At 36.3% G+C, this 144,179-nt stretch overlaps 2 protein-coding genes and 1 long non-coding RNA gene across 3 annotated transcripts; all 3 read left to right on the top strand.

Annotated features, from left to right (window-relative positions):
* The first annotated feature begins 4,063 nt into the window (after window positions 1–4,063).
* Window positions 4,064–6,740, top strand: LOC132178946 (uncharacterized). The gene is made up of 3 exons (XR_015912888.1): window positions 4,064–4,300; window positions 6,210–6,328; window positions 6,413–6,740. It is a non-coding gene; the product is annotated as an uncharacterized LOC132178946 (long non-coding RNA).
* A 24,668-nt stretch (window positions 6,741–31,408) lies between these two features.
* Window positions 31,409–77,900, top strand: SCD1 (stomatal cytokinesis defective / SCD1 protein (SCD1)). The gene is made up of 32 exons (XM_088518078.1): window positions 31,409–31,861; window positions 32,800–33,091; window positions 33,302–33,395; window positions 36,014–36,215; window positions 36,392–36,533; window positions 36,660–36,760; window positions 42,349–42,412; window positions 42,647–42,760; window positions 44,138–44,358; window positions 45,872–45,926; window positions 46,024–46,107; window positions 46,379–46,574; window positions 46,706–46,835; window positions 46,930–46,993; window positions 47,094–47,138; window positions 55,746–55,821; window positions 55,962–56,035; window positions 56,154–56,204; window positions 57,858–58,015; window positions 65,624–65,671; window positions 66,133–66,190; window positions 66,299–66,382; window positions 67,754–68,015; window positions 68,103–68,302; window positions 68,393–68,457; window positions 68,578–68,701; window positions 74,600–74,781; window positions 74,884–74,955; window positions 75,058–75,218; window positions 75,364–75,405; window positions 76,763–76,971; window positions 77,515–77,900. The coding sequence occupies exons 2-32, from the start codon at window positions 32,918–32,920 to the stop codon at window positions 77,608–77,610; spliced, it is 3,648 nt and encodes a 1,215-aa protein (XP_088374204.1). The 5' UTR covers window positions 31,409–31,861; window positions 32,800–32,917; the 3' UTR covers window positions 77,611–77,900.
* An 8,403-nt stretch (window positions 77,901–86,303) lies between these two features.
* LOC132185279 (cell number regulator 2-like) lies at window positions 86,304–87,156 on the top strand. Its single transcript, XM_059599071.2, has 4 exons — window positions 86,304–86,385; window positions 86,539–86,610; window positions 86,703–86,912; window positions 87,080–87,156. The coding sequence occupies exons 1-4, from the start codon at window positions 86,304–86,306 to the stop codon at window positions 87,154–87,156; spliced, it is 441 nt and encodes a 146-aa protein (XP_059455054.2).
* Window positions 87,157–144,179: the final 57,023 nt, after the last annotated feature.

The raw sequence follows: 144,179 nt of genomic DNA on the forward strand, positions 1-144,179 counted from the left end.
AATTTTACAAGGGTCACGTGTTGGAAGGCATAGAACCAAATGTTCAACAGTATCTAGGTGGGCTCCATTGCGGTTGCCAAACACCACCCTAATGACGTCCATCTATAGTAACCACTATACAAACATGGTGCACCGGTCACAAAAAATTATTGGATCTAAGGCCAACATAAACAATAAATATATATTAACCATAGGAGTACCCTTATAATTTTAACAAGCCAATGGCCGTTATCTCGTATGTACCGGTATACCATATCATATAATGCAATTTAATTCTTTCTGTCATTTACATGCATTTTATTTCAAATTTCATCCTTTTTATTATCTTATTTAATCAACATACATTTCACTAGTAAAGTTCACAATAGTCCAAAATGTATTTCGTGAGAGTTTTAAACATGTACGTTTGATGTATAAAGTATGGAAAAATACACTTTACCCTCCAAGTTTCAACTGATTTGCAATTTGGCCTCTAATGTTTAAAAAATGACAATATACCTTAACAAAGTATCAAAAATTCGTAATGTGACTCATATGTTAATAATTTTCGTTTTCTCTTACATAAATTATGAAAAATACCTAATTGACCCTACATTAAAAAATAAAAAATAAAAATTTGGGGGGTTGGTTGTAGCCACCCCTATGGCCATGTCACTTGGCGGGGGTGGTTGAAACCACCCCCATTTTTTTTTTTTTTTTTTTTATTGAATTGGAGGCATTTTTAGAATTCCAAAATTTTAGACCAAAAAATGTACGTGCATCACATGTGAGCAATTTTCCGTTAAATTGGACAGAAATAGTTAACGAAGTGGCTATATTGTAAGCTTTTAATACTTTGTTGGGGTACATTGCAAATTTTTAAACATTAGAAGTCAAATTACAAATCGAGTAAAACTTTTGGGTGTAAAGTGTATTTATCCTATACAATATTTATGCTATGTGGAAAGTAAGTAACAACAAGTATTCATGTGAGTTTTTTACTCACTTGGGTCGTATGGTACTTCCTCAAAATTCTCTTGAGGCTACACAAATTCGGAATCTAAGAAAATATGTGTCATCAATCCTAATCCCGAGCTAAAATAAGCCCTACGTCAATACCTAACCATCAAGCATCAGGATTAGGATTGACTATAGGTATTTTTTGCCTAACCATTGAACGTTCAGACAGGAGGGTCAAACGTTCGACCACAACATCGAACATTCGGACAGGAAAGGTCGAATGTTCGAACTAGGAAGGTTGAATGTTTGGTGCTAGGCAGAAAACTCAATTCGAATAAAAAAACAACCAAACTACTCCTAAGCAAATCCTAAGGTATTAACTTGATCCCTAATAGAGTCCAAAACTATAATAACACATCAATGCAGAAGTGACCGCGCCCAACATCATTAAAACATTAAATTATCGTTAAACTAGGATTAAGGCTAACAACTCTATTTAAGGACTAAAACTCACAAGTTGAGCTATGAACTTGACAACTTAACAACAATATAAGGACCAAGTTAAACTAAGAAAATTACCTTACTCCTCCACCAAAACACCCTCATACACTCACTCAATGGCAACAATGAGCCAAAAGGGCCGAAATGAATTGAGGGACAAAGGGGGTGGGGTATGTATAAGGGACAAAAGCGTTGAAGGTAAGAATCAACTGCTTTTACAGGCACGTGTACAGTCGAATGTTTGGTGTACTATGCCGGAAAATTTGATCTACTATTATTCAACGGTCAGTGACGAAGGAGAAGGGGCTGGTATAGGCCACACCCGCCCCCTCAAATAATTAGGAAATTTTTTTTTATATATATATATAAGGTAAAATTTTATTTTTAGTCAATTGGCCCCTTCCAAAAAAGTTTTTTGGCCCTACCCATTAAATTTTTTTTGGCTCTTACCCATTCAAAGCCCTTTGCCCCAGCTACCATAATCCGCTATCACAAGTCCACAACACTAGTAAAAACATAAACAAGCGAGCCGAATAGAAAAAAAAAAAAATTATAAAAACTAATTTGAAAACTAACCTAACCTTCAGATGATTCCCAATTTCCCACCATCAGAATTAATTTCTAGCAGCCTCCCTCAGAGAAGTTTGTTTTATCTCAAGCAGAAGTAGTAGATTGGATTGGACAAACCCTAACTTCAATTACGCTTCAATTTTTTTTTTTTTTTTTGGTCGTTTGGCTGCTTAACTTGCTTTGCTTTGCCGAATAATCATACCTCTTCAAGTAGATTTGTTTGGAACTAGAAATATGCTCTATGGCTGCCACTGGGCTGCATCTTGCATAACCATTAACCTGCATTTCAAACTTTCTAGAATGCGAGAAAAGCGACTCTATTCACTGGTTTTGTCTTGAAAGGTTTGGGAAATTGCCCAAATGGGAACAAATGGGCACACACACTGCATGGCAAAAGACAAGAGTGGCAGATTGCGGTGACTTTTCATTGTTTTTATTTTTCAAGTTTCAATTTTTTGTCTCTTGCCGTGGCCCGTGCAGTCACTGCAGTGGGTGCCCATTCCCAAACCTTTCAAGTTTCAAGACAAAACACGTGAAAGGTTTGGGAATTTAGGTTTGAGAATGGGCACACCAAGTGTAGACCATGGGTGGGTATTGATAATATATATTTTTTTTTTTCAAATCAATGTGGGAGAGCGGGAAAGGGTAAGTGGGGTATTGATAATTGATGTTGCCTTTTGAGATTTGGTTAGGAATTTAGGATAAGTCGTTGGAAACTTCAAACTTTGGGTATAATTATGGTTTACCAATTAATTAATTATTGTTAATTCTAAGATTCGGGTAGTTTGATTAATGACTATAATTCCACCATAGGATCACACATCACTTATCAACACATCACATGTGCCACCAAATCGTTTAGCAATATTTATTCATCAATTGGTTTAGCAATCTCAATGGCCAATATCAATTGGTTGCCTACTTGCCCATATTTATTTATCAATTGGTTTAACAATCTCTATTGCCTTATACTTATTGAAATTTGTGACATTGATTAAAGTCCCGACTGAGATATGCTTTGCTTTTACAAGTACTTTATATTCTCAAATTTCTCTTTCATTTTCCATGTACTAGATCTCGAAATCTTTTTTAAAAACAAATCAAAATATTGAGAGAGTTGTTAATTTGTTTTTATATTTATTGACACATTACACGACAGAACCACTTAGATTACCTATCATGCAACGCAATTTGCAACACATAAGAGGTGCAAAACCACACAACGTAGGTTGCACTATTTGAGGTTAGTTTTCTATGCTCAATTCCTAATTAAAGTTGTATTGTAATTTGGATATTATGGTTATTAAGTATTGAGGATATTGTTTATTAGAAGTCTAAACAATTAATTGGATAATCTAACACATGAAAGCTATTATATTCTAGGGGAAACTCCATTTACCCCCACAAACTTTTGTGTTTTTTGCAGACACCTCTCAATTGTTTAAAATCTGTTACTTTGGTATATTCAATTTTTATTTCCTTTCACTTTCACCCTTCCGTTAGGATTTTTTGTGAAATCCTAACGGAGCCCTTCGCACGTGGGAAAATTTTAATGAAATGCCTGTTTTACCCCTGAACCCATTTGGACAGGCCACGTGTCTTTCTTCTTTGCTTCTTCGTTTAGTTTTCTACCACCATTTCCCTCCTCTGCCTCAACTATAACTTGCTCTTCCTGTTTTGCCGGTGAGTCTTTGTGGGCTTTCCCCTATGGCATTGATTTGTTTGTTTAAGCAGAAAAGTTCATTTGCTTTTCTTATTAATTTTCCTTCCTGAGATTCTCTTTTTTCTTCTGGGTTTATTTTGGAATTTGATTTTCTGGGAGTTCGTGTGCTGATCCTTTCGCGTATTTGTTGATCATATCTTGTGGCTTGAATAGAAAATTCTCTTCCGGTTTTTGGAGCTTCGAATTCCTCAATCTGGTTTCATTCCAGAGCCCAAAAAAGGAAAATGTTAAAGGCACAACATAAACCCAACTTAAAACCAACTTCTCTCCTACATGGCATTTATTTATTTTTTTATTATATTTTTTTTAAAACCAAAGTAAAGGCACGTAAAAATCAAATTTCAGAAATCCTAAAATTCCTCTCTCAGTCCCTTGCTCTCCCTCCCGCGCTCACCCTCTCTCCTCCGGCGAGTTCATCGGCCACCGGAAATCCTCTCTCACTCCAGCACTCTCCCTACCGCGCTCACCCTCTCTCTCCTTCGGCAAGTTCTTCGGCACTGGCGAAACTGTCCGTCCACTGTCTCTCTCACTCCGGCGAAGCCGAAGGCTCTCTCTCCTCCACCGGTGGTAAGCAATCCCTCTCTCTCATCCACATTCAAAATCTAGGGCTTTTTGATTTATGTGTAGTGGGTGCTAGAATAGTGTATTAGATTTATGTGTATTTAGGGTTTAGATTTCTGTTTTTTGAATATTATTGGGTATGGATTTGTTTAGGGTTTAGGTAGGTATATATCCACCTTGATATATCAAAAAGATCAGTAATTTCTGACTGGTCGGAAAATGAATCCCGTTGGTTTGCTTGAATCGGATCCATTGCTGCTGCTCTGGATTTGGCCTGAGAAGAAAATTGTTAACAAAAAAAAAAAAAAAGCTCTGTGAGATGAATAAAATAAAATACTATACTAGATTACAAGGGATTGTACTGGAGATGGGGTGTGAAGCAAACTGCCAAACTGGGAAAGAATTTGTACGTACAGAGAGCTAGAAAGAAGTTGAAAAACTTTTTCTGAGAAATTTGGATTTGCAAAAGGGTTGAGGCTTACCCGTGATCAATGTCTGGAAGTATATGATTCTTTGGTAAGAAAGAAAGATTGAGAAAGCAGAGTGAAAAACAGAGGAGAATGTGATTCTGGTAAAGTATTTTAGGTTTTTTTGGGTTTTTTTTTTTAAAAAAAATCTAATCTATGGTATTTTCGTCATTTTGGATCACAATGTCCCCGTTTTGTGACCCCAATGATAGAACAGTAAGGTACATTAACTAAATTGAAAGATTGGAGATTGACATTGCAAGTTGTGTAGTAGATTGAGGGGATAAGTGTAGTTCCCCTATGGATAAGTAAAGAGCAATTTTGTGGGAATGATTAATAATAATTTTTGTCATCACATGAAATATGATTCTGGTAAAGTCTCAACCTCTGTACATTGGAACCTTTTGTTTAGATCTACTTGGATTTGCTTAATGTTCTCACTTTCAAAATGTGAACACCAACCACTGACTACTTTTATGCTATTCCATGAATCCTTGGACATTGTTCCCTTGCTACTGATATATGCAATTCATGCTAGATTTTATACCTTGTTTGTCTTCAAAAGTCTATATCATGACTACCATGAAATTTAGGCTCATTGTAACCCCCATCAAATCCTATGATGCTGGAGTGATATGCATTGGATTTTTAGCTTATTGTTCATGTCCAAGCTTTATCCATGTTAACAAGCACATTTGCTGAGAATAGATCAGTATCATATCCAAGCTTTATCAAATACCCATGAATTTTCCTTCCTTGACCACTATCCCCCAAACTCGAGCAAGCTTTCAGAATACTAGACAAACTAAACTCATTGGGTCTTATTCCATTCAAAACCATTTCCTGAAACAAACCCAGGGCTTCTCCACTGAAATCACTCTGAACATAACAAGAAAACAACAATACTTTGAATTATATATATATAGAATTTCATTTATTCCCCTCGTTGACAATTTGGTATAACAAATAGGTGGCAGGTGCATGTGCATTAGTTGTCTGATTAAAACTTTAAAGGAGGACCTTAATTATCAAATTAATTACAATAATTAATTAAATCTTTTATAAAAACAAAAAAAAGGTTTTATATATGTACTGTAGAAAGAGAATGGTGATTTGGAAGGTTAATTAATTTGTTGTATAAGTAATGATTTTAAATCTTTATAAATGAAAATTGGAAGCAAATTAGGGTACCTCATCTGCTGCAGGCTTTTCTTGGTTGGAATATTTTGGTCATTTTCGAAAACTCAACAACCTTATTTAATAAGTGATTGCATATTCTAGTTTGTCTTTTTGCATGTGTTTTGTGATTTTACAGAGAAAAGTAGTGTTTGTATGTCTTTTTGCATGTGTTTTGTGTTTTTCTTTTCAAGCCTATTTAAGTTCTTACTATTTGTATGATTTTTATAGTTCACACTGCTTATACAATAATATTTTAAATTATACATTAGGTAAGTGAAAAAGTTACTCATTATAGCTGCCTAAATGGACAAGGATGGTGAAGTTGAATCTTTGTATACACGTATTTCAAATGATGAAGATTTTTTGGAGCAAGATTGCCCTCAAATAGGTTTGACTTTTCATCTTTTGTTTGGGTTATAATTTTACTTTGACACATCAAGATGGCTTTTAACTTTGTATCCCTTTTTGATAGATGTGGATGAAGAAGTTGAAGAACCAAATGTCTTAAGGATCACTTGTTCGGATGAAGAGTTGGATGGGGATGAAAGTTCGAATGAAGAGTTGGATGGAGATGAAAAATTTGAAGAAACAAAGATGATCGGTGGGAATGATGTTGGCATATAAAATTTAATATAGTTTATGCCTTTGATGTTGGCATTTTTTTTAGGGAATTTGCATGTAACTGTTTTTTTGGAAAGTTGCCATGTGACTTTGTCTTTTTGAGAAATTGTCATGTAACTCTTTAAAAGGATTGTGTTGGGAGCAACGTGGAAGAGCTTTGTCATTTATGTTTCTGCATATTTCTTATTGTTTATGAAAGTTTTTTATAGGGAATGTAATGCCTTAAAGAAGACTGATAAATTCTAGTGTCCTATTTACCCATTTTCATGCTTAAAACACCGAAACAGGACCCAAAAGGAATATTTGCTTTATGCATAGCAGAGTAAGAATTTGTAGATCACTGGTGCACAACAGACCAATTTGGGATCTTTTTTTTTTTATTCGATTTTCTTTTGAATTTGGATTGTCAAGGATTATTCATGATCACTATTCCAAGCTAGAGTCTGTAAGAAATGCTCCATTCTGAAGCTTTGTCGTCTCCAAGGAAGAAAAGAGATAATTTTTTTTGAGGGAGTGCGCTTGGTTTTGGGTGAAAAGGAAACCTGCTTTACACACATGATCACTTTTGCTGGGACACTCAGCTGGTGTTTTCATAATGTTTCTAGATACCCATCTTAGAGGAGTCCACATTGTAAAACCATCATGGATCTCAAGCATTTTTGTAAATCACATTCTTTTCTTGATGGGTAATGGTTGTCTTAGTTCAATTTGCAAATGACCATTTAAGACAATGTATATTTTTGAATCGTATGTTACCACATTCTTGTAGAACTGTTAAGTGTACATATTCGATTCTTGAAATGCATATAGCCATATACTCCATATTAAAGAACTTAGTGGTAAGGAATTTATGCGTGGATAACATCAAGACTAGAAACTAGGTCCTAAAATACAAGTTCTAGTATGGTAGCCATTTGGGAACATTTGATTCTTACATATATTTTTATATATATTCTATTAAAAACACATGTGAAAATCACATATCCTAAGGACAAAATGTTAGTTTAAAGATTAAGTTGGAGGAATTTTCTCAAATTCAATTTGGAGAAAAACTTGGGGATGACAACAGGACATTCACGGGGAGCTCATTCGATGATGCACCATTTGCTTCTTTCTTCAGCTCTACGAGAATTTGGTGGGCTTCTCGAAGTTCATCTCCTACACTTGAGCCATGGCTTTCCCAAGCATCAATCACTCGCAGCTGGAATTCAATTGCTAGAGCATAGCTGCAGAAACCAAGAGATAAATTTAAATGAACACTGATATCACCCATAATAGCTAAAGATAACAGAAGTCAAATTTAACAATTTGATTTGTCACTTAATTGCTGCCATGAAAAAAAAATGCAGATCTAACATGTTTCCTTCACATGTGTGTATCTTTACAAGAGGTGCTTGATAAGAAAACCATTGGAATAATTCAAGATAGGGTGTCACAATAAAGTACTTTAATTATTGAATAAAAGCATTGTGTATCAGTAGGTATAGAATTAAGTCATGAAAGAAGCCAAAGAAAGCAAACAGTCAAATCAAGAGCTCTTGACAAAATCTGTCCCTTGAATCAGAGACACAGAAATACATTTCAAAATAGTTTTAGATCTAAAATCCACTAACACCATTAGTCATAGAGGGCAGTTTACATTTTCTCAGGAGGACATGAACAATAAGCTAAAAATCCAATGCATATCACTCCAGCATCATAGGATTTGATGGGGGTTACAATGAGCCTAAATTTCATGGTAGTCATGATATAGACTTTTGAAGACAAACAAGGTATAAAATCTAGCATGAATTGCATATATCAGTAGCAAGGGAACAATGTCCAAGGATTCATGGAATAGCATAAAAGTAGTCAGTGGTTGGTGTTCACATTTTGAAAGTGAGAACATTAAGCAAATCCAAGTAGATCTAAACAAAAGGTTCCAATGTACAGAGGTTGAGACTTTACCAGAATCATATTTCATGTGATGACAAAAATTATTATTAATCATTCCCACAAAATTGCTCATTACTTATCCATAGGGGAACTACACTTATCCCCTCAATCTACTACACAACTTGCAATGTCAATCTCCAATCTTTCAATTTAGTTAATGTACCTTACTGTTCTATCATTGGGGTCACAAAACGGGGACATTGTGATCCAAAATGACGAAAATACCATGGATTAGATTTTTTTTTTAAAAAAAAACCCAAAAAAACCTAAAATACTTTACCAGAATCACATTCTCCTCTGTTTTTCACTCTGCTTTCTCAATCTTTCTTTCTTACCAAAGAATCATATACTTCCAGACATTGATCACGGGTAAACCTCAACCCTTTTGCAAATCCAAATTTCTCGGAAAAAGTTTTTCAACTTCTTTCTAGCTCTCTGTACGTACAAATTCTTTCCCAGTTTGGCAGTTTGCTTCACACCCCATCTCCAGTACAATCCCTTGTAATCTAGTATAGTATTTTATTTTATTCATCTCATAGAGCTTTTTTTTTTTTTTTGTTAACAATTTTCTTCTCAGGCCAAATCCAGAGCAGCAGCAATGGATCCGATTCAAGCAAACCAACGGGATTCATTTTCCGACCAGTCAGAAATTACTGAGCTTTTTGATATATCAAGGTGGATATATACCTCCCTAAACCCTAAACAAATCCATACCCAATAATATTCAAAAAACAGAAATCTAAACCCTAAATACACATAAATCTAATACACTATTCTAGCACCCACTACACATAAATCAAAAAGCCCTAGATTTTGAATGTGGATGAGAGAGAGGGATTGCTTACCACCGGTGGAGGAGAGAGAGAGCCTTCGGCTTCGCCGGAGTGAGAGAGACAGTGGACGGACAGTTTCGCCAGTGCCGAAGAACTCGCCGAAGGAGAGAGAGGGTGAGCGCGGGAGGGAGAGTGCTGGAGTGAGAGAGGATTTCCGGTGGCCGAAGAACTCGCCGGAGGAGAGAGAGGGTGAGCACGGGAGGGAGAGCGAGAGACTGAGAGGGGATTTCCGGTGGCCGATGAACTCGCCGGAGGAGAGAGGGTGAGCGCGGGAGGGAGAGCAAGGGACTGAGAGAGGAATTTTAGGATTTCTGAAATTTGATTTTTACGTGCCTTTACTTTGGTTTTAAAAAAAATATAATAAAAAAATAAATAAACGCCATGTAGGAGAGAAGTTGGTTTTAAGTTGAGTTTGTGTTGTGTCTTTATCAAACCTCCCCAAAAAAACACTAGTCTTTTTGGGCTCTGAAAAAAATAAAAATAAAAAACACACCAGCAATTATGCAGAAACAGGGAAATAGAAACATGGAAAAGAGGAAGATGAAAAGGATGTCCCTATCTAATCCATTTCGTTTGTCTTTTTAATCTCTTCCATGCCCAGCAACCCCTGTCTTGTCCCCAAAGATAGAGAAACAAACAAAGTGTTATCATCAGAGAAGCATTGCGAGAATAGTAGCGCCGTTCAGAGCCCAAAAATCAGCTCCAAGTTTGGGTTTTTCTCCAACCTATCTACGCCTCGCTTTCAGTCTCAGCCGGTCTCTAGCCCCAGCCTCCAGTGCCAGACCTCTGCCACCACCGCCTCACCCACTTCTTTGTTGCCGAACAGCCCAAAACTCCAATGCAAAACATCAACCACCCCAAAGAAAAACAGCAGCCCTAGATTGTTCCGGCAAGACCTCAAACTTTCCCTTCTACAGCCCAAGTCCCCTCCCAGTCTTTCCAAGAACTCTCCCGCCAACTCGAGCATGAGTTCGACTCGAGCGTGAACCCAAGTGCCAAAATCGAAGGCCTATTTTTTTGTGACTTTCCTCTTCTTTCAGAGGATGAAATGGTGAAGAAGAGGGTTTTAATTGAAGAAGCAAAGAAGAAAGACACGTGGTATGGGTTCAGGGGTAAAATGGGCATTTCGTTAAAATTTTCCCACATGCGCGGCACATGCGAATGGCTCCGTTAGGATGTTTTGTAAAATCCTAATGAAAGGGGGGTAAGTGGAAGGAAATTCAAGTTGAATACACCAAAGTGAGAGATTTTGAACAATTGAGGGGTGTCTGCAAAAGGCGCGTAAATTCATGGGGGTAAGTGAAGTTTCCCCTATATTCTATTCTTCTTCATGTGAGTTTGTTCGTTGCTAACATGTGCATATTTTTTATTTCTTTACTAGATACTTCAATGTGACAGAGTAAATTTATTTGTAGACGATGGGAAAGCCAAACACAACACTTGACTTTTTCAAAAGAAAAAATGCACAAAGTTCATATGTTAATGTTAGTGATGCATCATCGCCAACTTCTGATATCCCAATTTCTGAAAATTCTCCTAACAAATCTCGAAGAGTTGACATCAAAGAATTTGATATTAGTTCAATGGAATTTAATCCTAGATTACATCGTCAGATATGAGATTATGATGTGAATCAACGGGATGAAATTCGACGAGCTTACATTAAAGTTGGTCCATACTGACATAATATCTCGAAGTACCCAAAATCTGGACAAGAAATTCACCTTCATAGCTTTCAACCTTCGTGGTTCCAGCTATTTTCTATATGGCTTGAATATTCACCTGATAAAGATGCAGTGTTTTGTTTGCCGTGCTTTCACTTTAGTAAGCCATCTAGGCATCCTATGCAACGTGTATTCACTATAGATAGATTTAAGAATAGGAAGAAAGTTAAAAATGGAAAATATTGTGTTTTTTTCAATTATATAAGGAAAGATCCTAATTCATTTTACAGAATTGTTGAGAGGTCATATGAAGACTTGATGAACCAATCTCAACACATACAAAATGTATTTGAAAATTTCACTTCCAACATTTAACTTTTGGGCTTTTCCACATTTCACCACCATCTCCTTCTGTTAGAGAATATGTGGGCTTGTCCCATATTGCTAATGTATAAGATTCTCTCCAGGGCACAAGAAGCAGACTGGCGAGCTTTGTCAAATATTTCTTTAGCTGCACACATCGGCGTGTCACCATGTCTCCTCTCATTTCCCAAAGCTGATGTGGCATAATCATTTCAACCAAAAAATCAGTCACCATGCATCAAATGCTATATATGGAAGACCACGCCATATCAACTTTAAGAAAATGAGAGAGGAATAATAGCCCATATATCACATTCATACACACATTTGACCATAGAATTAATATGTATAGTAAGCCTATGGCTGTTATTTCGCATGTACCAGTGTACCATGTCATACGATGTAACTATTCTTATCTGTCTTTTACATGCATGCTCTTACAATCTCATTGTTTTCATTATCTTGTTTAAGTAACACATTTTCATAAAATGTAGACACCAAATATAATTGTTTCTTATTTATTCTATTTGCAAGCAATACGAAAGTGACAAAACCTACTAAATAAAGATAGATTTGATATGGCGGTAGTTTCAAATGATAGATCTGACACAGATAAGGCATGGTCAAATCTAGTTTAAAGCAAAAGTGGCGCATGGTGAACAAATTGCAAACAATTGACTATAGTTGAAAGTCTCAATTGATGTTGTTCGAGTGCTTGCATTTCAAGGTGTTGCTTTTACAGGTCAGGATGAAAGTGTGGGTTCAAAAAATCATGGTCATTTCCTTAAAATATTGGATTTGACGGTTTCATATAATGACATATTGCTGAAGTGATAGCCAAAACTTAAAAAAAAAAAAAAAAAAAAAAAAAAATGCCTCTTACACATCACCAATGATACTGATAAGTGCCAAATATTCCATATTTGGACCAATTTATTTACATTAGTTAATCCCTTAACTGTTGTCGTTATTTAATGTTTTGTGTTAATTTTGTGTTTTTAATATTTTATAGGTTGTTGTTAAAGAGAAACTGCATATTTAAAGGGAAAAATACAAAGTTTAGAAGAAAGCACACTTTGAGAAGATCTAGATGATGTGGTTAAGTTTAACCCAATCAAGGAAAAAATTAAATCGAAATTTCTCTAATCGGAGTCAAAATCGGATTGGATTCAAAATTAGATTCTATACATGTCTCAGTATTTTGACCATAACTTTCCACTCAAATATTGGATTGAGGAGATTCAAGTGGCATTGGAAAGCTAACTCAAAATACTACAATTAGTTATGAAATATGATTTTTCTAATTCGGATGGTTACTATGCTAAAATTACCTCGCAATAAATGAACACAAATCTGGACAAATCCTATTCCGAAATTTAGGGGTGGCAAAACAGGCACCTAACACGACCCGATTACGACCCACGGATACCCATTACACGATTAGCCTATACACACGACCCATTTAGCTAAACGGGTAATCGGGTCTGACACGATTATGACACAAAAATAGCCGGGTAACCCAACACGACCTGTTTTACCCGTTTAAAATAACCGGGTCTAATCGGGTAGACACGACCCGACACAACCCGTTAACCCTAAACTCTATAAAAAATAAAAAAAATTAAAAAAAAAATTGTAATAATAATACATCAATACAGTCAATGCAAAAAATTGAGTTCCAAGATTTTAAAGGCTTTAATAAAGGCTAAGAAACAAAAAAAAATGGAAAGTGACCGTAATTGTACTCCAAAAGAAATTACTAAACTCATGATTTCACCTAAACTTAAAACAAGCAAGCATATTGATTAAGTTCATTTATTAAAATAATTTTTAGATAAAGAAATTTAATTTTGCTCAAATTACATTGCACTAAAAAAGAATTATGTATATTTCAACAAAAATATGACATCTGTAATCTATTGAAATTAAATGTCTCATAACAGAGACGAATTTTGCAAATCATTTGAATAAAAAAAGTAAGGGCAAAAAGCAAGAAGAATGTTTTTAAATTAAAATCATTTAATTAAATATTTAAAAATAAAAAAAAAAGGCCCTACCTAAATTTGTTGTCTTAGGCCTCAAAATCTATTAAGTCGGACCTACTCGAGGGGTTGACTTGGTTACTAGTAAGCCACTTGGCTCTCATCGATACCTCATAAAGCATAAAGTCTAAGTATGGACAAAACTAAAATTTTTATTTCAAAATGATCAAAATATGAATGAGGGGTAAAATGTGTCAACATTTCCATCATAGCAATAAAGAAAAAGTTAATAAAAAAAAGCTAACAAAAACAAAATAATAAAGAAAAAAAAAAAAAAAAAAAAACTCAAAACTACATCATCATTAGATTCATAATTCATTACAAAATACAAATTAGGTTCCCATGGGCCAATGTCTATTATGCCACTTCACTTGAAGTCTTGAAGGATCCATGAAGGCATCCATGATCCACCCATGTAATCAAAGTCCAAACATATGAATTATGAAACACTACAAATATGATCATTTTAAGAAATATTAATAGATTGTGTTCCTGATGAATTTGAAATGTCACAGGAAATTGAATTAACATCAGTTGTCAAAACCTCATCTTCTTTGCCATCCAAGTCCAACTTCATTTGTGTGAGTTCTATATCAAAAAAATAAGAAGAATTCGTGTTATTTTATTATAGTGTAGTAAAAAAAGAATACAAGTAAACGAAGAAATTAAATATGCAAATAATTAATATTACCTTCATCTCCATATAACCAATCTCTAGTGCAAACTAATGCCTCAACAATATCGGGCTTGAGTGAGCTCCTATATTGATCAAGCACACGTCCACCAGTGCTAAAAGTGGATTCCGAAGCAACAGTAGAAATAGGAATAGTCAAAGCATCACGAGCCATAGCCACTACTTTAGGATAGCGAAATTGATTTCTTTTTCAAAATGAAAGGATGTCAAATGTATCATCCAAATCCACAAACCTAGGTTCCTCCAAATAAATGTCCAATTGAATCTTTTGGAAATTAATATCATCTCCAGCAAATGCTAAATAGTCCTACATGAAACATATAGAATATAAACATAAATAATTAAGAGTATATATATATATATATACACTAAGTTACTAACAAGATAAGAAATTAATGATATTACTCACCTTTTGCCAAGATAGTTTTGCTCTAGGTACTTGGGACCGCCGAACAGTTATAGAGCTTGAACTTGAAGTATTAGAAGAAGCATTATACTCCATAAAAAGGTTCTTTATTTTCTCACGAACATTCTCGAACTGTATAGAATCCATAACTCCATAGATTTTCGTATAGTAATAATTTACAAGGTGAAGCTTGTAATGAGGATCTAAGATAACTGCTATGGCCAACACTTTACTGAATTCTAACCAATATTTCTCAAATTTAGAGATCATTTGAGTTGCCATTAATCTCTTATGCTCATCTGCACTCACAAGGTCTTCCTTCAAGGATATTCTCATAAATCATGGCAACTACAGGAAAGTATAAGTTGGCAGTGAGATAGTTAGTACCAAAAAAACACATGTAGTTTCGTAAAAGCAAGCTAAGAAACTATTGATATCACCCACCTTTTCCCACTTAAGTGCAGTAGGACAATGCGACTTATAGTTTGAATCAGTCATCTCCAAATAACTAAAAGCACTCTAATAGTGAATAGCACTCTCAAGCATAAGATAAATAGAATTTCATCTGGTTGGCACATCTTGTTTTAACCCATTATAACTATCCAATGACATTTGATTTACCGCATGAAGAAATTTTTGTTTTCGCACTTGTGATCCCTTAACATACTTCACGCTATCTCGAACCTTTTCGATAGCATCATCGATTTCTTTTAATCCATCTTATACAATCAAATTAAGAATATGAGCACAACAATGCATATGAAAGAACTCATCTTCACAAAGAAGGGTTTTCTTAATGTTCAGTGTTTGCTTTAATAACTCAACGCAACGATCATTGGCAGAAACATTGTTCAATGTTATAGTGAAAATCTTGTTCTCAATTCCCCACTCTTGTAGCAAATCATATATCTTTTCTTTCAAAGAAACACCTTTATATGGTGGGGGCATAAATGAAAAGTTTAACACCCTTTTAGTTAATATCCACTCTTTGTTAATAAAATGTGCAGTAAGGCACATATGCCCATCAGTTGTCAAAGAAGTCCACATATCAAATGTTAAACAAATCCTCCCAGGACAAGCATGCAACATAGATTTAATCCTTTCTTTCTCCCTCAAATGCATCTTAACCAAATCTGCCTTACCAGTATTTCTCGATATAGATGGTACATCACCACACAAGTACTGATGTAATTGTCTTACACCATCATATTCAACAAATGAAAAAGGCAAATCATGCTTAATAATCGAAGCAACCAATAATTCTCTATATATTTTGAGATCAAATTTAGAGTCATTTATTGACAGAGATCCTGCTTTCCCAGTTAAGAGCATCTACTCAACATCACGAGTGTTTGCCCATCGCAAACTTGAATGTGCTTTCTCAAATTCCCAGTTCCATATGAACTTCGAGCCTTGTATTTATTACCACATGTCTTGCATTTTGCTCATACCTACAGGTCATTTGGATCAGTATTAGGAACGATCTCATAAAATTGCCAAACAGTTGAGGTCTTCTTCCGCTTCTTTTCCTTTTTCTTACTCCTAGTCCCCACAGAAACAGAGTCATCTTATAGTGAATGTAATTCAACCACATCGTCGTCAATTTCGAATACATCTTCAACAAGTTCTTTAATATTCATCTACATTCATAATTATTAGTTGAAGTATATGACTATATGCTATATAACTATAAATTGAATATTTAAGAATAAATTAAAATTTAATTGATTTTTCTAGCAGAATAACCAACCCAAACCAAATAGATTCTCTAGTTCTAACATAAATGATTTGATGCCCCAAAAAGTCAAAACAAAACAGTAATAAAGGAATGACAGAATCTATGTATCTGGTTTTCCTATTTAAAACCAAATAGATTCTCTAGCTTTATCCATATGTTTTCCTATTATTTTACACCTATATGTGACATGCCCTAAGCCTAAGGGGTTTGATGTTGTTTAGGGAAATCATTTTTCTAAAAGTATAAAATGGAAAGAATAAACTTTAACTTAGATGGTGCATAAATTGAAGAAAATAGTTTTTCTGCTTTGAATCTTTCTGATCCTATCAATTCCTCATTTCCTCTGTATGCCCGCTTATGCAAACAATCCAAAGCCATATATAGCTAAGTGAAATAAAATTCTAAAGCTTAATTAACAAAACTTGTCCAATCTATAAAATGCTAATTACAAATCCTTCTACCTATGGAATATGGTAAAAGAGCAACTTCTCTTATGCTTCTTAAGCTTCAGATTTTTCAGATTTCTCACACGTATAATTGTTAAATACTGATTCAGAATCAAGCCAATGAAAAATAAATACAACTTAGTTGGGTTTAGCATAAATAAAAAATTTCAAGGGTCAAACCGTCTAAACCCTCCATGACTAGTAATTGACTAATTATATATGTTAACATTATTTTCATAAATACTAATAATGCCTATATGTAATATGTTGGACATAAATTTGTCAAAACAGAATTGTGCAAGTACGGAGTACCAATTAGCATACATTGAAAAACATATATAATTTGCCCCATTATATTGTATGAAATTAGGGCAATATTGCAATACACAAACAGATTCACAAAATATGAATATATGATATCCAAAATCAGAGTCCAGAAACAGAGAGAGTAAGAGACATACCGCCATACCAGAGACAAAGAGGCGTGGCTACGGTGACGGTGAGGACTAAGGATGCCTTGCTAACGGCAACGGCGAGGAGGGAGATCTGAGAGAGAGAGAGAGAGAGAGAGAGAGAGCCAAGACTAAAAAAGGAGACGAAGGGAGAGTGAGAGACCGAGACTTGAGAGAGCAAGCAGAGAGTGAGAGAGGCAGACTGGAAGAGGTGCGGTTTAGGACCTTTAGGTTTACTGAGTGCCTCTGCCTTATCCTTTAGGAAAAAAAAAAAGGGGTCTAGCAGGTCGACCCGCCAAAAACGAAATTACTGGGTCTTAATCAGGTAGACCCGATTACGACTCGAACCTGATAAGCCCAAACCCAATACCTATTTTTTCGTGTCGTGTTCGTGTCGGGTTTGCGGGTTGTGTCAAAATTGCTTGCCTTAATTTCGATTTCAGACTTCTATTTTGACTGGGAGACAAACCTCCAAATTATCTAGGTTTATTACGGCTTCTAAGACTTCCCTTAGCCTATAAATAGACATCTTTGCATTCAAGAAAAGATACACAAGTTCAAAGAGCAAAATTCTACAACTTTTCTCTTTAGCTTAGTTTTTCTTTAGGTTAGGTTTAGGGTTAGATTTATTTTTATGTGGAGCTAAATTCCCAACTAAGGTTGGGGATGAAGCCTCACCGATAAACAACGACATCACTTTCATGTAAGTCTTTATTTATCCGATTTTATTAAGTTTTATATTTCAATTGTTTCCTTCTTTTCAATTGGATTGAATGATTCTTGGATATCTTTTGTGATTCAAGGATACACTTGATGATTTGAGATAATTCAGTACAATTGATTGCTTGATTTTATTTGCCTAAAAATTGGATATCCCTTGTGATTTGTTCTACGGATACATTAGGTGTTTCAATTAAAATTGGATATCTTTTGTTATTTACTAATACATCTGATGATTTAATTGATATTGGATTCCTTTTATGATTTGTGCAATGAATGGATATATGGGATGGTTCTGATTAATTGTTGAAGTATAGTAAAATATAGGGGAAAATGCAGTTTACCCCCCTGAAGTTTCAAGGGTTTTTTAATTTTAACGCCAAAGTTCAAAAATTGGCAATTTACCCCCCTGAAGTTTCAAAAATTGACAATTTAAACCCTCCGTTTAATTTTTTTCGTCTAAATGGACGGAAATCTGTGAAATTACATCACTACCCTCAGTCTTTTTAAAAAAAATTTCCGTCCAATTTAACGGAAAAATTAAACGGAAGGTTTAAATTGCCAATTTTTGAAACTTCAGGAGGGTAGATTGCCAATTTTTGAACTTTTGGGTTAAAATTGAAAAACTCCTGAAACTTCAGGGGGGTAAACTGCATTTTCCCCTAAAATATACATAAGATTTAATTTGTGAGAACTTTGGATTAATATTGATGAACATGAAGTATGTTGTTACGATTCGGCGAGTAAGAATTCCCAAACCTTAGTACCTTTATCTTTTGTTTTGTTTTATTTTATTTAGTTTATGTTTATTCTTTAATTTTCAAAACTCAAAATTCAAACTTTTTTTGGAACTAGGTTAGGGTAAAATTAGTTTAGATATAAGTTGTTCTTTCAAAAATACAATTCTCTGTGGATTCGACCTCGCACTTGCAATCCATTAAATTACAAACGATTTGTGCACTTGCGAGTATATTAAAATTTGCACAACAGATACAAAAAGAAATTTTACATGTTTTTTCAACAAAAGTGAAAGAGGCAATTCGTGATGAAATTTCAAAGTTTTGCATAATTATTGATGAAGCTCGTGATGAGTCAATAAAAGAGCAAATGGCTCTAGTTTTAATATTTATTGACAAAAATGGCTTCGTGCAAGAATGTTTTTATGAGCTTGTTCATGTCTCTGATACTGTTAACTCTAAAAAAAAAGGTATATATTTTGTATTGTCTAAATATATAGCATTCAAAACATTTAAGGGCAGGGATACAATGGTGTAAGTAACATGCGAAGTGGGTGGAATGGGTTGCAAGCTTTGATTTCAAATGATTGTCCATATGTCTACTACATTCATTGTTTCGCACATCGTTTGCAATTGGCATTAGTGGGGGCATCAAAAGAAGTTATTTTCGTTCATCAATTTTTTACTAATTTGAGTTTTATTGTCAATATTATTTGTGCCTCATGCAATCGATTTGAAAAATTGTGGGTTGCCTGAGTCACTAAAACTGTTTACATGATTGAAATTGATGAGATTGAGACTAGAAAGAAACTTAATCAAATTAGTACTTTACAACGGGCTAGAGATGCATGTTGTGCCAAATACCCACCTAAATTAATAGGCAAATACTTGGTACGCTTTACTCGCAAATGCACAAGATCAAACGATAGTATAGTGCAGTGAATACGAGATCATTCTCACAAGAACTGATGATTTTGTTTAATATTGATTTTCCTAATTAAATTGCCAAATTGTCACAGATTTGCCATGTTGATAGAGATAAAGATAATGAAAAGGTTATGGTTTTGATATCCACCACTAATCCAACTAATTAAGAAAATACTAGGCCAATACTAGGCCAATATTCCAATCATGTGGTATAATTAATGCTTGTCAACCTAAGGGCATGGTATCTACATATTAAGTTATTGATCTCCCTAAGCAATGAATTAGGCATGGTATCTATTCTAATACTTTTCTTCCTAAAGGATTTAACATGGTATTTATTAAGTTGTTATTTAGGGAAACATAATTCTAAAGAGATTGACAAACACATTAAGTTCTAGGGCATGATATCTACTCCTAGTTTCCATGTTGATTAAGCCAAAAACCCATGATGAGGTTTTTTTGCCACTTTATTAAGCCCAAGATTCGGTCATCTAAATTGATTTAATTAACAAATCCATACCATAATCATATGATGAATTCAATCACATAGACATAATCAATTAAATTAAACCACAAGATGATTGAAACAAAGGCACTAGCATTTAATCTTAAACAGACATGATTAGGGCTTCAATCTAGTCCTAACAAAGAGTTTAGTAACCCATAATGAAACTAAAATTAAAAAGAAAAGGGAAAGAAGAAACCGAAAAATGCTTCTTAAAGTAGCCTCCTATTCCTCTTTCCAGAATTGTCTATTTTTATAAAAGGCTTAGAGGTCTATTTATAGGTTCTTAGGAAACTAAAAACCTTAGAAAACCTAATGAAATCGTAGGACAAAACCCTAGTCTAACTAGGGTTTGTAAAACCTAATTTTATAAAAGGCTTAGAGGTTTATTTATAGGTTCTTAAGAATCCTAAAAACCCTAGAAAACCTAATGAAATCGTAGGACAAAACCCTAGTCTAATTAGAGTTTGTAAAACTTAATTTTAAGTGAAAAATAAGTCTTTCCGCATCTAGGTCATCCGAATGCGCTCAATCGCACTGCCTTGCATTCAATCACTCCTCTTCTACGCTCGAGCGCTGATGCGCTCAAGCCTAGGTGTGGTGTGCTCGATCCAAGCTCTAGCTTTTCCCAAAATTGGTCTTTTACGCTCTAAACTTCTATCATTTTCCTTCAAACACCTAAAATCTGACAAAAACACAAAAATGCAATAAAACAACGCAAAATAACACAACTAAGAGATTAACATACATAAATTAAGGGGCTAAAATTTGTATATTTTAGCACTCATCAATACTCATTGGAGTTCTCACTTAAAATCAGTTACTAGCTTGATCAAAATTTTTAGTCCAACTTGTGAAGCTATTTTTAAACTTATTGATATTTGAATTATTTCTTCCCAACTAGTAGAAGCAAATTCAGTTAATCAAGTAATGACTTCATTTGAATTTGTATTCATTTTACATCTCATGAAAGAAACTATGGAGATTACAAATCATCTATGTCAAGCATTGCAATGCAAATCTCAAAATATTTTAAATATCATGCATCTTGTTTCATCCACTAAAGTGTATATTCAATAATATAGAGATAATAAATGAGATATTTTATTTCCCAATGTGAAGCCATTTAACAAGAAACGCCACGTAGATGTTCTAGATATGAATGCTCGTTATGTTGAGAGACGAGGTCGAGCTCACCATCAACAAGCTAACTTTACAATTAAGCATCATTCTCGACTAAATTTTTTTGTACCATTATAGATTCTCAATTGCAATAATTAAATTGTCGGTTTAGTGAGCATGCAGTAGAGTTGCTTATTTTCGGCTCTTGATTCTTGAGTTGCTTGTGAATATTTTAAAATTGATGATATTTGTTAGTTGGTAAACAAGTTTTATCTGTAAGACTTTACCGACCTTGAAAAAAAGGGTTGGAAATAGAACTTCATCATTTTGAGCATAATGTAGTTCAACATTCAAGTTTCTAAGGATCGTCAAATATTTCTAAATTGTGCCAATGGTTGGCTAGAACCGAAATTTTTTTGAAATTTTAGGTGTGTTGTATTAAAATGACAATCCTATAAGTAATGAATTGTTTGCTCACTATATATAATATGTAATTATTATGTTCTTCTATCTAGAGGTAAGACATTTCTTTTTGTATCTGTGATATTGTAACCTTAGAGCAAGCTGCTCTTATTGTTTATAGTTATCGTCCTCTACTATTTTTCGATTATAAATTATAAAGTATATATTTCTTGTCTATAAATTTTCCACAACGCCACAAAAATAAACAAGTGATTTTTTTTTTTTTTTGGTCATTTTCCACATGGAGAAAATATATGGTGAATGAAAGAAATTGCCTTGGCAATGAGGATTTCATTTTAGCCAACTCATATAGATGATGCAAATTATTGAATTAACATGGCCACTCAATTGTTAATGGAACGAACTCAGATAGTTCTTCCCCTAACATTTTTCTCAGGCAAGATTTTAAAACATTGTGAGGTTCATTAATTGAGCTAATTCATACTTCACAAATCATGAATGACATACCTTCTTCAATTGGACTCATATGTTCATCAATTGTCCAATTAAATAGTAATGCAAACAAATAACATTTTACAAATGCAATCGGACATAGAGACAATTAAAAGAGGTTTGATACGTTTTACGTGCCTAAACATGTCTTTAGTTGTTCAAACACCTGTTTGAACAAGTAATTCTATTACAAAATTCCTACGAATGTAATCAACTAGCATACTACAATCCAAACAAGCATATTATTATAAATTTCTTTTTCCATGTTCACAATAGGATGCATATGCAAAACAAACAAAACACAACATGGGAAAATGAAACAAGGCCTAAATTACTCTGAATTAAAGGTTTTCTACATGTGACTTGTTATTGCGTCTCAATATTGAAGCATAAAGTCTTGACTTACAAGAGATTGATTTGGTGGTTATACATGCACGACGTATGAAACAATTGGCATTGTAGCCAACTGCGACACATTAATCCTAGTTTTCTCATATATCTTCTTTAGAACATGAACAAATAACAGATTCATGAGACCGTAGTCCTTTAGAATAAAGTTGTGGATGGTGCAACACGTGACCACAAATAGTCGCTGATATCGCATCAAAAATGGAGGCATACACTTCAAGATTTTGAATCTTTTTTTAGAATTCCAAACGTTCTTTCAACAATTGAATGTAGAGAGAAGTACCTGTAATTAAACAATTTCATAGCATTCTAGGGGGGTATTCGTGATTGACGAAATGTCTCTTGATGGTATCTTTCATTGCGATGCGGGGTTAGAAACCCCTTGTAGCAGCTGTATCCTGAGTCAACCAAGTAAAAATAATATACAAAAGGAATGATACTATCAAAGTTGACTCTATAACAATATCAAATTAACTAACACAAAATTTGCGTATTGTACAAAACATGCACACATTATAAACTAGTACCTTCGAGCGTCGTGGGAAAGCGAATTTTGGGATTGTAAATTCATTACCAAAAAACCTAGGAGTACTCATGTGTGCTGCCCTGTGACGACCCGCTTGATTAAAACGAGACTAATTTTTTTTTTATTTATTTTTTATTAGAACATACCCACAACGCAGATTGTCACAGTGGCATGGCGATACCGTAGTATGTCATGAACCCGTGCATTAACCTGTTTGACAATATCATATGCCACACAGAGCTATATGCAACATCAATAATTTATTAGAGTTTATATACTTGCAGCAGAATATAAATAACTTAAGATATAATATAATACATCAGAGCTGATTAATACATCTAAGTGATTAAAGCTTACATACAAAAGAATGACTATACAAAAGTGTCACATGCGACATGCGCCATATACAAAATAACAATGTCTAAGCATATACATGTAAGCTCTACAAAAAGGGGGCTATTATCTAGTCCAACAAAATAACATTTGATGCAACTATGCTTCAAACGTTGTAGTAACCCAAATACATAACTACTGGGTCATCCTCAATAATCCCCGCACCTGCATCAACATTAACCATATTGCCTGCACCACGGGGATCACCACTACCCATGATGCAGGCGGATTTGTGAGCCCGCCGTCTCCATGAAATAGAGACACTCAGTAGTATAGAAATTACTAGGCTTTCCAAATAACCATCATTTGAAAATATACTTACAATTTAATTAGCTTAACAATAAAACATATTGATAGTCATCATTATCATAAAATCATATGCTATGCATGCTCATGCAACATCATCTCCTCATAACATTCGCCATGCATATATACATCACATAACATCATCTCCTCATAACATCCATCATGCATATATACATAGCATAACATCATCTCCTCATAACATTCGCCATGCATATATACATAGCATAACATCATCTCCTCATAACATCCGCCATGCATATATACATAATATAACATCATCTCCTCATAACATCCGCCATGCATATATACATAGCATAACATCATCTTATCGCATAAGCTCATAAAAGCTCATAGAAACTTTTCATCAAATATTTCATGAAACATTATTAAATTGGCAAATGCATCACAAAACACATTTTAAATCTTAAAATATAGTATCTTTTGCCCAGTAAGTAAAATACTTACCTTGTTTAGTTGAGTACCCTCCAGTGAACTCTTGACTCAACTGCGATACACCTAAACATTTACAACATAAACACATAATTAAACTCTATTCTTAGCTTAACAACTCATACACTATATAAAGATACTTGAGCACCACAAGTATCACATTCTATAGGTCATCCCAAATCTATTCAACTAAAGCCCTTAAAATCCTTTACTTACATTTAATACATATATATACGCTAATGCATTAACTATCTAATAACTTAGTTACATTGAACTATGATTCTACATCGTAATATGTTAAATCACTAAATCTTGAGGCATATACATACACTCTAGGTTAAGCATTACACTTAATCCTATAATTATCAATTTCCATGGAACCCACGAAAATCTAGGATTAATTAACACTTTAAATATAATTAACTCATTCAAACAACATTCTTAGTGTTCACATACTTAAAGCCCCAAATTAATACAATCCATATAAAATTAGGGTTTATGCCCATATTTTACCAATAAGTAAAATTAGAGTTTCAACCCATAAATTAAATAACCCAAAACTTGAATAATGCATAGCAATCTACTACACATACAAGCCCCACATTAATTTTATGAATTAGGTTTTCTTATCAAATTTCTCCAATTTTCGAGCCTAATTAAAAATCCTCCAAATCATTGTGATTTCAAGCTTGGAATCCAATGGGTAGAACAAAACCTTAAAGAGAAACTAAAGATTTTAACAATATAACAAAATCCCCAAAATTCCTCTCAAGAACCCTAATTTTCGAACCCAAATCAAAGCCTTTCAAATCTACACAATTTCTAGCTTCTAATCTCATGGGTAACACGAAAATTACAAGGAAAGACTAAAGATTTTACCTCTCAAGCACCCCTAGCCAAAACCCCCTTCAAATTCGTCACTTTCCTTTTCTTTTCTTTTTCTTCTTTCTTCTTCTCCTTCTTCTTTCTCTTTCTTTCTCCCAGCCAGCAGTACCCCTCTCTCTCTCTCTCTCTCTCTCTCACCCTGCAACTCTTTCTCTCCCAATCTAGGCCGTGTGTGTGGGTTTGTGGAAGGAGAAAGAGTGAGGGAAATGGGAAAAAGGGGGGTTGCTGTGTGTGTGCGTGAATGAGGGGTGAGGGAGAAAGAAAGGAGGAAAGAAAGAAAAGATGGAGGGGAAAAGTGAACTGTTGCAGGGGGCCCACTAAGAGACTTGTATTATTATGTGTTTTTTTTTTTTTTTTTTTTTTTGCATTTCTTTTAAAACTAAGGAGATAAGGTATCTCCAATGGCCAATGAAAATTTGACATGTGGCATAGGATAAGATTTTATTTCTATTTTAATACCCAAACTATTTAGAATTGCAAGATTTACCCCTACTATTTATTTCAACTACAATTTACCCATACATATAATTATTTACCACACTAAGAATTATTATCCAAATATCGTTAATCCCATTTTATTATGTCTATTATTCTAAATCATCTCATGTTTTATCTCATTAATTAATTTAGATTACTATGAAATTATTAATAACAAACTTAATAATTATCTTGGGCGTTACATGCCCTCCCCACCAACACAGACGTATGTGAAACACAGATCAAAGTCAATCATACACATTACATTTTGCGTTGTTGACTTTCTACCTCTATATGGCACATTGTTCTCGCCTGTCACATTTGCATCAACGTGAGTGCCATCAATGGCCCTAATGTATTTATGGAGAAAAAAATCATAAAATTAAATAAGTGAAAGTAAGACATTAATCATTCCCGACTATCAGTACATATTAAAAAACTTGTACCCCACACTTTTACAACTAAACAATACGTTGGTTTTAATTGGACTTACTCCGAACCACGGATAGTAGCAACTATCTTTCATGACATATGGGTGAAGCATTTACATTGCAACTAGTCGTATGATTATTTTTTCAAGCCTGCAAAGTGCTTTCGCAGTTAGGTGACAATATATGTTTATGATTTTCGAAGATCGTTGTAGCCTATTTGATACATCCATTTGCGAGTGACCTTGTGTGACAACTAAGGAAAATGCCGCAACGTGCTAAGTAATCTTAACGTAACGACTGCTCTATAGAAAATCATTTTGTTTCAATGTGTTATGCAATTTCAAAAAGGTACTCAGCCCCATCCAAAATCGCCCGTAGCATGTATTAGGGTTGATATCAGTAAGTACCCAGTATATCCACATAGTGCTGGTCAACTTTAAAGTCCTTTGAGGGGTTCGCATGCTCCTTATTGATGGGTGCATTAAATGGTAGTAGCATTCTTGCACTAACTCAACCCATGCACACAAGAAGCATCTTCAATTCCTCCTTAAGTACTAGATCCAAATTCGAATCATCATCGTCGTCATCTGAGCCCTCTAAATTGAAATAAGAAGATGCATCGATAAGATCATCTAAGTAATGTTGTATGAATTGAGTGTTATTAGCTAAGGTTCCAGCTGCATCCATGTTCAAAAACCTACAATTTAATAGAATGCATAATGTCACTTATTTATGGTCGGTATTAATGCATAACGTAATATAGGTTTAAATCATATTCAAATGTGCAACGTTAGATATAATATAGATTTAAAATTCATATACATAGTAGGGAATAAGCATCTGTACAATGGTCAAATTTAAAAACTCAACACAATCACAATTATGTAATAATGTCATTAAAGCGACGTAGAATATAAAGATCACATAAAACGATAATTATTTTATCAATTATCGCCAGAGAAAATGAAAGACAAGAACCATTGACGTCGTCCTGCGATCATTCAAAGCACAATGTAAAATACAAAAACATGAAGCAAACAGTTAGCAAACGGGGCCTAAGTTTATGGCTTATTTTAGCTCGAGATTAGAACTAATGATAAGTCTTTATTATTTCATATATCCAACGTGCATGTTTACAATCTCATGAAATACATTTTGGATTACTGTAAACTATACTATGTGAAAACGTATGATGATTATATAAGATAATGAAAATTATACGATTTGTAAAAACATTTATGTAAAAGACAGAAATAATGAAATTGTATCTCATGACATGATACACCAGTACGTGTGGGATAAAAATCATGTGCTTACTAAAGTTATAAAGATTAGCCATATAGTCAAAAATGTTTATTTTTATGTATGACATTGGATCCAATGTTTGTGTGGTGGTTACAGACAGACATCATTAACAGCATGGGCTACCCGAAGTCGGACTCAGTCGAGATATTAGTGAGCGGATGATATGCATACGATATCTGGGGTATCGATATTGTATTACATGTCCTTTGGGACAATGTCAACCCTACCAAGAAGATGTTAAGTGCTTTGATAGACCATATGAAGTTGAACTATATCATGATTCTTATATTACAACATGTATTATATCTATATTTCATTCATAATCATATTATCAAGTGATGAACTGTGACGCCATACATCTACATGTGATTTATAATAATTGAGTTTACTATGTAATAACTTGTACGTCATGTACATTTTTACACCTATGAAATATGTACTATTTTATAGCTAGTTGCCTAAATGACATTCTCCGAGAGACGTCTAGCTCTTTTGAAGATGGTGCTCAAGATTATTTTCAAGGAGTTGGATCCCGAGTGGTTAGTTGCTATGCGGAGCGGGGGAGGAGATTCCCGGTAGGACATGATATATATTATACATATGCTTTATCTTGTTAAATGTAGGCTTTGATTATGTTTCGAAATAGTTAGATTTGGTTTATAATCTTGTAACTTATTTTGATGATTGGTCTTTGACTGCGACATTTGGAGACTCATCTATGTTATTATATTTTATATTCACTCTGGTTATTTGTTTATTGTGTGTTTAAATTATAGTTATCTTAGTATATAGGTGAAAAGTCTTCTGCTGCAAACCCTCTTCGAAGATGATGAGATCTCTAAGTTTTGTTTCTTATGGAATAAGACTGGTAGGCAAACTAAGAAGTCAATTACCACTTAATTGATTTCATTTGGGCATTACAGAGAAACTCCAAAAGCTGCGAGCTCGATGGTTGACTTCCTACTCAAAGCATCTACAACCACATTGGTCTTTCTAGGGTGGTAATTGATTTCGCAATCGTAAGCCTTCATCAGCTCTAACCATCTTCTCTGTCTCATGTTTAACTCTTTATGGGTAAAGAAATACTTCAAGTTCTTGTGATCCGTGTAGATCTCGCACTTTTCGTCATGCAAATAGGAGTAATGCTACAAATCCCTCTTATGTCACTCTTGTGTCCCTCTAAGTAGGGACGGAACCCGGAAGTTTTATGGGAGGAGCCAAGCAAAAAATTTTCTTAAGTTTTTTTTTTTTGTTTTTCTTCTAGTTTTTGCTTTTTTTTTTTTTTTTTTTTTTTTCTTTCTAATCACATGTACTTAAATTCAATGAGGAATTGAACTTAGAATTGTGTCAAATTCTCCAATTAAAATTTTAAATTCTAACAACCAATATTCTCAATATTTAATAACCATAATATCCAAATTACAAGGCCACTTTTTAATAAAACATCTTATTACCTATAAAAAAAAAAGTTACAAGACCACTTAGATTGAGAATTGAGCTTAGAGTACTAATCTCAAAAATTGCGACCTGCGCTGAGTTATTTTGCACCGCTTCTAAATGGTTATGTTGTCTACAAGTTGTTGTTCTATTTTAGGAACGATAAAAATAAATTAACAACGCTCTCATTATTTTGATTTGAATTGTTGTCAATTTTATGAGTTGCAAGCTAGAGAGATAATTAAAAAAAAAAAAAAAAAAAAAAAAAAAACTTAAGAATCAAGAATCTAAGGATAAATAAAAATTATAACACTAAAAGGCTCATAATTGAGCTCCCAATTGTAGTCTTTGGCTCAATATTGTTAAAAAAATCACACAAACATTACTTAATCTTACACCACTATAATTGATCATTCAATACAATAGTATTTTAAATCAGAGTATTGATCATTGATCATTGAATACAAGAGTATTTTAATCCTATAATTATTATTCTCTTCTTATTCCATTAATCTAGCAACTTACCCCCAATTTATAATACTCATATTCACATACAATAACCAACATGATTCTAATTTTAGGAAATTAGCTTCTTACTGAAATTCCCCCAAATTTGGACCTAATCAAAAATTCTCCAAATCATTATGATTTGAAACTTGAAATTCAACGGGTAGAACAAAAACTCAAAGAAAAATTAGAGATTTCAACAATATAGCAAAATCTCCAAAATCCCACGCATGAACCCTAATTTTCGTACCCAATTCAAAGTCTCACAAATCCTAACAATTTCTAGCTTCTAATCCCACAAATATAACGAAATTTACAAGAAAAGGATAAGGATTTTACCTATGGCCAGAATTGTCCGTCTTCTTCTTCTTCTTCCTCTTTTTCTTTCTTTATTCTTCCTTCACGGCCAGCAGCTCTCTCTCTCTCTCTCTCTCAATTTGCATTGTGTATGCTTAAATATACATAAAACAATAAAACACACATACAAAAAAAAAAATTTAAGCATAAAATTCCAAAAACAACTTCCAACAAAATGCTTTAAAAAGAAAACCTATTAAAATTCCCATACAATCATACCAAATCAAGAATCAGAAATCCCCATAGAGAAAAGATTCAAGATTTACATACACACATACATAAATAAAATAACAAAAAAAAAAAAAAAAACACAAAAATCCCCAAAATCACATGTAAGAATCCTAAATTTCGAACCCAACTCAAAGTCTCATAAATCCTCACAATTTCTTGCTTCTAATCCCACGAATATAAGAAAATTTACAAAAAAAGGGTAAGAATTTTTCCTCACTAACACATATGGCCGGAATCCCACTTCTTCTTCTTCTAATCGGCCAGCAGCTCTCTCTCTCTCTCTCTCTCTCTCTCTCAATCTCAATCTCAATCTCAATCTCAATCTCAATCTCAATCTCAATCTCTACATCTCACTCTCTCATTGTCACTCCCTTCTCTCTCTCTCTGGTGTGTGTGAAAGAAAGGGGAGGGAGAGCAATTTTTTTTTTTTTTTTTTTTTTTTTTTTTTTTTTCTGAAGAATTTTGGGGGGAGGGGGGGGGGGGTTGGGGTGGAGGACCGATATAATTTTGGGGGACCGGTATAATTTTTTTTTTAGGAAGTGGAGGCCACGGCCCCAACTGGTCCCGCTTCTTCCGTCTCTGCCTCCAAGTATGATGTGACTTTTAAAATCACCATTAGGCTTGTGATTGATCATTATTGGATTTTAATCAAATGATAATTTTAAGAGCCAAATTATTCTTGGAAGGACATAAAAGTGACACAAGATGGACCCTTAAAATTACTCTACAAATAGTACCTCTATATCTTAAGAGCAAAAACAATAGTTGCTAACTCCAGGTCGTGTGTCAGATAATTCTGCTCATAGCTTTTCAACTAGTGTGAGGCGTATGCGATAACCTTGTCATTCTGCACGAGTACGCCTCCAAATCCTTTCTTGAAGGCATCAATATAACCACAAAAATTTTCAAATTTCGTAGGTAAGGTTAGCACATGTGTAATTACCATCGTTTCTTCAACTTTTAGAAGTTTTCATCGCATTCTTTTGTCCACAAGTAACGAGCGTTCTTCCTAGTGAGAGTGGTTAGAGGTCATGACAATTTTGAGAAACCTATGATCAAGCGTCGGTAACAGAAAGTCCTAAGAAACCTTCAATTCGGTTGAATTTTGTTTATCATGGAATAAGATTGGGAGTCAAACCATGAAGTTAATTACCGATTGGTTAATTTCATTTGGGATTACATAATTTGTTCAAGTTTTGTATTGAAAAATTAATAGCTAAAATAATTTTTTTAAGTTTTGTTGAAATCCGCCACCAAGTTCGGCTTCTCCATGCTCGGCCTCAAGAAATCGAAAACAACCGCAAATGCAGCTGGCCAGAAAACAGAGCCAAATGGGTCTGTTACCTCTGCTCCCAAAAACAGCAACAAGAAGAAACACAGCTCGCTGAAGAATTTGTAGCAAATATGCTGAGAGTGAGAAGCCTGTTTTGGGCTTTAAAAAAACTAAAAACTAGTTTGTTTTGGATGGGTTAACCCAAGAAATAGAAAATATTTGTTTTTTTATTATTTATTTATTTTTTATCATTTGGAGTATGCCGTCAGTTTTTGGGTAAAAACTAAAAACCCCCCCTTATAAAATTATTGCCGCATCTGGCATAGAGGCCCAAGTCCCTATTACAGTACGTTTTTATTTTTATTTTTTGGTAACAGCCTATTACAGTATTACCACTTCAACCAGCAGCCGAAGCTCCACAACCCAAACCGTCTTCCCCGAGAAAACGAAAATGCAAACGAGTCCTGGTTAAATCTTTTGCCGATCCACACACACTTGTCTTCTCGTTCATCCTTTCTCCTTTCCTCTGTTCACGCACGCACGCACCCCACTCCCCCTTCCCTGTTTCTCTCTTCTGAAATCCGACGATCGCGGTGAGGGAGAGAGAGAACCACCCAAAGAGAGCGATAGAGAGATCGAAGAGCTCGTTAGAGTGAAATCGGGAGAGAGAGGCACAAAAAAAGAGGGAGGTTCCGGTTAAGTGTGGTGGTTTACGGCCACTGGAGCTCGCCGTGACGCCCACTCGTGGCATTTCCGGCCACTACACGACAGAAAGACAGAGAGCCGTGGTGGTTGAGGAAGATATCCCAAGCAAGGTGAGACTTTGATTTTAGGTTCGATTTTGTTATGGGTTAATTAGAATTGGGATTTTCGTGTTGTGTTGGTTGGTGTATCTGTTGTTATGGGCTAATAAGTAGTATCAGGGAAGAGTCCCGAGAGGAGCTATCCTCAAAACACACTAATAAGGGAATAGTCCCTCATAAAGAGAAACAATTTTCATATGTCAGATACGAAGGGAACAGTCCCTTGAGATCGTAAACCGGGACTTGAATGAATAATTGATCATGAAAATGAACATTGCATTGCAAGTATGAGATTTATGCGATTCACAGCTGTTTATGAATTGCTTGTTGCTTAGGTATGCACATATGCGTGCATTTCACTTGTTGGGCGTGGGAATGCATATAAGGTGTGTAACTGGGTTAGATTATATATGAATGATTCCAATGGAAAAGATAAAGGAAAAATATTATGTGTTAACTATCGTGTCTTTTATCAGTTGTGAATTTTATGTCATAAACTCCACTTTAGAAGCCCGGATATAACCGTTATTGTAAATGCTTGGGGATACCTTTAAATTATAAAAAAATGGCTCAGTTATAACCGCTCAGTGGATTTAATACTTTCGGAGACTGTGGACTCATGTATCCGCTGTGCGAATGTGGTGACGCCACAATCGTGTAGTCGTTGCTGTCGTAGATTGTGTGTGAGCTTAGATATCATCGAAGGAGAGACTTTGAGTTGCTAACTTGTGAGGTACTGACTTAAGCTAATTCAGTCTCTCTTATATTGTATAGATGCCTAGTGTGGCATGTTGTAGAGTATGTACATTTTTACTAAACATTATGTTGTAGTGACGTGTACATAGTGATTACATTTTACGATGTATTGTCATTGAGTAATGATATAGAAGCTCTAGTTAACTGTATTGATACTTTTATAAGGTCAATTTAAATGGAAAAATTTATTGCAGGTTTTCTGCTGCGTTGATGTATTAAGGATATAGTAGTAGTGTCGCGTGGCAGTTGAGAAACTTTCCACCTCTGCCCTTACATTTTAGGGCGGGGTGTTACAAATAAGCTTTAACAACAATGGCTCGGATCTTCGAGTACTTTGTGGTGTGTGGGATTGGTCCGGAGATTCGAACCGTAGATGGGAACAAGGGCTTTCATGGAGCTGGCGTCTTGTACCTACCTTCTCTGCTCGACCAGTACCCTCCGCCCAACCACTCTCTCTACCCTCCTCCACCTCCTCAGCTCTCTTGGGTAAGTACCACAACCAACAACACAAGCACAACACATTTTTGCCCATTCTGGTTTTGATTTTCTTGTTTCTTGTAAGAAACTTTTTGTCTTGAGTTGATTTAGATAACAATTGCTGCTATTTTGGTGCTTAATTGTTCTTGATAAATTGAATTTATTATTTTGTTGGATCTTTGTTGAATTTTGAAAGTAATGTTGGGGCTACGATTGCAGTGTGTTCTACCAGCTGGAGTGGAGTTTTACTCATCGGGCTTTGATGCCAATGATGCTTTAACTTTTCCGAAGAGCTATCCGATTGTTTTAACCGGTGCGTCTAAAATAAGCACTAATCTAATACGTTGCTTGAATTTAAGAGCCTTTAAATGTTTCTCTTTGATCATTTAGATCCTAATTTGTATAATTTGCTCTTGGTGTGCATTTGATTTTTTTCGGTTATTAGACTTACAAGAAGGCCTTGGATATATGTTTAGCATAGCTTAGAAACTATGCTATGAGTTCCATGGTTAGCTTCGAATTAGCCTTATTACTTAGCTAATTATGTGCTTGCAATTTGTTAATGAACATGTACTACCTCATCGCTAAGGAACTATCAAAATAAGATGATGAGGAAATTTTTGTCCCCGTTTACTTCACCCTGAGCTACATTTTGTCATTTTTCTGTAGAGTATCCTCCACTATTTATTTATATCAGTCTCTTTGTTTCTTTCGTGACTAGAGTTGTGCATTCTGTTTACCTGGACACTGGTTGCTGCCCTATCAATGTGCATGTGGAGCTCCATTGCTCTTATGTTTAGGCATTTTTGGCATAGTCCTCCCAGTATTTAGGAGATTTTTTGTGATGTCTTGCATTGCCTGGGTGTGAGAAAGTGGTTGTGCTTATATAGAGCATGTTCTTTCTAAATAGTATGAGGTCTTTTGGGGTAAATCCAATAACAAAACTTTGTGGGCTGAGGACCAAAGCGGGCAATATCATTCCACTTGGAGCGGGCTGTTACATTTTTGAATCTCTTAAATTCCTTGTTGCTCCTTTTGTCCTTATCGTAAAAATGGTTGCACTTAAAACTTTTTGTTTTCGTCAATTGCTAGCCTAGTCGGGCCTGTCTAAACAACATATTCTTTTGGCATGAATTTCTTTTCCTGAATGTGCCACCTTCTCCTACTCCCCCATAACTCTTTCATTAGGGAACTTGCTTTTGTCCCTAGTCTTCTCTTACCTTTACTGCACATTTACTACCCAAGTTCCCCAATTTCCTGTCTTCCTTCACTGTCATTTGTCCTCTGCACCAAATATTGTTTTTTTTTTCGCAAGTGATTATTAATTGCTCATTCCTTCAAGTAAGGTGCAAAGTGGTCTTGGTCTTCAACATCTTTGAGTGCAATGTTTATTACTCCCTGGAAATCGATTCTGCTCTTGGAGTTTAAAGTGGATTTTGTTACTCAATTCTTAATTTCTTTTTTTGGGTTCATGCCTGTGAGTTCTGTTTAACTTTCTTGTACTTATTATTTTCCTTTCAGCTATAAGTCACATAGTGCTCTGTTAATTGTAGTTGCCAGAGCCAACAGGTCAGGCTCCACTCTTCATAATTGTGCTATAGGATACATCTGAATTTTGTTTTCTTGAAGTTTAAACTTATCTCTGGAAACTGTATTTGTCCTGCTCCATGACTTAGACCAGTAGGCACTCGTGTTACTCTCCTGTTTAGCCCCGTGATGGCATTGCCCTTGAACTTTATGAACACTATTTTCCAGCCATCTGGTGGTGCAAGTTTGCGTATTCCTCGGCAATTGTATTTGGAATGTAGTAATTGCATGTTATACTAGAATTATGAATGGAATAACAATTCTATGCAAATTATCTTTACAAAAGGAGACCTTTATGACTAATCTTCCATCCCATTGCATTATCTTTTCTAAAGTCATTGTACATAACTCTAAGCACATATGTTCTGTGAAGCTGTTTCTTATCAACCTGGCCAGCTTTGGTCAATTTTAGTGAACTTCTCATTCTTTTATTAGACAGAATATCATCTTTCTTTGTCAAAGTGGTTCCATGTTATTAGATTTGAGTACTATATTTTGTCGCAAAATGCTAAGTCTATTTTAGAGAGGGGGGTTGCATGACATGTTTGAAAGCTGATTTGAAAAGGTGTAAAGCCTTTTAATCAAAGAAATAACTCCTGTGGTTTAGTCTAAAGCTTTGTTTGTTTTAATGTAAAATGTTTTACGAGGGAAAATATTTTATGGGAAAAACAAGTGTTTTCAATTGTTTGATGGAGACCTGGAAATTGTGTTGAAAACTTTTTTTGGTGTTTGGTTAGCATGAAAATCATTTGCATATTTACCAAAACCATCGTAAATTGTTCAATTATTCAAGAAATAAAACATAGACTAACTCTTGGCTGGTGGGGGGTTGTGAAGTGAGGAGGGGAGTTGTGTGACACCCCGGGGGTAGGGGAAGTTGGGGGGTTTTCGAGAGGTGTGTTGGTGGGGGAGGGTTTTCAATAGTCGATGAGGTTGGTGTTGGGTGGGGAGGATGGTGACGTCCAAAGAGGAGAACAATTGTGGAGGTGGGTGGGCGAGCATTCTGGAGTCTTGTGGAAAACAGCTTATGTTTTTTAAAAAGTGTAAGGTAAAGACCATTCCATTAACTTGAAAATCATCTACGTCATGACATCAACCCAAATTTTCCATTCATCCCAAACACTTGAAAACAAGGAAAATGTTTTGACGTTGAAAAAAATGAAGCCTAATTATTTATCAAAAAAAAAATGAAGCCTAATTGTTTCTGGTTTTTGTCAATGGTTAGAGTTTACGTTCTTCTATTTGTTCATTGACCTGTTATTGTTTTCATGTGTCTATTCTTATGCCTGATAAATTGTTTACACATGTTTTTTTTTTTTTTTTAAAATGTAAAACTTGCTGCAGAGGGTGATGGGTCAAAAATCTATGTTAGTTGCATTGCTTTTCGGGATCCAGTCAGTGAAGATATTGCTGAAGCTTACCGTATACCAGCAAATTCATTTGCTGACAAATGTATCTGTTTTGTTTCGCGCTTGCCCAGTTTCCATGTCCTCAGAAATGCCCTTGAGGAGCTATATGCACTTTGCTTTTCCCCAAATGGGAGTAGGTATGTGTCCTTCAGTTATAAATTCTTGATTGTGTGTGGTATGAGTCAGCATGTAAGTGAGACCTAAATATTTTGTCTACAACATTGCACCTGCGTGTGTGTGTCCAGTTGAAAAATGAAATCTTTGGTATTCTTTTCTATTGTAATTAATGTTCTCAGCTCCCCAACAATTTCAGCAAGCCATTATGGGATGTTATAGCACATATAGTGTCAAATGTACCTTTGCCTACCCCTGGAAAGCATCGAGTTTTATTTGCTATAGAGAATTGCTTGCTTTCTGTGGAGGCTCCTCCTAAAGATGGTCTTTCCCATGGTGATGTATGATCCTCTAGTTCTTTTTGTTTTCTTAGCTGTGCGCAGCTTCCTTTTGCTAGCAGTTTGATTTGGTAGTTGTGGAAAGATAACCTTATCGATTGTTAACCATTCTCTATTTCATGGATGCAGATATCATTTCAGCCACTGGTACAGTGCTTGGATGTTGACAACTTGATTAAACTTTTTACAGCTGTGTTGCTTGAGAGGAGGATTTTGCTACGATCGAACAAGTACTCCTCTGACCTAAGATAATTGATATTATTTCTAGTAGAAGCTAAGTTATGATCATTCTTGAGTGTGTACAGCATTGAAATTTATACTTGATGTTATATTTTTCATTGCTTATACTTGAATAACAAAAGTTGCCACGTCAACATGAAATTCTCTCTCGTCCCATCAGCGTGTGAAGAATACTGACGGTGCGTGTGTGAGTTCTGATCTGTGTTCAGGTAGTGTAGGTTTGGGGGTCATCGAGTTTTGATCAGAGAGATGGGTTGTCTAGGGTATTTTTATGTGAAAACCAAATACTTTGAGATTCGCTTGAATGTTCAAGGTGGAGTCCAATTGGTGGAGAAGAGTCGGGGAAAAACTCGAGAAGTGATCATGGCATGGCCAACCATTTTTTGGTTAGTGAGTGCCTGGGACTATTTGACAAACAGTGAGATAATCAGTGAAAATTGGAGGATGTTTCGCTTTGGTTGTTTCTCGTACGTGATGTAGCAAAGAAAGAATTCCCCCGGAAATTATCAGGAGTTGTCTAAATATGGTGTTTTGTGATTATATCGGAGGGGTATGAGGGGAAGGGATGGAAAGAATGCTGATCGCAATTGCAGAGGCTGAAGTTGCACTATGAGAAGAATAGAGAAGGGGTGTCCACTGGGGAGGCTCCGGAGGGGAAGAAACAAATAGGACAGTTGAGTGGGGTGAACAAGGAGACGCCATTGGTGGGGTTCCAAGACCAGCGATCATATGCAGCGGTGGTGGTTGGGGATAAAGTCACAGTTGGCGATCTTGGAACACAGGCTGCCGGTGAGGGGGATCCAAAACTAAGTAAGGAAGGTGCGCAATTTATGGAGAACGCGGCCGGGGATCATGTTCTGCAACAAAGGGAGATTCTGGCGCTCCACAATTAGGAAAATATCACGATTGGAATTAAGGAGATATTACTTTCCTTACAAAAAGAAATAGCCAACTGGGTCAAGGGTATCGTCTAAAGTGAGTGGAAAAGGGAGGGTTGGGAAATTTTGTTAATGAAGCCAAAAATAATTACGTGGAATGTGAGAGGTATGAATGAGTCTGAGAAAAGAATGAAGATTAGGAGGAGTTTACGAGAGTGGAAGGCGGATATTGTGTGTTTACAAGAGACAAAAATGGAGGTTATTAATATTGAGGTGATTCAGAGTGTATGGGGATGTACTTATGTTGATTGGATATACTTGGGATCTACGGGTGCATCTGGAGGTATTTTATTAATGTGGGATAGACGAGTGGTGGAAAAGGTTGAGGAATGTGTAGGGAATTTTGTAGTAGCATGTGTTTTAAGGAGTGTTACAAAAAATTTTGAGTGGGCTTTTGCTGGTGTCTATGGGCAAATGATGATGGTGTCAGAAGCAATCTATGTGTGTGTTGAAGGTTGTTGGAGGTTTAATGAGTGTGTGGGACAGACCTTGGTGTGTGGGAGGGTATTTTAATGTATTTAGACACCCGGGAGAACAATTACATGCGGCCAGACATACGCAAGCAATGAATGAATTTGCTGATTTTATTTTTGAGTAGGGGCTTATCGATCTTCCAATGGCAGGAGGGCGGATCACTTGGTCGAATCGGCGTGCAGGGTCCAGACTTCAAATTCTTGATATCCACAGATTGGGAGGAACATTTTCCAGATGTATGTCAGAAAAGATTGCCTAGGGTACTATTAGATCATTTTCCAGTAATTTTGGAGTGTGGAAAGGGAAGAAGGGGTCGAATACCGTTTAGGTTCGAGAATATGTGGTTACAAGCGGAGGGTTTCGTGGAGTAGGTTAAGAGATGGTGGGACTTTTATTACTTCGAAGGTAACTCTAGTTATGTGTTGGCTTGGAAGTTGAAAGTTCTTAAAGGTGATCTCAAAAAATGGAATGTGGAGGTGTTTGGAGATATAGGAAAACACAAAAAGGAGTTTGAGGAGGTATTGGGAGGGTTGGATAGCATTGTCGAAAGCAGAGATTTAATGGAGGAGGAGCTAAGTAAGTGAGATGAGTGCTCTCAAAATCTAGAGAGGACACTTTTTCAAGAAGAGTTGAGTTGGAGGCAGAAATCTAGGGCACTATGGTTGAAATAACACGGTTGTGGCCATGATGGTGGGTGGGAGCAGGACTGAGGATCCAATAGTTATATAGGATCACATTGTGCAATTTTATAAAACATTGTATTCAGAACAGTTTCGGGTGAGGCCAACCAGATTCTTAGCTCCTATGATGTAAAATTTTAATTCCATTGATGAAGGGGAGAGTATGTGGATGGAGCAAGATTTTGAGGAAGAAGAGGTTTGGGAGGTGGTAAGAAAATTGAAGGGTGACAAAGCACCCGGACTGGATGGTTTTACAATGGCGTTTTTTCGAAAGTGTTGGGAGGTGATCAAGGAGGACATGATGGCGGTTTTCAAGGAATTTCATGAGAATGGTAAATTTGAGAAGAGTTTTAATGCTACATTTGTTGCGCTTATTCCAAAGAAAGCTGGAGTAGTGGAAATCAAGGATTTTCGTCCTATTAGTCTTGTGAGTGGGGTGTATAAAATAATTTTGAAGGTTTTGGTTAGTCGTTTGAACTCAGTGATGGGGAAGCTTGTTGATGTACAAATTTAATTGTACTTACAAGATCGAGTCGTGTGCAGTAAAGTGTGTGTGCAAGTGCGAGGTCGAATCCATAGGGAGTCGTGTTTGCAAAAATCAATTTTCTAGTTTAAGCCAATTTTATCTTAACCTAATTCCAAGTTGCATATTTCTGTCATGCAAAAAAACATAAACTAAACTAAATGATTTGAAAACAATTAATGGGAAAAGTACTAAGGTATCCACCTCGCCAAATCCAACATGTTCTTGCACTTTATGCATACAATAGACAACCAAAAAGTTTATACATTGTTCAAAAGTCATAAACACGCACATTAAATCATTCGATGAATAACAATTTAATTAAAAATCACATTGTATACATAAAACGACAAGAAGATGAATGTTTATCAATGACGAGGCTTCATCTTCAACCTTAGTTGAAGATTTAGCCTCTCATGACAAAAGAAATCATAAAGAAACTAAATTAATTTCATTAAAATCAAATACTTACAAAAGAATTCGAGTTGAAAGTGACAAAATGCCCAGAAAACACGAAAACGACAAAGAACGGCGCCCCTGGCGCGCCTCCATACGTTTACAATAGAAAAGAATGATATTTATAAGCTAATTTTAGGGTTTCAGCGCTGCCAGGTCGGCTGAGTGCGCTTGATCGCACTCTAGGTGCGCTCGATCGCACTCGGGCAACATGTTTTCTGCTGCGCAAGGCGCCAGTGCGCTCGAGCGCACTTCCAGTTGGAATTAGTTTACTCTTGTGTAATATGAATTTGTAAATCTTTGAGTTAGCTTTCCAATGACAACAAGATCGCTTCAATCCGAGCTATACAACTCTAGATATGGCCCTTTTAGTGGGACTCGTCAGGTGCGAATCATCGCTTGATCCCAATTTGTTGCCAATGTTTCATGAAGTATCTTAAGCCCCAGAATGGAATGAGTTGCAAATTTCACCTTAAAGCCGCATTTTTCTCTGAGCAGCCTGCAAATCACTAAAATATCAAAACTAACCAAAACATTAGAAAATAATAAAGCTAAAGGCTTAGCAAATGCAAATTAAGGGGTCCAAATATGCAATATTTAGCACTCATCACTTGTGTCACTTACACAAAATGCTTTTATACTAGGTAGGCAAATATTAGATTCCGTTTTAATGGCAAATGAATGTGTGGATAACCGGCTTCGATCTGGGGAATCGGGTCTTATTTACAAGTTGGATTTGGTGAAGGCTTATGATCATGTCAACTGGGACTTTTTATTATATATGTTAGCGAGATGAGGTTTCGGGGAAAGATGGAGATATTGGATTCATCACTGTGTCTCTACTGTATGCTTCTCAGTGCTCATTAACGGAATACCTGCAGATTTTTTTAGTAGCTCTTGAGGAGTGAGACAAGGGGATCATTTATCTTTGTTATTATTTGTGTTGGTGATGGAGGCATTTAGTAGGATGATGAAGGCTACGGCAGGGAGAGAGGTGATGGCTGGATTTTCGGTGGGCTCGCGGCATCATGAGGTAATGGAAGTGTCACACTTATTGTTTGTAGACGATACTCTTATATTTTGCGAGCCAAAGGTGGAACAACTTCGTAATTTGAGATGTTTGTTGTGTTTTGAAGCGGTTTCGGGGTTGAAAATAAATTTGTCAAAGTTTGTAATTGTTCCTATAGGTGAGGTGGGAGATGTGGAAGGCTTGGCAAATATACTCGGATGTGGAGTGGAATCGATGCCATTTGCATATTTGAGGTTACCTTTGGGTGCTCATTATAAGGACCCATCTATTTGGAATAAGGTCATTGAAAAGATGGAGAGTAAGTTGGCAGGGTGGAAGCGGATGTATTTATCCAAGGGTGGGAGACTGCCATTGATTAAAAGTACGCTCTCTAACATACCCACATACTATTTATCTTTGGTGCATTCATTCTTGTTGTGGTGTCTATGGAGAGAAATGAAGGACATAAGTTTTGAGGATTGTGAAAGGACTTTGGAGGAGATTAAGTCGTTATTTTTTTGTACTCCAACTTTTGTTTATCCTTTGGTCATTAGTTATTATAATTTTCTTGTTTTTGTTTCTCCTTCTAGTTAGGTGTTTTCTCATGTATATTTCCTGTGTACTTGGGGACGCCTTATGAGAGATCTGTTAAATTTAGAAAGCTCTATTAATTACGGCATTGCTAGCGCGTCTCCTCGGAGAAGGAAGGGCAAGACTATTGTGATGTAACGATTTGTGTGGGTTTTGAGGGCTTTGGGCTTCTTTGGGTATTTGTTTTTGAGGGTTTTTGGGTGGGTTTGTTGGGGTTCTTTTGTGGGTGAGCTTCGGCTTTCTCTTTTCTTTTTCTAGTTAGGCATTTCCGCTTGTATACTTCTAGTGTACGTAGGGATGCCTTATGCTTTTAATAAAACATCTTATTACTTATCAAAAAAAAAAAAAAAAAAGAAAAATTTTAATTGTTTGGTGCATCCGAACATGACTGGTACCAATTAATACAACCAAGGTTTGGTCATGTGCATTGTTTTGATCAATCCATCTTCAAAAAGAAGTTGGTTCATTTTGATGTCAAAGAAATGACAGCCTATGGTTTAATTAGACATTAGTCCCTAGATAGAGCTGAATGGTATGCCTATATGACATAAAATGCAAGGAAAAAAGCTTTATTTAATTCTAGAATTCATTCTTTTCAATGAAGGCAATGATCCTTCCCCCTCAACCCACATTGTTTTTTTTCCCTGGGGCCTTTGCAGAAATAGTGTGCTTCCTTGAGATTCTTTCTACTGTTATCTTGAATGTTAGATGCTATTTGTGTAATATTGAATTAATGCCTATTCTTATAATAATTCTTCATCACCTTATAAATTATACCTTTTTTTATGTCTCAGTTGTATAACATTTTGTATTTAGCTTGACCAATTTCATAATGATCAGTTAGATTGTTATCATCCTAGCTATGAAGATTCTGTGTATAAGTTGTCATCTCTTCTTTCTTTGCTAGGTATTCGCTTCTAACTCTTGTATCGGAGGCCATATGTCATTTAATTTATCCATTTCGGTGGCAGGTGAGGTTTTATATTTTGAAGTCAACTACTTTTTCATTTGCAATGTTTCCCTTATATATATATGTAGGTTTCTGTTTTTCTGCTCTCATAATTTCTTATAAGTTATATCATGGCTGTCAATGTCTGTTAACCTGTTATTCATTTAATAGTGGATGATTAAATACTGTACTGTTTCTTGTTTGTGATTCTTTTAATAGATTCTCATCTAATCTTGGTATGTTTGTTGTGCTGAAGCATGTCTACATTCCATTACTATTTTTCAGTGGAGTAGACTATATTGATGCTCCTACGCCATATATGATGGGTCTTCATTCAGATGTTGATACGTCTGCTCTGGCAATGGATGGTGTAAGTTATTTTATATAAAATTCTATTCTTTTATTAATTACCATTTCCTGGTATTGATCTCATGGTATTCTAATCTAAGGCTGCAGTATTTCTTCTGCTCTTTGTCCCACCAGAATCAGCCCAACTAATTGGCTGCTTTAAGCAACACTTAGTTTAACCGCTTATTGGACATATGCCACACCCCCTCCCTCTTTTTTTTTTTTTTTTTTTTTTTTGGAATTATGATACTCATATTTTAGAAAAAAAAGAGGAAAGCACTTGAATTTTAACAGGTAGTTTATGCATCATCTCTGGAAAACTGATAAGTCAGAAAAAAGAGAGTTTTTTTTTTTAATAATAAAATGGTTCCATCACTTACAACATTAGTTGTTGTGTCATTAGGTAATTTGAAAGTACCCTTTTTGGGGTTACATCTATAATAATATATACAAACAGTGACTTCTCAATTAAGTGGCGTCAATTTAACAGGTTTATTTCTGCTAGCATCTTAAGAAATCCAGTAGTTATGCGATGCAACCTTAGGGTATTTGAAAGAAGTTTTGATATAGATTCTGACACTGCATGAATTGGTGAAAGCTGTTTACTTTTCCTAAGAAAAGTTGGTCTGGTGCCAAATTATCACTACTTGATTCTCTGGCCTTGGGAAAAATTATAAGTAGATTCTATAGTTTAGTTGGTGGAGAGTGATCATTCTCCAGCCATTCTTGAGATAGACGAGGTCAATGCATAGTGTCTATATTTTCCTGCCTCTTTTTCAGCAATCATATGCCCTTGCCTATGCTTTCAGATTAAAACTTTGTGATTCATGTTATGATTTTTTATTTTTATTTTTTTGCATTACAAAGTAGGTATAACTATCAACCAAATTTCTGAATCTAGTTTTTTATTTATCTTTTAAACTAGCTGTCCTGCACACAATATGTTAACATATTAAAAAAACAAGAGGTTTTTCTGAAAGGTATTGTTTTGTTCGGAACTTTCACCTATTTCAATTTCTGTTTCTGGTTCCTTTTGGGTCTGCATCCAGTTTTGGTTCTGCGATGGGCAAGAGTGCTAGTGACCTAGTGTGTGCTTAAAGGCTCCTTCCATCACATTTTGTTGGTCCCTTTCAGGGATTTCTAGCTGTTTCAAGTGAACATTTATTAGACATTATCAATCTTTAAGCTTAAGCATTATCTTACCTATTATATCTGATAATTGCTGCATTGTTTCTTCTTGTTGCACATGATATTTATTTTTGACCTATTCCCTCTCTCTCTCTCTCTCTCTCTCTCTTCCTGGTTATGGATGGTTAGCATGTGTAAAATACATGCTTATATTACCAAGTTGCTTTCTTGAGCTTAACTCAATTTAATTGGTCATATTTTCCCCTTGTAGGTAGTTGTGGTAGACCTTGAGTACAATCGGATCACCACATCAGAGGATATTCCCCCTATTCCAGAGCCCGAATTAAGCTCTTTGCGTAGCGAGATTGTGAAGTTATTATATCCGAATGTTGTGGGGATAGATCAGATGAAGGGTGTTGTATGTAATTCATTTGAGCAATCACCTATCTGTGGCAACAAGCCTTGGGGAGAGGATCATGACCTTCAACTTAGGTGATACTTGGATGCCACGTGAAATGTTTATGACGTACTCTTGCTGTCCTAGAGTCAATTGTTTCAGTTTTATGGCATTTACATAAATATATTGTTTTCAGCGACTCTTTTGTATTCATGTCCTTACAAAATTATGATATCTAGTATACTTCTATTCTAGAAGGTGCTCTTTGTCCGAGATTTAGTAGAACAATTATGCTTTATGATAAATAGTTAACTTTTTGTAGTCGTAGTGTAAAGTTTTTCATGCTTATTTGTTCAATAGAGAGAAAATTCCTTGATTTTGTTAAATCACCAATTGTTTGAAAAACTTAAAACTTATGGAAAATGGTGGATATAATAATTTAATTAAAATTTGAACATTGCCCCTCAATAAGTGGGTCTGACATATCGAATATTTAACTGAAGTAGGAGGCACATTATTGAGTCAAGGTTCATACTCGAGACCCATTGCTTGGATATCATATGGAGTCAAGGTTTAGATTCAAGACCCATTGCTTTGATATCATATGGAGTCAAGGTTTAGATTCAAGACCCATTGCTTTTCTATCATATGAAATCACCAATTGTCCCAAAAGTGAATTTACTTGATATTGTATCATTAATTTTACTAGAACCCTATATCTTCCTACATCTGAACTCTAGCATGATTATTGCTCTTGAAGGATAACGGCACGATTAGTTTCGGAGACTGTCAAGTTTTTACAAATTTTTGTCCCTAGTGGATCTTTTAATTCTTCAATGTGGTGTTCTATGGCAATCTTTCTATTTTTTGTGAGTAAATAGAGAATATATTTTTTTCTAATATTAAAAGCTAGCAACCTTATGGCCATGATCTAAGGACATGATCTTTGGACTTGATCTTTTTGAGAACTGGATTTTTGCAAGTTAAAGTTAGCATTAGTCTCTTGGATTGTACACTAAACCTCTTGGTTTGTTCACGAAGTTGTATTTTACTGAGTGCTGTCTCAGTTTCTCCAGGCACTTAATCTGTTCTCATTAGTGATTCATACATTTTTTCCTTCGGTAATTATCTGATTTGTCTTTTTCAATATTCCTATTTGAGTATGATTTTATCTGTTGGATCTTCTAGCCAACTTAGACCTTGACAGATAAAGTAGTGCCCAGCAGATATTCTGAATCTACAACCGATCCAGTGTCAATTCTAAATCAGTGCCATATATGTCATTGTATTTGACAATATAAAGCTGTCCAATGAGTTTTACTTTTCTTTAATATATAGTATGTATTCTGCTTACCATTTGTTTTCTCTATTGAAACTTTACTAAGCATGCTTATCTTGTATGACGACCGATGCTTTAATTTGTCAATGTGAATTGTTTCATCACATAAAGAACTGCACTGTTGATAAAACTCAACCTAAAATATCTGATTTAATATTCCATGAATACTTATGTGCAGGTTAATATTCCTAAAGTTCTTTGCTTCACTTTTAAGTTGATAAAACCAACCTAAAATATCTGATTTAATATTCCATGAATACGTTGTGCAGGTTAATATTCCTAAAGTTCTTTGCTTCACTTTTAAGTGGCTACCGCAATTTCATTGTATGAAACTTATCTTGTATCTTGTAATATGGATTTAATTTTTTAATGTTTCATAAGGTTGATTCCTTTGATTTCTTGGAAAAATCTTCTTCATCAGGAAAATACAGCAAGTCATGTCTTCAACACTCAAGCATTTCTAAAGAAGCGCTCTCGGTCAACTAACCAACCACCTGAGCCCATGGTGATGTTATGTCATTCCACTCGTCTTTATCTTCCATTTTCCAACTTAATTAGCCATTTATGTTAATCATGGGTGATTTTAAGAAATACTCTATTGATACTGTTGTTATTACCATTATCATCGTCATTATTATCTTTAGAGTTTTTTTATATAATGAGGTGAATGCTCTCTTTCAATTACAACTCCTTTTTTGAACTCAACTCCTCACAACCCAGGAATTTTTTTTTTTTTTTTTTTTCAACTGTACTTATCCCTTTGTTGGTTTCTACAGATAATACAGTTTCTAGACTCTAATGGTTTCATGGATTATCTGGAGAGAGGTTTGGGTTCTGGGGAAAATAATCATAATCTTCTTGACAAGTTACAAGATGCAATCGGGAGGGGTCAAAATCCTATTTCAATACTTCCCTCATCTTTATCAGAGCCTGAGATAATAACAATATCAGATCCTGATGTGGGACTATCAGGTACTTCTTGTCACTTTTTTTTTTTTTTTTTTGTCGAGATTGCCAGTTGTATGCATCAAGCTGTTTATGAAGAGAAAGATATTTCAAATTGGAGTGTAATGTCATTTTCTCATTTTTTTTTGGTTCTTCAGGATCAGGTGCCAAATATACTTATGACAGGTTTCCTTCAAACAGAAGAACAGAAGAGCAAGAAGAAAAGAGAAGGCAGATTCTTGCAGCAGCAAGTGGAGCTTTTGAATACTCTGGAAAGCATATTCCTAGGTATATATTTATACTAGACAAGTTTAAATTGTTCTATATGATCTGTAGCATTGTATTGTTACTGCTCTCTTAATTCTGTCTTTATCTTCATCAGTTCACCTTCTATGCTAGCGGGTAAGGATTCCAAAGCAATAAGTCTCAGTCCAATGGAGAGAGCTGTAAGTTCTTCACACCATCACCAAGATGCCCCGAGTAAATTTCTGGTTGAACTTTATAATTTTCCTGAACCAAATTGACAATTATTATTTTTATTCACAGGCAGAAAGGGAGCGCATGGTTTTGGACATAAAAGTTAAGCTGCAGGTGAAGTTTTTTCACTTTTACTTATCTATTTTGTTGTTTCTGCATATAGTTCTACAAATCTATATGTTCACTTGCATTTGTATTGGAATTTTTAGATGGATGATATACCCGTGCTCGAGTTAATTTTATCTGTGAATGGTTCTTTGAAGTTACATTGTATATTGGTTGATTAACATGCAGTGTAATTCTTTGTTATTCCAAATTAGTCTATTTTGAATTACATATGACCATTTTTGGAAGAGTTTCTTAGGATTAAAAGAATATATTGGTGACATGAATTTGTCACCGGGGTATTTTGGTCTTTGTATTGAATTTTGCAATATATATATATATATATATATATATATATATATATATTATCTTCCTCCACTTTCTTCCCATGTGAACCCTACAACGTGGTTAATTACCATTTCTTTTTCAACCGATGAGGGACAGAAGCGGTTAGTGGGGGGTTAAACCTGGGTCAGGCTTCCAACACGGGTTCTGGTGTGGGTCGGGGACTCGGGGCTTTCCGAAGGCTTCAATGACAGCTTTGGTTCTTTCCCAGAAGTTGCCGGAGATATCTGGCCCTTCCAGTGATGTTTTGGCTGATAGTTTGTCTTATTTGGGGAGGTAAGGTGGTGATGGTGAAGGTGCCCTTTCTTCTTCCCTTTTTGAATGTTCTGTGCAGTATTCAGACTTGGCTGAGTTTGACAAAGGTGAACAACTAAAGGGAGAGGAAAGGAAAGGTGGTGCCCTGTGTCTTTTAGATGGGTTGGTTGGTGAGTCTAGAGAGGCCCTCTACTCCTCTGTGTACCTACTCCCCTACTGAGGTGGGCAAGCCTGTCTACTCCGATTGGGTTGTGCAATGTGCGAAGGAGATCTATCCTATTGTGGGGATGTAACACCGATTCTACATAGGGAAGAGATGAGTAACCCGCATAGAGTGTGTAGTTTATAAGAGATGTTCATTGGTGCTATGTTCCACATTACTTATTAGGTGAAAATCAGCTTTATAAGTGATTTTAGGAAAGCTTCAAAATTGACTAGTTCTTTTGGAGGTGATAGTGCAGATGTGGCTAATGCTTTTTTTTGGGTCATTATAAATAGTATGAGAGCTACCTAGTAATGCCATTTCGTACTGTTAACACCGGATGACATGGTCCTGACAAGGACATTAGGGGTTTAAAGGGGGAGTTTGTAACAGCTCGCTCCCATATTGGGAAGAGATGAGAAGCTAATAGAGTGGGTAGTTTATAAGAGATGCTCATGGGTGCTATTAGGTGAAATTGCTTTATAACTGATTCTAGGGAAGCTTTAAATTGACTAGTCTTTTTTGGAGTTGTTGCGCTTTTTCCTAAGTTGTCATAGGGGATCTCATGTGAGGGACATGAGGATCTTTTTTTATTTTTTTGCTCTTTTGACATTTCTTGAAGAGGAACACCGTCTTGAGGTATTGGCATCTGTATCCAAACTTGGTACTAAAGGTAGAAGGGAGTTAAGAAACTTGGAGTGTTCCATCAACTATGATGTTAGAGGTGATTGTTCTAGCTGCAATAAAGGCAAGGAGAGGGTATCTATAGTGTTTTATGAAGCCTAGGATACTCTCTTGGAATATGTGGGGTTTGAATAAGGGCAAGAAATGTCTTAGGGTTAGGAATTTGCTCAGAGATTGAAAGGTGTATACTATTTGCTTTCAAGAAACTAAACTTGAGGCCATGTCTTGTAGAGTTGTGCACAACTTATGTGGTGTCATCATGCGGATTGGTGCTGTTTGGATTCTAGTGGGGCTTTTGGTCCCACTTTTGGTGGCATCCTCAATATGTGGGACAAAAGGGTGGTGGAGAAGATTGATGAGTGTGTAGGGGATTTTACCTTGGCTGTTACTCTCAGAAATATTGTTGATCATTCCACCCGGGCTTTTGCGGGTGTTTATGGCCATAATTCTAATAGGGATAGAAGGCTTCTTTGGGATGAGTTGGCTGGGTTGCTTAGTTGGTGGAACTTGCCTTGGTGTATCGGGGGTGATTTTAATGTTACCTGTTTTTCCAGTGAAAGGTCGGCTGGGCCCGTTTATTACCTGCTATGGTAGAGTTCTCTGACTTCATTTTTGATTAGAGTCTGATAGAGTTATCTCTTGTTGGTATTTTACTTGGTCGATTTCTCGGGATCTTATTGTTTTGTCCAGAATTGATAGATTCCTTATTTCTTCGAAGTGAGAGGCCTTGTTCCCTAGTGTTTCTCAAAGGAGGCTTCCTTGTCATTGTTTGGATCATTTTCCAATCCTCCTTGATTGTTGATGTAGCGGAAGAGTAAGGTAACTAATCAAAGAGCAGCATCTTTGATTCTGCAAGGAGAAACGTCTTCGTCTTCTATCCAAAAGGATAAAAAGCCCGTAGGTTAAAAGAAAGATAAAATTCTGCAGAGTATTTAAGAGAAAATTCTCTGATTTGATAATAATTCAATGAGTTGAGTTTTACATAATAAGCAAGCCTATTTATGGAAGAGAAATACTTGTAGAGAAAGTAAACCTACTTCTAGTAGAGAAAGTAAATCTAATCCTAGCAGGAAAGTAAACGTAATCCTAGTAGTAATAGTAAACCTAATCCTTATAAGGAAAGGAAAATAATTAAAGCAAATCTAACCCTATTAAAGAAAGGAAATAAAGTCCTAATAAAATAAAATAAAATCCTAATATAAAATTGACAATCAGTGGGAATCGTGACAATTTTTCCTTTTGTACTTCCATTGTCTGAAAACGGATAAAATTCTGATCAAGCGGCGCTGCTCCAATATTATTTTTGATATTTTCCTTATTTTCGTTTTTGCTGAAAATATAGGTAAATATCGTCCTACATCACCTGCGGTGATGTTATAAAGGGGAGTAGGTCGTTCAAATTTGAGAACATGTGGCTTAAGGTTGAAGGTTTTGTGGACTTGGTGAAAGAGTGGAGGGTTTCCTAGCTTTTTACTGGAACCTTGAGCGTTGTTTTAGCTAGAAAGCTCGAGTCGCTGAAAACTGATAAGAAGAGATGGAATGAGGAGGCCTTTGGCAATGTAGAAAGGAATGAAAAGTCACTTCTAGAACAGTTACGTGTTTTTGATGTCATTGAAGAAAGAAAGGGCCTTTGGTGTTGAAGAGTTAACGAAGAAGGCAGAAGTTGGTAGCGAGTTGGGGGGATCTATTCTCATGGAGGAGGTGAGTTGGAGGTAGACATCTAGGGTGTTGTAGTTAAAGGAGGGAGAGTAAGTGTAGTAAATTTTTTCACACAATTGCGAACTCCAGCAGAAGAAAGAATTTCATAGACTCTTTAATGATTGGCAGTAGTCTTACCACTAACCAAACAATGATTGGTAATCACATTGTCCAGCTCTATCAAGAGCTATTTATCGAGCATGTTAATTGGAGACTATCGGTGGATGGTCTTTCCTTTGACTCTATTGACGAAATAGAAGCCAGTTGGCTGGAAAGAGAGTTTGAGGAAGTGGAGGTGAGAAAGGTAGTGAAAGCTATAAATGGTAATAAGGCGCTAGGCCTTGTTGGGTTCTCTATGCGGGATGTTCTAAAAGGTCTTCCATGATTTCCATGCAAGAGTTAAGTTTCAGTGGAGTCTCAATGCTTCGTTTTTTTCTTTCATTTTGAAGATTTCAGGTGCTGTTGATCTGAAGGACTTTCGCCCGATTAGTCTTGTGGGGAGCATTTACAAAATTATTGTCAAGATTTTAGCAAATAGGCTTAAGATGGTGCTGGAGAAGATCATTTCCAAGTCTTAGAGTGCATTCATAAGAGGTAGGCAAATCCTTGATCTTGTTCTTATCCCTAATTTATGTCTTTACAGCAGATTAAGATTTGGTGAGCCGGGTGTGATTTACAGAATGGACCTAGAAAAAGCCTACGAATCATGTTAATTGTGATTTTAATATACTTGGAATTTTCTATTTTCTTAGGAGGTGTGATTTTGGGGGGAAATGGTGCTCTTGGATCTCTCATTGCATTTCCTCGATACGTTTCTCGGTGTTAGTTAATGGTATTCCTTTAGGTTTTTTAGTAGCTCTTGTGGTTTGAGGTTAGGAGACCCCTTGTCCCCCGTGTTGTTTGTCCTTGTGATGGAGGCGTTGGGTAGAATGAGTTCTACAGCTGTGAGTGGGGGCTATTGCCTAGTTTCTCGTGGGCAATGATGGTGGGTTTGTTTGCTCTCATTTTTTGTTTGCTGATGATACTCTATTCTTTTGCGGTGCCCATCCTATGCATCTTCGGCTTTGTTTGGTAAACCCCTTGTCCCTAGATACTGTAGCTGAGTGGATTGATGTGAAAAAAAAGTAAGAATGCTTGGTATAAAAAAAGTAAAAAAGTGATATGGAAAAGTGAAATTTTTGTTTTATAGTGACTTTTTTTTTTTTTTTTTTTTTTTTTTTTTTTTTAAATTTTTATAATTTAAATAATAGTAAAAAGTAAATGATGTGATATAGAAAGTGAAAAAAGTGAGAATGTTTTGATATTAATTTTTTTTTTTTTTAAAAAAATCAAGTGAATAGTATTAAGGGGAGGGGAAGGGGTTTACCAAACGGGGCCTTTGCCACTTGCGTGGTCTTTTCCTTTGCCTTGAAGCTGCTTTTGGTGTAAATCTAACTTGGCTAAGTCAGTTCTAGTTCCTATGGGAAATGATGATCATGTGGAAAGGTTGGTTGGTATTCTAGGTTGTGGCCTTTCCTCTTTGCCGTTGAAGTACCTCGGTCTTCTACCGGGAGCGTCCTACAATGTCAAGCATATTTGGGAAGGTGTGATTGAGAAGATACAGCGCGGTTGGCTAGTTGGAAAATGATGTATCTGTCCAAGGGTGGTAGGGTTACTCTGATCAAGAGCACTCGTGGGCAAATGGTTGTGGTATTGCAGGCTTGAGGGAGAGGCATGGTGGAGATTGGAGGTGGACTCTAAATTTGGGAGCTCTTGGGGTGGGTGGTGTTCTCTGGAGCGTTTAGGGTGGGATTATGAAAAAATATTAGGAAGGGTTGGGGAAAATTATCTTGTCATACTAGATTCAAGGTGGGAGATGGATCCAAGATTAGATTCAGGCATGATCTGTGGTGTGGGGATGTAGCCCTAAAGGAGGCATTTCTAGTTTTATTTTGTATTGTCCGTGCAAAGGATGCCTCTGTTGCGGCTCTCTTAGAGTTCTATGGTGGCTCCATCTAGTGGAATGTAAGCTTTGTTAGAACGGCTCATGATTCGGAGGTGGATGTCTTGGCCTCTTTTCTTCAGGGGTTGTATTCAATGAGTCGTGGAAGTGAAGACAAGTTGTGGTGGGTCCCTTCCAAAACAAGGTTTTTTAACGTTAAATCTTTCTATTGCTCCTTGGGTTGCAGAGAAGGGAACCGTTTCCCATGGAAGAGTGTGTGGCGGTCTAAGGCTCCTTTGAGAATGACCTTTTTTGCATGCTCGGCATCTCTAGGTAAGGTACTTACTACGGACAATATCAAGAAGCGGCATGTCATTGTAGCGGGCAGATGTTGCATTTGCAAGAGGAATGGGGAGTTTGTGATGTGGCTTATGCCTAGAAGTGTAGGCAATTTGTTTGCTTGTTGGTGGACTTCAGGCACTTTCGGAGTGCAGCTATGTGAAAGATGGTGCCCATGTACCTTTTGTGGTGCTTATTGAAGGAAATGAATGATAGAAGTTTTGAAGATCTGGAGAGGACTTTAATTCTTCAAAACATTGTATTTGTGGACAGCTGGTTATGTTTCTCCTTTGACGCTTAATCATATTTATTTACTTGTTCGTTTTGCTCTTTCTAGTTAGGTGTTCTTTTTGTATATTTCCTGCGTAAATAGGGGTGCTTTACGCTTTTAATGATATTTTTCGATTGCTTATAAAAAAATAAAATACCATATTCATGGTTATTTGCAGTAGTGCAAATGAGATATTAAGTTTAGCTTTTGGTGACAATTTTCAAATATATAATAAGGATGTACTATCTTATGCATTTTTAGATATATACGACGGAAGGAGGATTGCCTAACTAATGAGGGTTGAAGTCTTGAAATGAGATGTGCTTCTAGAATCCTTTTGAGTGTTACAATTTTGCGTATGGCAGAAAATCAATAGGGCTGTTTGTTAAATAGAATCCTTCCATTTTGAGAATGTTGAGACAAATGAATTTGGAAAATGAAGTGTTAAAAGTAGTACTAGTGCACATGTAGACATCATTTACCCTTGCACACATTCTTCAATATGAGTGTACATCTATAACAAATTTGCAAATTGGATTTGGACAAAGCCTATGATCGTGTAAACTGGGAGTTTCTTATTTATATGTTTGAGTGGTGTGGTTTTGGTAAAAGATGGCGAGGTTGGATAAGACACTGCATTTCCACTGTTCAATTCTCTATTCTTATAAATGGATCGCTTGCGGGGTTTTTTAGTAGCTCTCGAGGAGTGTGACAGGTGGATCCTCTATCTCCCTTTTTATTTGTAGTTGTGATGGAGGCCTTTAGTAGAATGATGACCGCGTTGGTGGAGAGAGGGCTCATGTCTGGATTTTCTGTGGGCTCGAGAGCACGAGGCAATGGTAGTCTCACATTTGTTATTTGTAGATGATATGGCAATTTTTTGTGAGCCTAATGTAGAACAATTCCGAAATTTGCTTTGTTTTGAAGTGGTCTCGGGATTGAAGATAAACTCGTCAAAATCTGACATTGTTCCAGTGGGAGAGGTAGATGATGTGGAAGGGCCGGCTAGAATTCTTGGCTGTGGGGTGACTTCACTGCTATTTATGTAATTGGGTCTTCCTTTGGGTGCACACTATAAGGCATCCAACATTTGGTGTAACTTCATTGAAAAAATGGAGAATAAATTGGCGGGTTGGAAGAGGTTGTACTTATCAAAGGGAGGCAGGTTAACGTTGATCAAAAGCACCCTCTCAAATCTACCCACCTATTTTCTCTCATTATTCCCCATTCCAGTGGGAGTGGCAAACCGAATCGAAGAACTTCAGAGAGATTTCCTGTGGGGAGGAATTCGTGATAAATTTAAATATCATTTGGTGAATTGGTTGAAGGTGTGTACCTCAATGAAGGTAGGGGGTTGGGGGTGTGAAATTTGATTCAGTTTAATCGTGCTTTGTTGGGTAAATGGTTGTGGAGGTATGCGACGGAAAAGGATGCTTTGTGGAGGAAGTTAGTGAAAGTTAAATATGATAGTAAAATGGGTGATTGGTCCTCTAAGGAGGTAGGGGGATCGTATGGAGTGGGAGTGTGAAAATGTATTTGAAGGGGTGGGAGGGCTTCGCGCATCATGTGCGGTATGATATAGGAGAAGGTTCTACAGTATTATTTTGGCATGATGTGTGGTGTGGGGAATGGCCTCTGAAATTTGTATTTCCAGAATTGTTTAATTTTGCCCGCAACAAGGATGCATGGGTGGAGGAGTATATGGAGACCCCGAATGATCTTCATTGGAATGTCATGTTTATTCGGCCTGTGCATGATTGGGAACTTGATGGAGTTTCGAGCTTTTTTGAAGTGTTATATTCCCAATAAATTAGATATTGAGGTGAGGATAAAATTTGTTGGAGTCTGTCCAAAAGGAACACTTTTGAAGTGAAATCTTATTATCAGATTCTCTCTACTTTGGCACCAGTGTTTGGTCCTTGGAAGAGTATTTGGAAGGTGAAGGCTTCCCCTAGAGTGGCTTTTTTTGTGTGGATGGCGGCTTTAGGGAAAATACTCACTTTGGATAATCTATGGAAGAGGAATATTATAGTGATGGAGTGGTGCTACATGTGTAAACAATGTGGCGAATCCACCGACCATTTGCTCCTGCATTGTGAGGTTGAACATGAGTTATGGAATATGTTCTTCCAACTTTTTGGTGTTAATTGAGTTATGCCGTGAAAGGTGAGTGATTGCTTGGGGAGTTGGAGGGGACAGTTAGACAATCAGCTTGTGTTGCACATATGGAGGTTGATCCCATTGTGTGTGATGTGGTGTCCAAGGCGAGAAAGGAATGCATGCAGCTTTGAGGATCGTGAGAGTGGTGTTTTTGAGTTGAAGAATTTGGCACTCAATACTCTGTGTTCATGGAGCATGAATTGGTCTCACTTGCATGTGTCTACATTTTCTGATTTTTTAGAGCTTTGTAATTCTTTTTCTAGTTAGTAGGGGTTATTTTGTATAGTTCCTGTGTACTTGGGTTGCGCCCCTCTGTGTGTATGATAATACATATTACTTATCAAAAAAAAAAAAAAAAAAAATTTCTGTGATTTTGTTGACCCTTCTCCCCTTTCAAAACCTTTTGTCTGGTAAACAAGCTGAACCTTATATGCTTTCCTTCCCTTTCCCATTTTCTGTTCTTTCGTTGTGTGCATTTGTGTGTATGTGCACTGAACCATGGCTCAAGTGAAACCAATTGTGCATATGAGTCTCAAGTTTACAAACTATAATGCCAGAGCAAGACTGCTAGTGCATCTATATAAGCCTAAAATAGATGTTGGTTCCTTTTTAATTGAAGTTAAAAATGTAGTTTGGTTTATTTGATGCTGTTGTTCTGATGCTGAAATAGTTATTATGGCCTTGTTTTGATTGTCCTTTGCACTTTTAGTTTCATGTAATGTGTTTTTTTTGGTTAAATAGGGTTTGTGGCTGCGTCTTTTGAAATTGGGAGCAACTGATGATCCTCTTTCGTCTTTTGAATATGGCACAATTCTTGGTATGTATCCAGTTCAATTCAACACTCAGTGACTTTTCAGACTAATTCTTTTTGTGTATTTCTCAGTAATTCAATCTGCTTTAACAGTTCAAAGAATCCCACAACAATATCTACTTTTTTTTTTTTTTTTCCTTTTGCAGCTTTGATTGAATCTGATGCAGAGGGTATTGGTGGTAGTGGGTTTGTTGAATGTATAAGGGAGCATATACATTCAGTATGTAGCTCTAGAAGGCATTTGCGATTTTCATTATTGTTGTTGTTGTTGTTTCTATTACTGCTACTTCTAATATTTTGCAGCATATACTAACTTTGCACTGGACTCATGCTCTCAGGGGTGGGACTGTCAGTTGACTGAGGAGCAGTTTATTGCAGTGAAAGAATTAGTATGTATTTTCTAAGTCAAGCTTTCCAAGAAATTGATCTGGTATAGGAGCAATAATAGTTGGTTATTGTTTACAAAAGTTAGAAAGCTCGGTATTGCATTGATTTTGCTTTATGCTTTTATGGGGTTTCATATTAAAGTTTTTCAATTAGTTTTGTAAAATCTTTTCAATATATGTCAAGCGGTTTTCAAGTACTAGAAATCAAATTTCTCTTTTCAATCTTTTTGTTGGAGTAATGTCATATATAATATATGAAGTTACTCCAACAAAAAGATTGAAGAGAGAAATTTGATTTCTTGTACTTGAAAGCCAAACCTTTCCTCTTTCTCTCAAACCTAGCCGCTGCCACTGGTTCTTTGCCTGGGAGGAGGGAAGAGAGACCTCATCTCTTCCCTCCTCTCCTCTTTATGAAGCCTTTTCCTTTTCTTGTTGCCTCTCATGAGGCTTTATCCGTTGTCTTGTGCGACTTATCCCGCCCAAAACCGCAACCTCAGCGTCAAGACTTCACCACTGCACCAGTCTTCTTCTCCACCGTGATTTCCGCCCCCTCCTTCATGTTAGTAGTCGGATTTTTGTCAAGGTTTGCAGATCGGGTTTCTATAAAGCCAGATCTCCTCTCCTCCGATGGACCCAACCTCCAACATACCACTCCACCGCTTCCATCGGTACACCAGCCTCCCGTAGCTGCCGGCCGTTTTGCCTCCCATAATCCACGCGTTGGCGCGTGGATCTCATGTGCTGGTCAGCCACCTTGTGCCGTGTTCCTCCGCCACACCCTCCGCTGAAGCGCCTGTTTTTTGGGTTTTTTTGTTGTTGTTTTTATTGTTTTTTGACTTTTTGTTATTTGGGTTATTGTACTGGTATCCGGGTGGATCTCATGTGTTGGTCAGCCACCTTGTGCTGTGTTCCTCCACCACGCCCTCCGCTGCAGCGCCTGTTTTTTGAGTTTTTTTTTTTTTTTTGTTGCTTTGATTTTTTTTTTTGACTTTTTGTTATTTGGGTTATTGTTCTGGTATCCGGAGTGATCTTTCCTTTTCAGACCTGAATGATTTTACAGTGCTTTTCTTCAGCAGCCTCCTCCCGGTGGTTTTTTTTTTTTTTTGCAGGTCCTTGGGTAGGGTTGAAGAGTATTTCGAGGGTCATGGTCTTGTTTGCATCTCTTTTGGGGATTTGGATAGGGTTGAAGGTTTTCGGGATGGCCATGCCCTTACCCGTTTATTCTGTTTTGGTGCTTAAACCGCTTTTAGTGGCCCTTACTGAGTGGATTGGGTCATTTTATGACCCATTTCTTACTTTTTTCTTGTATTTGTTGTACTGTAATTTTGTTTTTGGTCTATTGTTGGGGAGCCCACCCAATTTTTAGTGTTTTAATCCCGCTAACCCTTTCTTCGCTCGAAAAGAAAAATATACTTATAAAAAAAAAAAAAGAGAAGTATACTTTATACATATATAATTTATTACTTAAATGTAAATTGTCCAGAAGTTCCCCCAAAGATGCATCATGCACCACTGTTCTCTTTGGCTTGTTTTCCTTTCTTTCTAGACTTGTAGCTGCTTTAATATACTTTATATGGAATGTATATATTTATAATGCTAAATCCTCTCTGCTGTTTTTTTTTTTTTTCCTAAAATTTAATTACTACATTAATTCAGCTCAAAACAGCAATTAGTCGTGCAACATCTCGGAATGATGTGTTGACCGTCAGAGATGCCCTTGAAGTTTCTGCTGAAATGTATAAGAAAGATGCTAATAATGTTTTGGACTACATCCAACGTCATCTTATATCTCTGTCAATCTGGGAAGAGCTACGGTATGTGTTGCAAGTCATAATTGTAATAGTTTTTATTCATCATACGTACCATCTCTTTTCTGTTGCAAAAAGTAGGGGTTACCATACTAATAAAAACATTGTATTTGCAAAGTCTTCTGCATAATATACTTCTTCCCCTTCTTTCAAAACTACAGGTTGATAAACATTCTGCAAATAGCTTGATTCCATATCAGCTACATTCTGTTATTCTATATTAACATTTTTCATTATGGTCGTTGTTAGTTGAGGTAACTCAGACATGTCATTCGGATGAACATGCTTAGGAGTTTTGGCTACATGAAATTGAATGCATTATTTGGTGCTTTGTAGTTATTATGAATCTCAATGCAGTCTTGCTTGTCCTATTATTATTAGGCAAGTATGAAAATAATAAGCATAACTGAAAGATGAACAAATAAATGCAGCATCTGGTATCCATTTAGAAAAGATAAAAAGTGAAGAATTTCTGTTAAACAAATAAATGCAGCATCTGGTATCCAATTAAAAAAGAAAAAAGAAAAAAAATGCAGAATGTCTGTTTGAACGGTAAAACAACATGAATGGCAAATGCCTAATAGAACCTTGGAATTACATGGACTTGGCCTGAGGTTCTTACCTTTTTTTTTTTTGAAATGCAGAACCAGATATTTCTGCATCTGAAAGACAAGATATATTGCAAAGTAATAAAGAAAATATGATGTGGATGGAATACATATAAAGTAAATAAGATATATAATAAGCTTAAAGCTAGAGAGATGGTAGCCTGTTAATCCTATTATCTTAGCTACTTTTACTATTTATAAAGGTTATACATGTTTCACAGAAAAGATATAGTTTTATTATCTTTTTTTTTTTTTTTTTGGTGGGGGGGGAGGGTTCCTCTTGTATACTTCTGGTGTACTTCGGGGCCTCTTGCGCTTTTAATAAGAAGGTGATTCCTCTTGTATACTTTCGGTGTACTTAGAGGATCCTTATGCTTTTAATAAGTCTGGTTATTACTTATAAGCAAAAAAATAGTTAGATATGGGTCGGACTCGATATGCTTTAGTTCTGGAAATCTTGTTCTCTCTAATTTGGATTGAAGGGAGGCTTCATGTTGTCCTTTAGACTGGAAAGCAAGGTATTTTAGACTGAAAGACTTATGCTTTAAAAGCCTTTTTCTTTTTGTCCTTTTACTTTTCTTTAATTGTAAAGATGGTTGTCAGTAAATAACTTTTTAAAAAGTTTCTGCTAAATGCAACCTCTGGTTAAGGCTGTATCCACTGTGTTTTGATTATATGATTGTGAAGTTTTTTGTTTTTTATTTATGTGGCTCCTTCAACTATTTGCTTCTTAACTGTTCATTCCTCTCTCTTTTAGCTGTTGATATTCTGAATATTACATTTCTGTCAAGAAGCTATAATTAGATATCATTTGTTTTTTAAATTCCAGTAACCTTTTATTTTATTTAGTTAACTTTCTTATCCCTTTTTTTAACTAGCTACTGCCTCAAACTCTAACCACTCTTAAGATTTTCCCTTTCCATTTCACTCACTGTTACTTGATAATAGACATTCTTGATTCTTAAGTCACTGATTATTCTAGATGTTCTATAACTGTACAAAAGACTTCTCTTACAGAGATGAAGAGGGACTGTGTAGAAATGTGGTTAGTGTTAGGGGCACTAAATTCGTGAATTAAATGCCATATTCAAGACTTTATTGGTTCTATATGGTTTTGACATGGTGAGAGAAGCCTCATTTTGTGGTGAGTAGATTCATAATACTCGGGTAGTGGGGAAAGGCTGCTTGGCAATCTTTTGTGTATAATAACTCCTTAAAGTATTCTTGTTGTTTGCTTCTTCCTGAATTGGGCTGTTGAACTTGTCTAGGAAAAAAGGATGGTCTCCTATTAGTCTCCACTTAATCTATGTTGAGCTTGTTTACCGAGCAGTTGAGTTGGAGGCCTGTGGTGGACGGTCTTTCCTTTGATTCTATTGATGAAGTTGTGGCTAGTTGGTTAGAGAGAGATTTTGAGGAGAAGAAGGTGTGGGTGGTTGTGAAAGCATTGAATGGTGCCCTAATGGTCACTCTATGGTGTTCATCCAAGCTTGTTGGGTTGTTTTGAAAGAGGATATCATGAAGGTCTTTTGTGAGTTCCATAGTAGTGGTAAGTTCGAGAGAAGCCTTAATGTTATGTTCTTTGCCCTCTTTCTGAAAGATTCCAAGGGTTGTTGATCTCAAGGATTTTCGTCATATTAGTCTAGGGGGTGGCATCTATAAGATGATTGCCAAGACTCTTGTGAACATGCTTAAGTTGGTGTTGGAGAAGATTATTTCTAGGTCACTGAATGCATTCATCCGAGGTAGGAAGATTCTAGATCCTATTCTTATTGCCAATGAATGCCTTGATAGCATATTGAGATGTGGAGAACCGGGAGTTGTTTGTAAAAATGGATTTAGAAAAGGCTTATGATCATGTTAATTGGGATTTCCTATTGTACATCTTGAGAAGATGCGGGTTTGGAGGGAAATGGTTCTCATGGATTGCTCCTTGTATATCCTCAGTGCAGTTCTCGGTTTGGTGAATGGCTTTCCCACAGGCTTCTTTAGCAGCTCTCACGGCCTGAGGCAAGGGGATCCTTTGACTTCTTTTTTGTTTGTCATAGTGATGGAGGCGTTGGGTGGAATGATTTTAACTGCAATTAGTGGAGCTTTGTTGTTTGGCTTTTCTCTGTGGGGACAAGGACTCATATTTCCCATCTTTTGTTTGCTAATGATACCTTACTTTTTAGTGGGTCTGACCCAAATCATCTAATTAATTTTTGGAGTTTATTCTTATTATTTGAAGCAGTGTCAGGTTTGAAGATGAACTTAGCCAAGTTGGAATTGGTTCCTGTGAGAAATGTTGATAATGCGGATGGGATGGTTGGAATTCTGGGTTGTGGAGTTGCGTCCCTACTCTTGAAGTATCTTGGTTTTCAGTTGGGGGCTTCCTATAGGGCCAAGCATATATGAGACCGTGTTATTGAGAAGATGGAACGTCGGTTGGCTAGTTGGAAAAAGTTGTTTTTGTCCAAGGGTGGTAGGATTACCCTTATCAAGAATACTCTTTCCAACTTACCTACGTACTTCATGTCTCTTTTTTCTCTCCCTTTTAAGTGTTGCAAGCCGTATTGTGAAGCTCCAACGTGATTTCTTATGGAGTGGATTAGGTGAAGAGTTCAAATATTGCTTGGTGAGTTGGCCCAAGGTTTGTACGCCTATCTGGTTGGGAATTAGGAACTTGTCAAGATTCAATCATACGCTCTTAGGTAAATGGTTTTGGCATTATGGACTTGAGAGAGGGAGGCTTGGTGGAGAGTGGTGGTGGACTCTAAATATGAAGTTGATGGGGGAGGGTGGTGTTCTAGCGAGCCAATCGGAGCGTATTGGGTGGGTTTATGAAAGAATATTTGGAGGGGTTGGGGGAAGTTTTGTAGCGATATTAGATTTGTGGTGTGAGATAAATCCAAGGTTAGATTCTGGCATGATCTTTGGTGTGGGCATACGGCCCTTAAGGAAGTCTTTTCAATTTTATTTGGTATTGTTAGCATAAAGGATGCTTTTGTCGATACTCGTGGAATTTTCTGGAGGTGTTGTTTAATGGAATGTGAGCTTTACTAGAGCGCTTCATGATTGAGAGGTGGAAACCTTTGCCTCATGTTTTAGGGTGTTGTATTTTGTGACAGTGAGATAGGAAGGGAATCACAAGTTGTGGTGGGTCCCTTCCAAAAGGGGTTTGTTTGGTGTTAAATCTTTCTACAAAGTCAAGAGTTGTCATGATTGTGTCTTTTTCCTTTAGAAAAGTGTTTGGTGGTCTATGGTTCCGTTGAGGGTGGCCATTTTTGTGTGGCCAATGGTCCTAGGTAAGATCCTTACCATAGACAATGTGGTTTATATGATGCAGGACATGCGGTCCCCACTAAAGAAAAAAAAAAGAAGTTTTTTATTTATTTATTTTATAATCATTTTTCTATTAGGATTATGTTTACTTTCCTTATTAGGATTATGTTTACTTTCCTACTATGATTAGATTTACTTTCTCTATTAAGATTAGATTTACTTTCTCTACTAGAAATAGGATTACTTTCTGTACAAGTATTTCTCTTCTATAAATAGGCTTGCTTATTATGTAAAACTCAATTAATTGAATTATTATCAAATCAGATAATTTTTTCTTAAATGCTCTGCAGAGTTTTATCTTTCTTTTAGCCTGCGAGCTTGTTTTTATCTTAAGGGTAGAAGACGAAGATTCTTATCCTTGCAAAATCAAAGACGTTGCTCTTTGATTAGTTATCTTAGTCTTCCACTACGTTAGTTGGTATCAGAGCATGCTTTATCCTGATCATGACCAATCAGCACAACGGTGATGATCCCCTTAACGACGCCGCTCGTGACAGGGAGGCTCCTTTGAGAGCCGAAGTCCAAGAACTCTAGCAGACGATGCAGACGGTGCAACAGGAGGTGAGCCAGATGCGGGAGATGATGGAGCGCATGCACATGGATTCTATTCGTAATCACGGGGACAATCTTGCCCATGATGACGATGGGATCCGAGTGATGCCTATTCCTCACCAACAACCTGCACTCATAAACCGACCACCGGCCTATGACGATCTTAGTGGCGATGAAGACTTCGTTAAAGGAGTGTTCGGACGGGACATTGGGGTAGATCGGAGGGGTGGATTACATAGAGGAGTCGGTCGTGGCGGCGTAGGCTTCAGAGGTTATAAGCGCGGTGGAGCTAGCCATATGGGGAATGTCTATCAAGGCGCTGGCTACCGGGATGCTTATGAAGATTAACCCAGACGTCAGGATCATTGTAGGGAGGAATCCCACGAATATCAAATGAAGATTGATCTTCCATCATCATTCAACAGGCATCTTCAAATCGAAGATTTCTTAGATTGGGTGATGGAGGTACAGAGGTTCTTTGGTTATATGAGTATTTGCGAGGATCGCAAGGTGAAATTAGTGGCATACAAGTTCAAGGGAAAATTGAATCGTGTAGCTGACGCTTTGAGCCGCCAAGCTACCCTGTTGATCACCATGAAAGCTGAAGTGATTGGATTCGAGTGCCTAAAGGAGTTATATGAGGAAGATAAAGATTTTGGTGAAACCTGGAAGCAATGCAAGGCAAGGCAACCAATTTCTGAGATACATATTTAGGAGGGGTATTTATTTCGTGGGAATCAGCTGTGCATTCCGAGGAGTTCCTTACGAGAACAAATAATTCGAGAATTACATGCTGGAGGTTTGGGTGGTCATCTGGGAAGAGACAAGACTATTGCTTTGAAAGAGGAGTGATATTACTGGCTGCAATTGAAGAAAGAAGTAGGTAATTTTGTCCGATGATGCCAGACTTGTCAGGTCGCCAAGGGGCAAACCCAAACTTACGGGATTATACATGCCTCTACCAATACTGGAAGCATTGTGGGAAGATGTATCAATGGATTTTGCATTGGGTCTCCCAAGAACCCAACAAGGAGCAAATTCTATAATGGTAATTGTGGATAGATTTTCCAAAATGGCCCACTTTGTTGCTTGCAAGAAAATATCTGATGTTGTTCAAGTGGCCAATCTATTCTTCCGAGAGGTGGTTCGATTGCATGGAGTCCCAAAGTCTATCACTTCTGACTGAGACACCAAGTTCTTGTCTCACTTTTGGCGAACATTATGGAGGCGGTTTGACACAACATTGAACTTCAGTAGCACGAGCCATTTGCAGACGGGCAGGCAAACAGTAGTTGTTAATCGAACTCTAGGTAATTTATTTCGATGCATTGTAGGTGACAAACCGAAGTAGTGGGACTTGGCTTTAGCTCAGGCTGGGTTTGCCTACGACAACATGGTGAATCGATCTACTGGGAAGGCAACGTTTGAAGTTGTCTATCGGAGAACACCGAGACTTGCAGTAGATCTTGCACCTTTACCTAAGTTACCGGGAGCAAGTGTGGCAGCAGAGCAATTAGCAGAACGGGTGAAAGATACCCAAGAGAGAGTTTGTCAGCATCTAGAAGAATTCTATGCCAAGTACAAGAAGGCGACAGACAAGGGTCGACAATCGAAGATTTTTCAAGAAGGAGAGGCGACTGGTACTTCTGGAAAGTTGAGGAGGAAGAAGTATGGCCCATAAAAGGTATTAAAAAAGATTAACGACATATGTCATCAATCTTCCAGAAGAAATGGCGATATCCTCAACTTTCAACGTGGCCGACATTTTTGAATATTTTCCACCAGAGGATTCCGCACTTAACTCGAGGACGAATTCTTTTCAAGAAGGGGAGACTGATGCAGGACATGCGGTCCCCACTAAAGAAAGAAAAAAAAAAAAGGTTTTATTTATTTACTTTATAATCCTTTTCCTATTAGGATTATGTTTACTTTCCTTACTAGGATTATGTTTACTTTCCAACAAGGATTAGATTTACTTTCTCTACTAGGATTAGATTTATTTTCTCTACTAGAAGTAGGTTTACTTTCTCTACATGTATTTCTCTTCTATAAATAGGCTTGCTTATTATTTAAAACTCAATCAATTGAATTATTATCGAATCAGAGAATTTTCTCTCAAATACTCTGCGGAGTTTTATCTTTCTTTTAGCCTGCAGGCTTGTTTTTATCTTCTGGATAGAAGACGAAGACGCTTTTTCTTGCAGAATCAAAGATGCTCTTTGATTAGTTACCTTAGTGTTCCGCTATGCCATAATAAGTGTTGTATGTGCAACAGGGATGGGAAGTCCGTTGACCATCTTCTTCTTCATTCTGAGGTTGCTTATGCCATTTGGAATGTTTTCTTTAGTTGATTTGGGTTGTCTTGGGTTATGCCTAGACGAATTTTTAATTTGTATGCTTGTTGGTGGATTGCGGCATTAGTCGGAGTGTTGTGGTGTGGAAGACGGTGCCTTCATACCTTTTATGGTGTCTATGGAAGGAAGTAAAGGATATAAATTTTGAGGCCCGCGATAGGACTTTGGAGGAAATTAAGTCTTCATTTTTCAATACTTATCTCTAGACAGCTGCATATGTTTCGCTTGTGGTGATTGGTTACCATGATTTTATTGCTCTTTGTGTCCCTACTATTGAGGCTACTTCTCTTGTATATTTCTTGTGAATACGGGGGGGTGCCTTATGCTTTTTAATGATATATCAATTACGTGTCAAAAAAAAATTCTGTCATCCAATGTATTTTTTATTTACAGGAGTAATAATGGTCCTTAAATGATTGTAAGTCAACTTCATTTATATTGTTAAAATAGTAATTAAATGATTAAGTTTAACATTTCCTATTAGTTTGAGATTTTTAGGCAAATGATGATTTAACATGTTATCAGAGTGTAGGTCTTGAGTTCAAACTTTGACTCCATAATATACCTCAATTTTAGTGAGAATAATTCATTTGTTGAGGCAGAGTTTGAGTCCATACGTGAGGAGTGCTAAAATATTAATTAAATGATTAAATTTGCTATTTCTTTTTAGCTTAAGCTTTTAGGACACTTGTTGATTTAACACACATTAAATACCTTTTAGGTTTTTGAGGTCCGATGAGTTTTGGAATTTTCATGTTTTCTTTATGATTTTCTTATAGGTTCTGGGAAGGATACTTTGACTATCTAATGGAGAGGTCTTCAAGCAAGTAAGGATTCCGTACTTTTGCCTAAAAGAAAAGGATTTCATGTTTTCTTTAGGTTTTGTCCTTTTATCCCCTCCCCTTCCTTTTTAAATATATATTTAAATTCTAACTTCTATGATGTATGTAGAGTTTAATAAAGTTGTCTCTTACCTTCTTTTCGTTTACTGGCGTAAACAGTTTATTATAAATAAATCCCTTTGGCAATTGGTTTCTTTGAGGGTACAATTTTATGCATATTTCTAGCTGTGCATCAAATTGGTATTACTTCTGGGTGAGATTTGTCAAAGAGAGCACATAGTGTAGAATTCTTCACCTCTGGGATACACTGAGACCTCCCCCCCCCACCCCCCTCTTAAGTTTTCTTTGAATTAGGGGGTGTACGGATAAATTTTAATATTAAACCATGGAAAGTGTTTGTGTGAGAAGGAATTCCTCTTTATTGTTCTTATCTGATTTTATGTCAGTTCGGCGAATTATGCATCTCTGGTGACAGCACAGCTAATTGTGGTGGCATCACACATGGTAGTGCGTCTTCTGTTGTATTTAATTTTTTTTTCCTACCCTCACTCCTGCCACTTATACATTTCTTCATTCTATGTTGTTCTGAATTTGTTTTATTTCTTCATAAAGGCTGGCTTGGGACTTCCTGATACTGATGCTTGGTACATGATTGAAACAATAGCAGAGAAGAACAGCATTGGCTATAAGCAGTTTGTGAGTTACTGTTTTTATCCCATTTTTTCTTTTGGTGTTGTTGATTATTTTTGAATTTTAATGTCTCTGATTTATGGTGGCATACCGATTCCATTTTTCCTTAGCTTATCCGTGTTTGTGATGAGGTATTTTATGGGGGCCAGATGCCTTTATGTTCTTGGGATTTCTTGTATTGCTTGTTATTATTATCTTCGATGTTCTTAATGTTTAATCTTGTACTACTTTTCTCTTTTTAGTTTCGGTCATAGATATAGTATAGCTATTCAACGAATTAATGTGTGGGGTTTGACCCAGACTTCAATCATATAAGAAGATAAAAAAGTTTCTTCAGAAAAAATGGATATGGTGTAGGGAATACTGGAAATGCAACGTATTACTGTGTTTAAGCCAAAGACCAAAGAACAAATCAAGTATATACGATGCTGATACTCTGTCTATGATGTTGAGAACAAAGAGAAGGTGCTAACTGCTTCTTACATCCACATGATATGCATATCTAGAAAAAAAGATTGGTGGAAATCATTTTCATGAATAGTTTTCCCATTCTTTTCCTAGAAATGTTTTGGTCTTCCATAGGACTGGATTATATGTGGCAGTCCAACAATTATTGGAAAGATGGGAATCATGTGGACCAAAACTGTTTTGTATTTTGTTTAATGCTGTGATATACAACCATGGAGCTTGTATAAATTGCAAAACAAAATTAACTCCAAGGTGTTGGCTCAAGTGGCAAGGGCCTTGGTCTTGGTGACATTTCCATCAAGTCTTAAGGTTCAAATCCCCTTAGGTGCAAACAATTCTTCAGGGCCAGCCCGCTGTGTGGAGGGGGTACTTTGCATGGGTCCGAGGTTTACTCAACAAGGATGGGTGGGTATACGAAGTGGCCCAGCTTTGAAGGGGGTTCTTCGTCATAAAAAATAAATAAATTGTAAAACAAAATTCCCCATACTTGTTAAGAATATGAAGTATCATCGTAATTTTATCCTGCAGTTTTCAAGTAATTCTTTTTCCATCGCTTTTGTCAATCCATTGTCTTAAAGTGCTTCCTTTTGCTGGAATTGAATTTATTGTCAGTCTCAATGATTCAATGATTAGTTGTTCATCAGCTCTGGGGGTTTGATGGTCACTAAACCAAAGTTATAAGGGGCTAGGTTGATATTTTGCCTCTTTTTTATTTTTTATATTTTTTCTGTCTCGTTGGTTGTTTTGTGTTGAGCTACTAGGTCAATATGTTTTTGCCACTTTTCTCTCTCATTGTTGGTTTTTTGTTCTGATTTTTTTTTTCCTTTCCTCTTGATTTATCAAACTAAAGCTTTGCTTCTGCCTATGAATTCTTTGGCTGAAAATGTTTTTTTCGAATCGTTGTTGCAGATAAAACTCAGAGGATTCTTGTCACATATCCAGCAACTACGTGTTGCTTACTGGGGAATCACTTCTATAAAGACCCAATCTATATCGTCTCTTGGATTACTGTCCCCACGTTCAAAAGATGGTACAGATGAGAGTCAGCAACCTGCCGAGGCTTCTGGTGTTGGAAGGAGCTGGGTTCAGAGCATGTTCAGCAGGGATACAGCATCCAGATCAAACTCTTTTAGTCGTGTTCGCAGATGGGCTTCTGATGCTGGGAATTCCGGTATCTCTTTCTTTTAAGATTTCAGATGTGCACTATATTTTTTTTATTTTCAGCACATCAGCATGGTTTATTGTCTTCCAAGTTCAGCTACAAATGAGATTGGGACCCCTCGCAAACAAGATTTATCTTCTGCTGGTCAGAAAAAAATTCAAACCAATGTTCGCATACTTAGGGGTCATAGTGGTGCCATTACTGCTCTACATTGTGTGACAAGAAGAGAGGTGTGGGATCTTGTGGGTGACCGTGAAGATGCAGGTTTCTTTATAAGTGGAAGCACAGACTGCTCAGTAAGTTTGCATATTTGGGCAATTTCTTTGAATTGTGAGGCTTTTGTAACATGCAGCATTAAAGATATGTTTATTTCTAAAATCATGCAGGTTAAGATTTGGGATCCTAGTCTTCGTGGTTCTGAACTTCGGGCAACTCTGAAAGGACATACAAGGTTTTCTTTTCTTCCTCTTTTCTGGGTTGATTGATTGATGCCAATGAACTACTCTGCTTGGCCCTATGTGGTTGTTTAATTCACCTTGGATTGATGCCCGTCCTTTTCTGCCACATGTAGAAGCATCCGTGCAATAAGTTCTGATCGAGGAAGGGTGGTATCAGGGTCAGATGATCAGTCTGTTTTAGTATGGGACAAACAAACAACTCAGCTTCTAGAAGAGCTAAAAGGCCATGATGGACAGGTTTGTGTATATCTTTTATTTGATCATACACTGGGTATGGAACCATAAAGGTGAATGCAGAAAGTATGTAAGCGGATGAACAACCAATGCACTGTACAATGGGAAAATTCTACCTATAAAAAAAGCAGTTAAAAACACTCCGATGTTCTAGCTAGATGGTGCAACAATTGAGTAGATATTAGTAGATAGATTATAAAGAGGTATTTGAGTCCTATCTGTTTAACCCGTGGAGTAATTTGTTAGGATTGTCACCAATAGCCTATTTTAGTGAAAAACCAAATAAGGCTAAACCGAGGTACTCAATTTATGATAGTTTTATGCGGTAGTGTGAGGCTTATGTCACTGGCGCCATCGTTTACTACCACAAGAGTTTGTGCTCTACTCTAACCTCAATTTACAAAAGAAACTCAATCATAGGCATGGTTTTTGGGTTGAGTTCTTGTAAGCCTACTCATTTGTGTTGAAGCATAAATAAGGAGTTGTGAACAAGGCGGTAGATGCAGTTAGTTGCCGAGTGACTTTGCTCTGTATGATGAGTGTTAAGGTTAAGGGGTTTGAAAGCCTCAAAGAGGATTATGAGTTGTGTCTTGATTTTGGAGAGGTACACTTAGCTCTACGAGATGGACAGTGCCTTACTGCAGATGACTATTACCTCCAAGATGGATATTTATTCCGAGCCAACAAGCTTTGCATCTCATTGGCATCAAAGCAAGATATCCTAATTTGGGATATTCATGCCGGAGGCCTTTCGGAACACTTTGGACGTGACAAGACAATAGAAGAAGTGGAGCGTCAATTTTATTTGTCATGCCTGAAGAGAGATTGCGTTGATTGGTCAATATGGAACGTGCCAATTGGCCAAACACAGAAAGCAGAATACTGGCCTTTACACTCCCCTCCCTCTGCTAGATTGCCCTCGGTAGGATGAGAGTATGCACTTTTTGGTTGGGCTTCCACGTGCCTTAAAGAAGCAAGGTTCCATCTTTGTGGTAATGGGCTACTTTTCCAAGATGGCCCACTTCATTCCATGTGCCAAGACCTCATATGCTTCTCAAGTTGCTAAGCTCTATTTCGAAAGAGGTTGTCAAACACTATGGTCTTCACAAGAACCATAGTGTTTGATAGGGACGTTTGATTCATGATTTATTTCTCAAAAACCCTATGATACATGGGGGTTCGGAATTGAAGTTCTCCATTGCCTACCATCCAGAGAGATGGTTAGTCAGTCATAGTCTAGGAAACTTTTAGGATGTTTGATGGGTGAACACAACAACAATTGGGATTTGATTCTCACCACAGCTCAATTTGCTTATAGTAGTTCCATCAATAGATCCATAGGCTTTAGTCCATTTGAAGTTGTACATTGTTATAAGCCTAGAAAACCTTTAGACCTCCTCCCAATGTCATCACATGCTAGGGTTTCTAGGTCAGCCGAAGTATTTGCACGACATGCTTACAACTTGCATAATGAGATCATTAAGCAAATTCAAACAAGTAATTCCCAATAAAAACTTCAAGCTGATTCATGTTGGCCGTACACTACATTTAGCATGGGAGATTATGTCATGGTCCATATTAGACCTGTATGTTTCCCATTGGATCCATTCGAAAATTGCAAGCTCGTAGTGTCTGGCCTTTCAAAGGGTTGCAGCGGGTCGAACCAAATGTGTATGTTATTGACATCCCACTCGACCATGGTATTAAGCTCCACATTTAATATATGGGATCTAGTTACCTGTATGGGCCAACCAGTTATTGTAGATGACCCATTTGAGCACCCTTTAGTGTTTCGTAGTTTGTTGGGGAGGATGCCAGATTCAGTCTGCACATGGATCAATAGGGACACTTTGCAGCAGTTTGATCCTGATCTAATGGAGTATTGCTAGAGCTGCCATGAGCCACACTTGATGAGGTTGAGTTTTTCCCACCTCGGGAGAGTTGGTGCGGGCACCAAATGTAAGCCACTGATCATTGGCTTGTACAAGTGGTTACGGTTAGCGGTTATTGCCTCTAACCGCTAATTGCAACCGCCTAAAGCGATTATTGGATTTTAATAACTGCAACCGCTCCAGTTATTAAAACCAATACCTCGCGGTTGATAACCGTTTTTTATATATAGGTTTTTAGGCCTTTTGATGGTGTTTTGGGCTTCTTTGAACCTTTTGTTTTGGCCTTTTTTTTCAATAAATAATTTTCGATTTTTTTAAAAAATAATAATAATAAGGTTGTGCTTTATATATATATATGCCAAAGGCCTAGTATAAGATCAGATTTTGGGATGATGTGTGGTGTGGTGAGGTATATCTCAAGGAAGCATTTCCAGTGTTATATAACATTGCTAGTGCGAAGGATGTGCCTGTCGCAGTTAACATGGATCATTTGAGTGGCTCCCTTCAGTGGAATATTAGCTTTATTAGTTTGGCTCACGATTGGGAAGTGGATGTTCTAGCCTCCTCCTTTTACCTCTTGGTACTCCTTTAGGGGGAATAGAGTGGGGGCGAACAAGCTTCGGTGGATCCCATCTCGCAAAGGGAAATTCATGTTAGATCCTTTTTCCAGATTCTAGTTCACAAAGATAATCTTCCTTTTCCTTGGAAGAATATTTGGTGGACCAAGGCCCCTTCGAAACTGGCTTTCTTTGCCTATTCAATAGCACTAGGAAAGATTCTCACCATGGACAATCTCGGGATTAGACGTCTAATCGTGGTCAACGGGTGCTGCATGTGTAAACTGAATGAGGAGTCCGTTGATCATCTCCTCTACTGCGAGACTGCTTGTGCCTTATGGAACGCCGTATCCAGTCGCTTTGCTCTTTCTTGGGTGATGCCTAATAGCGTGGCAGATTTATTTGCCTACTAGTGGTCAAGGGTCGCTCTCGGAGTAGGGCCGGCAATTTTGACACGACCCGCGAACCCGACACGAAGTTAGCAGGTATTGGGTTTGGGCTTATCGGGTAGACCCAATTAAGACCCGGCTAAATTCGTGTCTGGCGGGTTTAAATTAACGGGTCTGGCGGGTTTCGGGTGACCCGCCAGACCCGTTACCCATTTAAATTAAAAAAAAAAAAAAAAATCCCCCAAGCGTGTAAAAAAATCCCCCTAAAATTAAATCCATAATTCCTAAACACACTCTCGCCCCACGGTCCCCACTACCCAGCAGGCAGCAGCTGCCAACCCCCAGCCCCCCACCCAAACCGGCGATGTCGAATGACCGGACTGTCTCTCCTCTCTTCCTCTCTGGCACTCCCTCTCCCTCTCGGCTCTACCTATATCTTACTCGGACTCTCTCTCATCTAAAAAGTGTGGTTTTCACACCCTTGCAGCCGCCAGCTCCCCCCCACCCAAACCAGTGACCGGACTATCACTATGCTATTAAGGTCACAACACTTTTCTCATTCACTTTGTTTCCCATAATTTCGTTTCAATTTTCTCTCTATTTCTCTATCTATCTATATCTATCTCTCCGTTTGGTTGCCGAGAAATCTGTCGTTGGTTTAGAAAATGTGAGGGAAAAATTGGGTTTCTGCAAATCCAAGGGGTTTGTGTTTAATTTTTGGATTTGACCTGTTTTAAGATCTGTGGGGTTTGACGATCTCCAGAGCCGTCATTGTTTGTGTCTTATGAGTTTGTTGGTGTTTCTTTGTGTGGGTTTCTTAGATTAAGTCTGGAGTTGTCTGCTTCGAGTGAGTAGCTTCTATTTGGTTGTTGAGGAAAAAAGGGGGAAGTAAAAGGACACAGGTTTTTTTGTTTTTCTTTCTTCCTTTTTTTTTTTTTTTTTTTTTTTCCTGTTGGTGTTTCTTTGTATGGGTCGGGTCAGATCTACCCAATCTTACCCGGTTATGTTAAACGGGTCGTGTCGGGTTACTATGATATTTTTCGTGTCATAATCGTGTCAGACCCGTTAACCCGATTAGCTAAACGGGTCGTGTTCGTATCTTAGGTAATCGGGTTGTGGGTCTTAGCGGGTCCTAATCGGGTCTACCCGATTACCCATTTTGCCACCCCTATCTCGGAGCGCGATAGTGTAGAAGATGATTCCTCTTTGCCTTATGTGGAGCCTTTGGAGGGAAAGAAATGACAGGATCTTCAATGACCTAGAGAGGACTTTAGAGGAACTTTTATCCTTCCTCTTTTTTTCTCTTTACTTAGACAGCTACTTATTTAGCTCCTCTACTTATTAGCTTTTCCAACTTTCTTACTCTCTTTTCTCTTTCTAATTAGGCGTTTTCTTGTATATTTTCCGTGTACTAGGGTTGCGTCCCTCTACTTGGTATATCCAACATTACTTATAAAAATATATATATAAGCATACACGTTTGTTAAATGCCAAAACGACAATGTTTTGACGTTATTTTTTTATATTAAATATATAATATAAATATATTATTATATCTAAGAATAGGTGGTTAGCAGTTTTTTATAGCTGCCTACAAAAGCAGTTAGTGGTTATAAGCGGTTATGACTGCCCCACTTGTATATGCCTAACTGATCATATGTATGGAACTCAGCGTCAAAAGATGCCTCAACATGACTTTGTGGTTGGGTGATTGAGAGCTGAATTATTATTGGCATTTTTAATCTTTCCATTTTTACTGTTATGTTTTCTATTTTTATTTTTTTATATATAGATTTTGGGTTATGTTGTTTTTGGGCATTATGTTATTTTAGTAGGCTATCAGCCCAAGTTGATTACGGTTAGGGTTTCTGTCATACTCTATTTAAACCTAATTTTGTATTATGGTCAGTGCCTTTCGATGAATAACAGTGATCGTCTGTTTGTCTTCTTTCTCCTAATTTATCTTCTATCTCTTGCTTCTTCTTCTCTTTTTTCTCTTCCCTGCTTCTTCTCTCTCCCTTCAACTTTCTTCTTAATTTCTTAGTTGTCCGGCATCAAAAGTACTCTAAAAGACTTGTAGTTTAGGAAGGTTACTTGCCTTTTGCCTCCATCTGAACGACGTGTTGTTTGGGTCCATTCTGTATGATTTGTCCTTTGTTCATGGGTATGCAACCTACCATTTGAGCCTTCGTACATAACGACTTGTCATTCTGTTTCTCTTCCACCACTGGTGCACAGGTCCACCGGAGAACTTCTTTGCCACATCAAAACACCACGATTTCTCTGGAAAGCAACTCAGATCTCTTTGTTGGGCCTTCTCATCCTCATACGATCGTTTATTGTCCAACCAGAGATGCTGCTAGCACATGTCCATGAGGAAAGCTTGTTGGAATAGACCCATGCCAAACAAAAGAAAATTTCAGATTTCAAACATGGGTCTGCTATGAAGCCAAAGGGAAGATCTATGATCGCAGCAACTGGCACAAATGCGGAATACGAAAATTATGTCTAACGAAATGCCGTGATATCAAGTTGAAGAGATAAGAGAGAAAACTTCGATCTTATTATTCTTGATAAGTTAGTGATACATCTACACATGTTTATATAGAGAAGTAGTACACACTGATATGGAATTACATTAATTAATGAGAAAGATATGGAAAGGTAATCAAATCAAATCCTGGAATGAAATCATATCAGATCAGCCGCATCTTCAACATAATATAATTTTAAATGGGCGGGCAGCCGGGTAGTATTCACAACCGCATACCCTTAACTTGCTATCTGCCCGTTTTAGATGGTTTTTAGAAAAAAGATCTGACTGCCTGGGTAATCGGGGAAAAATCTCTGCCCATATCCTTATGGGTAGGTGGAGCTTGGCAGGCGGGCCAGTTATAACTGGCTCGTTGAGCACCCCTATATATATATATATATATGTATATGATAACACCTAAAGACAAATTTCTCTTTCCTTCTAAGAACGAAGACATTGTGGAGAGCAGTAATGAAGGTATATGCAGTTGATGATTGTAACTGAATTTATGTCTATGTTTATCCTTGTAGGTTAGTTGTGTGCGCATGCTGTCCGGTGAACGAGTCCTCACTGCTGCCCATGATGGTACTGTAAAGATGTGGGATGTTAGAACTGATATGTGTGTGGCGACAGTAGGTCGTTGTTCTAGTGCAGTTCTATGCATGGAGTATGATGATTCAACGGGAATCTTGGCTGCTGCTGGCAGAGATGCGTAAGTATATTTTGCAATTATGCTTGCAGCTTTAAATGATCAAATTTGGATTTTCATGCGCCTTTTACCCAGAAACTAACTTGATGAATACTTGCCTTACAGGGTTGCCAATATCTGGGACATCCGAGCAGGTAGGCAGATGCACAAGCTGTTAGGGCACACAAAATGGATTCGGTGAGCTAAAGGATGATATAATGTTTGTTTTCTTGATTCTTTGATACCTTTTTTTAAAGGGTAGATGTGAAGATGCCATGATTTTGTATGTAAAATATGCAGGTCGATTAGAATGGTTGGGGATACGTTAATCACTGGCAGTGATGATTGGACAGCAAGAACATGGTCTGTTTCCCGCGGAACATGTGATGCTGTTCTAGCATGCCATGCTGGTCCAATATTATGTGTTGAGTATTCACCGTTGGACAGAGGAATAATAACAGGTTAAACCTTATCGCCCATTCTGTTTGCTGTGTTCTTTCTGTATCTTGCCTTGAATACTTCAAAATGCTTTTTGGAGAGCAGTGATTTTGTGAATGGGCAAATGTGAATGGTTATTATTGTTAATAAAAACTTTGTCCCTTTCAGGTTCAACTGATGGGCTGCTGCGGTTTTGGGAAAATGAGGAGGGTAAGAGCATTAATGATCTCTTGACTATTGAAAATTCTTCTTTCCATTCCTTGGAGATGCAGCTGCCGTTACATTTGATTTATCTTAACCTGAATGAGGCAATTAATTGCATCAAGAATGCAACTATAATAAGGATTTCGGTAAACTTTGACGTTGCTTTCCATCAGGCAACTTTTGCTTAGATTTTGGAATCTTTGTCATCCATAATGATCCTAATGATCCATAATGATCAATGTATTAATGTCGTTTTTAATATATGATAACTATGAGAACCATAGAGTGCCGGTCGAAAGGGGGCTTCATCATTATTTCCATTTCCTTTTTAAACTTAATAAGCCTCACAAGTTCCCTGTTAATAGAAACAACGGGATCATAAGAAATACTAGGTTTACTTTTTGCAGATAACATTTATACTAAGACCCTGAAAATCTTACATACTTTCCTCGGAATGCACAAAACTTGTTTTACTAAGTGGGCTCAGTTTTTAAGTATTTCATTTTTCATGATCGAGTTTACATCAAATCTTTGAAACGTGGTTAGTTTTGCCTCGAAAATATATGCACACTTATGCATAGATGTGTAGTATCAGTGTTGCAACTTGTCAACATGTAGACAGATGACACAGCTATGGCCATATGTTTATCTGCAAGTTTTATATTGCTTTTATATTTTGTGGGTTGGGGTAGGGTAGTTGATGCCAGTGGAAGACGTCTTCTTGGGTATCAATGCTTCATATTTTGAAGATGATGGAATTTGATAACTATGTAGTTGCATAATAAAAACAAAAACAAATCACAAGTTACACATTACACATGTATGTGTACATGAGCTGGATATACATTATTGGCCCACTTTGTAACAGTTTAAGCTTTTAGTTCAGATGGCCCTTGACATAGTACCAAATTTAGGTTTGTTTTAGTGGTTTTGTGTTGAAATCCTAGGAAACTCACGAGTTCAATTTCTGTTTTGACATGTCTGCCAGTTTATGTGTGTGAGCTTTAGATGGATTATCAGCCTACTTCCTAACAGCTTAAGCTTTTGGTAAAGATGGTTGCTAACAAAATCTAGCAAAAACATGGAGAACACCTTGGAAAAAAAATAAATAAATGAAGCTTAAAAAAGGGAAATGGTTATGTTTGGTGTGTAGAAAGACATGGTTATGCTAGCTTGTTGAGCAAGTCTGAGTCAAGCAGTTTTGCAGGTTTCGTTCTATTAGAATTTCACTTCTATAGGAAATGGAATAATTGGGGAGTTACTTCAGTGCTCAAAGAAATGGATTTTTTTTCTTCTCCATTATCCTTGGAAGTTTAACTACGCACAAGGCCCTGCTTTGACATTAACTTTCCCATGCATGCAGGCAGTATAAGATCCATGAAGAATGTTACCATTCATACTGCTGCTATATTATCTATCAGTGCTGGGGAACACTGGTTAGGTATTGGAGCAGCTGATAATTCTATGTCTCTCTTTCATCGACCTCAAGAGAGACTTGGTAGCTTCTCTAGCACAGGTTCGAAATTGGCCGGGTGGCAACTCTACCGAACACCACCAAGGACAGTTGCTGTGGTATGTGTGTTGTTTGTCTTTCCTTTCTGCTTGTATAATTTCTACTTGATTCCTCATTCAGGGCAGAGTCACATTAAAGTTCTACCATATTGATTGGAATTTCGGTAATCACAAGTTTTAAGTATTTGAACTGAAAATGTATTTTAATCGGTAACCTGCTGAATTTGTAATGTTTTTACATGACATTAATAAATTTGAAGCTTCTTTCTTCTTTTTATCTTGTTCGTGCCTGGATCATCCTTGTAAATTCAAATTTCCTTTTTACCTCGATATCAAACTGAATATGTACATGTGCACATGATCTTTGAAAAACTAATTAAATCTTGGAGCATACATTTTTCTTTCAGGAAGTTCATTCCATCGAGTGTTGGATCATTACAAATGCTGATTTTTTTTGTCATTCTTAGTTAGCATATGAATATCAAATGCTAAATTTTATTGTTCATTTATGTATTTTAGTCATTACGTCTGTGCATGATACTGCACATATTCATGTTTACTTGTTTCCTTGGTTTGACTTTTGACCTATTTTGTGATATCCAGGTAAGATGTGTGGCTTCAGACCTTGAGAGGAAAAGGATATGCAGTGGTGGTCGTAATGGACTACTTAGGCTGTGGGAAGCCACTATCAACATTTAAGTTTTTGTTGTATTTCATTTATATTTGTTGTGTAATTGAAAAGGTGACCAGCGAAATGTTGTTTTTGCTTGGCTTTTCTTCATCTATCTTTCAATTTACTTCTTTGTGATATGTGAGTCGGCTAAACCCGAGTTTTGCGTGAGCTGCTTTTGCTTTCTGTTTGAATTTGTTTGATTCATCAATGTATACGAGTGTCTCTATTGCAATAGACAAACTTATGCAGTGGAAAGAATATTAATGTACTCACAGATTGTTTATCATATAATAGAAGACTCTTGTTTATTTTCTTATATCTCCATGCCTAAACGCATGATCAGGTTATGGTTAATACTATCATCATATATATAATCCATTAAGCTGTGGAGGGACTAAGCAAACTTTGGGCAAAGAAGATCGAGACAATAACATATTTCTGACGCTAAAAGAGGTTTTCAGTCGCACGAGTAATAGCTCCTGGAAAAGGGATGTTCTGCTGATGATTTTTGGATCCTCGATGTTTGTTTTTTGAGATGGTAAAGCGACTGCTATGTATGTGATTGTATGGAATGGTGTAGAAGACTTAGTTCTCAAATGAGGAAAGTATGTGTCATGCTGTCCTTATTTTGCAAGAAAATTTTCCCTTACAGTTCTGTGACCTGCTAAGCTTTATAGGGAAACACTTTACAGTGTAAACACACTTCACACGTGTGTTTTGGTATGTACAGTGTAAAATGGTCTAATTTAGAATTAGATTACCTCAAAGCCCAAAAGATTACTTCTGTATAATATATGGTCTGGAATGGATCCTACCACCCCCAAATTGTTTCAACAGGATTTATTTTTCATTTTTGGAAAAATTATTCAAGACTTCTTGGTTCTTAGCATGGTTGAAAGTTTAAATCAATAAAAGCATTTTCTCTGATTGATGGAAAATTAAGCATGATAGGCGCAGCAGTTTCTCCAGCATAATGCTATTTCTTCTATCTTTAGTTAATGTAACTATTACTGCATCTCTTGCTTTGCTTGTCGTTTCGCTTCATTGCCGTGGCTTTTTCATGTTGAGGAATGATAGGCTTACAAAATATTAAACCAAAAAAAAAAAAAAACTCTTACAAAGTGTGTGGCCTCGCATGATCACGAAATAGATTCAAATTTTGAGAAATTCAATTATATTACGCTACATTATTTTGGATAAAACATTTTGTAAGCTTAACATTTCTCTTCCTTTTTCATTATTGCCGTCTTCCTCATCGACTATGACACCCGAGTTTAGATAAAAGGCATGGCCTAAACGATATAAATCTATGGGTTCTGCCTTTTCTTTTTACTTTGTTTACAATTAGTCTAGTTAACTCTCCCCCCTTGAATTCCAATTTGTCTATGCATAAAAAACGCAATGACCGAGGATACTAAACATCATTGGTGCAGCATATAGGTATACTCCATCGAAATCACAAGTCAAGAAACAAAGAAGTTCACCTAGTAAAGCACCATCCAGTTAGTGACCACCCAATATAAAGAACTTGCAAAAGAAAGAAAGAGTAAGCACAAGAGCTTGCCACTGTGAGCCAGTGGAGAATAGCATGAAATAGCTTCGATGCTTAAATCAATACGTGAAAGAAAATATGTGAGTATTCTAAACATTGGCGAGTGTTTTTGGAGTAGAGATGTAGTGCCCTAAGTAATTCACTAGTTTACGTTTGGCATAACTAGAAGGGTAACGAGTTTATCCAGTTCATTGGGGTTCATTAGAAGTAAGTTTTCTGAACTTTTGGTTTTGACCAAATGTTCGATGTAGGGGACCACCAAACGTTTGGCAAGGGACCACCGAACGTTCGATCTATAACCCTAATGTCAAAAAAAAAAAATAATAATAAATAAATAAATAAATAAAAGATCTACAACCCTAGAACCATTGGGTAGTAGTACAATAAATGTTCAAAAGGGAACCACCGAACGTTTTTGTTGGCCAATCTTAGAACCATTGGGTAATGACAAAACGTCCGACCCTTTAAGCCTTATTATGCCCTTGTTGCCTTAAGAAAACTCTGTTTGAGTGCGTGTGTGTGTGTGTTTTGGAAGAAGAGGGTGTGAGTTTTGGAAGAAGATGGTGTTCTTTTGAAGGCCTTAGAGTTTTGGAACTTCAAGGAAGTAATCCCCTAAGCCTAGTTTGTTCCTTAGCTAATTGTTATGTTGTTTAAGTGATTTCCATGGTCAAGTTTGTAAGTTTTGAGCTTGTACTTATGTTGTTGGCTTCAATCTTGGTTTAAAGCATGGGTTAACGTTTTAATGACATTAGACATAGTTTATTTTGCATGGGGATTTTATTTTAGGCTGTGTGTGTGTATGTGTGTGTAATCCCCTAAGCCTAGTTTGTTCCTTACCTAATTGTTATGTTGTTTAAGTGCTTTCCATAGTCAAGTTTGTAAGTTTTTAGCTTGTACTTACGTTGTTGGCTTCAATCTTGGTTTAAAGCATGGGTTAACATTTTAATGATATTAGACATAGTTTCTTCTGCATGGGGATTTTATTTTAGGCTAGGACTTTGTTAAGCCCTTACCTAATCGTTATGTTGTTTAAGTGCTTTCCATAGTCAAGTTTGTAAATTTTGAGCTTGTAGTTATGTTCTTGGCTTCAATCTTGGTTTAAAGAATGGGTTAACGTTTTAATGATATTAGACATAGTTTCTTCTGCATGGGGATTTTATTTTAGGCTAGGACTTTGTTCAGCCCTTACCTAATCATTATGTTGTTTAAGTACTTTCCATAGTCAAGTTTGTAAGTTTTGAGCTTGTAGTTGTGTTGTTGGCTTCAATCTTGGTTTAAAGCATGGGTTAATGTTTTAATGATATTAGACATAGTTTCTTCTGCATGGGGATTTTATTTTAGGCTAGGACTTTGTTAAGCATTTGTTATGCCCTTAGAACTTGCTTAGAAGTGGTTAGGTGGCTGTTTGGTTCGAAATAGGTTTTCTATCCAACATCGAACGTTCGAACCTCTATGGGCGAACGTTCGAGCTTCTTTGTTCAAACATTTGATGGTGGGGCAGAAAGTCTATTTTGAACATATTTAGGTCTAAGATTTGTTTTAACTTGAGTTAAACTAATAATAGGTCATTTTTTAGATTACAAGGGTGTGGAACCTTTGGTGGAATTTGCTGAGGAGCTATATAACCCAAGTGAGTACAAACTTACAAGAATACTTGTTATTTTTTTTTTCACATTGGACGACTATTTTATGTGTACCAAACATGTATTTTTACAACTCTCATGAAATATATTCTGATCTACTATAAACTATATTTTGTGAAAACATGTGTTGATTAAACAGGATAATGAACATGGTGAAATTTGTAAAATCATGTATGTAAAAGACGGACATGAAATTGCATCGTAAGACATGGTACACTGGTACGTGCGAGATAACGGCCATGGGCTTATCATAGAAGATGTAATATTTCAAGTAGACCATATAGCTCGAACTATGACATGATTCTCGTATTACAACATATATTATATCTATATTGCATCAATGATAAACTGTCATGTCATAATGTTGCGTGTGGTTTATCAATGTTGTGTGTGGTTTATCTATGTTGCATGTGGTTCATCATTTAATGACATGTACGTCATGTGCATTTTTACTCACTAAGCCGTTGGACTTTTATATTGTTTCCCTTTCATATATATATATAACTAGTTATATATCTGCGTTGTTATAACTAGTTCAACAAGAGATGGATCGGGGAAACCATCTGGTGGTTGTGAGGATCAGGGTCATTTTTGAGGACTTGAACCCCGTCTAGCTCAAGTCAATGTGGGATGCTGGTGGAGCCACTTGTCAAGATATGATCAAGATTATCTTTATGCTATATTTGGTTAAATGTAGGCTTTGATGTTGTTCCAAAACAAGTATTCTTGATATGTATTATATTTTGATGACTGATCCCTAACCTCTATACTTGAAAGTTTATCTATGTTATGATGCTTTAAGTTTCACTCTAGTTATTATGACTATAGATTTAAATTATTGCTATTCCTGTCATTTAGTCAAAAGTCTTCTACTACAGACTCTTTTTGGAGAGGATGAGATTCTGAGTCTTGTTCATTGTGGAATAAAGACAAATCATGAAGTCAATTACCAGTTAATTAATTTTACTGAAACGTTACACAAGACCTATCTGATAGAGGCTCCCATAGTCTTCTCACATGGCATGAGATTTAACCTAGAAATCACAACCGTAATTTTCTCTTACTATCTCATGATTCATGGAGGATTCTTCAATCTTTTTCCTTAGAGATACGGGATCTTTGCGGGCGAGGAAAGGCCGACTCGTTCTATATATATTTGGCATGGCAGCCATTGTGCGAGGTGTTCACTCCCTTAGATGGATTGCTGGATCAGAACGCCATGCCTTATCTTCATGGGCCCACAAGCCTTCCTTGTGTGGGCCAGGCCCAATACCCAACACAGAACATATATTATGCTAAAATACGCCCGGAAAAAGGATTCATAATTACATGGGCATTTGAGTTCGATCCTCTTTATGTCATATGAACTGAATAATATCTAGTTAGTTATTAGTGAATGAGTATTTTTGTCTTTTCACTTTTTAAATGAACAAAAATACTCTTTTACGGTAACTAAGTGGATATTCATTTCATTTGAAGTTGAGAAAATCCTAATTCTCTAAGTTGACCAATGTACACAGCCCCGACCTAATTTGAAGAATAAGATGCAGATTGGTGGTTCATGCAAATAAGTGAGAAATAAAGCCCACTTAATTAATCCCAACGAACCGCCATGATTGGTGGGTTGACTATTAATTAATTCCTACACGCAACATGCTTGGCCCCTTCTCCAGCAGGCGATCGAGCTTGCGTGCATATATATTGCAAAGCAATTTCCACATTCTAGCTGGTCATGATCACATCTTCTTAATTAATTCCAAATAAATTGAACCATTTCACTAATATACAAATTTTAACATCACATTTTAGCTGTAATTGACTAAAATGTAACGTAGATGAAACAATATTGAATTTTATGAATTAATAGGAATTAAAATCAGACAAGTTGTGCAACTTGATATTTCAATAAATTAAGTACAAGTTGATATATATATATATATATATATATATATATACGAATTTTATGAATTCATAGGAATTAAAATCAGACAAGTTGTGCAACTTGATATTTCAATAAATTAAGTACAAGTTGATATATATATATAATCTTGGGATGATTATTTTAGAGTAACCCAAAATTTGAAGAATTAAGTTTGTGCTCTCAAATCTATGTATAAAATTGCTTCAAGGGAAGAAATGAATTACAGAAAAAAAAAAAAAAAAAAAATTAAGGGTGAAAATTCAAGTTAATTATTCTCTACTAAAAATTCAAGTCAATCAATAATTTTTGTTTTTTTTGTTTTTTAATGAAGAAACTTGATAAGTGAATAAACTACCTAATTAAGAATTATTTACATCAGTAGCCACTATTCATAGACTAATCTCTGACAAAGTCAAGGTCAATCTATGAAGCTTTGCTGCTTAATAAGTGAACCAATAATTAATTAAAGAATATAGTGGATGGGTTGATTGCCCAAATTAATTGAGGATAAGACAAAAAGAATGTGAGGATTATTTTTGCATAATTTTTTATCTTATACATTGCTTCCACTAATCGCTTGATCATCATGTGATTAATTCGAATTTAAAGGCAACTTTTGAAAAGCTGATTTGATTAAATGGACTTTGAACAAGTTGATTAATAAACTGGTAAATGAAAGTCTAACAAGACCTATACTTTTTGATAAACATTGACCCATGAAAGGAGAGAAGGAAGCTGGGAAGCCAAGCCAACAGTCGTTTCTTATTGAACTGCTCTTGAGGAATATAATTTGGGATGGAAAAAAATAAATTATTTTTCATTTGTTGTTCTTAATAACAATTCAGAGCAACTTACTGAAGATTGGGATGCACGTAGACTGGTGGAGTATATATATTTCTTATTGAAGCCTTCTCATTTAATAGTCATGTACATTTCTTTTTTGTCAAAGATTTTCTATGAATAAATATTTTACTTTTCAAGTTTAATGTATATATATTTTAATAGGCCTGCAGGGCTTATACCTTTTTGAGTCATCCGTTTGTTATTTTATTTTATTTAATAAACGATTAAGAGTATAAAGCTATTGATTAGCATAAAACTATGATAAATCATAGTACAAAATTATGAGATTACAAAATCATAGATACAATAAAAAAATTCATAAAATCAAGTATTATCTATGACTTCAGCTTCTGTTAACCCATGTATAATTATAGCTATGAAACAGATATGCTTCGAGCAGACTAAATCTAAGACATGGGTAACCCAAATTCTCAAAGTTTATTTTATGGCCGTGAGAGATAATCTCCACACCGATCTACTCTTCCTTGGCCTAAAAGGTCAGGAAAACAACTCACATCCTCGACCCAAAGACCAAGATAAAAATAACCAAAAAAAAAAAAAAAAAATCCTCAATACAAGCAGCAAGGGAAGAGTACGGCATGATAGACATCTTCGAGAAAACACGTATTGGCTTGTGAAAATGAGTAGATCTGAGTTTGAAAAGCTAGATCTATCTACAAACTAGATATAAAACAAAATTACCAAAAATAAAGCTCGAAAGAAACTACAGAGAAGTCACTGAGCACTGCTACCAGAAGGAAGAGGGACAAGTATAGGAAGGGGAGGAGGGAAGAATGGGGAAGAGTGTTCTTCCCTCTATGTTTTCTTATCGTTCGAAATTTATTGAATGATTTGATATTATGGAAATGCATTGTAATGTATAAGTGGCTCTCATTTTCAAACTTTAAGAAGTTTGTGAGCTGATCAAGCCTTTGTGAATTCGGTAATCTTAAGTCAAGCCAAACTCAATCTTTTACTTGTCGAGTTAGAATTGTATTGAGGCATAGGTATTATTGAAGCGTATATATACATGACTATATAATTCAATCATAACTTGATCAATTTAATTAAACAAGTAAAATGCCTCAATCCTAACCTGCTAATTTTGTATGAGTTCGTAGAGCGTGTCAAATATTACTTACCGATGTTACATGTCGAGTTTGAATCGTATCGAAGTATATGTATAAGACTATATAAGTCGACTCTAATTTAATTAAAGGGTATTTGTGTAATAAGTCCCTGAGTCAACCCTTCAAAAGTTTTTAAATCCCTAAGTTTTTTTTTTCTTTCAAAAATTTACTCTTTAGGTCAATGGAAATGACAATAAAATCCTTACCGTCAAAAAATTTTAACAACCGTTAGTCAAATTCAAAACACACCATTTTACTTTATTAAAATATTAATTTAATTTTAAACTAAATCTTAAAAAAAAAAAAAAGGACAGGGGTGGCTGAACCATCCCATAGGGGATGGCTGAGCACCCGATTTTGCCTGGGGGTGGCTTGCTCACCCCTAGATGGCTGGTCTGAGGGTAGCCGAACCACCCTTAGGGCCACAGGGGGTGGCTGAACCACCTCCATACGGCCGGTCTGGGGGTGGTTCGTCGCCTCCATAGCCTAAGGGTGTTGTTCGGCTACCCCTTAGGGCCAAACCCTCCAAAAAAAAAAGAGAAAATTTGAGGGTTTGGCCCTAGGAAGTGGCGAACCACCCCCTAGGGCCATGGGGGTGGTTCGGCCACCCCCTATGGTGTAGTTTGGCCACCCTTGTCCATTTTTTTTTTTTTTTTTTTTTTTTTTGGTTTTGTTTTGTTTTTGTTTTTGTTTTTGTTTTTGTTTTTGTTTTGTTTTTTTGTTTTTTTCAATTTTTAGATTTATTTTAAAATTAAATTAGTAACAAATTAATATTTTAATGAGGTGAAACGATACATTTTGAATTTGACTAACAGCTGTTAAAAATTTTTGACCGCAAGGATTTTATTGTCATTTCCATTGACCTAGGGAGTAAATTTTTTTTTTAAAAAAAAACTTAGGAATTTAAAAATTTTGGAGGGTTGACTTTGTGACTTATTATTCAAATACCCTTAATTAAATGAGACATATCCCTCAACTCTCAACCCTAACCGGCTAAATTAGTGTTGAGTAAGTGTTAGGTTCGTGATAAGTTGTGTAAAAAATTGTCAGTTCTACTAAAAAAAAAATGAAGAAAATGTTTTGGAAAAACTTCACAAAGGACTCTTAAACTATCATACAATTTGAAAAGATCTCAAATTTCAAAACTTCTCAATTTCACCCAAAACTTTCAGTTCGATGCAATCTACCCCTTCCATCAGTTTTTGGGCGTTAAAAGTGATAAAATAACCTTTATACCCTTTTTTTTTTTTTTTTAATAAAATTTGAAATTTATCCTTAATTATTTCAAATCGAAATTTTAAAAAATGAACATGAAAGTTCAGGAATTTTCTTTTCGAAAGGCATGATACTTCAGAAGTCATAACTTCTAACTGAAGATATCCCAAACATTTATTAATCCAACTCTTGCATTATATATATATATATATATATATATTGGCAAGTGAATAAACCTCCCTAAAATTAATAATTTATAGAACCACGACTTGACCACTAATCGTATCACATTCTGTGTCACAAAGTCAAGGTCAACCTATACGGAGCTTTTGCTATATATATAAGAAGTGAATCCTGCGTAGTGCTAAAAACGTGCTCTCCTCTTCTCTTCCCTCTACATATTTTCAGTGCTAAAATGTATCCCAATAATACTGGCCCTCAACCCGAAGGCCAATGGTCCTCCGGGCTCTGTGATTGTTTTCAAGATTCCTCCAATTGTAAGCCCCTTCTTCTATTTCTAATACAATCCTACAATTTGAATTTCTTCTTGTTTTAATTTATACAAATTAAATAGTATTTATCTAAATGATATGATCTATCCATATATATATATAAGCTGCTAATTTTTTTTTCTTCTTCTTATTCTCAAGGTTGTGTTACCTGCTGTTGTCCTTGCATCACATTTGGCCGCGTTGCTGAGATCGTGGACAGAGGTCAAACAAGTGAGTAGATGAATTAAATGATTTGGGTTAGAATTTTTTTTATATATTTTTTTTGAATGTAATTGAACATTAATTTGTGTTAATTTTTGCAGCTTGTGCTTGCGGGGGTTTGATCTACTACGCCCTAGCACATTTAGGTTGTGCATGTTTGTACACGTGCACGTACCGAACCAAACTGAGAGCCTTGTATTCGTTGCCGGAAGATCCGTGCGGGGATTGCTGTGTCCATTTTTGGTGCACTACTTGCGCACTTTGTCAAGAGTACCGCGAGCTCAAAAGCCGTGGAGTGGACCCTACTATAGGTAAATTTTTAATTTCTATACGTTTATAAATTATTTTATTATAGGTGACACGCATCATAATCTGATTAGTGATGACATGACATTTGACAATTATGTTATCAATGTACATGCACAATTACATGCATTAAAACTTTTGTTTTTGGCATCTATCGGATGTTGTGATACAGGTTGGGTAGCCAATGCTCAGAAAATGAACGGCGGAGCCACAACGCCACCATTTGTTGCACCGGGCATGACTCGATAAGGCTTCTGTGGCGGTTTTGCATTCATCCTTGTGTTCAATCTGTCATCTTTTTCTTCAACTTTTCTCATTTTCCCCAAAAGATCTACTTTGTCTGCTTCTTCTTCTTTTCTTTTTGTGTAAAACAGCTCGTGTTTGGTTAATTTGTGGTTTTGTATGCTACTAAAAGAATAAATGAAAAATAAATTATTATTATTTCCATTGACTTCAAATTATTGTTAACTATCTTGTTGAGCAAAACTTATTTGAATTAATCTTTTTTTATGGTTCTGCATTTGATTACGTAAACTACACTTGCCATTCCTGGATGAACCAGCTCGATCTCCAGATTTCCACGTTAGTATTCCAAGCAAAACTGAATGCACTGCCCAGCCATTGATAGACGGTCCGTTTGGCAAAACTATTTTTCCCATTTTTTTTTAATGTTCAAATCACTTTTCTCCAAAAAAAAATCAACACAAAAAATATTTTTATTTTATTTTTACTTTTTATATCAATTCATTCATGTTTCATTATTATTTAAATAAAAAAATCTCTATAAAGCAAAACTTTTTCATTTTTCAATATAAAAAATTCAAAAATTTATATCACATCAATCCAAGTCAGATACAGTATCTAAGGCAAAATAGTTTGCCAAATGGAATCCGCCTTTACCGTTTTGAAGTCAAATCTTTTTCAATCATTTATCTATTTTTTGCGTTCCCCAATACCTCGGGCTTAATTAGAGAAACTCACACCATTCTAATATGAATTTAGTAGACTAAATTTGAGAGACCTTACCGGTTTAATTAGATAGTTGGTATATATATATCAACACGATTTAAACTTAACATTTAAACATAAATTAACCCTTGTAAAATTAACTCTACGGGTAGAGTAACATTAAAAAATAAAAATAAAAAATAAAATAAAAGTGAAAAAATAATAATAAAGCCTATAATGACGGTTAGTAGTGGAACAAGAATTTTAGTTTACAAGGGTTAAGATTAAAAAAAAAAGAAAATTGAACAAAAATTGACTAAAAGTACTTAAAAAAATAAAATTAATAAAATAAATAAATAATTCAATAAATTTAATTATTGTTTAAAATTTATCCGCGCTGCATTTTGCAGCCAATTAGGGTCAAAATTTAAGACAACCAATTTGTAGAAAATGAAAGAGATGAAGTTAAAGTGGATAAAGATTATTTAATTTATTTATTTTTTATTTTTTTGTGGGAATAAAGTGGATAAATTTGTTTGTAGGAAACTGGTAGAAAGCATGATCAGATTGTTGGTATGAAATGTTGGTTAGCTGCAATGACCATTAAATGCATATTTTAATGCTTAAGGGAAACGCATCGTTTTAGACTTGTGATTTCGTGTCAAAAAAAAAAAAACAAAGACTTGTGATTTCGGCATATTAAACGTTCCGTTTGTAATAATTTTGTTTAAATGTATCGAACTCGTGGAACTTATTATATGTAATTGGGAGATCGAAGATATGGTTATTTATTTCTGAATATATAAAAATTTCCACCGCTCGGTGTTTTCTATCGAGCATTGATGGTTTATTACCTGGGTTTATTGGGAATTGTTGGAGCATTTTCGGGTTCGGGAATCTCCTACCATGATAGTCATTATCGTGGTTGAGCTGAGATGAGAGATCCCCATCCCCCAATATGAAAATGGGTGCCTGTAAGATGAAGAAGGCTTTAAGTAAGCATGTTTATTTTGAGAGGGAGAAGGGGATGAGAAAAACCATCCTCTAGAGATGAGAAGAAGCGCCCCTTATCTTTTCTTTCTTGTATATTTAAGGAGGTTTGATACAGACACAACACAAACTCAACTTATGACTAACTTTTCTCCTACATGTAAAAAAAATTTGAATTTTAAATCAAACAAATTGTCTTTTTTCCAAAATTTTCAAAATCCCAAAATCCTCTTTATTAAATTTTTTTTTTTTTTTTTTTTTTCATGACACCTAAGAGAGAAGTTGGCCATGAGTTGGGTTTGTGTTGTGACCTTAACATTTTCCATATTTAAGGGCATGAAAATAATGCTTACACGTGTCTCCCAACGTGGCCAATGGCATTTTGTAACTATGGCTTCGTTTACTTGGACGTAAAATGGTTTCCAGAAAATGATTTCCACATTTTATTGTGTTTACTTTAACTTAAAATAGTGCTCAACGAAAAATATTTTCCTTTTGACCAAAAATTCTTCTTTAATTTTCAGAAAATGGTTTACGGCTTTCAAAACCGTAAACCATTTTTCGACTATGAGCATCTCATTTTTAAATCAATAGACATTGCCAATACTCACCCAGAACCTCATTAGGACTTGACCAAGACTCGCCCGATACCCCACCGGGACTTGACCAAGACCTGTTCGGGACCTAACCAAGACCCGCCCAGGACCTGACCGGGACTCGCCCAGGACCTGACTGGAATTTGCCCGGGACCCGCCCAGGACTTGATCGGGACCCGCCCGGGACCTGACTAGGACTTGCCCGGGACCCGCGTGGGACTTGACCGGTACCTGCCCGGGACCCTGCCGGGACTGGCCCAGGACCTGACCGGGACTTGCCTAGGACCCGCCCGTGACTTGACCGGGACTTGCCCAGGACGCGCCCGGGACCCCGTCGGGACCTACCCAAGACTTGATCGGGACCTACCTAGGACTTGACCAGGACCCACCTGAGACCTGACCATAACTTGCCTGGGACCGCACAAGACCTGACTGGGACCTGCCCAGGACTTGACCCGGACCCACCCGGGACCTAACCGAGACTTACCCAGGACCCACCGGAACCCGCTTAGGACCCGCTCGAGACCTGATTGGGACCCGCCCAAGACCTAATCGAGACTTGACCGGGACCCCAGTGGGACCCGCTTGGAACTTGCGCTGGACTTGACCAAGACCCACTCGGGACTTGACTGAACCCGCCTGGAACTTGATCGAGACTTGCCCAGGACTTGACCGAGACCCGCTTGGGACTTGCTTGGGACCCGCCAGAGACTTGATCAGACCTGCCCAAGACTCGCCCGATCGGGTCCCGATCAAGTCCCTTTGGGGTCCCGGTCAACTTTCGGGTAGGTCTCGGCGGGGTCCCAAGCAAATCCCGGGCGGGTCTCGGTCAAGTCTCGGCGGGGTTCCGGGTAAGTCCCGGGAGGGTTCCGGGCAAGTCCCAACGGGTTCCCATTCAATTCTCGGGCAGGTCCTGGCGAGGTCCCAGGCAAGTCCTAGTCAGGTTCTGGTCAAGTCTTGATCCAGTCCTGGGCGGGTTCGGCGGGGTCCCAAGCAAGTCCCGGGCAGGTCACAACAAGGTCCCGGTCAAGTCCTGTGCAGGTCCCTGCGGGGTCTCGAACAAGTCCCCTGCAAGTCCCAGTGGGCACCTTATTGGAAAAACTATATATAAAAAAAATATTAAAAAAAAAAATTATTTTCCGTGTGCACAATAAACACCGTAAAATGTTTTCAACAAAAAACATTTTCAGGGAAAATGGTTTTCCTGAAAATATTTTCCGACGAAAACCATTTTATGTCGAAGTAAACGGAGCCTATGTGTAAAAAAAGTGGGGTTTACGAATAGATTATATGCTTTCAATTATTTTTACATGTAATTTATTTAACCAACTTTCAAATATTGTTAGATTTTATCTTACACCGTAAATATTATATTGGAGTCTTTGTTAATGTGTCTCAGCCTTCCTTTTGCATTTTATTTTATTTTATCTGTACAATTGATCGAATGTGTACATCACAAATTAATTTAATGGAGTTTAGGAACAAATGTTGGTACAGTATATTCGGAGGAGAAAAGAGAAAGTTATTGCAACTTTTTTCTTTGAAAAGCGGCAAACAAATGAGACTCATTTACTTTTTACATAACACAGTAATAAGAATAATGGGAGGTCATGACAATAATTTACTTTTTACAGTGTCGTTCTACTCACTTAAGTTGAATCAAGTCAAGGCAACATTTTACGGAGCTTTAAAATAGCGGGTTAATGGGTACTTGTGTATTTTTTTTGTATTCTCTATTTGGATTGTATTTTTTGGTACTGTCTATTTGGTATTACGTATTTGGTTTCTTTTTTTCTTTTTCTTTTTTTGATATTTTCTATTTGGTTTGTATTATATTAAGAGATTCAAAGAATTTTCGTTTGAAGAACTTTGACATCTTCATGAGATAGAACTAATGTTTATTGTCGTTTTCTACCTTAATTTGTATTAGCATTGAATTTATTTCATTTTACTGCTAATTCTGCAACTTGGCTTGGGAGGAAATTTTATCAAGCTAAATTAGAAATTGATGTTGGTGCCGCTCTCTCCTACAGTTCCTTATTTGGACTCTAACTGTACTTCTGTCACTTCAACGTCCTTTAGGTGGTTATTGTTCTCAAGTGAGGGTTTATATAGGTTCACCTTAATCTGTTTCCTTTTTGCTTCTGTTACCGCTATATGAGGTCCTATTGAGAGGATTGAGACATTTGTTTGTCACATTTCCTACTGTTTGTTTGTAACTTTGCACTGTTCTTTTCGTTTTGGGTATATTGTTGGAGAGCCCTCCATTTCTTTCGATTTTTTGTTGTTTAGGATTTTCAACTCTCTTTTCCTTTTGGATCAAGAGTGGTAAAGATTCTTTCTTCCAACATTTTCTCCATTTTTAATTAGAAAAAAAAAATTATCAATTGATGTTTGGAGCAATATTGTAACTTATGTTGACATATATAGTAAACTTTTTGTTGTATTATGTTGAAAAAGTGTGTCCTTTGCCTATATGTTATGAGGAAGATTTACATTTATATGTATATGAATGTATACAGATATGTTATAGTTATAATAGTTATCTAGGCTTGGCCATATGCTTTTGTTAGTTATCGTTGAAAGGGCATCCTTAATTATAGTTGACATCTATTGTTGAATACTTGGCACAACAATGATTACAAATTTTGTTTTGTTTTGTTTTTTTTGTTTTTTTTTATTGAAAAAAAACATTATTAGCCAAATTTTGATTTGTTTTGATTTTTTTTTTTAGCTTATTGAGGCATCGGTGGCGAGAAAAGTCGAACTTGATGGTCCACCTTGTTTCAATGCTGGTGGTGGATAGGGCTGTAAATGAGCCGACACATTCGACAGCTCGCTCGCTACCCGCTCGGCTAAGCTCGACTCGAACTTGAGCTCGACACTGTACAAGCTTATTTGTTACTGTTGAAACTCGCTTGATTAACTAGTGACACATACCCGACTCGCTCGATTAAGCTCGACGGGGGCACGTGAGTTCGACTCGTTTAACTCGAGCTCGTCCGACTCTCTTGGCTCATTAGCCTGACTTGTTTGCTCGTTAATAGATCTTTTATATATATATATATATATATATATATATATATATATATTCACAAAATATATTAATATATTACAAAAAAATAGTTATATAAATTTACATACATATAATAGTAATTAAGTAATTTATGTTATATAAGATCCAATTACAATTCAAATACTTAATCTATTATTCATATACAATGACAATGTGATTCATATAATATTAAATTAAGTAATTGACATTAGATTCAACAATGTGTTACTTATTGTTAGGTTAGGATTTGGCACATTTGGTTTGCATGTAAGTTGTTGAAAATGAGCACCTCAATATGTCCAGGAAGCAGATTCTAGAAGGCAGGTCCGGACCCCCAGAAGCAGGGTCCGGACCCCATTTCCAGCAACCAGAAACAAGGTTTTGAAGGAAGGGTCCGGACCGCCAGAAGCAGGGTCCGGACCCCATTTCCCGAAACGATCTTTTGAAGGAGGGGTCCGGATCGCCAAAAGCAGGGTCCGGACCCCATTTCCCGAAAGTTCATTTTATGAGGCCTGTCCGGACCTCAGATTTGCAGGGTCCGGACCTGGCTGACTTATTAGGGTTATTTTCTATTTAAACATGATTTTGCTACATTTATATGTACGTATTTTGGAGAGCAAAATTAGAGAGCTTAGAGAGAGATATTGTTCTAGCTTATTTGAGAAGGGATTAAATACGTGAAGCCAATCGGAGTTCCGGTGAAAGGAAATCTTATAGAAGAATTGTGCCAGATGTTCTGGAAAGGGCTACTGCGGTAGAAGTCAAGTGGGTCGCTTGTCGTGTACAAGGAAGAGTAAATTGCAAAGGTTTTTGTAATTCTTCTTGTATTCCTTATTCTTCTTATAGTGGATTGATTTCCCGGGTTTGGCTGCCCCGGAGAGGTTTTACATTTAGAGAGTTCTCTAAATGGTTTCCTCTTCGTAACCAAATATCTGTGTTCTTGATTTTCATTACATATCTGTATTTGGTTGATTATTGATTGTTAGGTTAGATCTAATTCCGCTTAATATTTGTGAATCACCTAGACTTTTGAATAGGTGTCGTTTGGAGTCGTTTTTAGAATTTTCAATTGGTATCAGAGCGGGTTCACTCTGTAAAGGATTTATTTCCTGAGTGTGATCCGAGACTCCATATCAAATGTCTCATACTGTTGCTCCTAATTCTCTTCCCGTCTTTGACGGAACAAATTATACGCTTTGGAAAATTCGTATGAGAGCATATTTTAAATCCATTAATGTTTGGCATATTGTCGAATCTGGATGGACACGTCCAGAAAAAGCAATAGCTGAATGGACAACAGAGGAAAAGAATAATGCTACTGCGAATGACAAAGCTATAAATGCTATTTACATCTCTGTTTCAAATGAGGAATTTTCTAGAATTTCTAGATGTGAAATAGCTAAGGAAGCCTGGGAAACTTTAGAAATCACACATGGAGGAACTAAGGTTGTTAGAACTTCAAAAATTCAAATGTTGGTTTCTCAGTTTGAGGAGATTAGAATGCAGGAAGATGAAACTTTTGATGAATTCTATTCAAAGCTTAGTGCCATTAGAAACTCTACCATTAATTTGGGAAAGAAAATGGATGATGCTAAAGTGGTGAAAAAAATCTTAAGATCTTTGCCTGAGAGGTTTATTCCCCAAATTGCTGCTATACAACAGAGCAAGGACTTAGATACTATGAGAGTAGAAGAACTTGTAGGTTCCCTTCAGACCTTTGAGCTAATTCTTCCTAAACACAAGAACACCAAAAATATTGCTTTTAAGGCAAAAAATGTTAAAGTTGACTCTTGTGGTTCATCTGATGAGGATTCTGGAAATGAGGAAGAAATTGCTATGTTTGCTAAGAAATTTAGGAAATTCTTTAGAGCCAAGAAAGGAAATTTTAGAAATAGCAATTCACAATTTTCTGAGAAATCTAGAAATGAGAATGTTGAGAAAGGAAAGTCACCTAGAGGTATTAAGTGTCACGAATGTGGAGGACATGGGCACATTCGTGTTGACTGTGCTAACTTGAGAAAGTCAAATGGCAAGGCATTTAATGTGACTCAAAGTGATGAGTCAGACAAGGACGATGCTGAACAGGGAGTTAATTACTTAGCATTTGGAGTTAGTTATGAGAGTGAGCATGAGAATAGTGAGTGTAATTCTCAAGACAAACAAGGTGTGTCCGATAATGATTCGGAAGAAGAAGATGATTTGCAAAATGCTTATAATAATCTCTTTGTGGAATACACTAAACTGAAAAAGCTGAATAAGCAGCAATTGAAGAAACTCAATGAGGTTAATCTTGAAAATGATCAACTTTCTGTCACCTTAACTGATTCTCTTGCTACTCATAATACTTTGATGTCTGAAAATCAAATGCTAATTGCCAAAGTGAAATCCTTAGAGAATGAACTGAATGAATCAAAGAATCATTTAACAAAATTCTCTAGTGAAAAGCTAAATCAAATGCTACATAATCAGAAACATTCGTTTGATAGAACTGGATTGGGTTTTGATAAATCTGCTATTTTATCTACTAATGTTGCTTCTTCTTCAAAGATGATTTTTGTGAAACCAGTGAACAAAGAAGATAGCTTGGCTGAAAAGAAGGTAATTTCTCCTCAAATTTCCAATGGTGGAAAAGGTAAGGGAACTCTAACTGATTCTTATATGTCTAGTTCTAAGTCGAGAAGTATGCACATGTTAAGGAACCAACCTTCTCAAAGGTTTATTCCTACGTGTCATAACTGTGGTAAAATTGGACATATTCGTCCTAAGTGTTTTCAGCTTAACAGTCATGGGCCTAAAAGAGAATATTTCCATTCTAGAAATAGTTATGAGAAATTATTCAACATGATGAGAGACCTAGTAACACGGTTAGATGTCTTGGATAAGAGTCACACAGTTGTCCCTGATGTGAAGAAAGTTTGGGTCAAGACGATTAATACCATTCACCCATTGAGGGGGAGTGGTAATGGACTCACCTAGATTAGGTGGGCACATAGACCATGCCTAGAAATTGAGCATATTGATATTTGTCTATAGCTGTTCTAGGGCATTTTTGTTTCTTTTTGAATTTTTGTTTGCTTTGTTTTTATTTTCGTTGATTATTTTTTTATTCTTTTAGATTGTTTTAATTGTTGGATACTCAGTTTCTCATGTCTTGTGCTCAAATGAATATTTTACATATGCGTGGGGTCAATATTTCTGCAATTTACATCTATTGCTCCATATGTTTCTGATAAACCTTGTTTTTCTGAAGACTGTTAAAGGAGTAAGAGTCAGTTTTTCTCATGTTCGAAATTGTGCACTTTTTGCCCCCATTAGGTTTAGATTTTTGTTATGTGTTTGGGAATTTGGAGCAAACATTTTGCTTGGAAGATAGGTTGTGTCAGTTCTATCCACTTGACCAACTCGTTAGTTGAACCTAGCTCCTAAAAATTCCAACATTTTCCAAAAAAAAAAAAAAAAAAGGGCATAAAATAAGTTCAAATGACTTAGTTTTGCTTCTGTCTGTCCCTAAAGAAAGAATCAGTGATCAAATCATTGCGGAAATAGATGATTACTAAAGGACATGGTAAAAGCGAATGATTAGTCTCAGGGGGAGTGTATCGGATGAGGGAATCTAGGTCCTAACATTATAAGGTTTTACTGTGGCTTGAATCAGACTGTTTGTCTTTCATTTACAAAATGTCTACCTAGATTTCCTTTCCACTGATGCAATCTTATTTAATGGGAGTTTTCACACACTATACATTCACATGAGATTTCTGATTATTGCCTACTTGAGTGCATTCACAGAACAATGTTGTGTCATGCATATGGTACATTTAAGGTGTAAGTGTAGTTTGTTGATCACTCTGGATTGTTAAGATATTCATAAGGGCATGCATGATTTATTGGATATCTATACAAGTTGTGTTTTCCTTTAAAAAAAAAAAAAAGGTTTATTGTTTATTTTGTTTTTATATTAAGAGGGAGGATAAATTTTTTTTGTGTGTTATTTTTTTTCTTTTTTCTTTCTCTGTGATTCCATCTTTTCAACTTAAAGGATCAAGATTCAATCCTTCAAGGTATGTTTTCTTTCTTCATTCTTTTCAGATTTGATTTCAAATCAAATTCTAGAATTTGATTGTTTGTAGTTTCAGTTTGAGGGGGAGAAATTTTTTTTTCTTCATGATCTTGCATTTCACTCATTATGCATTCATAGCACCATAGATAGAACACCACGGATGATTTTGATTTTGATATACTTGTTGCATCTATAAGTGATATTTGTTTGGTTTTCTAACAGATTTGGTGAGCTATTCATGATTATATTCTATTCAAATTTGTTATATTATTGGTCATTGTTTATTCCTGTTCCACATACGCTTTGATGAATTTTGTGAGTGTTTTAGGAACCATGGAGACCTTTTGTCCTTCTGTGACAAAAAGGGGGAGTTGATTTTTTTTTGATTTTCTGATGTGTCATTTTCATGTACAAATTATTTTTGTCCCCGAATGGCCAAAAGGGGGAGTTTGTTAGGTTAGGATTTGGCACATTCGGTTTGCATGTAAGTTGTTGAAAATGAGCACCTCAATATGTCCAGGAAGCAGATTCTAGAAGGCAGGTCCGGACCCCTAGAAGCAGGGTCCGGACCCCATTTCCAGCAACCAGAAACAAGGTTTTGAAGGAAGGGTCCGGACCGCCAGAAGCAGGGTCCGGACCCCATTTCCCGAAACGATCTTTTGAAGGAGGGGTCCGGACTGCCAAAAGCAGGGTCCGGACCCCATTTCCCGAAAGTTCATTTTATGAGGCCTGTCCGGACCTCAGATTTGCAGGGTCCGGACCTGGCTGACTTATTAGGGTTATTTTCTATTTAAACACGATTTTGCTACATTTATATGTACGTATTTTGGAGAGCAAAATTAGAGAGCTTAGAGAGAGATATTGTTCTAGCTTATTTGAGAAGGGATTAAATACGTGAAGCCAATCGGAGTTCCGGTGAAAGGAAATCTTATAGAAGAATTGTGCCAAATGTTCTGGAAAGGGCTACTGCGGTAGAAGTCAAGTGGGTCGCTTGTCGTGTACAAGGAAGAGTAAATTGCAAAGGTTTTTGTAATTCTTCTTGTATTCCTTATTCTTCTTATAGTGGATTGATTTCCCGGGTTTGGCTGCCCCGGAGAGGTTTTACATTTAGAGAGTTCTCTAAATGGTTTCCTCTTCGTAACCAAATATCTGTGTTCTTGATTTTCATTACATATCTGTATTTGGTTGATTATTGATTGTTAGGTTAGATCTAATTCCGCTTAATATTTGTGAATCACCTAGACTTTTGAATAGGTGTCGTTTGGAGTCGTTTTTAGAATTTTCACTTATAACCACAATTGAAGTATTAATGTATTGTCATTAATCATTATAATTTATATGATTATATCACATGATCAAATATCAATTGATCATTAAATCATATGATTATCTAATAACAAATTATACGTATATAATATGACATAAGTATGCAAATTGATACTAATACAATAATTAAGTACCTAGAAACTTCGTTCCAACTTTCAATGTATGTTATAAGTTCATATACGTTATAAATTATAATTATACATATATATTGAATATTACAAATGTATAAGATCAATACTTAAGCATATGATTCAATGACAACTCAAATACTTAATCATAGTATTCGTGTACAATGATAATGCATTCGTATAATATCAAATTAAGTAATTAACATTGGATTCAACAATGTGTTACTTATAACCACAATTGAAGTATTAATGTATTATCATTGGAATTTATATGGTTATATCACATTATCTTTTGATCATTAAATCATATGATTATTTAATAACAAATTATATAATGGAATTTGTAATTTAAGCCAACCAAATTGACCAATTTTACATTTATTCCTAAATTAGAATTATACATATATAATAACAACTTTTTTTAATTCCATTTTGTAACCATTTTTTAAACCATTTCTTAGTCAAAATTATGTTGTTTTGGGCTTATATTTAATTGATTATTTTTGTCATAGGTGGTCAGCCATTGCTGCTCGCTTGCCTAGAAGGACTGACAACGAAATCAAAAACTCCTCTTACACCAACTTTCCATTTTCCCCCACCTTCCCCCACGCCACTCGCTCTTTCTTCCATTTTATTTTCTTCTTTTTCATTCCTCGTCTCCCACTTCTAGCAGACTTCTTCATCTTTTTCTTTTATTCCTTCTTCCCATATCTGCAGAACTTAGACCAGAGCATAAAAAATGCTTGCTTTCTCAATCATGGAGGAGGGCAAGATTTGCAAGTTGATCTTCATCCCAACACCATTAAAAAACTCTAAACATTGTAGTGACAGTTGGGTCCAAGAAAGCATTTGTGGTGGTTGATGGTTACTTGCTCTTTTTTCTCTCATAGCACACTTGTTGAGAGAGAAAAGAGAAGTGAAGTTGAGCTGAGAAGTGAAGTAGAGCGAGAGGGAGATTGTGAAATTACAGAAGAGAGAGAGTTGGGTTGAGAAGTGAAGTTGAGTGAGAGGGAGAGAAGTGAGCACTAGAGTTGAGAGAGAAAAGAACGAGACAGAGAGATAGAGTTTGGACGTGTTATACTTGTGAAGCTTTTCCTTGTCCCACATCGAAAAAAGAAGCAAACACTATATCATCTCACTTCTATAAATTGAATGGCCCAATGCTATGTAATCAAACCATCCAAGTCTTTGCCACCTAGTGGGTTGTGAAAAAATCACTAAAATGCCCTGGGTGCTTAACCATTTGAATTTTAAATGGTGGAAAGAAATCAATTTTTTAAGTAAAGTTGATTTATTAAAAATAAAATTTTCAAGCCAGCTTATTAACTAAGCTTGAGCTTGCATGAAGTTCTTCACTAACAAGGTGTGAGCCGAGTTGAGCTACTCAAAGGCTCGGCTCGCCCAAAATCAAATTTTAATCGATCCTGAGCACTAGTTTATTCTAATGAGCCAATCTTGAGCAAAGAGTTTTCAGCTTGGATCAAACTCAAGATTGGCTCGATTAAGTATTTTCTTAAAGCAAAGAGTTTTCAGCTTGGATCAAACTCAAGATTGGCTCGATTAAGTATTTTCTTAAAGCAAAGAGTTTTCAGCTTGGATCAAACTCAAGATTGGCTCGATTAAGTATTTTCTTAAATGAGTCAAGTCGAGTTTGCTAATATCTGGCTTGGCTCTTCTTATTTACAGCCCTAGTGGTGGACCATCATTGTCGACTTCGGTTTCAATTCAAACTCTTTAGCGTTAATTAGAAAATGCTAATAACAAATGTTGATGTTGCAGTACTATCATTTTTGTAGTGTTAAAATCTTAAAAGATTTCAAAATAAAGCACGACCCACTTTCTTTTTGTATTTTTTTTCTCTTATTTTCTTTCATCACTTCTAATCTTTTGCTTTTTAGTTATATATCATTCTTTATTTATTTCATATTTTATATGTTATACTTAGTTACTTCCTATGAAACTACCAAATAACAAACATTGCAGAGATAACTTATATTAATTAAGTACTCAAAGGAAAAGCTAAACTCTCTGACCTCTCTCCTCCAGAAGAAACCTCCGGCCAGGGGGAGGGAGTCACGGCTCCCTCCTCCAAACTTTCTTTTCCCTTCCTTCTCCTTCCTTTTTCCCCCTCCCCTTCCTGCTGCCTCCTCTTTGGAGGCCTTATCTGCCTTTTCGGAGGTCCGATCTATGTCCAATAGCACTTGCAGCTCAATTTCCACCGCTAGTCAGTTGGTTTCAGCATCTCACCATCATCTTCTGCCCTTGATCTACAAACTTTGTGAAGTTTTTGGATCTAATTTTTTCAAAATTAGATCTATAAATTTCAAGAAGTCCTTTCCACAAATGCACCACTCCATCGGGATCCTGGGCCACCCCTCTTTTAGCCGCCACCAGTCGTGCCGCCGTCTGAACACTACATGCTGGGGCGTGGCCCTCACGTGCCCGAAAGTGGATCTCATTCTCTGGCGCATGGCCCACATGCGCTGACGCGTGTTGCACCTTTGGCTTCGTGTGTGGCGTTCCTCCGCCCCTCCACACCATCTCTGACACTTTCTAGCATTCCTCGTCACCTCCCTTGGTTCCTGCACCGGTGCGTATGGGACATGCACCGCCACAAGGGCCTCCACGCCTCCACCTCTGCCTCTACCTTCGCCTTGTGTGCTGCTCGTTTTTGGACTTGGATTATTTTTGTTTTCTATTTTTGTCTTTGTATTTTCATTGTATTTCTGTTGCTCTTTGATGATAAATCCTGTTCTATTTTTGATAGTGCTGTTATCCCCTCAATCACTTTCTAGTGATTGTTGTCTTATCCTAGCAAAGGTTTGGGTTAGATGTATGGCTCTTTTGAGAGTCATGCTCTTGCCTATCCTCTGTTTGGGTGTTATTGCTGCATTATGCGGCCGATTTCTTGGCTTTTGCCAAAGTTATAGAGGTTCAGATAGTTTATGGTTCTTTGAGACCATTTTTGCGTCCATTGCCTGTTCGGTGGTTTTGCTTTCACCTTTTCCATTAGCACTGTCTTTTACGATTGGGTTTGTTGTTGAGGCGCCCACCTCTTGGTTTGGTGTTATGTTGTAATCTGTTTATTATGTTATGAAAGTGCAATATTTAAAAAAAAAAAAAAAAAAAGAACTATGAAATAACCTAGTTGATTTTAGTTGATCATATTGTTAAGCAAAGAGGGCGATGGGAAGGGAGGGGGGAAGCAGAAGAGGAAGAGGGGAGGAGGGCCGGAGGGGGAGAACAAAGGTTCTTCCCCTCTGACAGCTGCTAACGATGAAATCCTAGTAGAGAGGGGCTTTCTTATGATAACTATAGAGTTGCTTTTAACATTGTATTAAGTTTCCTCTAAATTTCAGAGTAACATTAATATATATTGCAGTCCACCAAGAGTTTCAGGTAAAGATATATGAGAAAAATACAAAGAGAAAAAGAAAATATATTGAGGCCCACGTAATTAACTTGTGTTGATTAAATTCCAACACAGCCTAATTGACCCTGCGCATGATCTTGGAAATCAACTGATCTTGTCCAGGTCTTTCCTTGGTGTCATGTCTTCTAATATATTATTTACACCATGCGTGGAAGAAGGCCGGCCTTATAATAATGTTGAGAAAGTTTATAACTTGTTAATTTTTTTTTTTTTTGGACTAAAAGGTCCAAAAATGATGCATTCGATCATTAAATAAAATAATAAAATTAAATTATATATATATATATATATATATATATATATACCACTAAAATGATATCGGAAATTCAAACCTCGGGCGGAGCTTTCTAATAATGATATTGACCCAATTGGAATTATTCTGTCTACATATATATTTATTCACACTTGAATTTGTCCAACTGCATAAACCCCTACTTTCTTTGACATTGTCTAATGACATTGACCCAATGATCGCAGCCCAAGATATCCTAATTAAATACCCTGATGATTTTAATCCTTTAAAAGTTTAAATTATATATATATATATATATATATATATATATATATAATTTAAACTTTTAAAAGGATTAAAATCATCAGGGTTATATATATATATATATATAAAGTCTTGGTCGTGGATCGGCCTGGCAGAGCTTTCGTAGCTATTTAATTAAGAAGTGAACCCACCATAATTCCTATAATTATCTACTCTCCTGCAAACGTTAATTAGTGTTTAATGGATCCCAAATCAGCTTCTCAACAACCCCAGCTCGGCAAATGGACCACCGGTCTATGTGGTTGCTGTAGAGGTTGCAAGAGTTGTAAGGCCCTTTTCCTTACTTTCCTTTGGTGTTTGTGTTTGTGTTTGTGTGTGTGTGTGTTAATTACTTCTTCTTGAGGCTGTCCTACCTACCTGCTTTGCTCCATTCATCACCTTCGGCCGCAATGCTGAGATCTTGGACGAGGGTCAACTGAGTGAGTAAATTCTACTTTAACTACAAACAATAATTATATGGTTTTTAAGTAATTAACTAGAAATTGAATAATTTGGGTTATATATCTTTCATCCTTTTGGATGCAACTTGTGGTTCTGCCATCCTAAACTGCTAGGGTTGTAAATGAGCCGACACACTTGATAGCTCCCTCACTACCTGCTCGATTAAGCTCGACCTGAACTCGAGCTCGACATTGTACAAGCTCGCTCGTTACTGTTAAAACTCGCTCGATTAGCTAGTGACACATATCCAGCTCGCTCGATTAAGCTCGACGAGGGTTGGTGAGTTCGACTCATTTAAGTCGAGCTTGGCAACCTCACCCAAGCTCAGTTGGGGATCGTGAGCTCGACTTGTTTAAGTCCATAATCACCCGGCTTGCCCGAGCTCATTTAGGGATCGTGAGCTCGACTCGTCTAACTCGATAATCGCTCGGCTCGACCGACTCGTTTAGGGCTCGCGAGCTCTACCTGTTTTATCTTCCGACCCGACCCAACCCGCATGACAATCGACAATGTAACTAAAAAAAAACCATGTTATTAATCAATAATAATCATAGCTTCAATGTGTATACAATTAACTAATTAAGATCTAAAGCTATAGTATAACTAACAATATATGGATTATGTTATTATTTATAGGTTTAATGTCCATTGTCCAATTCAAAAATAATAATAATAATAATAATAATAATAATAATTATAGGTTCAATGTGTGTATAATTAACTAATTAAGATCTAAGGGTATATAATAACTAACATTATATGAACTATGTTATTATTTATAGGTTTTTAAAGTCCAACGTCCAATTCAAAAATAATAATAGTAATAATAATAATAATAATAATAATCATCATCATCATAGGTTCAATGTGTGTACAATTAACTAATTAAGATCTAAGGGTATAATATAACTAACATTATATGAACTACGTAACTATGTTATTATTTATAGGTTTAATGTCCATTGTTCAATTCAAAAATAATAATAATAATAATAATCATAGGTTCAATGTGTGTACAATTAACTAATTAAGATATAAGGGTATAGTATAACTAACATTATATGAGCTATGTTATTATTTATAGGTTTTTAATGTCCAATATCCAATACAATAATAATAATAATCATCATCATCATCATCATCTTAGGTTCAATGTGTGTACAATTAACTAATTAAGATCTAAGGGTATAGTATAGGTGTATAACTAACAATGTATATACTATGTTATTATTTATAGGTTTAATGCCCATTGTCCAATTAATAAGCTATTTAAAAACATTAAATTATATGGTACTAATTTAAAAAAATAATAAAAAAATAAAAAATTGTCTTAAGTAGTATTTAAGTTTTTAACTTTTAAGTACTGTTTAAATTTGTTAACTAATGTCTAATGGTATTGTAAAATAAATGCCAATAATGCTATAATTCCTATACACTAAACTTAAATAAACGGTTGTGATTGAATTGATTGAATTTTATTAAAGATCAATGGTTTAGATCATTTATGGGAAAACAGAGAGGCGAGCTCATCTATAACTGCGCACACGATATAATTATTTTCTTTTTGAATTTTAAAAAAATTGAACGTTTATCCAGATTGATTGTAGCCATTTGATCATGGAAGTGGACAACAGCTGTAAACCACCCCACAAAGATATTTATCTAGTACTCCGCACTACACCATAGGGGTATTAATCGCACGGTCTTAACTTGAATAAAATTAATAAGATCAGAATAAATGGTAAAAAAACAGTTCACGTGCAGAAAGGAAACAGGATTCAGTCAGTCATGCCGCGGAGAATCATTTTCGGCTTCACGTTTTTGCATGCAGCGCATGCGAAACGAGACTGACACATCTCGATAGCTTCCAGCCATCCGTTGTTTTTAAATTAAACTGCAGCTGTTGGATTGGGAAAATGGAAGACATTTGTAAAGCAATCCCCGCGTGATTATTATCTGGTGTTCCAAAATACACATGAGCTCACTAATCCAAAAGAAATTTTAAAATCAATCTGAGAATCAACGGTCAAGACGAAATATTGAGTATAGATTGCACTAGATTCACCAACTCACGCACACGGTGGATTAATTTCCAGTCTCGTTTCTTCACGTAAGCACGACAAATGAGACTGGCAAGTCTGACTTGTATTTCAGCCATCCAATTTTTGGCGATTAAACTTCAGCTGTTAGATCAATCTAATGGACGACAGCTGTAAACCACGCCCAACCAGAGAGTGATCTAGTGTTCCGCAGAACACAATAAGCTTGCTAGAATTAACTGATCGAACGACTAAAATAAAATCAATAAATTAATCTATATAATCGACGAACTATCTGAAAGGGTTGCACAAGAATTTATTAGACACGGGCGTATTGGATTAAAAACTTATAAACGCATAAGTGGGACACGCGGCACGCTTGGAAAAATTTACGAAGATTGGATCAAATCCAACCGTTCATCACTAAAATTGAAATTAGATCCAATGGTTGGGACTCGTTTAAGAGAAAACTAACCTAAAAATCATTTAGAACTCTCCTCTCTTGCTCAGTCGCTCGCTTTGTTCAACCAGCCAACCAGGCTAACCAGAGAGGCAGAAACGATTCAAATGAAGAGACTAGAGAGGGAGCATTCAATGCATATCCCATTGTGGATTCGTGGTTGGTTGAATACTTGAATGCTCGCAATAAATCATTCTCAACCCCCTACCTACACCCTATTCGTTTTAGATCCTCAATCGAGCCGTTGATGGATCATCTGATATACATCCAATGGCTTTCTGACCACTCGTACAAGTTTTGTGAGACAAACTCTATTGATTTATCACGTGAATCGCTGCTATTGTGAACCAAAAGAGTTCTCCTAGCCCGTCCAATCTCGCCGCCTAATCATCATTTTCTTATCTTATTTACATTGTTTTTATTTGATTATTTGTGTTTTTTCAAGTTTTCAACTGTTCTTCTGTTCTGTGACATTTTTGGTTGTGGTGTGGAAGAGACAAAGATGATTGCTTTTGATCTGACTGTGGCGGAAATGGAAATCGAGTACTGGGCTATCAAGTACTCGATTACCATTTTTTTATTCATTCCCAAACCCCCCCATGTTCCATCCCCCTTATATACTCAAGTGTATGAACCTGATTCATCATGTATGCAAGAATTGCTTGCACGTTACTTGAGTTGTTTGAATTTGTTTGCTCTTGCTTGCTGCTTGCTAACGAGATTCAAATCAGAAAACATTCCGACTTCTGAGGAGCCTCTTCTGCCTTTAATTTTAAGTTAAGTTTTTTTTCCTGAACCTTAATTCCGAACTTTTTGTCCATTGTTCAATTCAATAATAATAATAATAATAATCATAGGTTCAATGTGTGTACAATTAACAAATTAAGATCTAAGGGTATACTATAGGTGTATAACTAACAATGTATATACTATGTTATTATTTATAGGTTTAATGCCCATTGTCCAATTAATAAGCTATTTAAAAACATTAAATTATAAGGTACTAATTTTTTTTTTTTTAAAAAAAAAAATTGTATTAAGTAGTATTTAAGTTTTTAACTTTTAAGTACTGTTTAAATTTGTTAACTAATGTCTAATGGTATTGTAAAATAAATGCCAATAATGCTATAATTCCTATACACTAAACTTAAATAAATGGTTGTGATTGAATTGATTGAATTTTATTAAAGATCAACGGTTTAGATCATTTATGGGAAAACAGAGAGGCGAGCTCATCTATAACTGCACACACGATATAATTATTTTTTTTGAATTTTGAAAAAATTGAACGTTTATCTAGATTGATTGTAGCTGTTTGATCGTGGAAGTTGACAACTGCTGTAAACCACCCCACAAAGATATTTATCCAGTACTCTGCACTACACCATAGGGGTATTAATCGCACGATCTTAACTTGAATAAAATTAATAAGATCAGAACAAACGGTAAAAAACAGTTCACGTGCAGAAAGGAAACAGGATTCAGTTAGCCATGCCGCGGAGAATCATTTTCGGCTTCACGTTTTCGCATGCGAAACGAGACTGACACATCTCGATAGCTTCTAGCCATCCGTTGTTTTTAGAACTGCAGCTGTTGGATTGGGAAACTGGAAGACAACTGTAAAGCAATTCCCGCGTGATTATTATCTGGTGTTCCAAAATACACATGAGCTCACTAATCCGAAATAAATTTTAAAATCAATCTGAGAATCAACGGTCAAGACGAAATATTGAGTATAGATTGCACTAGATTCACCAACTCACGCACACGGTGGATTAATTTCCAGTCTCGTTTCTTCACGTAAGCACGACAAATGAGACTGGCAAGTCTGACTTGTATTTCAGCCATCCAATTTTTGGTGATTAAACTTCAGCTGTTAGATCAATCTAATGGACGACAACTGTAAACCACGCCCAACCAGAGAGTGATCTAGTGTTCCGCAGAACACAATAAGCTTGCTAGAATTAACTGATCGAACGACTAAAATAAAATCAATAAATTAATCTATATAATCGACGGACTATCTGAAAGGGTTGCACAAGAATTTATTGGACACGAGCGTATTGGATTGAAAGCTTATAAATGCATAAGTGGGACACGCGGCACGCTTGGAAAAATTTACAAAGATTGGATCAAATCCAACCGTTCATCACTAAAATTGAAATTAGATCCAACGGTTGGGACTCGTTTAAGAGAAAACTAACCTAAAAATCATCTAGAACTCTCCTCTCTCACTCAGTCGCTCGCTTTGTTCAACTAGCCAGTAACCAGGCTAACCAGAGAGGCAGAAACGATTCAAATGAAGAGACTAGAGAGGGAGCATTCAATGCATATCCCATTGTGGATTCGTGGTTGGTTGAATACTTGAATGCTCGCAATAAATCCTTATCAACCCCCTACCTACACCCTATTTGTTTCAAATCCTCAATCGAGCCATTGATGGATCATTTGATATACATCCAATGGCTTTCTGACCACTCGTACAAGTTTTGTGAGACAAACTCTATTGATTTATTGCGTGAATCGCTGTTATTGCGAACCAGAAGAGTTCTCCTAGCCCGTCCAATCTCGCCGCCTAATCCTCATTTTCTTATCTTATTTACATTGTTTTTATTTGATTATTTGTGTTTTTTCAAGTTTTCAACTGTTCTTCTGTTCCGTGACATTTTTGGTTGTGGTGTGGAAGAGACAAAGATGATTGCTTTTGATCTGACAGTGACGGAAATGGAAATCGAGTACTGGGCTATCAAGTACTCGATTACCATTTTTTAATCATTCCCAAATCCCCCCGTGTTCCATCCCCCTTATATACTCAAGTGTATGAACCTGATTCATCATGTATGCAAGAATTGCTTGCACGTTACTTGAATTGTTTGAATTTGTTTGCTCTTGCTTGCTGCTTGCTAATGAGATTCAAATTAGAAAACATTTTGACTTCTGAAGAGCCTCTTCTGCCTTTAATTTTAAGTTATGTTTTTTTTCCCTGAACCCTAATTCCGAACTTTTTATATTTTTTGAGTATTCTTAATTTATTATTCCATTATGTTTTATAGTTTTCGTTGTTCAAAAATGCACTAACTAGTAACTAATGTTGCTAATTTTAATCATTTCAGGGAGTCTGGTAGCATTGAATTTGCAAGCTACAACAGTTTCATTTGTTTGAAGTTTCAGTTTTTTTTTTAAAAGAAACTTGTTCTGTCTGTTTTCATTAATGAATAGGAAACATAGATTATGTTAACATGAATTGCTATGTTAGAACTATGACTCTTACTCAGTTAACATGAATTGCTATGTTATAAATATGACTTTGACTATGTTAACATGAATTGCTATGTTAGGACTATGATTATGTTACCATGAATTGCTTTGTTAGAACTATGTTTCTATTATGTTAAAATGATTGCTATGTCTATTTATGATTCTAATTTTTTAAAATGAATTGATTAAAATTATTTGCTATGTTATAACTATGGTTCTGATTCTGTTAACATGAATTGCTATGTTAGGACTATGATTCTATTACCATGAATTGCTATGTTAGAACTATGTTTCTGTTACGTTAAAATGTTTGCTATGTCTATCTATGATTCTGATTTTTTAAAATGAATTGATTAGAATTATTTGCTATGTTAGAACTTAGAACTCATGAATCCATTTTAACATTTTCTCTCTGATTACTTATTTTGTTATTTTATTTATCGAGCTTTTGAATTTTAAAAATTATTAACAGTTATGGAGAATACATTTTAACTCAATGCATTCAATGATGTTGATTTGGGTGATGATTCACTTACTGCCGACCCTACTCCTGGATTTGGTGTGTCTGCTAACACTGAATGCACACCAGATGAACATGTTAATTTGGTTTCTCCTGTTGTTGTTGAATCTAGGGATGGGGATGGGGCTGGGGATGGGGCTGAGGCTGGGGGTGGGGCTGGGGGTTAAGGTGGCTCAGCGGCGTTCCATAGGAAGGAAAGGCAAAAGACTTCCAAAGTCTAGAATGACTTTTCTTCTATTACAATAAATGATATAAAAAAATCCCAGTGTAATTGGTGTAAGAGGTTGCTTTCTATAGGGAAATCTAGTACTACCTCCATCCTTAGTAGGCATTTAACTGCTTGTGTAAAGTTTGTGGAGTTGAATAGCCTTAAGAAGCAAAAGACTTTGTCATTTGAACCTAGTGATGACAATGATGGTTTTGGGACCTTGACAAACTTTTCTTTCAATGAGAAGAAAGTTAGAGAACTTGCTGCCCATATGGTACTTCTACATGAATACCTCTTTAATATGATGGAGCATGAACTTTTTAACAGGTTCATGAGGGCTTGCACACCATACTGAAAAAAAAATTAGCCATGCCACTGTAAAAAGTGATTGCATTGCCACTTATAACATTGAAAAGAAAAAGTCGAAAACACTTCCAAGTGAGATTGATAGAGTAAACATAACTACTGATATGTGGACCTCCTCCCAAAGGGTTCCATATATGATGGTTACTTGCCATTTTGTGGATTCTAATTGGCTCCCTCCTCCACATTCGGGTGTTGTTATTGCTAAAGCCTTAAGAAACAGTTTTATTGAAGGGGCATTTTGGATAAAGTATTTACAATAACTGTTGATAATGCAAGTGCTAATGCTACTACCATTGACATTTTGAGAGATGATTTTGAGTTGAGGGGTAGTTTGCCTATTGGGGGGCTTATGTTTCATGTTAGGTGCTGTGCTCATATTACCAATTTGTTGGTGCAAGCAAGGCTTTTAGAAATAGGGGACATAATAGATTCTGTTAGGCAGGGGATTAAGTATATAGTGGCTTCTGAGAGGTGGTTGAATGTATTTATTGATATAGAAAAGCGTTTGGACTTGGGTTGTAATAAACTTATTTTAGATGTTCTTATCCAATGGAATAGCACCTACTTGATGTTGGAGACTGCAATTAGGTTCAAGGAAATGTTTCCTAGAATCCATAGAGTAGAGTAGGCTTTTCTGTGGGTGGTAAGTCTTGAACAGTGGGATGAGGATGAAAATGTGAACCAAGTTTTAGTAGTTTTCAATGATGTGACCAATGTTATCTCTGGAAGTGACTACCCTACATCCAATCTGTTTCTACCTGAGGTGTGGAGAATGAAAGAAATTGTGGATATTAAGGCTGCGGATAGGAATGAATATATAAGATTAATGGCAGCTAAGATGAGTGATAAATTTGATAAGTATTGGGGTGAATCTAATATGTTGATGACCTTAGCTGCTGTGTTGGATCCTAGATATAAAATGAAGTTGATTAGGTTCTGTTTTTCTATCATTTATCCACTTGATGTTACTGGTGATAACATAAAGGCTGTACTGAATACTTTGAAAGAGTTGTGTGAGGTTTATGTTGCTGCCCATAATGCATCTATCATTCAACAACAAGCAACGGCTGAAGTCAGTGCTACTACTTCAATTGCCTCTGTTACAGAGGTAGTTCCTGGTGGTAGATCACGGTTTAGGGAACATATTAGAAGCAATGACATCATCTGGCCCATAAAAACTGATTTGGATGTTTATCTTGAAGAAGATGTATTTATTTCTGATAGTGAGAATGGTGAAGATAGTGATGCAAACTTTGACGCTTTGGGATGGTGGAAATCCAATACCTTAAAGTACCACATCTTGTCTAAGATGGCACGGTATGTATTGGCTGTTCCAATCAGTACAGTTGCTTCAGAATCATTTTTCAGTGCGGGTGGTAGAGTTATTGAACCCCATAGAGCATCATTATCAACTGATACTGTTCATATGCTCCAATGTGGTTTAGATTGGGTTAGAACACTTCATGGCATTAAGAAAAAATCTCGAATACCTGTAAGTTACTTTATGATTCTGTTATTTTATTTATTTCTATTTTCCAAGCTCCTTTTTACATATGATTTCACCTTATTAACTTCGTGTTTTTTTGTTTGTAGAAAATGGTGAAATGGAATTGCCAAATTTGCCGTAAATGCTGTTTTCTCATTTCTGTGAGGGATTTTCTGAAAAAACTGAATCTGTTTACTATTTTACCTTGCTTATCCTTTTGATGAGCAAGCTTTCCTCTAACTAAGTTAGACTACCTCTTACGAGCAGGTAACCCACCTTCTAAACCATGCCCCACTAGACTTTCTTCTGAGCCAGCTTAACCCTTTAGTGGTTACCCTTTAACCCATAGATCTATTCTATTAGTGGTTATAGTAACAGTAAGGATGGAATAAGTAGAAACATTACTCTTTCAGTTGTTGATTAAAGTGAGCCTGAACGCACTTCATAAGTCTTGGTTGCCTGTTGCTGTTTCAGCCTATTCCCCATAAGAGAACCATATCTCGAGCCTTGCTTGTACAGTTTAATTACCCTCGACCTAGATACAAGCGCGTTGAGCTTTTCAATGCATTCCAAAAAAAGAAGTGACAAACGGCTTCTATCTACAGGTGCTTTCATTATGGATTGGTCGACTTGTCACGATTGATTGCTCACACACAATTAGGTTAGGTAGGAAAAAACATTACTTCAAGAACTGCTTACCTCTTTACGAATTCGCTGCGCTCCGCTCGGGCTTCTCTAGCTATAACCGAAGCCCTTCCCGCACTTATGTTTGTGCTCGCACTACCTTTTTCATAAGTTTGAGTTTGTGATTATTATTACAAGTACTCATTGAGAGTGGTCGGAGCATGCTGCCTAACCTTCCACTAAATGGCTTGAGCCCGGACATACTTTATAGGACCTATTCTTCATCCCTTATCCCACCTTAGCTTCGCCAACAACAACCACTGCAACTGGAACCAGAACCAGAACCAGAAAATTAGCTGGCTTGCTTATTAAATATGTAATTTGAATGTCACATTATATTTTGATGTTATGCTTTATATTAATTGTTATACTTTGCTAGAACTTGGAATATTGGACATTTGGATAACCTGTTTTAAGCTTTATTATACTTTGTTCACTTTTCCAGTTTCCTTTTGTTGTTTTCAAGTTGATCTACATTGCATATATTGTTTTTTATTATGTGTGTTTAGGTTTTAGGCTGTTTAGCTATTTAGCTGTAGTATTAGTCTATAAGTCTATTAGCCTATATCATGCATCAACCTGTGTTCATTCTGCCCTCCCATTGTTTTTGTAGATCTAGTTTTTGAGTAATCATTCAAAGGTCTATGTGAAATTTCTAATTACAAAATCATAAGCGATAATTCTCCCTTGACATCTTGCAAGGGAGTTAAAAACATTTAATAATTTTTTTTTTCATTGAATGTAGAGATTGTCTGTGTGGGCCTGTGGCAACTAGGGCTGTGTAATTTAGTTGCATTTTTCTCATTGGTCTAATCTTTTATTTCTTTTTGAATTTGATTATATTAACTTATTCATGTAACTAATTTTAAATCATTGAATGCAAGTTCGTAATGATTTTGTTGTTTTATTTATTTCCATTTTCCAAACTCTTTTTTACTTATAATTTCACCTTATTAACTTTGTGTTTGTGTTTGGGGAAAATGTTGGAAGTGGAATTGGCAAATTTGCCGTGAATGCTGTTTTCTCATTTCTATGGGGGAATCTGTTTACTGCTTTCATTTGCTTATTAAATATGTAATTTGAATGTCACATTATATTTTGATGTTATGTTCTGTATTAATTGTTATACCTTTGCTAGCTTTGTTGGAACTTGGAATATTGGACATTTGGACAACCTGTTTTAATTGTTATACCTTTTTTGCCCTCCCATTGTTTTTACAGATCTAGTTTTTGAACAATCATTAAAAGTTCCATTTGCATAATCTTAAGTGATAATTCTCCCTTGACAACTCGCAAGGGAGTTAAAAACATCTAACAATTGTTTTTTTATTGAATGCAGTGACTCTGTGGGCTTGTGGCAACTAGAGCTGTGTAATTTAGTTGTATTTTTCTTATTGGTCTAATATTTTATCTCTTTTTGAATTTGATTATATTAACTTATTCATGTAACTAATTTTAAATCATTGAATACAGAGACTCAGAGAGCCAGTTTGTGGCAACTACATGTGGGAACCAAAATTGATGTATTTTGTTTTAAGTAATCTTGTTGTTTATGTTCATTTTGAATTTGCTTGTAATCTTTACTATAGGTTCATTTTGAGTTTGCTTGTAATTTCTATTATAAGTTCATTTTGAGTTTGCTTGTAATCTCTGTTATTAGTTCATTTTCAATTTCCTTGTAATCTCTATTATAGATTCATTAAGTTTGCTTGTAATCTCTATTATAAGTTTATTTTGAGTTTGCTTCTAATTTAATGGCTCATTTTGAGTTTCCTTGTAATCTTTAGTATATGTTCATTTTGAGTTTTCTTGTAATATCTAGGGAAAAATATAAAAAAACCCCCCAAACTACCAGTCATTTTCGTTTTAGTCTTCTAATGTTCCAAAAGTGATAAAGTAGCCCCTAAACTACCAAACAGTTGCATTTTAATCACTCCAATAGTCAACACCGTCAAATTGGATGGAAAATCCAAAAAGACATCGTTTTGTTATGGGTAAGTTACTAAAATACCCTTTTGTGAGAATTTTTTTTTTTTAAAAGAGAGCTCCTACTATGCGGTCGGTCTGTAATTCCAACCTTTTGCAACACCCAATGGTTGATTGACATGTCACCTTATTGAACAAATACACAATATAATTGAAACACCTAATAAATTCCTCCATCTCTTTTAAAAAATCGAAAATACACTTCCTCTTCTCTCTAAAACACCATCTCTTTCATCTGACCGTCTCTCCCTCTCTGGAGTTTTCGTTTGTGGGTTTCAAATTTGCAGCGCACATGAATGGGTTTCGTCGATTTTTCCATGTACAGAATGCGTTGCGGCGCACACGATGGGGTCTTCGTGGGTCTGGCGAACGCCCAGCAGTGTTCTGGGTTGGGTGGCAGCAGCGCTATGGGTTGGCGTTTGGGTTGGCGTTCTGGGCGGCTGGGTGTTCAACCAAACTCATGCCAGAATGCTAGCCGGTAGCGTTCTGGGCAGCAGCAGAAATGTTCTTCGTTGATTTTGTTGGGTCTCTCTTGATTTGGAGTTTGGGTTTTGTTTTGGCTAATTGGGGTTGTGTTTTTTTTTGTTTTTTGGTTTTTTCTGGTATGGCTGAACGCCCAGAAGGGCTGGTTTGTCTGGTTTTTTCTTGTTGTTGACCAAGTAGGACCATGCCAATTTTTGAGTTTCAAAGGAATTGTCATATGTATTAGCCACTGAGTTGATTTGAGTTGTAGCCATATGTATAGTTATTGTGAATTTTGTTAAGAAAAGTTTTGTGCAGATGAGTCGAATTGTTTGAATGAATATGACTAAGTATTGATTCAGTTGAAATGAATTGACCTTACCCATCAAACCAATTGACTCCCATCTGAAATGGGGGCTTCTTCCGTTTCAAAATCATACCCCCAAATCCTTACCCATCAAACCAATCACAACTTGAAGACACGGATCAACGAACCTTAGGATGGATTATAAGGCTTAGCGAGCTCACTGCGAACCCGAGAGGGTGTCCGACGATCACGGGCATGGTTCGGCGAACCGTGAGGATGGATTGCGAGACCAGTGCAGGATTGGCGGGATCGCTGGTCGGTGCCCACTGGTCCAACGAAGAAGACAAAAAAAAAAAAAAAGATGAGTGGGAGATTTTGTTTTAATTCCTACCCTACCACTAACCAAAATGGCACCGTTTTAGTTAGGGTAACAGAACCCTAATTTCAAGCAAAACGGCGCCATTTTGCTTGGTTGTTTTTAAAATAATTTTTTTCTCACAAAATGGCATTTTAGTAACTTACCAGTAACAAAATGACGTCGTTTTGCATTTTCCATCCAATTTGACGGTGTTGACTAACAGAGTGGCCAAAATGCAACTGTTTGATAGTTTGGGGGGATACTTTATCACTTTTGGAACATTAGGGGGCTAAAACAAAAATATCTAGTAGTTTGGGGGGCCTTTTTATATTTTTCTCCTAATATCTATTATAGGTTCATTTTGAGTTTGCTTGTAATCCCTGTTATTGGTTCATTTTCAATTTGCTTGTAATCTCTATTATAGGTTCATTTTCAATTTGTTTGTAATCTCTATTAAAGGTTCATTTAGAATTTCCTTTGTAATCTCTATTAAAGGTTCATTTAGAATTTCCTTTGTAATCTCTATTAAAGGTTCATTTAGAATTTCCTTTGTAATCTCTATTATATTTATATGTTCATTTCCAATTTGCTTGTAGTTTGTCACATGGTTGTTTGCTGATATAGATACAATCATACAATTATATTAAATTTTTATAATGAATGTAGTGTTTTTCTTCAATGATTTAGACTTTTAGTGATTTTAATTTTTACTCTTTTTTTTGACCATTAAACAAGCCTGAAACGGGTCGGGCTACACATTTAAGGCTCGTGTAACCCGTTAACCGGGCTCAGGCTTGAAAAAATTGGACCATTAAACAAGCCTTAAACGGGCCGAGCCATACATTTAAGGCTCGTGTGGCCCGTTAACCGGGCTCGGGATCGGGCTCAGGCTCGAAAAACTAGAAAAAAATTAGCCTCTAATTTTCGAGCTCGAGCTGAGTCAAGCCACTCGAGTACTTGACTCAGCTCGAATTTCCCATTCTAGTGAGCCTAGGCTCGATCCTGAGCCAATGCAATTGTCCAATGAATCGAGTTCGTGCAATGGTTTTCTAGCTCGGCTCAAGCTCGAGATCGGCTCGATTATTTGCCCTTTGTAATGAGCCGACCCAGTATTGGCAAAGCTCGACTAGGCTTGGCTCATTTACAGCTCTATAAATTGCTTCGCCCTTACCCATTTTGGTGCTGTATGCTTTTACACATGCGGATACCAAACCAAACTGAGAGCTAGATATTCGTTGCTGAAAAAACCCTATGGGGATTTTTGCGTCCATTTTCACTGCATTTGTTGCGCTATTTGTCAAATGTCAAGAGTACCGTGAACTCAAAAACCGTGGAATTGACTCTTCATAAGATAAAACACTATGCATGCTCTATTTTGTTTTTTTTTTTTTTTTTTTTTCACAAAAAATAATTATTTCTTCATCAATTATGATCATATTATCATTTCTCATGCATAACTATTTGGCGTTGAATGTGATATAGGTTGGGTATTCAATTTGAGATTGGAGGGTGGAGCCACAACGGCTCCATCTGTTGCACAGAACATGACTCGTTAAGGCTTCCATGGACCATAGGGTTCTTCATTTGTTATAAGGGTTGCCATTTTCATGCTCTTTACAAAGGTTTAACATACATTCATGAGTTTATGCTATTATTCACTTTAAAAAGAGAAATGGATTTTCAAATGTTTTAAAAACACCTCTTGTTTTCTTAGGTTTGCATGATATTATGGTTTCTTATATTTACATGCACTCATTAAGAGCCGAAGATGAGATTTGTTATGAGATGACTTGAGGATAGGAGCTTTGCATGCATTCTGGCATCTGACCGAACGTTTGACCTCGAGTTGGAATGTTTGACCATAAGACAGAACGTTCGAACATTGTCTAAAATTGGTGAAATTAGGGTTTTTTTGACTTTTTAACTAGTTGCTTCTCAATTAAGATTCTATGTGTTTAAAATAGGTTCTCTAATACTGTGCATAAACGATAGACTATTCGTATAGCAAGGGATTGGAATGTTTAAAGAATCAAGCAAGTGTACGATGTAAGTACTTATGACTGCTTTCCATAAAAACGTGCGATATGTCAGCTGATTGAACACACGTATGTTATGAGCATAATTACTTTTCATGAAACTCGGTAAATGCCTTAATAACTTATTAATAAAGATGCATTGTATGGCATGGTACACATGTACGTGCGGTATAATGGCCATGAGCTTTTATATAAACTTGATTCTATGGTCAAATATGGGTGTGTTATATGAGTCTTGGATTCAATGGTTGTTTCATGACCGGCGCAACCATGTTTGATTGGCGGGTCACTCCATGACCTATATCATTAATTAATAGTGTGGGTCACTTGAGGTCGGATTTAGTTGGGCTACTAGTATTATGGACGGTAGCGTACAATAGCTGGGGCACTGGTATTATATTATAGGTCCTTCGGGACAGTGCCAATCCTGCTAAGAATGGGTAGTATTTCGAGTAGACCATGTATGATAGTTATGACCTATTATATTATTAGTTTTTTGGATTAAACTTATAGGTGTTTGTCACTGGAATTATACCATGCATCTCAGAAAACAAACTATACTTTTATGGTGTAATAATAGAGACAACTCTTCATTGTTTGCGAAAAATACATGTTTACTTCTAATATAAACAAGAGCTCATTTCATACTCAAATATGAGATTTACTTACTAAGTCTTAGACTTACACAGCATTTGTGGCTTGTCAAGTTATCTGTTAAGAGGACTTTTAAGAGAGAGAGCCTAGAGTCTGTTTTGCATATACCATGTTTGATTAGAATGATTGTATTGATTAGTTGCTCCAAGTATGTGATTGATGTAAATACATGCATACTTTATGATTATTAAATATCTCAGATCAGTCATTTTTAGCTTCCGCTACATTTACTATGAGAATCTAAGATGTGTGATCAATTCAGTTAGTTACCAGTTAACTGAAATAGAAAAATTAAGAGTAACCCTACCAAAATAATCAAAGCTAATTTTAGAGGCGTTACAGAAGTTTGAGTCGCTGCACTCCTTATATGACCTAAAAATGTAACCCAAATGATGCATAACATGTATAAAAACTTAATGATATATATATATTTTTTTTATCATTAAATCTCGTTCCATAATTATTTCACAAAATATAAATTCCTAGACATTACATCACTTTTGAATGCCAACAACATCACTCTTCTATTTTTTTTTTATTATTATTTTTTTAAAAAAAGTAAAAAATACACTTTACCCCCTAAAGTATCCATGCATTTGTGTTTTGGCACCCAATGTTTAAAAAGTGACGAAAGACCCCCACAATGTATTTGACAATGGCAAAAAACACCATTTCTCCATCAAATCCATCTATTTGGACGGAAACCAACACACGTGACATTTTTCAACCAAAACTTTCAAAAATACCCTCGGGAGTAAAGTGTAAACATAAACATGAACATAAAAAAAATAAAAAATAAAAAGAAACAAAAACACTAAACCTAAAACTTAAAATTCAAAATAATAATAATAATAATAATAATAATAATAATAATAATAAATTAATAGAAAAAAAGCAAAAACTAAACCTAAACTAAAAAACTAAGGGTTAAATACCTAATACCCCCTAAGATTTCATTTTTTTATCTTTTTCCCCCTTAGGGTTTTATTTTTATCACAGGAGGTCCCTGTGGTTTTGATAAAAGATCAAATTGGTCCTTCCGTCCATTGACTGTTAGTTGACCTAACGGAAGTCCACGTCACTGAAACGTGGACCAATTAAAAGCTGATACCTGCCATAAGTGCCACATCATCAATGATGACTATATATTAATATGCCACCTAATTAAAAAAAAAAAAAAAAAAAAAAAAAAAAAAAACAGATACAAATTTTAAATGCTGGGTTTTATTTATTAAAAGGGTTTAACAAACAATTAGATTGATTTAAGATTTAAACATAAAACAACGATTAAATCAACCCGATTGAAAGGAGATAAATTTCAAAAACTTTTCTGAGAGAATGAAGCAACAACAGGTTCACGAGACTTCACCCAAACCCTAACTTCCACCCAACCCAACACCTCCCCGGCGTCCTCCCCACCTCCCCAACCCACTGCTATTCCACAAACCCCAAATCCCCGACGAACGCAAATCTCCTATAAACGCTTCCTCCCCAGTCTTACCATGAACTCATCTTCTCCGATAGACCCACCGTTCTTCCACGGCCAAACCACCGCACCAACCTTCTTCAGTGAACCCCACTCTCTGACGACAAACCCAATGCCCATATCTTCTCCGACAGACCCTAAGCCCCTTCTTCCACAATCTGAGAAACCCGAACTTGTCAATCTCAAAACCAAATTTTGCTTCCGCTACCCAATCTGTGTACATGATGGCATTAAGTCGGACATAAGCCTCGAAATGAAAGGAAGTTTCCCATAGCATTGAGAATGTATGTTCTACAAAAAATCTGCACCTTGATTTTCCTTTACGAATTTTACGAAAAATCTGCACCTATTTTACGAATTTTCATTTTTTTCTCATTTTTTTTCCGTTCTTTTTTTGTAATTTAAGTCGGCTTTATTTCTAGTATTTTAAGTCATTTCTAGTATTTTAAGTTAGTTTTGTTGCTTGTATTTTAAGTCAGTTCTATTTTTTGTATTTTTACTTAGTTTTATTTTGATGTGTAAATGAATTCATCAGCTAGATCTTCATCAGTATGCTGTAGTGAGATGTCCTTTGTATGTTATTGCAATTTACCTGCACCTTTGAAGACTTCAATGACTGGGGACAACCCTACAGATGATTCTGGGGTTGCGCCACCTATGATTTGAGAGAAAGCAATTTTGTTTCCACTGCAAATCCATTATGAATGTTGAGTGTTGAATGTTGGCTTTGGATTCCATTTGTTGAGTGGGTACTGATATGGGCTGTGATTTTCGGATTAAAGGTTGTCTCGAATAGCATGTGGAGCTTTAAGATTAGTTTAGGATTCTATTTGTTATTAGATATTGATATGGTTGAGACTTTAGGAATTACAGATGCTTGATGGATTATCTTGTGAATTAATGTAATTAACATTCAAGTTTGCATGTAATTGGTTGTTTAAAATTTGTGTTTGTTTGATGTTTGATGTTCTGGATCGGGTGTCTGGTTATGCGTGCAAGATTCTGGTTGGGTTGTCTCTAAGATGTGGTCCTGGCCAGCCATAATTATAAACGTTCAACTTACTTTTGTTTATCATCAGTGTGAGCAAAATTTGGTGCACATGGTTAAGCAAAATTTGGTGCATGTAGAGCATGACTTGTGACTTGTCCTTTTAGAGTATCACATGGATGTAACTAGCTCATCTCTGGGCTGTCATTTTTTTTTTTGTATCTTTTTGGAGCCCTGGATTTATTAAGTTGCATGAATTGCTCTCTTGTGTAGTTGCTATAATTTTGATGGAATATTGATATCATTTATTGTGAAAAAGTTCAAGATGTAACTAGTTCATCCTTGGGCTGTTATTAAGAGTATGCTTTGTTTGCCTTTGACATGAGTGACTGTTATGTAGAGGAATGTTGCCTGCAGATTTTTCAAATGGCACGACAAACCAACTTGTAAGAGGGGTATGCCGGTTCTACCTGTTTTGTTGGAGAAGGTTCGAAAGCTGGAGGATGAAAAAGATAGTTGCATGGCAAGGGTTGAAGATCTGTTGAATGAAAATGACAACTACCTAACAAGGATTAAGCAAATCCAAAATGAAGGTGTCATACATATGGAAAAGATTTGAGAGCTAGAGAAGGAAAATACCATATTTAGAGCAAGAGAGAAATTTCTTTTGTATGCTTTGTTTTTGTCATGGTGTATGATGCTGTTGGTTGTTTGTGTCGCATTTATGCAATGAATTTTATGTAATGATGTATCTTTTTAAGTGATGCAAACTAATTATGTATCCCTACTTAGAAAATGTAAACTTGGTTTTTCTGAAATTGTCATTTTGTTGTATATCAACCAAAAGGAGATTTTTGTTTTGAAAAGAAGGGAATATAGAAGAGCAAGATACTATGTAAATAGGTCAACTTGGTTATGGATTGGATCAATTGATGATACCTATAGTTCAGACTGCCATCCATCCATTGAGGATACTTCCTCCTAACACGTTTCGATGACCCTTCACACACATCATCACTATCTATGCTCGAGATGCCACCATCACTACTACCATCATCTTCATCCCGCTCGTTTGAAATATCCCCAATATTCTAAGATATCTCTGTTTCATACCATGACTGAAACCATTTCATTGTCTCCTCCTTAGCTTGACGTATACGTTCTTCATCCTTTTCTAAGAAAATGTCATTTTCCTCGCCATCCGTTACTTCAAAGTCACTCAAGTCCGTATTCTCTCCACCCTCAGTGTGAATTTGGTTTTTAGGCCTACCTCTTCATTTTGTAGACTTTTGCTTACTATCCTTTTCGCTTTGCAACATGATGCTCTTCTGGATGCTCTTGCACATGTTCTTGTGGAGGTTCTTCTACAAGCTCTTACACATAAACTTGTGCAAGTAACTGAGAAATCATCATCACTGGAGACCTGACTTCAATTGAAACTTCTTCAGCTATAGTATCAGTCACAAGTACATGCAATCTGTTTTTCTTCCCACTAACCACTTCTTTGAGCATTTTCATGTTGTCTTTGTCGTTAGTAAGTCCACATATGTAGTCATTGGTTTCATCGTCAAACTTGTAGTACAACATCAACCTTGGTATGTCCTTATAGGTGTACTCCAAGTAATCCTCCAATATGTTGATTATATCCCAATAATGTAGGTTGTCTACATCAAAACCTTCTACAAGCATCACATCACCTCCCACATATTCCAAATCCGGTTCACTAAAAGATCCATGACGGAGAATGAAAAGATCAACAATAGATGCAGCCATTTCTGTAACTGGACTCTTATGTGCAAGTTCAACCCTAGGAACCCTAAAATAGTAAATTCAACATTAAATATAATACAAACAAGAATAGGAAACTTTATATTGTTCAATCTACAACAAAAGGTCCTAACACATACATGCAGTAATTGGTTTCTTGAATAAATTACTCGTAAAATTTTTTAACGGAATTCCAAAATTCAAGATAATACAAATAAGAATAAAAAATTTTATACTGTTTAGTCTACAACAAAAGGTCCTAACACATGCATGTAGTAGGCCCATTGAATAAATTACTCATAAAAGTTGTTAACCGAATTCTAAAATTCAAGATAATACAAACAAGAATAAAAAACGTTACATGCAGAAAACAACAAAAGTTCTTAACACATGCAGTAGGATCATTGAATAAAGTATTTCTTAACTGAACACACATTGAATAAAGTAGGCATAAAAGTTGAATATCAATCAATGTGTCCACCAACCAAACAACAATCCAAAAAAGTATTCATTGTTAAGCAACCCCAAAACAACAATCCAATAATACGTGTAGTAGAGGCCCTACCAACAATTTAAATACATGTGTAGTTCTTCACTATTTAACTAGAAACCAGTAAGAGCAACCCAAAATAACATACCACGAGTCAGGGTATGCAGATGGGCTCGTTGGATCCAGGCTGAGATTGACGGGATTGTGGGTTTCAAGGATTATAGAAGAATGGGCTTAGGATCTGTCGGAGAAGATATGCGCGTTGGGTCTGTTGCCGGAGAGTGGGGTTTGTCGGAGAAGGTTGGTGCGGTGGTTTAGCCGTGGAAGAACAGTGGGTCTGTCGGAGAAGATGAGTTCGTCGGTCAGACTGAGGAGGAATAGCAGTGGGTTGGGGAGGTGGGGACAACGCCGGAGAATGGGAGGACGCCGAAGACCAGGGAGGACGTCGGGGAGGTGTTGGGTTGGGCGGAGGCTAGGGTTTGGGTGAAGTCTCATGAACTGCTGCTTCATTCTCTCAGAAAAGTTTTTTGAAATTTCTCTCCTTTCAATCATGTTAATTTAATTGTTGTTTTACGTTTAAATCTTAAATCTTAAATCTTAAATCAATCTAATTGTTTGTTAAACCCTTTTAATAAATAAAACCCAGCATTTAAAATTTGTATCTTTTTTTTTAAAAAAAAAAAAAATAGGTGGCATATTAATATACAGTCATCATTGATGACATGGCACTTATGCCAGGTGTTAACTTTTAATTGGCTCATGTGTCAGTGACGTGGACTTCCATTAGGTCAACTAATGGTCAACCAATTTAGTCTTTGATCAAAACCACAAGGACCTTTTGTGATAAAAATCAAATCCAATAGGAGAAAAAAAAAAATGAAACCCTAAGGGGGTATTAGGTATTTAAACAAAAACTAAATCTAAACTTAAACACACACACAACAAAAAAAAAAAAAAATAGGGGGTAGCTGACCCATTTGGGGGTGGCTTGGCCCCCTTGATTTGGCAAAGGAGGTGGCTTGCCTACCCCCATTCGGCCGGAATAGGGTACCGAACCACCTATGTGTCCCATGGGGGTGGCCGAAACCACTCCAAATGGGTTTGGAGGATGGTCGAAACCACCCTAGATGGATTTGGGGGTGGCTGAGCCGTCATCATTCGATCGGTCTAGGGATGGCTTGGCCAAAGGGAATCGCTCAGCAATGCCCCAACTTTTTTTTTTTTGTTTACATTTTACCCTCACAAAGTCATTTATATTTACACTTTACTCCTCGAGGTCATTTTCAAAAATTTTGGTTAAAAAAGGTTTGTTTCCGTCCAAATAGACGGATTTCATAGACGGATGGTTTTTTTGCCAAGGCCAAATACATTGTGGGAGTCTTTCATCACTTTTTAAACATTGGATGCCAAAACGCAAATACATGGATACTTTAGGGGATGAAATGTATTTTCCCCTAAAAAAATTTATCCGTAAGGTTATAATATACACTACAAAAAAAATGAGATTTATTGACGTGTCTACAATACCATTTTTTGCCACGTCATTATTTCTTGATGTGTTAATTATTGCTACGTTGCTAAATTTAAATTCGTTTAAATTAATATATATATATATATATATATATATATATATATATATATATACTTTAGTAACGTGGCAAATTGTGACACGTCAAGAATTATTGACGTGTTAGAAATGACACCTCAATAATTATAGACGTGTCACATTTTGACATGTCAATAAATAATAATTAATAATTTGAATAGTATTTAAAAAAAAAAAAAAAAAAAAAGGTGATCTCTTACTATTTTCAATGCATGTGACACGTCAAGAAAAAAAATTTCTTGACGTGTTAAATGTTGGCACGTCACTAAAAAATTAGCAGGACATCTCTCTTAATTCAACTTTTTCCCTCTTATTATTATTTATTTCTTTCCTTCTCCGGATGGGTTGAGAAAAAAAAAAAAAACTTTCTTTTCTTTCTCCTTCTCCCATGCAGCTGTCCCTGATCTCCCCTTTTTTTTTTCTTTTTTTTTTGTAGAATGGGTTTCTCCTTCTCCCACACTGCATTGTCCGGATGGGTTGTTGATTGCAGCCATTGAAACAAATATTCTGATTGGGTTAAGTTGAAGTAGCTGATTGCAAAAAAAAAAATTTGTTTATTTTGTTGGGTCTCTGTTGGTTCGGCGATGCTGGGTTTGGGAGAAAGAAAAGAAGAAAAGAGGGTTTGGGAGAAAGAAAGAAGAAATGGCAGGCAATGCTGGCCGGTGGGATGAATTTGGAGTTTTGGTTTTGTTTTTTCAGGTTTGGCTAATTGGGGATGCTGGTTTTGTTGTTTTTTCTGGTTTTGTTTTCCTGGTTTTCTTTGGATGAAGAAAAGAGAAAGAAGAAAAGAAGAAAAATGGGTTTGGGAGAAAGAAAGAAGAAACCGCCTGCAATGCTGGCTGGTAGGATGCTCTCCGGCACCGGTGGATTGGTTGAGAGTTTGCAGGACCAGTGGTATTGGTAAAAAAAATTTTATAAAAAAAATTATTTGTTTTTAATAATTTTTAAACTTTATTGACGTGTCAGTTTTGACACGTCAATAAAATTTATTGACGTGCTGTTTATTACCACGTCAAGAAATTCTGACGTGCCAAACAGTGGCATGTCAATAAGAAATTCTGACGTGCTGTTTATTACCACATTTGTAAAGTTTAGTGACTGACACGTGAAAAAAGGTTGGCCAAGAAAATTCAATTTTTTTGTAGTGATATAATTTGAAGCTTTTTTCATCAAGTGAATAGAAAACACTAGTGGAGGGGATAAATTAAAAGTGTTAGTAATTTATAGAGATGGATTGTATTTTTTAAAGTTTGAAAGTGATTACAAACCAAGTATTGCTTCGAGCACCAAAGTTGTACCACTAAAATCATATCCCAAATCCAGACCTCTCATATAAAGTCTTGGACGGCGGGCGGATTGGAGCTTTCCCATTTAAGAAGTGAACCCACAGTTGGTCTAATGATACTGACCCAATTATTGGAATTATTCTGTCTATATATATATATATATTCTGTCTACATATATAATCACACTTGACTATGTCCAACTGCAAAAACCCCTACATCCTTTGACATCGTCTAATGTGACCCAATGATTGCAGCCAAAGATATCCTAATTAAATACCCAAATTTTATATATATAGTCAACTGCATAAACCAATACTTTCTTTGACATAGTCTAATGTGACCCAATGATTGCAGCCAAAGTTATCCTAATTAAACACCCAAATTATATATATACACAAAGAAAGTAGGGGTTTATGCAGTTGGACATAGTCAAGTGAGATTATATATGTAGACAGAATATATATATATATATATATATATATATATATATATATACATTTTAATTTAGACTCCAAGTTTTTTCTTTTTCTTTTTCTTTTCCTTTTTTTTTTTTTTTTTTTTCTTCAAGTTGTTAAATACAAAGCGAATATTTCAATCCTAACAACAATCAAATCAAAATTTTAAAATTTAAAATTTAAAATTTTAACACCAAAGTCAAACTTAAGTAGATACAAAGCGATAGATTTGTCATAAACCGTGCACCTTGCAAATGGCAAAAACAGTGAAACACTAGGTATTAAAGTAACTTATCAGCTTAAGCTAACTTTTGGAATAAGTAAATTGCAATACTTTACAATAAAGCACCACAATTATAACACAAGTATTTTTGTTACAAAGTGAAAAACCTATTGAACACAACAAAGAAAAAAACTATTCTAAGACAACGAAACCTGAGAAATGACTATAATAAAAAAGATTCAAAATAAAGACATAAAAACTTACAAACCTTTTCGACAACAAGCTCATCACTGCTTGCCTATGTGCTAGCCAATCTTTTCACAGTTGTGTGTTACAAGAATGAAGTGCTAGTTTATTATAATATTTCAATAAGGAAGGTTGTACTCCATGTAGGGTGAGTAGAATAATTAATAAAGTTACCATATTAGAGTTGGTAGGGAGATCTTTCTAGATTCTCCTAGTTTGGGAATTATGGGGAATTATTCTCCTAGTAGGGGAAGTATTAGTAGTCCAAGTCCTATGAGTGTTTGTCTTTGTTTGTAACTCTATTTAAAGACCACGTATTGATCAATGAGAACAAGCAAAGTTTATTCCTCAAACCTAGTGTTTGAAAGAGGCTAAGGGATCCTCTCTAAAATCCTTGTTATCTCTCAATTAGCAATCATAGGCAAGAAGAAGGCGCAAGACCCAGCCTCGTTTCTAGTCGAAGCACGAGTAACACAATCTGTTACGAATTCGCGTAACAATTTGATATCAAAGCAAGGTAATTCAATGGCTGATCAACAGGTAGATCGTCTAGAATAGTAAGTTTCAAACTTGGGAAGCATTCTGGAGCAATTAATGAAAAAGTTAGATGAAAACACCAATAAAGTGGATAGTCTAATGTCCAAGGGCAGCAACGGATCTGGAGAAAATTCATCTGCCAGAAGCAGGGACAAACATACCCAAGGTTCTTCTAATTCAGCCTTCCCCAAACTGGCTAAGTTAGACTTTCCTAGGTATAACGGCATGGAGGACCCAACAAGCTGGATTCACAGAGTTGAATAGTTCTTTCCATTCCAGCAAACTGAGGAGGCGGAGAAAATTCCGTTGGCAATCTACCATCTAGAAGGGGAGGTGCAGATGTGGTACCAACTGTTTCGGGAGAGTGAAGAGTTGGTGACTTGGGAGAAGCTCAAAGCCAATATGTATACCCGTTACGGACCGACGCCATTCGAAGACTCCTTTGGAGAATTAACTAAGCTACACTAGATTAGGCCCGTTAGAGATTATCAACTACAGTTTGAACAAGTCCTCAGCCGTGTGGGTAAGCTTTCCCCCAAACATCAATTAAGTTGTTTTGTGAGTGGTTTAAAGGATACCATCAGAATAGAGGTTCAAGCCGCAAGGCCAACCTCAGTCACTGACGCAATTGGGTTGGCTCGCTTATTTGAAAACAGGCATTTGAGCACGCGGGAGCCCGTTGCCACAGAATCAAGGCGCTCAAATTCGGAAGACCCAGTACCGCCCCTGCCATCCGCCACCCTGTCTCGAGCCAGAAATCCAGCGGTGCGACGATTGATTCTAGCTGAGATGCAAGATCAGCGAACCCGTGGCTTGTGCTTCAACTGTGACGAGAAATTTGTCCCTGGCCACCGATGTAAAAATCTCTTTCTTATCGAAGGAGTTTACACTGAGGAAGACGAATGGGGAGAGGGGAGTGGGATTTGTTGTGCAAATTTTAATACTCGCAAGTGCACAAATCGTTTGCAATATAATGGATTGCAAGTGCGAGGTCGAACCCACAAAGAATTGTATTTTTGAAAGGGCAATTTAAATCTAAACTAATTAAATCCTAATCTAGTTCCAAAAGGTTTTTGATTTTGAATTTGGTTTTGAAATTAAAAGACAAACATAAACTAATTAAAATAAACTAAGAGATAAAATACTAAGGTTTGGGGATCTACACTCACCAAATCATAACAACATACTTCCATGTTTACCAATATTAATTTGAAGTTCTCACAATTAAAATCTTAAATATGTTTCACTATGCTTCAACAGTTAATCAAAGCCATCCCATGTATCCATTCATTGCACAAATCACAAGAGGAATCCAATATCAATTAAATCATCAGATGTATCCGTAAATCACAAAAGAAATCCAATCTTAATTGAAACACCAAATGTATCCATTGAACAAATCACAAGGGATATCCAATTATTTAGGCAAATAAAATCAAGCAATCAATTATGTGAAATTATCTTAAATCATCAAGTATATCCTTGAATCACAACAAGATATCCAAGAATCATGTCACATATTGAAAAGAAGTAAAACAATTGAAATATTAAACCCAATAAAATCAGATAAATAAAGACTTACATGAAAGTATTGATGTTCTTCATTGGTGAGGCTTCATCCCCAACCTTAGTTGGGAATTTAGCTCCATATAAAAATAAAATCTAAACCTAAACCTAAACCTAAAGAAAAACTAAACAAAAGAATTTTGCTCTCTGGAATTGTGTATCTTTTCTTGAATGCAAAGAATTCTATTTATAAGCGTAGGAAAGTCCTAGAAGCCCAAGTAAACCTAGATAATTCGGAGGTCTGTCTCCCAGTCAAAATAGAAGTCTGAAATCGAAATAGGATTCGTCTAGATTTGTGTCTTTTAATTGCGGGGCAATTTTGGCATAGAAACCGTCAGAATTACAAAAATTCTATTTCACAACATATTGTAGTATTTTGAGCTAGCTTTCTAATGCCGTTTGAATCACTTCAATCCGATATTTGAACGGAGAGTTATGGTCAAAATAATAAGACGTGTGCAGAATCTGAATTTGAATCCGATCCGGAATCTTATCCAATCTGAACTTTAATCTGATTTAACCTTTTCTTTGATTTGGTTAGACTTAACCACACAATCTAGGTCTTCTCAAAGTATTCTTTCTTCCAAACTTTGCATTTTTCCCTTTAAAGCTGTAGTTTTTCTTCAATGACCTACAAAATACTAAAAACACAAAACTAACACAAAATATTAAATAACGACACAGCTAAAGGATTAACTAATGTAAATAAAGGGGTCTAAATATGCAATATTTGGCACTTATCAGGATTGAACGGACCAGATATGATGAGGAGGAGCCTGTGATTTCATTCCACGCCATCACTGGTTCGCCAACGCCAGGAACAATGATTTTGCAGGGATGCTAGGTAAACATGGAATCACCTCTCTTATGGATTCAGGAAGCACCCATAATTTTCTCAGCAATAGATGGGCAGCAAAGATGGGGTTAAAGCCGAATCACACTGGGAGGCTGAGTGTTGTAGTTGGCAATGCAGAAAAATTGGACTGTCGTGGTCTCTGTAAAGGGCTTTTGCTGTGGTTGCAAGGAGAACCCTTCTTGATTGACTTCTTCTTACTACCGCTGGATGGCAATGATGCTATGTTAGGCACTCAATGGTTCCAAACTTTGGGACCTATTTGTTGGGACTTTGGCAGGTTATGGATGAAGTTTTGGTGGAAGGGGAGAGAAGTGGAATTAAAAGGGATTAAGGCATCCTTGAACCCTGTGGTGGAGGAGCTTGGGGCGTGTAAAGAACTAATAAAAAGAAAAAAGGGATGGCTTTGCCAGATAGTACCACTCGACCCACTAGATACCATGATGAAAAAAACAGGCTCCATCGTACTTGGGGCACAGAAGAAGGGGCCTAGTTCAGAAAACAGTGAATTGCTCTCATTGTTACAAAATTATGAGGAGGTTTTTGAGGACCCGCAAGGACTTCCCCCTAACAGGCCACAAAATCACCAAATAGTTTTACAACCAGGAAGTAGCCCAGTCAATGTGAGACGCTATTGCTACCCACACTACCAAAAGAATGAGATTGAAAAAATTGTGACAAGCCTTTTGCAATCTGGTGCAGTACGACCCAATACAAGCCCGTATTCGTCACCGGTACTACTTGTCAAGAAACACGACGGCTCTTGGAGGTTATGTGTAGACTATCGAGCTCTTAACCATGTGACTGTAAAAGATAGATTTCCAATACCAATTATTGATGAGCTTTTGGATGAACTATATGGAGCACGAGTTTTCTCCAAACTGGTTCTATGTTCAGGATATCACCAAATTAGAATGGCGGAGGAGGACATCGAGAAGACAGCTTTCCGCACTCATCAAGGACATTATGAGTATCTCGTCATGCCGTTTGGGTTAACCAACGCACCCTCCACCTTCCAATCTCTCATGAATGAAGTTTTTAAAGAGCTTCTACAAAGGTACGTACTTGTATTTTTTTATGATATTCTTATTTACAGTACATCATGGGTAGAACATATGGAACACCTCAAGGTAGTCTTGCAAATCCTGCAAGATAATCAATTATTTGTAAAAAAGGAAAAATGTCAATTCGGTCAAGAACAGGTGAATTATCTAGGCCACATAATAACAAGCCAGGGCGTTTCCATGGATCGTAAAAAAATAGTGGCCATGGTTCAATGGCCTAGACCTAAGTCTGTGAAGGCATTCCGAGGATTTTTGGGGCTCACCGGTTACTACCGAAAATTTATTAAAGGTTATGGGAGCATTGCAAGCCCACTTACACAATTGCTTAAGAAGCAAGCCTTCACTTGGAATGAGTCAGCTGAAGGAGCTATTAATCAACTCAAGAAGGCCATGATGACAGAGCCTGTGTTAGCACTGCCAGATTTCACCAAAACATTCATCATTGAATGCGATGCCTCAGGATCTGGGATCAGTGCCGTTCTCATGCAAGATTTAAGACCTATCGCATTTTTTAGCCAAGCTTTAAGTGGCAAAAATTTGGCTCGTTCTACATATGAAAAAAAGATGATTGCCTTAGTTGCTGCAGTTCAAAAATGGAGACCATACCTGTTGGGAAACAAATTCATCATTCTCACTAACCAAAAGAGTCTTCGCTATTTGCTCGATCAGACTATAACTACCGAAGCTCAGCAAAAATGGCTTATTAAATTATTGGGTTATGATTTCACAATTGAATACAAAAAAGGGTCTGAAAATTCAGTTGTAGATGGGTTGTCTCGAAGGGAAGAGATGGGACAATTGAGTGCACTTTCAAGCCCACTTCCACACTGGATTGAGCCCATTAGGAAAGAGCAAGAGAATCAGAATTACAAAAATTGATTCAACGCATTGAAGATGGGGAAGCTCTTGGTCCTTGGAGCTACAAATCAGGCCTTATTTAAAAAAAAAACGCATATATTTAAGAGCTGATTCATGAATTTCATAGTGGTACTCATGAGGGTTTTAACGAAATGTGGCATCGACTTAAGGCAGTTTTTTATTGGCAAGGGGCAAGCAACCAAATCAAGACTTATTTTAAGGGAGTGTGACGTTTGTCAACGCAACAAGAATGAGTTAACAAAACCTGCCGGGTTACTTCAACTACTGCCGATTCCAACGACAGTATGGTCCGACATTTCTATGGATTTTGTGGATGGATTACCTCTTTCTCAAGGTAAATTTGTGGTTTTCGTGGTGGTGGACTGATTCTCTAAGTATGCCCATTTTACTCTACTTAAGCACCCATATTCTGCAACAAGTGTAGCCCAAATTTTCTTCAATCACATATTCAAAATTCAAGGCATGCCCACCTCCATTGTTTGTGATCGCGATCCAGCTTTCACCAGCAAATTTTGGCAAGAATTATTCTGCTTGCAAGGTACACAGTTCAACTTTAGTTCTTCTTATCATCCTCAGGCTAATGGGCAGACCGAAGTAGTAAATCATACACTAGAGATGTATCTTCGTTGCTTCACAGGTGACAAACCAAATGATTGGGTTAAGCGGTTGTCTTGGGCTGAATATACATACAATACAAGTAATCATGCTAGCACTGGAAAAACTCCCTTTGTGGTCGTCTATGGGAGACTTTGTCCTACACTACTCTCTTATATTCCAGGTACGGCAAAGGTGGAAGCAGTCGAACATGCTTTGCTCCAGAGAGATCAGCTACTCAAGGAGGTAAGAGTCAAGTTGCAATTGGCTCAGAATAGAATGAAACAGATTTATGATCGTGGCCATCAAGAAAGAATTTTTCAACCGGGGGATTACGTATATGTTTGTCTTCAACCTTATAGATAACGTTCATTGGAGGAACGGACAAACATGAAATTGGCAACCAGGTTCTATGGACCATATTTGGTATTGGAACGTATCGGTGAAGTAGCATATCGGGTGGCATTACCAGCAGGATCCAAGGCTCTTCCCGTTTTTCACGTGTCATTACTTAAACAGAAGATGTGGTAGCAATGTTCCTACTAGCACCGTTATGCCAGAATATGATGATGGGACTCAGAAGCTACAACCTCGAGCTATCTTGGATTTCCGTGGCAACATTAATAATCGAGAAGTTCTCGTTCATTGGTAGGGATTTAGTCCAGCAGATGCTCCTTGGAAAAGCTTTGCAATGATGAAGGCTCATTTTCCAGATTTTGTCCTTGAGGACAAGGACGATTCCAACGGGGGAGGAATGTTACAAGAATGAAGTGCTAGTTTATTATAATATTTCAATAAGGAAGGTTGTACTCCACGTAGGGTGAGTAGAATAATTAATAAAGTTACCATATTAGAGTTGGCAGGGAGATCTTTCTAGATTCTCCTAGTTTGGGAATTATAGGGAATTATTCTCCTAGTAGGGGAAGTATTAGTAGTCCAAGTCCTATGAGTATTTGTCTTTGTTTGTAACTCTATTTAAAGACCATGTATTGATCAATGAGAACAAGCAAAGTTTATTCCTCAAACCTAGTGTTTGAAAGAGACTAAGGGATCCTCTCTAAAATCCTTGTTATCTCTCAATTAGCAATCATAGGCAAGAAGAAGGCGCAAGACCCGGCTTCGTTTCCAGTCGAAGCACAATAACACGATCTGTTACGAATTCTCGTAACATTGTGTATGGTGTGATTTGGAAGAATTGAAATCCCAAGTGAGAGAAAGCTTCAAGCTTTGTAAGAACCCTCTCACCTAATTCAACAATGGTGAAGGCAGGTATAATTAAAAAGGTTTATTATAATTAAATTAAGTAAATAAAACAATTAAATTAATAAAATAAAAGAACACTAGAAATGTTTTAGTAAAAGTGCATTTTTTAATCTCCATTTCGAACCGGGAAATTTCCAATTCAAACGGGTGTTTAAAATGTACAATAAAATGCTTTCTGAGAGGTCTGACTTAAGTGCGTTCCAAATTAATTCAAACTGGGTGTTCCAGAAGAATAATTCTAGAAGTCCCTCTTGTATCCATCTTGAATCCCTCTAAAAATGATGTGGCTATTAAAATCACAATTTGATCAAAATCCAATAATGATCAATCACAAGTCCAATGGTGATTTTAATAGTCACATCATTCTTAGAGGGACTCAAGATAAATACAAAAAGGACTTGTAGCATTACTCGTTCCAAAATGCTCTGTTCCAAATGTGTTTTAAGTTGGTTTCGAATGATTGTGCTCTAGAGAGCTCCGTTTTAAGTGCATTCTAAGTCCATTCAAACACGCCCTATCCAAATCCATTCTAATTGTAGTTTAAACTAAAAACCAAAATTCAGCTTTATCGTGTATTTTAAGAGACAATTTGAACGGGGTGGCAAAAAATCGACTATATAAGAGCTGAAACACAAACTTGTTATATTTGTCGGTCTGAGGCAACTATTTGGAGTTATGCTTATGATGTTTTCCTTTAGTTTGTTTAAATTATATTGGTGATCTATATATTATTCCTTTGATGTTTAGTTTAAGTCTTCTATTATTGACTCACTGCTAAGAGTTAGTGATCCCATTGTCATGTTCCTTGGTGGAATTTGACGAGGAGACATACTTGGTGATAATTACCCTGTTAATTGTTTCTTGGAGAGTTATAATTATTGTCTTATCCAATTGAATGCCCATTTTCATTATTGACTATGAAGGATTATTTATAAGTTAGGTTAAATTCACTTTAACCCCTTGAATTTAATCTCTTGGGTTAAATTCACTTTTACAAAAGTCGGCTTCCCTAAACATTGAGTTTGCTACAGTGTTACCGAATGCATTGGGTAATACTTTAGCTTCCTTATCCATAATTTTAACCCAAATTAATATTTCTCTCTTCTTTTTGGCTTTTATTGGGGGCTGTATTGAGATTTTGTAAAATATGTGAGAATAGGTAGAGAACTTATATTTTATAAAGAAATAATATTTTAATGGTATAGGAAAAAATAAAGGAAGTTATTGTTGAATGCATTTAGATAGTGATGTAAAAAGTAGTTTTGTTTCTTAAATTTAGAAAAAATCAAAGGATAGGTCTTGTGAATACTCTAAGCATCAAGATAATTTATTTTAAAGACTTTTTAGCAATTTTTTCTACATTTATGAGTTTTAAGGATGCTGCTAATGATTTTACGAGTTTTACAAATAGGGTTTGTAATAGTTGAAAAAGATGAAGTAGAAAGAAGACCTTGGTCTTAAAAAATTTTTTGATGCCATGCATGTAATAGTGAGACAATTGTTAAAAGTTGTCATTGATGAGGGCACATTAGCGGCGAGTACTATAAGTTGCCACTAATGACTTTTTAATTTTTTTTTTTTTTTTTTTTTTTCGCTTGTCAATAGCGGCGACTCCAGAGTCGTCACTATTGACTCCTCATCAACGGCGACCTATAAAAGTCGCCACTGATGAGGGCACATTAGTGGCGACTCAGGGGATCGCCGCTATTAACATGACAAAAATTAAAATTAAAATTAAAAAAGATGATTAGCGGCGACATAATGTCACTACTATTTGGTGGACAACAATGGCGACCAACATAGTTGCCGCTAATGAGGGGGTCAATAGCGGCGACTCTGGAGTCATCGCTATTGACAAGAGAAAAATAAATAAAAAAACAAGAACAAAAATAAAAAAGTCATTAACGGTGACCATAAGTTGCCACTAATGTGCCCTCATCAGCGGCGACTTTTATAGGTCGCCGCTGCTGAGGGGTCAAGAGCGGAGTTGCCGCTATTGTCAAGAGAAAAAAAAATTTAAAAAAAATTAAAAAGTTATTAGCGGAGACTTATAGTACTCGCCACTAATGTGCCCTCATCAACGGCGAATTTTAACAATTGTCTCACTTTTACATGGATGGCATCAAAACTTTTGTTAAGACCAACGTCTTCTTCTGCTTCATCTTTTTCAACTACTACAAACCTTGTTTGTAAAACTCGTAAAATCATTAGTAGCATCCTTAAAACTCATAAATGTAGAAAAAATTGCTAAAAAGTCTTTAAAATAAATTATCTTGATGTTTAGAGTATTCACAAGAGCTATCCTTTGATTTATTTATTATTATTATTATTATTATTTTCTAAATTTAAGAAACAAAACTACTTTTTTCATCCCTATCTAAATATATTCAACAATAGCTTCCCTTAATTTTTTCCTATATCATAAAAATATTATTTCTTTATAAAATACAAGTTCTCTACCTACTCTCACATATTTTACAAAATCTCAATACAGCCCCCAATAAAAGCCCAAAAGAGAAGCGGTGGCTCCTGAAAGTCACCTCTATTGATCCCTCATCAGCGACGACTCTGGGGGTCACCGCTGTTTTCCACTAAATAGCTTATGCCACCGCTGATTGAATCCTATTAGCGGTAACCTCAGAATAAGGGGTCAACAGCAGTGACTCTCTGGAGTCGCCACTGATGAGGTGCTATAGCGGCGACTATTGTCGCCACTATTTGTGTCGCTGCTAAAAACCAATTTTTTGGGTATTCAGCATCAACTATTAGCAATGACATTTAATGGTCAGTCATTAGCGGCAACTTTTGAAAGTCGCTGCTAATGACCCAACAATTGCGGCGACTTTGGGGTCGCCACTATTTGTTTGGTCACTAAGGACCATATTGCTTGTAGTGTGTGTTTGTTTGTAATTTTGGTATTAAAGGCCCAAGATATATTGATGTATATATCTCACTTCATAAAGCCATATGTTTAGTGAGAACAAAATATCTTAATATTTGTATATACACTGAAATGTAATAGTTACAAAGTTTATGTTAAAATACTGCAGTTTATGACGTGGGAAGCATTGCAGTTTTCAACTATAATTCCCTATGTTAGGGAGGCTAAATTAGTTATTTAGTTGTAAGGTTTTGTTTCTGACACTATTGCACTTCAATGCCATGATAAGGATTGCCTATCTTCTCATGCAAAGTTATAGTTAAAAAATTTCATATTACAACTGATCCCCTATCTTATGCAATTCTAATTTGAAATTGGCTATAAGTTGGCGACAATTTTTTCTTCTGATCACTATTTGTAGTAATTTGATCTGAAAAACTAAGAATTATAAAGAATTGGGTCATATGATGTCAATTATTTTTGTAGTTTCCATAGAATTACTTGAGAAGTTTAACAGAAGATTATACAAGCTCCCAAGTATCAAGACATTGATATTTTGTGTTGTCAAATCTTGAATTCATTTCTTAAATGGTAATCAACTATTTTTTTGTATTTTAAGGAGGACGCATTCACAAATTTCTCAAGTGATTCGTGAATACCGGAAAACTGCTTATCGAGTGCCAATGGCGGTTTTGGTATGTTTACTTATTCCTTGTCAGTTCATGTTTTACAAATTCCTAGGTATTGTACAACGGGAATTTGTGTTAGCCCTCCTGATAGCTTGTTGTCTTTATATTGACTATGATTTGGTTATCGACTTATCGTCCCAATAAAACTAATTATTTGGGAGTGGACCATTCATCTTGATTTGGAGGGCATGTTTAATGATGCATGCTAATGGTTAACGTCTTATATGGATGTCTCTCAAGTCTCATGCCTCACACTCCCATGCATTTTTTTAGATAGGTCCATGCATTTAGAAACTAAATAGATATTTTTATTGCTTAACTTATATTGGACCATTCGGATTTGTCCAATTTGCTTCCTTTGTAGGTCATCACAGCATAGAGTGCTTGTCTCCTTTCCTTCTATTATCCATATTGCAGCCAAGTGTAATTAACAGTAAGGGTGAAAATAATTCCTAATCATTTAATCTTGAAACATGTTTTTCATTGGTACCAGTTGTTGAGTGAGCAATTATAAAAGGAATCTTTTTTACCGCAAGAAAATTTCTCAATGGTTAATATGTTGTTGTTGGATATGTGGGTGGAAGTTGCACTCTTCTACTCCAAGAGGAGGTATATGGCTCTTTGAACAAGACCCTTTTAAGTAATGTATTTTTCTTGTATTCTTGCTTTTGAATAATGTTATTCTGGAGTTTTTTCTTTCCTGGTTCAAGCGTGTAGTGTTTGCATATGAATTCTCTCTCTCTCTTCCAGGCATAACGAAAGCATTATTGCACTTACAAGCACATACGAGGAGAAAAAGAATATTGATGAAGAATGGTGCACTTCTGACTCATATAGCTTTTTTGTTATTTAGTTTTTATAAATAAGATTCCTTTCATTTTTCATAACTGAAAATGGTTTTGGAAATTTCCAGCAAGTTGCTTCTGAGTAATCGAAAAGTAGGATGCCCAGAATTTAAGTGAGTTATATCTATTGTCCTATATGCTCTGTTAATCTTGGTTATCTTTGTTTACACTATGATGTATTGTGCCATCCTAATATATATATATATATATATATATATATATATATATATGTGTGTGTGTGTGTGTGTGTGTGTGTGTGTGTGCGCTTTTTCTTTCTTTTCTTTTTTTCTTTTTTTTTTCCAATAGCGGCGACCATAGGGTCACCGCTATTGAGTTTCTATTTTTTAATTCATTAGAAGTTGCCGCTAATGAGATAAATAGCGGCGACTCTATGTTGCTGCTAATGACAGACAAATAGCGGCAACTATAGGTCGCTAGTAATGCTGGAGAAATAGCAGCAACTATAGGTTGCCGCTAATGATAGAGGAATAGCGGCAACTCCTTATGGCCGCTATTGACTTTTTTTTATTTTATTTTTTTTAATTTTCTTATATCATTAGCGGTGACTCAATGTCGCCGCTAATGACATACAATTAGCGGCAACTTTATGGTCGCTGCTAATGATATACCAATAGCGGCAACCATGGAACCATTTTGAACCCTTTTGTCCGGCAAAAAAAGAAAAAGAAAAATTATTAGCAGGGACTTAGAGTGGCCGCTAATGAGTTTTCATTAGCAGCAACTTTGAAAGTCGTCGGTATTTAGCTTTACAGGCGGATTACTACCAGCCACCAAATAGCGGCCGCGTGTTGCCGGTATTTGTAAATAGCGGCAACTTTTTGCTCATTAGCGGCGACTTTGGGTCGCCACTAATGACCATAATTTTTGTAGTGAATACATGCATGCTCTTTTATGTTTTGTTTTTTTTCTAGTAGAAAATGAAAGAGTTCTTAGAGAACGTGATTTTGCGGAATAATTTGTGCTGCTTTCTCATTAAGATTAAATAGAACAGAAAATACAAATATAATCCATCACCAACTTTGATAACATAAGTTGATGTGAATTCAAAAACTAATAACATAATTCTAACATAAGACTTAATACTAATCTGAAAGTAATAACAAGAGAACAAGAGAAGTAGAATGCAAACAGATGACTTAAAGAGAAAGAAAGAGATGTAGTAAGACTAGAAGACTTCAGCAGTAACAGAAACTTCAGGGACTTCAGGGTCTTCTTCAGCAATATGTTTAACATGCCCCCTCAAGCTAAAAGGGGATGAAATCACTTGGAGCTTGGTCTTGAGATAAAGGAATCGAGCTAAAGATAAACCTTTTGCAAAAACATCTGCAATTTGGTCGGCTGTGGAGATGAAAGATACTATGATGTCTCGGTTGAGGACTTTTTCTCTGATGTAGTGATAATCAACTTCGATATGCTTTGTTCTAGCATGATAAACCGGATTGGCAGCCAAGGATAGTGCACTTACATTGTCACACTAGACAACTGGAGCCTTTGGAAGAGGAATTTGTAACTCTTGAAATAACATTCGTAACCAAAATAGCTCAGTAGTAGTAATTGCGAGCGATTGATACTCAGCCTCTGTGCTTGATCTTGAGACCGCAGGTTGTTTCTTTGAACTCCAAGAGATTAAGCAATTACCAAGGAAAATTGCAAAGGCAGAAGTGGATCCCCTATCATCTGGACAGCCAGCCCAATCAGAATCACAAAAGGCATTCAATTGAAGGTTTGTGCGGGAGTAAAACAAGCCATGATGGAGGGTGTTCTTGAGGTATCTGAGAACTCTCTTAGCTGCTGACCAGTGAGTAACAGTTGGATGATGCATATGTTGACAAAGCTGATTCATAGAAAAGGCTATATCAGGTCGAGTTAGAGTGCAGTATTGAAGAGCGCCTACTACACTTCAATACTCAAAAGGTTCAAGCAGGGACTCTCCATTCAATTTGGACAACTGAGAACCAGATGAGCATGGGGACTTTGCAGGCTTTGCTTCTGTCATCTTGGTTCTCTGAAGGATGTCAGTAACATATTTTGCTTGGCAGAGATGAAGCCCTATAGAGCTTCGAGCAACTTGTATGCCAAGAAAGAAACTTAGAGAGCTTAAGTCTTTTACAGGAAATTCATGCTGCATTTGCCCAATGATCTTAGTAATCAACTGAGGATGTGTCCCTGTGATAATTATATCATCAACATAAAAACTTTAATGTTGCTAGTGAGAAAAATAAATAAAGAAGTGTCAACTAGAGAGGCAGTGAAGCCTATATCAAGTAAGTAGCAAGACAATCTATGAAACCAGGCTTGAGGGGCTTCTTTTGAGACCATAGATTGCCTTTTGCAGTTTGCACACCATTTTAGGATTCTCCTTGTCAACAAAACCCTTTGGTTGTTCTATATACGCTTCCTCATTGAGAGAGCCATGAAGAAATGCATTAGAAATGTCCAACTGTCTAATTACCCAGTTGAAATGGACTGCCAGAGCTAGTATAATTTTGATGGTGGAAGGTTTTATGAGTGGACTGAAAGTCTCAGTGTAATCAACTTCAGAGGTTTGTTCAAAACCTTTTGCAACCAGTCTAGCTTTAAATCTGTCTACTGCACCATTAGACTTCCTCTTGATCTTATACACCCATTTGTTATGAAGAACATGTTGGTGAGGTGGCCAAGGACACAAAGTCCATGTTTTGTTGGAGAGAAGTGCCTTAAATTCAAGATTCATGGCATCTTGCCACCTGGGATCAAGAGCAGCTTTACTATAGCAAGTTGGTTCTGACTCAGATAAGACACTATGAAAACTAAGTAATGGATATCTAGAGGAGAACATCTTGTAGTCAGAAAAGGTTTTAGGTTTGAGGTCTCCTGTTCTAGACCTGGTAGTCATTGTGTGAGATGGTTGAAGAGGAGATTGGGCAGCAGCTATTGAGGTAGGGTTTGGTGCTACAGAAGTGGATGAGTGTTGATCTATTAAAGGTGGATTTGAGAGGAGATGTGACCTAGATCTGGTAAGCACAGGATGCGATGGCTGAATATCTTGGGTTGTTGCAGTAGCAGCTGGCTCATCAGCAGGAATGATTGGTGCAGTAGGTGATGAGTCAGTAGTGGGAGGAGGTTGAGTGGCAAAAGGAGTATTTGCTAGTGAACTTGGACAGGGGTTAGTATTGAAAGTAGACAAAACAGGTAAAAGGAAAGGAGAATCACCTTGTGCATGCAACTTGGAAGGAAATTGTGCAGCTGCAAGATCCTTAGCTAGAAAAGAAGTCTCATCAAACACAACATGTCTTGATAGGTAAGCTTTGTTTGTAACTGGATCAAGACATTTATACCCTGCATAGTTGTAACCTAAAAAGATACAAGGCTTAGATCTATACTCAAGTTTGTGGGCATTATAGGGTCGGAGCAATGGGTAGCATAAGCAGCCAAAGACTCTAAGTCTTTGGTAGTCAGGAGCTTTAGAATAGAGTTTAAAATAGGGAGACATATTTTGAAGAGTGGGTGTAGGCAACCTATTAATGACAAACACTGCAGTAAGAAAAGAATCAACCCAATATTTATTTGAGAGGTGAGATTGGGCTAATAAGGTTAAACCGGTTTCAAGAATGTGGCTTAGTTTTCTTTTGGCAAGACCATTTTGAGGGGAAGTATAAAGGCAGCTTTTTCTATGTTCAATTCCATTATTTTTAAGGAAAGTTTGGAAGAGATGGGATGTGAACTCTCCTCCTCCATCAGATTGGATTGCTTTAATGGATGTAGAGAATTGTTTTTCAACTAGAAGTTTAAACTTGAGGAATGTATCATAGGTTGCTGATTTTGTGTGTAGGGGATAAATCCGAATCTTGAAAAATCATCCACAAAAACTATATAATATTTGTATCCACTGATTGACAGTACTAGAGAGGTCTAGATGTCAGTGTGAATAAGTTGAAGAGGAAATAAAGAGACACGGGTAGATGGAGAAAAAGCTTGTTTCTTACTTTTACCCAATTGGCAGGAACCACAAAGCAAATTTTTATTGAAATTTGAATCTGAAACATAATTTGAATGCGAAAGAGGTAAATTGTTATCTTGAACAACTCAAGTAACTACATCATTAGATAAATGACCTAACCTAAAATGCCATACTAAAGATGATGTTCTAATTCCTAATAAAGCTATAAAAGACTTGTTGCTATTGTGAGACTTCCTGCCCAGCTTGAAAGGATACATGCCATTCTCACTCTTCCCTTCCAAGAGGATTGCCTTTGTCTGAAGATCAATGATAAAAAAATGAGATGATGTTAGAATAAAGTAGCAAGAATTATCTACACAAAAGCATTGAATTGAGACTAGATTTGCAGCTGATTCAGGACAGTGTAAGACATTATTCAATTTAAAACTAGAATTAGAATGAGGGGCTTGAAGAGTGGTAGAACCAGAATTTGTTATGATAAGAGTTGTACCATTCCCCACGACAACAGTGTCATGTTGTTGAAAAGGTTTCTGAACATTAAGGTTCTCCAAGTCTTGAGTAATATGTGTGTTGGCGGCACTGTCAGCGAACCATTGAGGGTCTTCAAAGGCATTGTTGGATTGCGCCACCATTGCTGCCAATTGAGGAGGAGGGTGTCTTCCTTGATAGGAGTAATCCATCCTATAGTAGCACTCTAGTGCTTGGTGATTGACTCTTCCACATATTTGACATGGCATGTGAGATGGCTGACTAGTGCTAGGAGTTGGCAACAAAGCAGGTGTGTTATTGTACCTTGGAGTAGGAGCATAAGTAGGAGTGTTGTACCTTGGTGCAGGGGAATAAGGAGACCTTGGACCAAGAGGCCTGCTGTACCTTGGGGCTGTGGTGAATGTAGGGGGAGCAGCAGAAAATTTGGCAATAGGTGGTCTAGAACTGAAATTTCTGGGAGGATACCCACCACGGTTCTTGGATGATTTCTGACCTTGTTTCTGTGTAAACAAGGCAAAGGTTGAAGTGTCAACTATTGAGGCTTGCTGTTGATTGATCAATGTTTCATGATTGATGAGTTCTTCTTGGAAATCATTAAGAGAGAGTTGTTTCTCTTGGGTTAGGAGGGAGACAGTGGTGACAAAGCTGTTGAAGGAGGGATTGAGGCCATTAAGAAGGAATGAGATGAGGTCATCATCAGAGATAGGTTTTCCCACAGCAGCTAGTTGATTAGACCATACTTTGGCTGATTGAATGTAGTCTGAGCAGGTCAAGGAGCCTTGGTGAAGACTCAGTAATTGTCTTTTGAGATTGGCAATTCAAGACCTTGAATCATTAGCAAACCTGGTTGCTAGGGCTGACCAGACTTGTTTAGAAGTATCAAGTCCATAAACTGTGGACAAGACCTTCTCAAATAATGTGACATTGATTCAACTTAGGATGCATTGATCATTTCTATTTCGAATGGTGAATTCTGGATTGAGGGTTTCTTTACCACTGTCATCAGTGATAAATTGAGCAGGGCATGGTTCGGTTCCATCCACGATGCCTAATAATTCATGGGTGCGCAGGATAGGCATGAATTGAGTTTTCCAACCAAGATAGTTTGGATCTTCAAGCTTTCCATTGAATTGAGAAAGGGTAGATGGGGAAAAAGAAGTAGCAGAAAAGGAGGTATTGACTGCCACAGAAGAGTAGTTTGTGTGATGTAGGAGAAGAAGAGAAAAGAAAAGAAAGCAGCTTAAGAAAGAAGAGCTATGGGGCGTATGCCTATAATGACTCTGATACCATGAAAGAGTTCTTAGAGAACGTGATTTTGCGGAATAATTTGTGTTGCTTTCTCATTAAGATTAAATAGAACAGAAAATACAAATATAATCCATCACCAACTTTGATAACATAAGTTGATGTGAATTCAAAAACTAATAACATAAAACATAATCCTAACATAAGACTTAATACTAATCTGAAGGTAATAACAAGAGAACAAGAGAAGTAGAATGCAAACAGATGACTTAAAGAGAAAGAAAGAGATGTAGTAAGACTAGAAGACTTCAACAGTAACAGAAACTTCAGGGACTTCTGGGACTTCTTCAGCAGTATGTTTAACAGAAAATAATTAATTCTTCATCAATTATGATAATATTATCATTTCTCATGCACAACTATTTGGCGTTGGATGTGATACAGGTTGGGTATTCAATTCGAGATTGGAGGGTGGAGCCACAACGGCTCCATCTATTGCACAGAAAATGACTCGTTAAGGCTTTCATGGGGTTCTTCATTTGTATTTGTGTTCTCTTTTGTTATTGTTACGCGCGTAGCCGTAGAAGTAAATTAAGATGAAGATGAAATATCGTTGCATGAGTACAAGTGTTTGGTAATTTATTCTAAATATGTAATTATTTGTGTATTCCATCTATGAGCCAATATTACTGAGTATATATATATATAGGCTAGAAGAGACATCTCTGAAAACTTTTCTTGGGGTTTTTTATTCTGGAGTTTTTATTTGGGGTCTTTGGAACTTGATTTGATGCTCTTTTTGGACCAACCACCTCTTGGGAAACAGTACTTTTATGCACCTTAATTACAAAAGCTCGTTTGATGAACTGTAGACTTCAAAACTGAATTAACAAGAGAAAATAAAAAAAATTTTAAAAAAAAATTAAAATTAAAAAGGTCAGCTAATGTGCCCTCATGAGCAGCGACTTTTATAGGTCGCCGCTGATAAGGGGTCAGTAGCAGAGTCGCCGCTATTGTCAAGAGAAAAATAAAAAAAAATTAAAATTAAAATTAAAAAGTCATTAACGGCAAGTTATAGTACTCGCCGCTAATGTGCTCTCATCAACTGTGAATTTAAACAATTGTCTCACTTTTACATGCATGACATCAAAACTTTTGTTAAGACCAACGTCTTCTTCTACTTCATCTTTTTCAACTACTATAAACCCTGTTCGTAAAACTTGTAAAATCATTAGCAGCATAGTTAAAACTCATAAATGTAGAAAAAATTGCTAAAAAATCTTTAAAATAAATTATCTTGGTGTTTAGAGTATTCACAAGAGCTATCCTTTGATTTTTTTTCTAAATTTAAGAAACAAAACTACTTTTTACATTCCTATCTAAATACATTCAACAATAACTTTCCTTATTTTTTTATATACCATTAAAATATTATTTATTTATAAAATACAAGTTCTCTACATACTCTCACATATTTTACAAAATCTCAATACAACCCTCAA

This window comes from Corylus avellana, chromosome 7 (assembly GCF_965113065.1).
Source record: "Corylus avellana chromosome 7, dhCorAvel1.hap1.2, whole genome shotgun sequence".
In the NCBI taxonomy this organism is placed as follows: Eukaryota; Viridiplantae; Streptophyta; class Magnoliopsida; order Fagales; family Betulaceae; genus Corylus; species Corylus avellana.

What these genes read in the sequence shown, in the direction of transcription:
- SCD1 (XM_088518078.1), top strand. Translation starts at nt 32,918, where the DNA reads ATGGCTCGGATCTTCGAGTACTTTGTGGTGTGTGGGATTGGTCCGGAG. An exon ending in CTATCCGATTGTTTTAACCG is followed by an intron (nt 33,396 to 36,013) that starts GTGCGTCTAAAA and finishes AACTTGCTGCAG; the next exon opens with AGGGTGATGGGTCAAAAATC. An exon ending in TCCTGATGTGGGACTATCAG is followed by an intron (nt 46,575 to 46,705) that starts GTACTTCTTGTC and finishes TTGGTTCTTCAG; the next exon opens with GATCAGGTGCCAAATATACT.
- LOC132185279 (XM_059599071.2), top strand. Translation starts at nt 86,304, where the DNA reads ATGTATCCCAATAATACTGGCCCTCAACCCGAAGGCCAATGGTCCTCC. An exon ending in TTTTCAAGATTCCTCCAATT is followed by an intron (nt 86,386 to 86,538) that starts GTAAGCCCCTTC and finishes CTTATTCTCAAG; the next exon opens with GTTGTGTTACCTGCTGTTGT. An exon ending in CGTGGACAGAGGTCAAACAA is followed by an intron (nt 86,611 to 86,702) that starts GTGAGTAGATGA and finishes TAATTTTTGCAG; the next exon opens with CTTGTGCTTGCGGGGGTTTG.